Below are 123,359 nucleotides of genomic sequence, written 5' to 3'. Positions count from 1 at the left end.
CATTCGTTTTTTGAATGTTCGCTTTCGAGGAATGATAGTTCCAACAAAGTTGTGAAATTGCGTATGTCACCAAGTCATAGGCGCATTTCTGCGTAAGTCACAGTGCGCCATTATGACGTAACATGCCTGCGTCATACAAATTAATTTAAATCCGGCTACCGTTAAAATAATGAACCATGGGAAATTATTTACTCTACATGGCAAAACAATACCAAGAGGAAGTTTTTTACGTTTTTCTCGAAACTGCTAAGAATGACTTACGCAATTCGGTTATTAGCGTGACGATATATAATATGGTGAAAAAGCAAAAAAAAAAACTGGAAATAACTTTGTGATATTGTTAAATCCAATTTCTTGGCGGCACAATTTGGCTTCTATTGCCATGTATCCTAGCAGACTTCCTTCGAACAAAAACATAGGTCGCATTCCAATCGAAGAGATTCACGTCCTCCGATATGGGATATGTAATGTTTTTGTTTAATAACATCCGACATGATTTGAGATGAGCTATCGCTCACTATATGACAAATCATTTTATGCTATCATATTATAAATTATTTAAACTGTATAAAGGCGGCAGTGCGACTTGCGCATAACGCTAGCTAAGGATCCACCAAAGATTGAAAAAACAAGAGAGAATGCTCAAATATATGGGCACGAAAACCCAAACCAAATGGTGCAATATGCTATCTGTCATAGTATGGACTACCGCCACAAGGCACACAAAAAAACGAATCAGATAGATAGAGCCCACATTTTTGAAATAAAGAAAAGTAGTAACGTTCTATAGCGAAAACTACAATTGTCACGGTCGAAGATGTTGCTACCGTGGTTGTAGATGAATCAGGAGACTCAAGGATTCCGGATTGGTTGTTTATTGAACTCTAATATCAAATTTGAAACAGCATAACAGAATAACATTACTAAAGAACTCAAAACACGACCTGCCGCCAGTGCAGCGACCAGAGAAGAGAGAGCGAAAGACAGTTTTTCTCTCATGTGTAGTGGTCGGCGTCCCAATCCGACAAAACAGCATTAAACAAGGGTCAACATAACTGTTTATAAACATAAAAGTATACATATACACACAATATAAACACGGACACTTTAGTAGTCCGCGACACAATCTTTAACCATTAAAAACCTAAAAACAATTGTTAATGAGAAAAGCAATTTTTCATAACAAGGAAATGAACAAGAACAACAACATAATAATAACAAGGCGATCCATATGTACATTTCGTGTCTAATAAAGTAGTTTTATACATAGGGAGATAGGCAAAGAGAAGAATCTAACAAAAAAAAGGTTGGGACCTCTAGAATAATCACGCCACTGGCCTGCATCTGATACATAAAATAGGATTTGTAATTTTGACACACAAATTTCGAAAAATTATTCAAATATTGAATATTTATGCGATGAATTTCTCTCAGCACCAATCATAACGATTTGAACCCCGCGCATCAATTGATTAATTGCTTATTTATGACGAGTCGTTTTCACACGCGGCTGGGGGTAAGTAGATATAAATCCTTTTGATTTACTCTCGAAACTGGACCACGCATACACATTCTCACCGCGATAAATTTCTATTTTTCATCCATTTTAATTTATCATCGTACACGAAGTGTACACATGAATCGTTAAAGTCTCATGGGTTTGCTGTTTTACTTCAATCAAAGAGGAAACCTGTTTATTCCGTTCGTTCTTAATCTTCATTGTGGCAACAATTTGTGAATAGAATACGACTAATACGGACGATCGCGAACCATAAACCATGCGCAACATACATGGGAACTTCGTGGATCCAGAGATGGAATAGATTAATAACATGCGTGCCATCGCATCGCTTGTTATTCTGTTTTTGTTCATATAGGTGTAAATAAGTTGAAGATGAACTGGTGATCAGGAGAGAGGCTGTGGTTTGCCATACAATTATGTCGTTTTTTTTCATTTGACTTTCTCCAAATAAAAATTCAATCTTTTAGCCATATGACGTCATCACCTATGTGCGTCTTGTATCTATATTTGGTGTCGATTATATTTGTAAAAATTCTCAGAAAATTGCTAATATGTAACCTGAAGTTTACAGAAGAGCATGCAAAACACAGGTTTAAATACGGGTGACCCGAATTAAGTTTTACTTGTTATGTATGAAAAATTGTAAAATTTATTTGCATTATGCAGTCATTCTATTGCGATCTCGTTCAGGCCATGAGAAGAGTCATACCCAGTAAGATAGAAATTTATCTAGAATTGTCCCAGAAACCGTTGATTTTATATCGTCCCTATTTATAGCGATAAAATGGCAACTAACTTTGGAAATGAGGAATCAGTCTGTGTGAAGTTGTTGGCTTAGCAGGTTAATAACCTGCTGTTCGATTCTTTCGTACTCGGGTGAACATTTCCCAAAACAGCTTCTACAGTTGTTTGGCTACTGTGCTTGGCCTAAAGCAGCATGATCATGAATTTCTAATGTATATTCAAAAACGCCAGAAACGACTTATCATTCATCAACAGCTAATTATAATTAATATTTTCTAAATAAAATTATTGGCGCCCAATAGAACTGATCTGTTGCACGTGCACGTGCCAACCAACAATTATGCTTGGGAGCATACGTGAACTACTTAAAACGCTGTGATAATATTACTTTACATATTTCACCGCATCAACAATGGAAAGTTCTATTTCACGAGCAGTTGTTAAAGCTATAAACTTTGACAGTCAAATTGTGTTTTTGATTATTTTGTGTGGATATAAAGTGCGTCAAACAACTTTTGCCACCGTATGTAAACAAATGTAGCACCAACTTGAGATCTTAACATCTACCGACATAACGATGGTAAATCATACTGATTTCGCCCACATTTTATAATCAACATAAGAGAGAGAGAGAGAAACATGTAAGAAGGTAAGACAGGCAAACAAGCGTTACCATTTTGTTTATGACAACTACACATCGCGGAGAGTTTGTACTTGGAGTAAACAGATTTTAAGGCTTATTCTATTTTATGTGCATAACAAGATTATGGCGAGCTGGAAGTTGAGTAATATTTGGCGACGTTGGCGGTTAACCAAAAATGAAATCATAATTACAATATTATTGTTGAAAGTCATAAACCTCTTTGAAAATATTATGCGTCTGGCGGCATAAAGATTACATTCAGGTATTTTGTCTATTCCTTCTCTATTTATCTTCCGATAACCTAGCAAGCTGTGGTCAGTACATTATATAAGTAACCAAGCTATAACAATTCAATAGAAATTGTAACATAATATCAGAGCAAAATGTAGAAGTGGAAAATTGAATTCAAGTCAAATTTGTGAAATTGTGATGCATGAGGGTAAGAACTATACTCAAAGTACCAAGTGAGTTGAAATACAAGGCAATGAGGACTGTAAAATGAATAAAAAAGATAAAACGATTCACTTGAATTGTAACACATTCATTTTATCAATCCACTGCTGTGATGCACCTTATACCTTAGAGCAGCGTTTTCCAACCTTTTTTGGTCGCGGACTATTTTCTCACCGGCGAAAATCTTTGCGGACTCAACGTGCGTTTATTGCAGCCGTACTCTGCGTGAAGAAGTAATAAGACCAAACACAACAGAATTTTAACGAATTTCAAAATCGGAAATTCGCCGCAATTACGCGTTTGTTAAAAGAGTCGACTTTTTAGCGTATAAATGGCCTTTTCTGTCTCACAATATTCAATTCATGACAACGACGAGAATTTAAAATGTCTTTCTATTTTAATTTAATTGTGTTCGTAGTCACTCGCGGTTGCGTCGACTTATGACAAAATGAAAGCATTTCTTCTTTAAAATGCCACGGCAAGGTAGCACCCGAATTTGCAATGTATTAAAACGCGTTTTTAATCGGCCGCGGGCCATCATAAAACAAAACCTATGATGTTCTCCGTTCTTCTTTTTTCTAGTATTTGGTATTGCGCTTTCAAATTTAGAAAATTTATGTCGCCACCATTGACAACTACAAAGAAAAAAATTATTTCTCGTTGTTCGAGCTCGCGAGAAACACCACTTAGGTATCTATCCACGAGTGTGCCGACTCGTGTTTTCGTCGGATATCCGCAAGTGAGTTGTGAAATCCAATCGTTGATTAAGCGACGCGCAAGTGACCTGTTGCGTCACCTGTTACCAAATTTTCGAATAGTAAATTGCTATTCTAATAGTTGAATATTCGAATATATGCCCAGCCCTACTCAGTATCCAGTAATTATTGACTCGATTAATGTTATGTGAATAAACTTGATTTTCATGTCTTATGTAAATTCTAACGTAAATCGTAACTTGGCTGATGGTTAAATTTCACAAAAACGTTTGCGGCCCTTAGTGAATTTCTGACTCGTTGCGGACTCATTCAGACGCTGGGCGGGCTCATTTGAGACCGCGGACTTGGGTTGGGAAACACTGCCTTAGAGCTTAGACTATGTAAGCCATTTTCTGTTTTGTTTTATATCATGGATATGTTACGAGAACAGAAAAGAACAAACCTGAAAAATAAATGAAGATATGTTTATCAACGAACTGTTTTTTATTTTAGAAATTTTGGCATTATTATTGCTTTTTCGTTATTGCTCGAGTTATCAACTTATATGTATCTATATGAAATTTTTTTTTCGAACAATATTCTGATACGATGTTAACAGAATAGATACACTGTTTTAAAGAGTATACATTATATGCTTTTGTTTTCTATTTCCCAACATATATAAATATTTTCATCTGTTTATTGCCCTTAGGGTTAAACTGAACGGATTTTAAAATCTGTTTAATAATTATTGACGTTGTTTTGAAGTTATTATTCTCATACGGAGCTGAAAGTAAAGTCGCAAATAACTTCCTGACTGCATAAAGTTCCGTGGCTATACCATAGAATAGAATGAAAAATGTTTCAAATACTAATTCTGTGGCTGAACGTTACCTTTATAGTCAGATCTCACTTACTGCATTCAGCACTAGAGATTTAGGATTATAAGAAATCAATCATGATCACGGAGTTTCGTTTTCACGATTGAAATAAGTTTATTTATGAAAAACATTTCAGATAATAAAAATGCCCATTTCTCATGCTTTGAGTAAAAGCGATTCTCATATACCTTATTTGGGTGATCATAAAATAAACATATCGAAAAATGGTGACGATCGACCTTCGGAAAACTGCAACGGAAATTCGTGTGATAACCAAAATAATAATATGAGTGAGATTACACGGATACAAAGTAGCGAGTACGGCAGTGCGACATTGTGTACAAAGACTGAACTATCAAAACAGCAAAAAATGGAGGCCTGTTGCAAATCTATATTCTCGATAAATTCAATGAAAAAATTTTTGCCTATTACATATTGGCTTCCAAGGTAAGTTTGTGAGGTTTCTAAATAGAGTGAAACATGCATGTGAACACACGCCTACAATCCTCGGTATATTGTAGAAATTAAAACCAGTTATGTTCAAAATTTGCACAAAATTTGTTTTTGCTTTTGAACAAAAATGTGCAATCGCACAAAACTAAAAATACAGTTAGCGTCTTTTTGTATTAGAAAGTAAACTTGCATTATCTAAATTTAAGTTCAGGCTTTGTATTATATTTGTAATATATATATTTAGTACATTGGTGCGACGGGGCTCCTATGTGAGAAGATATAAATCCATTTTCAGACTTTACCACAGTAGTATAGTCGCCAACCTTTTCAGTATCCGAATTTATCACCTGGACATCGGGATTTTTTCATGTATAACAGATACAATTTGAGATGTTTACGATCCGACATTATTGCGGGACTTGCCGTTGGACTCACTGTCATTCCACAAGGACTTGCCTATGCAGCTGTAGCCGGACTCGAACTTCAGGTATTTGATACATATGTTTTATTTTCAAAGTTTTGCAGGTTTTGATAAAACTAATCTTAGTACTTTAGTCAATGAACGTATATTTTCACACCTTTCGTTTAAGCGAAGTTTGTAACGTTATCAAATGAGACAAAACAGCGGTTAGGACCAGGATGTCCACTGGGTCTCTTTATAATTTAAAAAAATATTACAATGTGAAATGATGAGATATCGCAATGATGGTTGTTTTACGTTAATCAGTATTTGATAAAGTTTTTAATGACACATTTAATACACTTCTAAACGTTTATTTAAAAATATCATTACTCTATTCAATACACTTCTACATGGACACCATTAGTTGCACAAACTACATCCAGTGTCAGACGATACTCAATTTACTGTCATGTTTTTGTAGCATAGCCTCATCAATAGTTGCAATGGCATTGGAAATTCTTTGTTTTAGGTTAGTCATGTCCCGTACTTTTGTTCGATACACAAAATCTTTGACGTAACCCCAAAGAAAGAAGTTCAGGGGAGTAATGTCTGGTGAGCGCGGTGGCCATGGAATCGGCCCATCCCTTCCAATCCATCGGTCGGGAAAAGTTTCATTGAGGAACTCACGAACATGCAATCCCCAGTATGGTGATGCACCATCTTGCTCAAACATGATGGGTGATTGAAAGTCAATCAGTTGTGGTGCCACATATTCGGTCAGAAGGTTCAGATAAAAACATTTGCAGTAATTGATGCCTCGTTGAAGAAAAATGACCCAATTATTCGATTGCACATGAATCCACACTAAACATTCACTTTTGGACTATCTCGCTCAAGTTCTCTACTCGCATGGGGGTTTTCCGATTCTCAAATTCTTCCATTATGTTTGTTTAATTCTCCTGAGACATGAAAGGTTGCGTCATCACTGAAACAGACTCGGTCGAGGAATGCTTCATCCTTGGAAATTCGTTGCAGCGCGTCACTGCAAATTCTTTTCGTCTTGGCATGTCGTTTGGCTGAAGTGCATGTAACATTTGCACTTTGTAAGCATGCAATCTTAAATTCTTGTGTAGGACTTTGTGCATTGTTCGACGTGGTAGTTCCAATAGTCTAGCAACGGTACGGATGGAACTCATAGGAGAACGTTAAAAGGGTTGCCTTACATGCTCAATGTTTTCTTCGGATGTTATTGTTCGCCCACTCCCCCTTGTATCGAACACTGTCCCTGTCTCCATATATTTCTTGTGGCATGAACGAATTGGAGGACCTGATGGTGGGTCTTTTTCATGCTTCCGCCTGTGGTTTCGCTGGGTATGAACATATGATTTTGTCTCAATTAACCAAGATACACATTGAGCTTTTCTTGGGGAGTAGTCATTTTATGGGGGTTCATTTATATAATTCAATCATTAAACATAGGAAATTTTGTCCGAAACAATAAATTTTAGAGTCAATAAAAACTTTATGAAATACCGATAAACATAAAACAATTCGCATTGCGATATCTCATCATTTTACTTTGTAATAATTATTTTAAATTGTAAAGAGACTTTGTGGACACCCTATATGTTACTGAGAGATTATATATATAGAATTATAGATATATATATAAAATGTATATTTCTGAGTAAATATGTCAATCTTATGCTAGAATGTTATTACATTTGTTCGTAAATAAAGTATATATAAACAAAACAGGAACATGACATAATTCCAATATATATAGTGAAAAACACAGCAATTTGACTTGCTTCTACAAGTAATTAAGTCCATTTAGGGTAGTTAGCGGGCTGACGTATTCACACTAAAATACCTCGAAAATTCGGGAGAAATAATAGATTTGGAGCCACGTTTTTTCTCTAGGTTGTATGTAATGGCTCATCAACTGCCTCATTAAGAATAAAGATATGTTCAGAAATATTATAAAAGTGAAGCTGTTTCAGTGTGAATCTGGCAAAATGTCCTGCTATTGTCGTGTACTTGACAATTTCGTGAATCTTGATTACAAATGCGCCTATTGCTAAATCTCATATTACTAGTAATTGCCAACTATCCGAATCAGTAATACAAATCCTAATGCTCACTATATTTACAAAAATTTTCACAAGAGTTGAACTTCACATGGCAAGTAATTTGTACGGAAAGGTATAGTTCTCTTCTATAATTAAGGACAACGCTGATGCGTTATATGTAATCGAAAATTTAAACTTTTTCAACAGTACGGACTTTACAGTGCATTTATGGGATGCTTCATATACTGCCTATTTGGAACCTCAAAAGATATAACACTTGGTCCCACTGCCATAATGTCTATTCTTGTTGCCGAATATGCCCGAGATCCATGGAAAGAGATAGATGATGGAGATGAAACGGTAAATTTTTTAATAGAAAGTATGTAGCAGCTTTTTTATGTAGCCTGACAACTACAGGTGTCACATAAAAGAGAGTTTCGGAATATTTGGTTGTTTTTGATAAAATATTCAAAAACGCACAGCTTTCGGCGCGTTCAATGACACAAATATCATGTAATGTCGTACATCAGCCAAATGTCAGCCTTTCAGTTCAGCCGGAGTGAAACCCAAACCGATTAAGTCAATTGCTTAAAATTCTACAATGCAAGTAGGAAACGTCAGTTGACTGTTTCTTACGATACGAGCCCTGACTAACGGGCTTTTGGCCTTACAATAGGACATTAAAACACAGCTAACATGTCATATAAAGCAGTGTGGTTTATGTGAATGCCAAAAACCTCACTTTGAGAGCAAGTCATTTGAAAGTTATCGGTTAACATATCTGGGTCTCTAAAAGATAACTCTCACTACATTTTTTTAGAGAATTGTCACATGGTAGACAATATCAATTTTTGAACTCACAAAGAGTATCAGATGGCCTCGGGTCGTGCTTCGTAACATACATTTGTTCATTGAGTTTTCAATTTTGTCAGAGCAACGTCACACTTGCTATCCTTCTGACCTTTACGTGTGGAATAATCCAAGTACTGATGAGTATATTTCGATTGGGATTCCTGGTTCATTTTATTTCTCATCCGGTTATTGCAGGGTTCACCTCAGCTGCTTCGGTAGTCATCGCATGTAGTCAAATAAAGGTAAACGTCAAATTTTACTTTCGCGATATTTAACCCGAGTTCATCTGAATGCTTTTTAGTTCGCCAACGTTATAGTTTACTTTGAAACTGAAACTATAACGGTGTTACTTTTTTTTCATATATATGCTCTATATATATATATACTGTTTATTATGGATTAGCCCTGAACATTATTATAGATATGTGCCCACTCTGACGTTAATAGATATTGTCAACCCGCCATTGAGGGGCTTGCAATAACACATTATCAGCAGATTTCCACATCGCCATAAGCCACAATTTGGCGTCAAGCTACGAAATGTACAGCTTTGATATGTTTCAATGTTTTTGTCTTTCTCATCTTCATTCCTGAAAAATATTTAAATGCCTTCGTGGTGATATCTTAATTCGTTGCTATCATTTCCGCTCAATTTTTCATTAACACAAATTATTTGTTTTCAAGAAAATCCTTGGAATTCACGCCTCGAGCGAATTCTTTCACATGTGGGCAGATATTGTTCACAACATTGAAGACACAAAGTAAGTTATGAGAGTGAATAAACAGAAATTTAGCATATATATCAAAAATTCCCTTGATTGTGACGTGTTAGGAATTGATTTGTTGAAGCGTTGATATTACATCACATTCTAATTGTAGTTATCGCAGATAGTCATGTCTAATGATTAAAAAAATTAAAATTAAATCACCTAGGATTTGCGACCTATTGACCTATTGCGTCTTTTCTTGGATACCACAAATAAAAATAGATTTACAGTAGGTTTCATAATGATTGCAGCAATCCTCAGTTTTGCAAATGACAAATTCTGAATGTCTGTTTGAATCAGCAAAGTTATAGGTATAGATATAGGAAATATCAAAGGACCGTTGAAATCAACATTTTTCGTTGTTAAACTATATTATTCCACCCATCAGGAGTGGACAATTATTTTGGCTTAGGGGTCATATCGTCTCACAAAAGCAGCAGAAGTACGCGTTGTAAAATTGTTGTTGTTAGTATTCTTCTTTTTCTTTCTCTTCTTGTTCATCTTTTTTTTTCTCATCAACTACTGACCAATTACTTGAGATTTTTAGAATATTCAGTGGTTAAAGATTGTTGTTGTCGCTATAAAGCCGTTACTTTTATTTCTTCGTAAATTCTTATGAGATCTGGTCCATCATCCAAACTTCCGTTTTTTTTTTCATGGGCATACCGTTTTTATTCCGCCAATCGTGACGGCCTACGTTGAAGCTGTCCTTCGTTTTGATTTCGCGAACTCATTGCTCAGACACATCTCCTTTTAATACGTACGTTGACTTCTGTTACCGCAGGCCTACTGTAAAAGATTTGATACTACAGTCGTGACTCTAATCATTTGATATTTCGATTCACGTTGAGACCAAACGCATGAATCATCATCGCCACAGTACCTGCGAAGCTAGGAGAGTTCGGGTACCGGTACTGGTAAGTTACGGTACGGTAGCTGTTCCACATTTCTTCCAGAACATGATATTTTGTTTTGGCCATCGTGTAGTATCTAAGAGTATTGTCCTCTTGTTTACCTCATATATACGATTACATCGCGATAGCAATGTAATTAAAATATGTATCGAAATATATTCAAAATAGGTTTACTTTTTTATTATAACAAAGAGTTTGGGACGTGACCATGGGTGTGAGCTGCATGCTTTTTCTTTTCATCTTAAAGAAGTCAAAGGAAAAATGGGGAACACTGAGCGATGGTGATAAAGACACATCCATCGTCAGGACCATGGTTTCCAAAATTCTGTGGTTCATGGGAACAGGTTAGAGTAAGACTGCCTTTCAAATTCGTTGTTACTACTCATATTGAAAAATTATGATCAGCCGAGTAAACTCTTGCGATGAGTAGCAACAGACTGTACCACATGTCTCAACAAAAAAATTGCGACATACCAATAGCATTTTTACTAATTGATCATACCGTCGTGTGCTATTCATTATACCCATAACTCTGCACAAACTCTCAGCAATAATACTCAAAATACCACTTGTTTCCACTTTGTATAAAATTTTCCGAAAATATTGTCCGAAAATATTGTAACATTCAGTGATGTATGCATTGAACGACTTAACAATATTCATGCATTGTACATACATAATAATAGTACCCCTAGACCTTTCTTCGATTTTCTTTAACCTAAATGCCAAATTTATCGCAGCAAGGAACGCCATTGTAGTGGTTTTGTGCAGTGGAATAGCCTACGGAATAACAGATTTGTCTCTTTCTGTTGACGAAAGACCCATCACATTAACGCCGAATGTAACAGGAGGTTTACCAGACTTCAAGATTCCAAATTTCTCAGAGCCCATTCCGGGGACCAATGAAACTGCTTCATTTCTGGCATTGTTGTCACATTTAGGAAGTGGGCTGGCGGTAATTCCGCTAATGGGGATATTAGAGAGTATTGCAATTTCACAGGCGTTCGGTGAGTTTTTAGATGATATCATTGTAGCGTATTCAAGTGAAAAAATATACTAGATGGTCTAATACCGATATCGCCACTGTACACAAGTAAACGAGTGCACAGTACTGACAGATGCAAATTTGATACCGCCAACAATCAAGACAACCACTATGATAAGCTATCAAATTGTAACGTCCCACATCCTTATGTTGAAATAATTTATATCTATACAGCACGCAAAAACTGTTACAGAGTTAGACCTACACAAGAACTATTGGCAATTGGAATTTCCAACTTTGTGGGAGCGTTTGTTGGATCTTATCCAATAACTGGAAGTTTTTCTAGGTAAGTTTGTTTCAGCAACACTTATGTTGTTTTGGTTTGCCCACTCGTTAAATACTGACCACATAGGATAAATAGGTTTCGAGTCTTCCGGGCATATTGATTGTATCTATATTGGATATATAGATGGATGTCGATATTGCCAATATTTGAAAATGAAAATATGCATAAACGAATGTAAACAACCTCTTGACAGAGATAATTTGTTCCAAGGAAAACTCTCCTCTGCAAGTACAAATGGACCCCGGATAAAGAATTTTGCGTTAGGGTTATAACACACATAGTCGTAAATTTATGCACATAGTCGTAAATATACATGTACACACTTTAACAAGCCAAGCACGAATCTTAGTTTTCCTCAAAGTATTAATTTAGGGCTAATATTTTGGCGAGTAAGTTTCATTCTTTCAAAAATATAAACGGGTGGCAAACTTAAAACTCCTGTGTTTTATATTGTACATTAGTTCCATTGGCTTAGTTCCAAAAAAGTCTACAATATTATGAACTCTTTTTATTCTTTGTTATTCATGACTTACTGCATGGTTTTTAACAAGAGACATGTAATATTATTTTCTAGGACAGCCGTCAACTCTCAAAGTCACGTAGCAACCCCCCTCGGAGGATTATTTACCGGAATTATAGTCGTTGTTTCTTTACAATTTATTACCGAAACTTTCCAATTCATTCCATCGTCAACATTAGGTGCTGTTATCATCATGGCCGTCGTTAACATGTTCGATTTAGATACAATTACATTAATTTGGAAAGTCCATAGTAAGTTGTCTTCGAAACCTAAATAAGTAATTATTAGGGTTTAATTGTGTCGAACTAGTTATATTGTTATGGTTGTGGTGAACATTTTAATTAAACATATAGATAAAATTTCCATTTAAGTATATTCACGATAATAGTTCTTCAACTCCTATTCTAAGTAAATCTTTCAATGACTATAATTCGAACATTCGATTTTGTATATTTTCATGATCATATCCATATAGTTTGTAAAAGAAAGTTGCTTTTAGAAATCGATCTCCTGCCGCTTTCTGTCACATTTTTCTTATGTTTCTGGGATCTGGCTTACGGAATAATATGTGGAATTGGTATTTCATTGTTGATATTGTTAGCATCACACGCTCGGTAAAAGCATACTTATTTGTATTCATCTTTATCATTATAGAAGTCAATAAATTTTCATCAATCTGGTTTCACCTATTTCACACCACAGCAAATCGTTAATTGGACTTTTGCTGTTAACGAAATTGATTTCTTTGCTGAAATCATTGGTAATAGTGTTAAATGGTATGTTGCTTAAGTTGACGACAAAATGTAAATGCGAGGATGGAAAACCAATTAAAAAATCATACTTAAGCTAAATTCAGTAATAAAAAGCAAGAGATCACTCATATATATAAATAATGCTGCACCCTTTTATCGGAGAAATATTATAATCTCTTATATGCTACCTAGGCCCCGAGTTCTAGTTGAGAAAGTTGACAATACCCTGATATTAAAAATACGCAATGGATTGGACTTCCCAGCTTCTGATTATTTGGAAAATCAAGTTCAAAATCATGCAGAAGACAGTAAGTGCATCAATAATTATTTATATTTATGTCCGTATTCTATCCTTTTCTTCCACACAAACATTCGCCTAGAATTAGATAGGTGTTACCAAATGTTTGAGTTTCTCTAAGAACATGTCCATCACCATTTCAATGCTCCACAACAGCAGTGCATCAATGCCCATAAACTTATTATACCTCCGCCTATAGTCTACACACTGTAAAACAGTTAACGAAAGCTTTTTTCCAGAAAATTGTGATCGGGTTGTTCTTGATTGCAAGAACATAACAACACTGGATTTCAGTGCAATAGAGTCGATTTATCATTGTGCAGAAAAATTTCAGAAGAACGGTGTTGTCTTCGTTATAAGTGCTTTAAAGGTATATTTTCTTTTTTACATGGTTCATTTACTGATGTGTTGTGGGTTTTGAAAGCAAAATTTCCTGCCTAATGAAGGTTGCGTTTTTAAAATTGTGCCGCCATGTCGCATTATTTCAGCTACTGAAGTAATTGACGCGAACTGACGAAATAGAGCATAGGTTTTTGAAGTTCTCCATCCGGAACCCCAGGGCTTCATTAGAGAAAACTAGGGTCTCCGCAAGCTATTCGTTTGCTTATTAACATACTGACTTGGCTAATTTTGTAACTGTCCAAAGAAGCAAAAACGACTTTCATAAAATTCGACAACGGTAGCGCTTACAATGCGGTAATTTAGATATGACATTATATATGAGTTATCGGCAATTTTTGAGCAAGTGGGTTTTTCTCATTACAGTCCTCGTCGTCCTAGCTTTATTATTGAGTACGAGGTTGAAGATAATACCGCTTCTCAGCGTTATTCAATAATTATTTGGGTTTCACATATAATATTTATTCCTTTTACCACGTATTTAATCACATTACCAACTTTCTTCAGCCATATTTACGTGGGAGGTTACACAGGAGAGGAATTTTGTCAACAGGCGTGAAACTTGTTCAATGTACAAAAGAAGTTTTTAGTGGCGCAAAGACAGATAGCAGTACAAAACGGGAAAATCTTCAATTGGATTTGTAACTGAACCGATGTCCAAACTATCGGTTATATATATTATATTAAATAGAGACCGAGCTGATATTGTGTTAATGCACAGAACATCTCATAATTCGAAAGAGATGGGATTCATTTTGAATCATCCACATATGGTTGAAAATCGAATATTTAGAATTATGTTTGTTAAGTATATAGTTGAAGACAAACATTATATAAGAATATTTTTCCAAATCATCGTAAAATTGTGTTTATTTGAATATTATAATGAATTGATAGTATTGAGTTTCGTCTGCATATCCTCTCCTTCAATCAAGGAACCTCCAACAAAAGAGATTCATTCCATTATTTCACGTGATTCAGTTACAATAGACTACGAACACAAAAATATGCCATCGATATCTGGCTAAACGTGAAGACTTTGAATATTCGTTTGATTGGCATATCAATCGAATTATTTGTTTTTGCTTCTCCCCCTCAAATAGCGCAGCACTAAACACGAAAAAGTGAAAAATAAGTCAACAAAGCACAGAAACAAGTCTCAAAGTTTTTGTTTGTTGTACGGTAGTTTGATAGACCAGAACACCCAAGATTTCTGATCGGTTCTTTATTGTCAGCAGCAACTTGCAAAAGCAACGAACACAAGAAAAGAGCACCTGACCACAGTCCCCAGCGGACGAAGAAAATAGTGAAATATATTTTCCTTGCACATGGTGTGTGATCGGAGTCTCATCATGCGAATTAGAATGCCCGCGGACTATTTAGACCAGGCGGAATCAGAATTGAATGAAGGAGCTGCCAAATTGTGTATGAAAGGATAAAGATATATATTACATATATACAAATACTAAGCAAAGTAAAATTAAAGTGTAACTTCATATATAGGAAATCACTCTGGCCGAATAAAATAAATAATAAACAGGGTGAGTTTCGAAAAAGTGACCAAACTGTCTTTATCGCTGTTTGTTAGGAGTTTTTTTCCGGAGCGAAGATATGAAAAATGTCATAAGGTATACCAATAAGAAGACCACAAGTCATACTTTGACGTTGGTTGAAAATTTCTTACGATCTCTGAAACTTAGAATAAAAACTGCGGTATCATATTCAATGATTGTATTCCAATGAGATATACGACACTGATTATCAGCTACTTCTCAGACGAGTCGGATTGGATGTACTCCTCAAGATTCTTTCATTTCTTCGCAACCATTTCGATCAGGTAAACACGAATTTCAATACTAGTTTGATGAAACCCCGCAGAATACTTTTGAACAAATATAACAGATGACGAATTCCTAATAAATATATGATTAATTCATGGAGAAAATATAACTTAATTGTAAGCTATTTGTTAATGATCGGTCCCAAGAACAAACTTAAAAGCCCTATTCGTCTATTACAAATATGAAAGATATTTATCCTGAAATTGGATAGGCGTTATAATACAATATTACAAGATAGAACAAACATTCGCACGAGAAGTCGCTCGATTGTGATTTTTCAAATAAACTTTTCCTGTTTTGTACAAACTGCTGCTCGTGTGCGTTTATTTAAATTGTGGTATAATAAAAGTTTGCATATGACTATTGTTATATTATATATATATATATATGTTATTAAATGGCAAACTTCCTGATTGTGAATCGCACTATATATATAGAATATCCCAGCGTAACAATCCATTTTATAAATAAATAGGTAGAGCGGAAAATAAGATGTATAGAACTATTATATGTCTTGATATAAAAAAAACAATATTTCTCTTTGTTGGGATTGCTCATGGTTTTCAAATTTCACAAATTTTCCTAGTAAATAGTCCTTCCGACACTATTTATCTAAGGACAACTGATGTGAAGCAATATAAAAATATGACGCATTTTTGAATCGTTTCAATCGTTTTCAAATGCTACGCAGTGACAGAAATCAATGAAATAAATTCATCTTTGCGACAATTGGTATTCAGTTTGGTGAAATAGTTTTTACTAACAACAGTATGCGTCGATCATTTGGCCTTCTCTCTATATTTAGTTTCGTAAATTTCTTGTTGTATGCTGATGGGTTCAAGAATAAGAGGAAGTTTATGATATTTAATGTGAACTCAAGATTGATCAACATTTGGATTGAATGTTTAGCACACTCGTTGCCGATAATTTACTATTTTATTGAATAATAGTGAAACGTGGAAACACTGACTATTCATGACATACGAAAGCTTATAACGGGATATACCAACAGACTGCCAATTATGAATTGGTATAGGACTGGACATCGGATGAATTGACATTGCAAGGACAGAAAACTTTGATATTAGATGGGTATATATCGCGAGGAGGCCAATTCAAGTGTAAAAACTATCTGGGTGATTGAGACAATATTTTTCCAGAGACCTGAAAATAAAACATTAGAGCAAATATAGAACAACAATGAGAACAGTATTGAACAATTGCTCGTACCCGATGATCTCAATGTAGAGATAATGGTTTCTAATTCTTCAAAATATTACAAAAAATCGATCCAGTATATTATAATGTGGGCGTCGGGGGAATAGTTTTTTATGACAAAAGGAATTCAAACGTCACATCGAATACATATTCGTTAATGCAAGAATTTCATATATATATCAAAATTTGCTGGGTTTTTATACGTTTAAGAATAATATAATTAAGGACAGATGTCCAAGGCACGAACGACGACTTTTCTGGGACAGCACATGACAGGTGTAGACAGCTTTGTGTTCTAAATTTAAATATGGTGCACCATATATATCGATCTATCGAAATTTGATTGTGATCGAAGAAATAAAAAATATTAGTATGGCGTTTATTATAGACAAATGCTTACATAAACTAATATTTAATATATGGTCGTCAGTGGGTAATTCATTCCGCGCATAAGCATAGTGGCCGAAAATTGATAAAGATGAAAAAAATGTGTGATAAAATCTTGTCATGGTAGTCGAGTCGTTCGGAAGTAGGATACTGAATTCCAGAACAAATGCAAGTAACCAAATGGCAAACTGGTACACGACAGGACGTCGCAATTGATCTTATATGGATAAGACGCATACAGACGAAAGCTTGCCTGTGGTTGTATACTACTACATAAGTTTTTTGTTTTGTTTTCGAAGTTGTTACGATGCGCGCAGCAATTTTAAATTCCCAAAATTTTGTCAGAGTACAGAACAACGCCACACACTTTCAAAGAAAACACGCATGCTTATCTGATGTTTGCAAAACAGCTGATAAACAATTTATTCAAATTTGATTATTGCTTGTACGTATGCAGTTATAAGGCATTGTCGTCTTTGGTATGGATTTAATTAACTGTAAACTTTGTTACCTATCGATCTTGATCGGTAAATATGTTGATAGGTATTTGTCTTTTTATTTGTTAGATACACGCGATATTTCACGAAAGCGAGGTTGACTCTGCTCCAAATTTTTGGTTATATAAACTACTATAGGGGAGCAACAACAAAGTTTGGGAACCACTGCTCTACAACAGTCTAACAGAACAGGTTCGTGCGAACCACCACTGACTTTCTTGCCTATGAATACTTCCTTCCGGCAATAGTGAAATTGCCTAGAACTTCTACGATTTTGTCACATATCGAAATATACCGGGAATTCTGGCCAAGGTATCAAACCAAATATAGCTAATCTAGCTCAGGGCCTGTTCATGATCTTCAGTTCCCAACAATCAAAAACTGTTCAGTATTGTTATTTAGTGTTATGACCAGTGGTCGGATTCATTTTTTTTTGTCAGCCGGTTCCTTCACAAAAGTCATATCTTTTAGCCGGTTCTGTTACAAACAGAACATTGACAGTACCCAATATAATATGATGCTAACCGGTTCGCTGATCTCATAAAATTCCGTGAGACGGTTCTATAGAACAGATGCTAACTGGCTGAATCCCACCACTGATTATGATATCTGGGTCTAAAAATTGAGTCACGAGGAAATAAAAATTCATTACGTAAGTTTGAGATTGACAACCAATGTGAATAACACTGATTTTGCGAATAATCAGAAGAGATTTAGTGATGACAAAAACTTTCATCAGATGATTCACATAAATGAATTTTGTGCTGAAGTCCCCAACTGCAAACTCTTTGATTAAAATATTCAAACCAACTGACTTGGCTTCGTAATGGCGATAACTACTAGAGTACTACTACTGAAAGTTATCTACAATTTATTCAAATGGAAGATTATTGTGTAATAGCTTTTTTAAAATTCCTTCAATTCTCCAATATACTGGAATGGCGTATCATATTATCGACTGTCAACGCTAGCTAATTAATTCACTGATCACAACAAGCTAGATGTATTAACGATTGATCGTTTTGAAACGTGTAAAGTGTATCAAAACGCAGAATATTCAACGTTCAAGATAATACTTCTTTGTACCATGACACCAATTTGTCAGACTCATGTTCTCTTGCAGTGACGTCACATTTCGAGTCAAAAGGTTGGCGTGTAGCGAATGTGCATTGCGTAACTATGGATTATAACCTATTTAACCCTTTCATATTAATAGCATGTAATATTTCACAAAATAGGCCGCATTATGTTACGCAACAGCGATAATGCATTCGCTCCATGTATTGCCTTTCTCGTTTCGACCAATTTGATGACGTGTCGTTTCCGGTTTGCCGAGACTGCTCTATAATATTGTGCTTTTTGTTTCACTTGTGATCTGACCGTAATCTTACTGCATTAGGAATTAAGTGTGTACAATTTTATCTGTATTTGGAATTTGGATCGTGCATCTTTTCAATAATATACAACAATTCGACAATCAACATCGTGTGCTTATTATCGTTTGAGGGAATTCAGATTGGAGTCACATTCCATAACACGTGTAATTAATAACGTGGGAATCGAACTTTAAATATTAGGGTGAACAGTCTTTATCCCTAAGACCGCATCTCGTCTCCCTATATTTTTATTGTGGTGAACGATACCACCCTGAAATTGTGACGTCTGTATGAAAAACATAAATTAATCACACATATTTCAACTTCAATTAATTAGTGTTTTATGATGAAGTTCTACAGATCTTGATAATTTTTTCCCAGATTCATTCTGTCATTGTATACGAAGTCACCAGCTGCATATTACAACATAAGAGGTATTTTACGTTTGCCATGATAATCCATTTTGCTTGATTTCAGGCTGGTACTAATAACTTTTCACATAAATTTGATACCTATTATTGTCATTATCTAAATATGGCTTCAACATATACATATTTATAGTTTTAGATGTGCCAAATCATTTTGAATTATTTTGTCGAGTGTTTTTAAATTATTGATGTGTGACTTTTTTTCTACTGCAAAATCCACCACATTTATTGAATGCATTAATATTTCTCCGGGAACCGTTATATTTTATTAATTCCAATTTGTTTTGAGGGGTATTCAACTTATATATATATAAACACATACATGCTTAGATGGTAAACAAGGTTCAATTGTTGAGGCAATTTTTTTTCAAAATACCGTAACTAAAATATAAATTTTTGCAGACGACTCAAAACTCGCTTTTGAAGAATGATTTGCTGTCACCAGATGGGGTTTTGGCATGGAAACACATCTAGAATGAATTTATGAAGATATGTCTAAAAAAAAAAAAACAGTTGAAACAGCCATGTAAACTAACAGAACAACATGTTTAACTCAATAGCTTGATAAAAATGTCTGTTAAATATTAAGAACATGTATAGTACAAAGAATTGTTTTGGATATTAATTCATTTGTATTTTCTTATCAAATCTATCTCCTATTGAGCATTTAAATACTTGGATCATGGTTATTATTGCTAAAATTACCAACAGTATTCAGGTCCTTAATAAACAGATAAACCGGAGAAATTTTTTTTGTAGGTTCTTCCTACATCTGTTGCTAGGATTCCGGAAATATCTGAATTTAAAGCAACTGCCACGTTTTGCAAACTGCAGAAAATCCTGTTTGACATATGCAACAGCACTACTGACGTGGCTTCCCTCAAAAACGGAAATCCACTTCGTCTGAAACATCTGGAGACAAAAGACTGCAGTGGATCAGCCAAAATTTCATAAATTATTTTACACACTGGAAGTCTACAACAGGTGATTAGCTCCAGGATTTTTTAACAAACTAAATGCTATACAGCTGCATGCAACACACTTTGTGCTCATATTAAAAAAAAAAAAAAAATTCCTTGCTTCTCCAGCGTATGAAGGGCTCCAAATACTGGTACCTTCAACATGTGATATACTATATTAGACCAAACATCTGTCAGACCCCCCATTAAGTGTAAAATAAAAGTCTTCCCTATTGTTTTACTATATCATACATATAAATTGTTCGTGGTCTGAAACACTTTTTAGAATTAGACTATCGTGACTATTGAAAACGAACATTTGCCGGCTTTCGATCAGACCTGCTAGGTGTTTTGGTCCAACTTGTCAATTGAAAATTTCAGCCCCCTCCCCATATTTTCATTGAAAATATTCAAATGGAATTCATTAAAATGCAGTGCAACGAGGAAATAAATCTATATTCTATTCGAGAGATGTATCGCTGCTCGATTTTTTTTATAAAGAGTACCATCCGTTCGGTTTTCAACTTTCTAAAAATATGTGCGCCCCACCAATGTCTTGTCCTTAATGATGGCCCGCGAACGACAAAAGGTTACCGACCCCTGCCGTAGGGCCTCACCCTAAATATTGAATGAATCGCCAAAAGATTTTCAGTTCAAAAGATGCATATTTTGCAGGTCGCGGGGCTGAGAATCCATCGGTGCTCCAGTTGATTGAAAAGTTGCAAAAAAAAAAATATGTAGCAATGTTCAGTGCCTAATCCGTTAGTCGTTGGCCTAATCACATTAGTAATTAAAATAATAATTTGTATTTCTATGGATTATTGAGAAAAACTCGGGTACTCCAGAAATACGTGTACCAAGATGACGGACAACGGAACATAATATGTGTACCAGGTTAGGCCATAATTTTAGGTACAAATACTACAAAACTCACTTGGTTAGTACCTGAACTCGTAATAGAACTAAAATAGGAAAATTGGAATAAAATTATGGCCTAACCCTAACGTGGTACACATACTACGTTCCGGTGTCCTCGTTTCTAGGCACGCATACTTCAGGAGTACGGAAACTTGACTGTAATCACATTGTCTTAATCTTCGTTTTAGCTGCTGTGTTTCTTCAATTGTTTTCGTATTTCATGAGTCCTATTGGTCATCTTGTTGATATTAGTTTTGGCTGCAGTACTTTACGTATACATTTGCTCTATTTTTTGTAAATTTTTTGAATACTTTTTCAAGTAGTGTTGTTACATCTTGACATTCAGTTACATTGTTTAATAGGTATTCGCTCATGAATGATTTGAAAATATTTTTCTTTTATATCAAGTGTCGGATTTTCAATGATGTGATAATGGAAATAAATTTCTGCAGCTTGCATGTATTGATATGGCCCTTGTATAATTGACTATTGAAAAAGGTTTTTATAGATTGGTTTGATTAATTTATTGAGCAGAGCCTTGTGTTTCTGGGTTGCATTGTAAACAGAAATTGCTGCTTTACCTGTGGACTCCAGGTTATTGTCACATTCACAAAAGCTGCAGTGCGCAAATCACTGGCCCTTCGTTTCGTTTAACGCCGTTGAATTCTTTCTCATAATCATCACGGCAAATGTTTTTACGTTTACTCATTTTATCTCTTATGAAGTTCCAGATCTAAAATAAATTCAAAGTTTGATTCACCGGTATATTCATTCATAAAGCTAAAAATAAGGACACACGTCAAAATGAGGATGTTTCTTAGAAAAAGGACAAAAATATTTCCTAAGACGAAGACCTTCAAAATAAGGACAAATACTAAAAATAAGAACGTTATGGCAGCCCTGATTATAAGTCAAGTGGAGAACTTATGTAAAAGTTACAATACTTGAGATGGAGTGAAACCAAAAGGCTGTGCTACTAAGCGTTTTTTTTAATATAAAGTGCAAAGTATTCATTTTCGTCACCACTTTACCTACATCTGACTAACATTTTTTGCAATGCATCGCATTTTTGATGCCTTGCTTCCTTTCGACAAGGAAGTTGTCACATCATCTTGGTCATTTGTAGAAAAGACTGTGTCTTCCTTTTCACAATTATTTGTTCATTTTTATCAAATTCTCCACGTCCTTCGGCAAATATTTCGATCAGTCATCAATGAACAGGGTGAGTTTGCGAGCTGTGATGCAGGAGCGTCGACGTTGTTAAGCACCTTGTCAGAACCTAACCGACTGTGACGCCCGCCACTTGGATGTGCAACATCGCCTTTGTTTGTTTATTATACGGTGAGCGGAGTTGGACATCTAGTAGTAGTATATATTTACGCCTCGATCCAATTAATTTTGTGGTAGGCTCGTGAGCTGAGTTTCATAATTTTTCTTCTTCAAAACGTCTCTCTGGCATTTCGGATAAACATTCCGGTTAAAATCTTATGACTTTGCTGTAGATACCACCGTGGCGATAAATGTACGCGATAGATAAAAGAAAGTCCAAACAAGATTTTTTACTTACATTTTTGAAATTATATTTCCGGCAGCGTATGCAGCTGCCAGAACGCAACGTTTTTGCGTAGTTTAACGGCGATGCAAGGGGTATTTCAATAAAAAAATGATTTAAAACAAGCCCTTGTTTTAAAACACGATGTTATTTTAGAATTGATAAAAAAACCTAGCGAAGACGACCTTTCAGCTCCAGTGTTGAATTTTGTTCAACGCCATAATCTAGCAGTCTTTTGTCATCCATTAGCTGCTCCGGCGTATTCTAAACGTTCTTGGCTCGCAGTGCAACCAATTTACCTTTCGACTTGCTTTTTGAAATCTTGAACTTTGTCGGTTAGATGTACCTCGAACGTATGTTATTTGCCTTGAAAATCTCTGACAGATATTTGAACTTTTTTGAAACACAAGTTCAGAGTTGATCCGTCTCCAACTCCACTATAATTTAATCTACCGTTGATTTCGATTCCTTGGAACAAAAGCACTTGTTGATCAACGGAAAATCTTTCCCCTTCTTGAATTTTTTTCTTTAGGTTTTGAATAAGTTCGCTATGTTCCAAGATCGAGAGAATTTGTCGATGTTCGTACATTACGGTAATTCGGATGAAGTTTCGTTGTCTGACAACAACATTCACTGAGTCGCCCGGCCTGATGCCACAATCTCTGATCCATAAATATTCACTGGTTATTTCACTTTCTTTAAAAAAAAATAGGTGAATTTGATCAACTGTAAGCTGGTTGTTTCTAATTAACTCATTCACAACAGTTTGTTTGAGATGGACAATCGTCTCTGTATTCTCGTGAACAGATAGTTCTCTTCTCAAACCGTCCAATATTATAAAAATATTGATTTTAGATTGAGCGTATTAGATGACTCAACCAGTGCTTCTTAATTATGAACATTTCGATGGGCAAGTTAACAACTGAAGCAACACTAGCAATGCGATTAATTATATTGTTCCTTTCTCGTAAAATGTTGAAATATTCAGAAAATGTGCCAGTAGATTTGATAAATACTGCCATGTATGATCCTATACCATTTGTTGAACGCCTAGCGACATTCATAACCGTTGACCTGTTGCGACTTGATGCAAAAACAGGTGACAACTGCGATTTCTCGCTCTGAACGCTGACGCGACTACAGGACTAGGTCTGACTTGCAATGTGAATTTTTTTTTTGAACAATTTGAATAAAATAACGTGTTGAAATGGAAGATATGGTTGCTTATGAATACAGCTGCTGGTGGTAGCAGCTCAAAAAGTATGTCAAAGTGAAAGAAAGTTATCCTATTTACTTCTGCAAATGTTATAAGGTAAGATTGATTATAGCTGGTGATCATTAATAATGACAGACTTATGTTGTAAAAGTATATCACATTTTTTCAGATGTTCACAATTTTAATTACCGATAATTACAGCAGAACCCCTCCATGTTGCCATGTTCAAGCTCATACAACAGTCATCATAGTTGCTGTATAGTTGTACATGGATCATTTGCTTAAAATACAGACCACCATTCTTAGGAAGACTTGTATCTGAATGCTTGGAACTTCTCATTCCCATTTATAAGAAGTTGCGGACAGAAGTTTCATGTGATTGAAATAGCAAGCACCATCACTAAAAAACACCATAAGCGGGAGATCTGTATCTGATTTCTGGAAACCTCTCGGTCCCAATTATGGAAAGTCACAATAGGAAGTTTGTGGTCAAATAAAGATTTTTGCTATGCTATCTAAGTATACCCAAGCAAAGATAGAGGACATTGCTTCACTCATATATAGATTACGCCAAACCCCAGTGATTCTTTTCTAAGGTGCGAATAACAAAATCACTGTAATATCTCAATTCCTTATAACAATTCAGCATCTTACACCCTTGGGAATAATAATCATTCTTGTTATGGGTGCCATGCCCAGCTAAGAATACTCAATGGAATTTATCCAACTTGTCTGTGTGATATATATAATTTGGTAAAAATATGCATAAATACAAGAACACAATAGTAGTAGTTTTACCTCTGTTACTGATTACATTTTGGCTGTCTCCAAGGTTCCAGGCAAGAGTAGATAATTGAAAGGTTGCTAGCTAATATTTCAGTATTTTCTGGAGATTTTATTGGATTGGTTACGGTTCTCTCATTTTTAACATTTGTAAGAGCTTCTTTGACATCACAAACTTCGTGCCCAAACAATTCCAGTAGAAACACGGCGGGAAATGCTAGTACAGAAGTTTGTAATTGTGAACTTGGTATACCGTACAGTAGTCTGATTAGACCCCTTCACTGTGTGCGTTTAAATTTTATTGGTATGTTTTCAATATTCAACATACCAATAAAATTTAAACGCACACAGTGAAGGGTATGTACCCCGCAGAAACAAGTTTTTTAAGATATTCTTCAGTAGTTGGCTTGGTATTTCAATCAGTGTACAGCAACCCTGGTGATTAGGTTGTAAGAGCTCAAACATGAAGGTCTGCTCTAGCTGTAAGTGTTTCAATTGTGAACATCTGAAACAGAAAGTGATATACTTACTTTGTAATTGTTTGTGAGCACAGTTTTTTATCTAGGCATACCGGTAGTCTGGTAGTGTTATTACTTGTAAACAATTGTCACGGATTTTATCATCCGCGTGTTTTAATTTATTTTGTCTTTTTATATTTGCCTATATGCTTTTCGAGGACCCTTAATTTGAATATACTGCATTCGGGTCCGGTTACTGCGAGACTCCGACCACCACCGAGTCGAGAGAAAAAAGAGCTTCCCGCATCTTCTCCGGTCGCCGCGCTGGTGACCGGACGTGTTTTTCCTGTTTTAAGTGTTTTAACTGTGAAGTTACCTCATAATAAACCACAAATCCGGAATCTGAGTCTTCTGATTATTACAACATACAGAATAAAAACCTATCTGTGACAACAATAATGGAAACTCATCGAATCTTACCTTATAACTTAAAAAAAGAATACTCTTTTTGTAGCATACTTTATGAGCTACCTGTATCAATATTATCCAAGGTATTAATCTGAAGATGAATATTGCATCCCGTTCTGGTATTCACATATTGAGGCCTACGGTACATCGTACACGTGCACGTTATTTTTACTAAAATACCATAACGCATCGGAAAACAGTAATTCTGTGAATCCACCAACGAAACACCATTACATTGCGTTTCATTCACAAGAAACATTGGAAGTCAAGACTGGCCTGGACACTTAAGTTTCAGAGCATATAATCGCAGGCCTCACCTCTTCTCTTTTTGCATCGGCGAATGCTGAAGTCGCAACAGGTCAAAGGTTATAGATGTCCCTAATTAATTCGTCATGCGTGAGCCAATATATTTTTCAATTGGCACAAGATGACTTCGCGCACGGCCATGTTTTACAGACAAATTTACCGATACCCTGGTTTCGAATGCGGGTTATACGTAGCGCAGGCGTATGTCTGTTGTGGGAGCTTTATCAGAAGTAAATAAGAATAATAACCTTACACATGAAAGCTACACCAACACCTATTTTTACAAATTGCGTGTAATAACTTGTCAAATTAGGTGTGGATGTACGTCGACCGGGCAACATCGGCTATGCTTTGTATGCGAACTCCCTTAATTATCAAGCTTCTATCTTCCTTATAGTTATGAATCGTTAGCCTTTCGCTTCTGCCGAATATATAGGAATATTATAGAAATAAAATCTATAGTTCGTTGTTTATTTCATTCTATCAAAACATAAAAATTGTATTGGATACAGTAAAACGGAATATGTCGGAAATAATCTTTGAAAATATATCTCGATAGCTACACCCAATATTTTTGTCCTGCTTATAAGTAGTTACGAATCTGACGTCTAGTTCAAAGCAAAGATGTGAATCATATATAGCCAATAAAAAGGTTCATATGGCCTTGTATGTGTGCCCTGACTTCGATTTTCTAATGTCTTTCCTTTAAATAACTTGTATTGGAGCAAATGGTCATATATATACATAGTATTCGTTAAAAAAGATAATCTGCTCAATTACATTGTACATTTTTATCCTCCGCGATTTGCGCCGGTAACATGAATTTTAGAACCGGGCATAACACCGTTGCTTCCAAGGATCCCCTTTGACAAGCACTTGCTCCCTTTAATGGTGGTCTGTTCTGTCTTGGTGTACTCTTGTTTTGAAGTCATCTACTGTGTTATTAGCTGTTACTTCGGATTAGCTGTTTTGGAGTTTATTTTTTCTAGGGAATTCGGTTACTAAGATGGGCTACTATAGACTATTTGGATTGAAAGTACCAACAGGAAACTCAGAAGGATATCAGATCACCACTCAGTAGATGACGACTTCAAACTCCGCAGGCTACCTCAGCAGGATGCAATATGAAACAATGAACTGAATTAATATTTTAACTCACCCTTCTTATCTTCTTATTATCATGCTTAATTAGACAAAGACAATAAAACAGCAAATTAGGTTAAAGATAATAAATTTCAATTGCATCAAATTTGAATCCAGCCATCAATGGAAACAGTTCTTTTTGTCAAAGTAGCATGCTGGGCCCTTTCTTTCTCATATAGGTCATAGCACAAAATCAAATATATTCCTCCCTTCCTTCCCCCCTTGAAACTATATTACTCTATTGTGATCCTAATACAATTAGGGCAATCCATGACATGGAAACAATGCTTCTTTTTATAAAATATTAGCCTCAATTAAATAGTACTTTTATACATTTATTTTCTTCTGGAAAAAATGCAATCATGACGGGCTTTGGTGAAATGCTTTTCTTTAAGTTTATTTTTCCTTTAATTTTTACCACATTCGGCTTCAATTTTATAAATAAAACAAGAATGCCTAAGAATTTTCAACAAAATCCGTATGGTTCACATTTTTGCTGAAATAGATATATTCTATCAAAGACCTTACTAGCGCCCTTGAGTGACGCATGCCATGTAGGCATAAGAACCGCAAGTTTATCTCTTATACTTCGCCCATTCATACATACTATATGGTCTCACCACTCAAAGACGCTGTATTTACGCCTAAATTTTGATTTCATTGTTATGTAATGTTTATTTGGTGTTGTGTTGTCTCTATTTATATATATTGTCTTGTCTTATAAACTCCCCTGTATAAACAGTTTTGTATACTCCACCCTTACCACTTTCACCACACCAAATGACCCATTGCCCCACCTTGCACAACTGTCTATATAAGGGACCATATTATACATATTTATTCCAATGTTTTTTGTTTTATATTTGTCAAAAAGGGTGCATGCCGCACATTTGTGTTTTAGGCCAATACGGTCTTGTGCACGTATCCCGTCTCAAATAATAATAATCGTTCATTTATTTTTTATCACTATTACGAGACGAATAAACATACATACATACACTTCCATCGGTATCGATGTTCCATCGAACGACTTTACATTAACAGTAATCAGTGCCATTTTAAGCTCCAAAACTTCTCCGTCTTTCACACCATAGTGATCCAGCTTTCCCGATAGGGCTTTCTTGCCATATGTCAGAATTTGCTGTTCTGGAATATACTCTCAATTTTCAGCGTGTATCAGGATTTTAATGGTATCGATGCTTTTGTTTGGTTCAACCACAAGACTTATCTTTTTGTCGTCCTGTTCCGGCAATTTTACAGAAATCCTAATTTCGACCACACTACCGATAACCAGGGGCTAATCCCTTATTAGCAACGGCGAGTTTCAGCTGACTCGAGTGTAGACCAAGCTGAGATGCAATTTTTTCTTTCAAACCATCCACTGAGGCATCTTTTCACATGCGGATAATAAATGATTTGTCGTCAATTGGTTGAATTTTCAAATCCATTTTGAAGAACTTTCCCACCTAATAGGTTTCCAGGAATGAGGAAAAATATCTCGGACAAAAGTTTAAAATCATTCACATCACATGATGAGGCATTGCGGGGTGTTGAAAATAGAAATATTTTAGGTAGAGCACCTGAACTTGTACCCATTCCTGTGTTAGGTTGAATAATTTAATACTTCACGCGTGACTGCCGTCGAAAAGTAGACAGAAATCACTATTACTTGATAACTTGAAGTTTTTAGTTTATTTATGAGAGTAAGCCATGATACCCAAGTGTAAGATTTTGAACTTCATAAACGTAAAAGTATGATAATTCGCCAAAGAGTTTATTAGACAATTACTTCTTAGTCCTTAAATGACGCATGAGAATTAGGCAAAACCAAAAACAGGCGCACTCGCTCTCTATTACAAAAAAAAACGTTTCGGATAAGAATGGTGGAACATTCCCTCCTCCATACTTTGTATATATAACTTATAATTCGTTTCTCAGTTTTTTGTGTCTGTGACGATGCAGTGATGCCCTATACCGGGGTCACCAAACTACGGCCCGCGGAACCTTGGCGTCCTTTCATCTGACCCGCAATAACACGAACAAAATGTCGACTTTTTTCCCCCATTTTCCTAGGAATGTTTCCCCGAGCATCGACTTTCTTGTTTATTTCGTAACATTGGCCAATCAGCAAGATGCAAAAAGTGACGTAACAATAAGCCTTTTCGGCTCGGACAGATTTTCAGTCGTGGTCGTAAACAATACTTCGTTTTCGCGATTTTAAATGTTATTTTGGTTGTGTTTTGGAAATTTAAGTATGAATCAAATAAGTCAATCATAATTTTGCTTTTTTAGGAGTAGTAGTTTAAAACCTTGTGCAAGCTTTGAATGCCCGACATTGGGTTAAACAACTATCTTAAGCAGAGACTTAAATTAATTAATTACCATCTCGACGTAGCATGTTACAGACAAAGTTTCTTTGTTTTATTTTGTATATATTTGGCAGAGTTTATTTCAAGATATCGGTCATTGAGCTTTGTTATATGGTTGACCGCTCATAAATTACTCCCTTTTTAAAACAATTTCACCATCTGTTCGTGGGCAGGAATAGGCCTGTCGGCGTAAACAAAACCCTTTATCGGTCTTTTCTTTTTCTCTCATTCTTGTTTATTTATTGGACACGTTTAGTGGACATAATGATCGTTTTAAAATTTTGTTGTTATTGTTATTTGTCTCCATCATTTTTTTTAAAAAAATCGCTTTTCTCTTTGACTACTGGACCAATTGCTTTGAAATTTTCAGTGAGTAAAGATTGATTTTTTTGCCAGAAGGCTATTACTTTTATTTATTTCTAAATTTCGCACGAAATCTGATATTTCGTCTAAAACTTCGCTGTATTATTTTATCCATGGGAACACTGGCTGTCCGGTTTGATTCTGTAAATTATTTCTACGCAAAACACGGAATTTTTTGTGGGTACCGGTGGCGTCAAAGGTAAATACTGCTTCGCTCTGGTTAACGTGTCCATATATTTGAGCACAGCTCTCTTGTTATTTTGAATCATTGCCAGTCGGCTGTTTACTATTTATTTAGTGTTAGGAGTTTGATTTATTTTGCATAATTTAATGTTGCTATTGTTTGCATATTTTAGAATAAAGTATGTTTTAACCTGCCTGTTGGGTTGGTCGTAAACTTTAGCAACCCTCAACTTTACTATATCCATTTATTGGGCGGGCCCTCTACATTGCAAAAATTATTTACACGTCTATAATTACAATACTAGAACCATTTGTTTTTATCACCACACAATTTTGTTGTTTCATTCATCACATTTACTTGTCGGTATTTCATCGACTGCAATATATTTCAATCATATTCAAAGTGGTGGAGTTGTTAATTATCGAGAAATCTGGCATACATCAAAGGAAGTTAATAGCGCGAAATATCACCGTCCAACACGTTATAGGCTTCTTGTAGAATGTAGAGCCTCATCATAAGTACTAAGTCGCTTATATCCTACATATCATATTGACACACTCTGTTGTAATAGCTCAACATATATGTACAAAACTTCGAGTCGAAATTGGTTGGTATAAATTGTCACGTTTCTGGTTTAAACATGTAGATCGTCGCCAAAGTGACCCTAGAAAGAAAATTTTCTATAGAAATGATCACTTGAACAAGTTTACATGCAGAATGAGCAGAGAGAAGTTTACATGCAGGATGTCTCTCTTTTGTCAAATATAAATTTTATTGGGTCTCCTCAAGCACGACTCTCTCGTCAAATATTTATTTTATCTGATTCTTCCCAAGCACGAAAAACGAATCCCCCCTTTTATGGTTTTTAACTTGCTATACTCCGTCATGCTAGTCAGCAATTTCTTTGGTGTATCTACGTTCACCGAAGCATTAAGTTACAAAGTAAAACTGACTATGCTCACTTATGCATGACGTTACAAAGTAAAACTGACTACGCTCACTCATGCATGGCGTCACAAAGTAAACTGACTTAGTGCACTCATGCATGACATAAAAAAGTGAAACTGACTACGCTCACTCATGTATGACGTTACAAATGTGAACTGACTTCGCTCACTCCTACATGACGTTACAAAGTAAAACTGACTACGCTCCCTCATGCATGAATGACGTTACACAAAGTAAAACTGACTACACTCAACCATGCATGACGTTACAACGTAAAACTGACTAAGCTCACTCATGCATGAATGACGTTACAAGGTAAAACTGACTACGCTCACTCATGCATGATATTACAAAGTAAAACTGAATACGCTCACCGACACATGGAGTTTCAAATTAAAACTGAGTATGTTACAACAAAGTATAACTGACTATGCTCACCCACGCATGAAGCTACAAAGTACGCTCACCCCATGCATGAAGTTGCAAAGTACAACTGACAACCCCATGTGTTCCCCACTCATGCATGAAGTTCAAAAGTAAAACTGACTACGCTCACTCATGCATGAAGTTACAAAAATGAGTGAAGTTACAAAGTAAAACTGATTATGCTCAAATATGCATAAAGTTACAAAGTAAACTGACTACGCTCACCCATGCATGGAGTTCCAAAGTAAAACTGACTATGCTCACTCATGCATGAAGTTCCAAAGTAAAACTGAACATGCTCACTCATGCATGAAGTTCCAAAGTAAAACTGACTACGCTCACCCATGCATGAAGTTCCAAAGTGAAACTGACTATGCTCACTCATGCATGAAGTTCCAAAGTAAAACTGAATATGCTCACTCATGCATGAAGTTCCAAAGTAAAACTGACTGCGCTCACCCATGCGTGAAGTTACAAAGTAAAACTGACTATGCTCACCCACGCATGAAGCTACAAAGTACGCTCACCCCATGCATGAAGTTGCAAAGTACAACTGACAACCCCATGTGTTCCCCACTCATGCATGAAGTTCAAAAGTAAAACTGACTACGCTCACTCATGCATGAAGTTACAAAAATGAGTGAAGTTACAAAGTAAAACTGATTATGCTCAAATATGCATGAAGTTACAAAGTAAACTGACTACGCTCACCCATGCATGGAGTTCCAAAGTAAAACTGACTATGCTCACTCATGCATGAAGTTCCAAAGTAAAACTGAACATGCTCACTCATGCATGAAGTTCCAAAGTAAAACTGACTACGCTCACCCATGCATGAAGTTCCAAAGTAAAACTGACTATGCTCACTCATGCATGAAGTTCCAAAGTAAAACTGAATATGCTCACTCATGCATGAAGTTCCAAAGTAAAACTGACTGCGCTCACCCATGCGTGAAGTTACAAAGTAAAACTGACTATGCTCACTCATGCATGAAGTTACTAAGTAAAATCGCTGACCCATCATGAAATTTCAAAGTAAAATGACTATATGCTCTCAATCATGCATGACGTTACAAAGTAAAAATGACTATGCTCACTCATGCATGAAGTTACAAAGTAAAACTGACTATGCTCACCCATGCATGCATGAAGTTACAAAGTAAAAACTGACTACGCTCACCCATGCAAGAAGTTACAAAGTAAAACTGACTACGCTCACCCATGCATGAAGTTACAAAGTAAAACTGACTTGCTCACTTATGCATGAAGTTACAAAGTAAAACTGATTGAACTGACTACGCTTACTTACTCATGCATGACGTTACAAAGTAAAACTGACTACGCTAACTCACGCATGACGCTATAAAGTAAAACTGACTACGCTCACTCATGCATGAAGTTACAAAGTAGAACCGACTACGCTCACCATTACATTCATTGTAAAACTGACCACGCTCACTCATGCATGACGTTACAAAGTAAAAATGACTATGCTCACCCATGCATGACGTTACAGAGTAAAACAGACTACGCTCACTGATGCATGACGTTACAAAGTAAACTGACAACACTCACTATAAGTTGTAAAATTGACGGAAGTTATAAAGTAAATCTGAATCGATCACCTATGCATGAAGTGATGTTCACTCATGCATGAAGTTACAAAGTAAAACTCTCACCCATTCATGAAGTTGCAAAACTGCCATGCATGATGAAGTTGCAAGGTAAAACTGACTATGCTCACCCATGCATGACTATGCTCACCACCCATGTATGAAGTTGCAAGTAAAGTAAAACCTTTCAATGCATTTCTTTTTGCAGTCTTTCGTGAACCTCATCAATTGCGAACTTATAATATTTGTCTAATACAGACAATTGCAGGGTAGATTTATTCATTTAATAGCCCGACTAGATTTGCCACAGTCAAAATCGTTATTTTATTATACAGATCTATTTTTTCCATTTATTATATATATGCAAAATACAACTAAAACATATTGCAAAGTAATTGCAGTAGTCACATATTTAATGAAATAATAAGTAATATATATTCATTGCAAATAGTAACATTGTATTTTTTAATAATTAAAATAAAAAGTATTTTCTAAATTGTCAAAATAAAATACCGATCTTCCATGTGGACCCAAGAGGTGTCGGTTTTCCCACTCGTTAGGACTTGTTGATGGGGTCCTATCGCGCTCCCGAAAAATCTGAAACGCCCTATGCCCATATTTAAATTCTAAACGAACTAACTATTTTGGGCAATTTGGGAAACAGCACTATACCAATAATATAAAAACCCAGTCATTAATGCATTATATTATACCTTATCGTGATTGTCTTCACAGATATTGTTCGGCTTCTTCACATCTTGGTAAGTAATCTTCTGAAAACAAATGCCATTTAATAAAATTGTCAATAGAATCGAACTTATTAATGAAATTCACTTTATTGAACTTCTTATCATAAAAAATATCTAAGCCTAATAAAATTTGCAAAAATATTTACATGTAATGTGTAGATTTTCCTTGTATCTGTCTTTTCTTAATTTCTTCAGTGACTTCAAAGTTATTTGCCTGAGAAGCTAGAATAACTTGAAAAATATCTAAGCCTGATAAAAACCCTATTATTCCTAATGGCGGGAATGGGACTAAATCTATCTATACCAAATAAAATATTAAAAACAAAAAAAAGCCATGACAAGCCCTGTTAATGCTTTTCTTCTTTTGTCGGTGTCACGATACCATGTTTTCTGTTGAAAATATCTCTAAAATAGGAAAGAAAATATTGATTATGAAAAACAAGATAGGCAAATATGGATACAGCATATTACTAAAAAAAGCTTTAATAATAAATATTCAATAATAATAATAAAATATTTACCGGTGTTTTAGATTTGTCTCAGGTTCGTCTTTTTTCAATTTTTTCAGTGCCTTCAAAATTCTGAGCCTGAGAAGCTAAGATAATATTAACAATATCTAAGCCTAATAAAATTCGTAAAAATATTTACATTCAACATCCTTGTATCAGTCAGTCTTTTCCTAATTTCTTCAGTGCCTTGATAATTCTGTGCCTGAAAATCTAGAATAACATTAAAAATATCTAAGCCTAATAAAAAACCCTATTATACCTAATGACGGGAATGGGTCTAATTCTATCTAAAACAAATAAAATATTAATGATAAAAAAAGCCATGGCAGGCCCTGTTAAACTTTTCTTCTTTTGTCGGTGTCACGATACCCTGTTTCCTGTTGAAAATATCTCTAAAATAGAAGAGAAAATAATTATTATGACAAATAAGATAGGCAAATATGGATACAGCATATTACTAAAAAAAGCTTCAATAATAAATATTCAATAATAATAATAACATATTTACCGTTATTTTAGATTTGTCTCAGGTTCCGTCTTTTTTCAATTTCTTCAGGGCCTTCGAAATTCTGTGCCTGAGAAGCTAAGATAATATTAACAATATCTAAGCCTAATAAAATTCGTAAAAATATTTACATGTCATTTGCAGATTTTCCTTGTATCCGTCTTTTCTTAATTTTTCCAGTCTATTCATAGTTCTGGGCCTGAAAAGCTAGAATAACATTAAAAATATCTAAGCCTAATAAAAACTCTATTATTCCTAATGGCGGGAAATGGTCTAAATCTATCTATAACAAATAAAATATTAATAGTAAAAAAGCCATGGCAAGCTCTGTTAATACTTTTCTTCATTTGTCGGTGTCACAATATCTTGTTTGCTGTTGAAAATATCTCTAAAGTAGAAGAGAAAATAACGATTATGATAAATAAGATAGGCAAATATGGATACAGCATATTATCAAAAAAAAGCTTTATTAAATATTCAATAATAATAATAACATATTTACCGGTATTTTAGATTTGTCTCTGGTTTCGTCTTTTTTCAATTTCTTCAGTGCCTTCAAAATTTTGTGCCTGAGAAGCTAAGATAATATTAATAATATCTACGCCTAAAAAAATTCGTAAAAATATTCACATGTCCATTGTAGGTTTTCCTTGTATCCGTCTTTTCTTAATTTTCCCAGTTTCTTCATAGTTCTGTGCCTGGGAAGCTAGAATAACATTAACAATATCTAAGCCTAATAAAAACTCTATTTTTCCTAATGGCGGTAATGGGTCTAAATCTATCTATAACAAATGAAATATTGATAGTAAAAAATCCATGGCAAGCGCTGTTAATACTTTTCTTCTTTTGTCGAAGTCACAATATCTTGTTTCCTGTTGAAAATATCTCTAAAATAGAAGAGAAAATAATGAATATGATAAATGAGATAGGCAAATATGGATACAGCATATTACCAAAAAAAAAAGCTTTATTAATACCTATTCAATAATATTAATAACATATTTACCGGTATTTTAGATTTGTCTCTGGTTCCGTCTTTTTTCATTTTCTTCAGTGCCTTCAAAATTCTGTTCCTGAAAAGCTAAGATAATATTAACAATATCTAAGCCTAATAAAATTCGTAAAAATATTTACATGTCATTTGTAGATTTTCCTTGTATCCGTCTTTTCTCAATTTTCCATTCCCTTCATAGTTCTGTGCCTGAATAGCTAGAATAACATTAAAAATATCTAAGCCTAATAAAAACCCTATTTTTCCTAATGGCGGGAATGGGTCTTAATCTATCTATACCAAATAAAATATTAAAAAAACAAAAACATGGCAAGCCCTGTTAATACTTTTCTTCTTTTGTCGGTGTCACGATACCCTGTTTCCTGTTGATAGTATCTCTAAAATATAGGAGAAAATAATGATTATGACAAATAAGATAGGCAAATATTTATAAATAAATATACAATAATATTAATAACATATTTACCAGTATTTAGGATTTGTCTCAGGTTTCGTCTTTTTCCAATTTTTCCAGTGCTTTCAAAATTCTGTGCCTGAGAAGCTAAGAGAATATTAACAAAATCTAAGACTAATAAAATTCGTAAAAATATTTACATGCAATTTGTAGATTTTCCTTGTAGTCGTCTTTTCTTAATTTTCCCAGTCCCTTCATAGTTCTGTGCCTGAGAAGCTAGAATAACATTAAGAATATCTAAGCCTAATAAAAACTCTATTTTTCCTAATGGCGGGAATGGGTCTAAATCTATCAAGAACAAATAAAATATTAATAGTAAAAAAGCCATGGCAAGCTCTGTTAATACTTTTCTTCATTTGTCGGTGTCACAATATTTTGTTTTCTGTAGAAAATATCTCTAAAGTAGAAGAGAAAATAACGATTATGATAAATAAGATAGGCAAATATGGATACAGCATATTATCAAAAAAAAGCTTTGTTATATATTCAATATTAATAATAACATATTTACCGGTATTTTAGATTTGTCTCTGGTTTCGTCTTTTTTCAATTTCTTCAGTGCCTTCAAAATTCTGTGCCTGAGAAGCTAAGATAGTATTAACAATATCTAAGCCTAATAAAATTCGTAAAAATATTTACATTCAATTTGTGAATTTTTCTTGTATCAGTTTTTTTTTTTGTATCAATTTCTTCAGTGCCTCCATTATTCTGTGCCTGAAAATCTAGAATCACATTAAAAATATCTACGCCTAAAAAAATTCGTAAAAATATTTACATGTCAATTGTAGATTTTCCTTGTATCCGTCTTTTCTTAATTTTCCCAGTTTCTTCATAGTTCTGTGCCTGGGAAGCTAGAATAACATTAACAATATCTAAGCCTAATAAAAACTCTATTTTTCCTAATGGCGGGAATGGGTCTAAATCTATCTATAACAAATAAAATATTGATAGTAAAAAATCCATGGCGAGCCCTGTTAATACTTTTCTTCTTTTGTCGAAGTCACAATATCTTGTTTCCTGTTGAAAATATCTCTAAAATAGAAGAGAAAATATTGATTATGATAAATAAGATAGGCAAATATGGATACAGCATATTACCAAAAAAAAGCTTTATTAATAACTATTCAATAATATTAATAACATATTTACCGGTATTTTAGATTTGTCTCTGGTTCCGTCTTTTTTCATTTTCTTCAGTGCCTTCAAAATTCTGTTCCTGAAAAGCTAAGATAATATTAACAATATCTAAGCCTAATAAAATTCGTAAAAATATTTACATGTCATTTGTAGATTTTCCTTGTATCCGTCTTTTCTTAATTTTCCATTCCCTTCATAGTTTTGTGCCTGAATAGCTAGAATATTATTAAAAATATCTAAGCCTAATAAAAACCCTATTTTTCCTAATGGCGGGAATGGGTCTAAATCTATCTATACCAAATAAAATATTAAAAAAACAAAAACATGGCAAGCCCTGTTAATACTTTTCTTCTTTTGTCGGTGTCACGATACCCTGTTTCCTGTTGATAATATCTCTAAAATATAAGAGGAAATAATGATTATGACAAATAAGATAGGCAAATATTTATAAATAAATATACAATAATAATAATAACATATTTACCGGTATTTAAGATTTGTCTCAGGTTTCGTCTTTTTCCAATTTTTCCAGTGCTTTCAAAATTCTGTGCCTGAGAAGCTAAGAGAATATTAACAAAATCTAAGACTAATAAAATTCGTAAAAATATTTACATGCAATTTGTAGATTTTCCTTGTAGTCGTCTTTTCTTAATTTTCCCAGTCCCTCCATAGTTCTGTGCCTGAGAAGCTAGAATAACATTAAGAATATCTAAGCCTAATAAAAACTCTATTTTTCCTAATGGCGGGAATGGGTCTAAATCTATCAAGAACAAATAAAATATTAATAGTAAAAAAGCCATGGCAAGCACTGTTAATACTTTTCTTCTTTTGTCGAAGTCACAATATCTTGTTTCCTGTTGAGAATATCTCTAAAATAGAAGAGAAAATAATGATTATGATAAATAAGATAGGCAAATATGGATACAGCATAATACAAAAAAAACTTTATTCATAAATATTCAATAATAATAATAACATATTTACCGGTATTTTAGATTTGTATCAGGTTCCGTCTTTTTCAATTTCTTTCCGAATTTCTTTTCTTTTCAATTTCGAAATTCTGTGCCTGAGAGGCTAAGATAATATTAACAATATCTAAGCCTAATAAAATTCGTAAAAATATTTACATGTCATTTATAGATTTTCCTTGTATCCGTCTTTTCCTATTTTTTCCAGTCCCTTCATAGTTCTGTGCCTGAAAAACTAGAATAACATTAAAAATATTTAAGCCTAATAAAACTCCATTATTCTTAATGACGGGAATGGGTCTAAATCTATCTATACCAAATAAAATATTAAAAACAAAAACAAAAAAACATGGCAAGCACTGTTAATACTTTTCTTCTTTTGTCGGTGTCACGATCCCCTGTTTCCTGTTGAAAATATCTCTAAAATAGAAGAGAAAATAATGATTATGAAAAACAAGATAGGCAAATATGGATACAGCATATTACTAAAAAAAGCTTTAATAATAAATATTCAAAAATAATAATAACATATTTACCGGTATTTTAGATTTGTATCAGGTTCCGTCTTTTTTTTCAATTTCTTCAGTGCCTTCAAAATTCTGTGACTGAGAAGCTGAGATATCCTTTCATAGTTCTGTGCCTGAGAAGCTAGAATAACATTAAAAATATCTAAGCCTAATAGAAAACCCTATTTTTCCTAATGGCGGGAATGGGTCTAAATCTTAACAAATAAAATGTTAATAGTAAAAAAGCCATGGCAAGCTATGTTAATACTTTTCTTCTTTTGTCGGTGTCACAATATCTTGTTTTCTGTTGAAAATATCTCTAAAATAGAAGAGAAAATAATGATTATGACAAATAAGATTAGCAAATATGGATACAGCATATTACCAAAAAAAGCTTTAATAATAAATATTCAATAATGTTAATACCATATTTACCGGTATTTTAGATTTGTCTCAGGTTCCGTCTTTTTTCAATTTCCTCAGTGCCTTCAAAATTCTGTGCTTGAGAAGCTAAGATAATATTAACAATAACTAAGCGTATAAAAATTGGTAAATATATTTACATGTAATTTGTAGATTTTCCTTGTATCCGTCTTTTCTTAATTTTTCCAGTCCCTTCATAGTTCTGTGCATGAGAAGCTAGAATAACATTAAAAATATCTGAGCCTAATAAAAACCCTATTTTTCCTAATGGCGGGAATGGGTCTAAATCTATTTATAACAAATAAAATGTTAATAGTAAAAAAGCCATGGCAAGCTCTGTTAATACTTTTCTTCTTTTGTCGGTGTCACAATATCTTGTTTCCTGTTGAAAATATCTCTAAAATAGAAGAGAAAATAATGATTATGACAAATAAGATAGGCAAATATGGATACAGCATATTACTAAAAAAAGCTTTAATAATAAATATTCAATAATAATAATAACATATTTTCCGTTATTTTAGATTTGTCTCAGGTTGCGTCTTTTTTCAATTTCTTCAGTGCCTTTGAAATTCTGTGCCTGAGAGGCTAAGATAATATTAATAATATCTAAGCCCAATAAAATTCGTAAAAATATTTACATGTCATTTATAGATTTTCCTTGTATCCGTCTTTTCTTATTTTTTTCAGTCCCTTCATAGTTCTGTGCCTGAAAAACTAGAATAACATTAAAAATATTTAAGCCTATTAAAAACTCCATTATTCCTAATGACAGGAATGGGTCTAAATCTATCTATACCAAATAAAATATTAAAAACAAACACATGGCAAGCCCTGTTAAACTTTTCTTCTTTTGTCGGTGTCACGATACCCTGTTTCCTGTTGAAAATATCTTTAAAATAGAAGAGAAAATAATGATTATGACAAATAAGATAGGCAAATATGGATACAGCATATTACTAAAAAAGCTTTAATAATAAATATTCAATAATATTAATAACATATTTACCGTTATTATAGATTTGTCTCAGGTTCCGTCTTTTTTCAATTTCTTCAGTGCCTTTAAAATTCTGTGCCTGAGAAGCTAAGATAATATTAACAATAACTAAGCGTAATAAAATTGGTAACTATATTTACATGTAATTTGTAGATTTTCCTTGTATCCGTCTTTTCTTCATTTTTCCAGTCCCTTCATAGTTCTGTGCCTGAGAAGCTAGAATAACATTAAAAATATCTAAGCCTAATAAAAACCCTATTTTTCCTAATGGCGGGAATGGGTCTAAATCTATCCATAACAAATAAAATGTTAATAGTAAAAAAGCCATGGCAAGCTCTGTTAATACTTTTCTTCTTTTGTCGGTGTCACAATATCTTGTTTCCTGTTGAAAATATCTCTAAAATAGAAGAGAAAATAATGATTATGACAAATAAGATTATCAAATATGGATACAGCATATTACCAAAAAAAGCTTTAATAATAAATATTTAATAATAATAATAACATATTTACCGGTATTTTAGATTTGTATCAGGTTCCGTCTTTTTTCAATTTCTTCAGTGCCTTCAAAATTCTGTGACTGAGAAGCTAAGATAGTATTAACAATATCTAAGCCTAATAAAATTCGTAAAAATATTTACATGTAATTTGTATATTTTCCTTGTATCCGTCATTTCTTAATTTTTCCAGTCCTTTCATAGTTCTTTGCCTGAGAAGCTAGAATAACATTAAAAATATCTAAGCCTAAAAAAAACTCTATTATTCCTAATGACGGGAATGGGTCTAAATCTATCTATACCAAATAAAATATTAAAAACAAAAACAAAAAAACATGGCAAGCACTGTTAATACTTTTCTTCTTTTGTCGGTGTCACGATACCCTGTTTCCTGTTGAAAATATCTCTAAAATAGAAGAGAAAATAATGATTATGAAAAACAAGATAGGCAAATATGAATACAGCATATTACTAAAAAAAGCTTTAATAATAAATATTCAAAAATAATAATAACATATTTACCGGTATTTTAGATTTGTATCAGGTTCCGTCTTTTTTTTCAATTTCTTCAGTGCCTTCAAAATTCTGTGACTAAGAAGCTGAGATATCCTTTCATAGTTCTGTGCCTGAGAAGCTAGAATAACATTAAAAATATCTAAGCCTAATAGAAAACCCTATTTTTCCTAATGGCGGGAATGGGTCGAAATCTATCTATAACAAATAAAATGTTAATAGTAAAAAAGCCATGGCAAGCTCTGTTAATACTTTTCTTCTTTTGTCGGTGTCACAATATCTTGTTTCCTGTTGAAAATATCTCTAAAATAGAAGAGAAAATATTGATTATGACAAATAAGATTAGCAAATATGGATTCAGCATAATACCAAAAAAAGCTTTAATAATAAATATTCAATAATGTTAATAACATATTTACCGGTATTTTAGATTTGTCTTAGGTTCCGTCTTTATTCAATTTCTTCAGTGCCTTCAAAATTCTGTGCTTGAGAAGCTAAGATAATATTAACAATAACTAAGCGTAATAAAATTGGTAAATATATTTACATGTAATTTGTAGATTTTCCTTGTATCCGTCTTTTCTTAATTTTTCCAGTTCCTTCATAGTTCTGTGCCTGAGAAGCTAGAATAACATTAAAAATATCTAAGCCTAATAAGAACCCTATTTTTCCTAATGGCGGGAATGGGTCTAAATCTATTTATAACAAATAAAATGTTAATAGTAAAAAAGCCATGGCAAGCTCTGTTGATACTTTTCTTCTTTTGTCGGTGTCACAATATCTTGTTTCCTGTTGAAAATATCTCTAAAATAGAGGAGAAAATAATGATTATGACAAATAAGATAGGCAAATATGGATACAGCATATTACTAAAAAAAGCTTTAATAATAAATATTCAATAATAATAATAACATGTTTACCGTTATTTTAGATTTGTCTCAGGTTGCGTCTTTTTTCAATTTCTTCAGTGCCTTCGAAATTCTGTGCCTGAGAGGCTAAGATAATATTAATAATATCTAAACCTAATGAAATTCGTAAAAATATTTACATGTCATTTGTAGATTTTCCTTGTGTCCGTCTTTTATTAATTTTTCCAGTCCCTTCATAGTTCTGTGCCTGAAAACTAGAATAACATTAAAAATATCTAAGCCTAATAAAAACTCTATTATTCCTAATGACGGGAATGGGTCTAAATCTATCTATACCAAATAAAATATTAAAAACAAAAACAAAAAACATGGCAAGCCCTGTTAAACTTTTCTTCTTTTGTCGGTGTCACGATACCCTGTTTCCTGTTGAAAAAAAAGATCTCTAAAATAGAAGAGAAAATAATGATTATGACAAATAAGATAGACAAATATGGATACAGCATATTACCAAAAAAAGCTTTAATAATAAATATTCAATAATATTAATAACATATTTACCGTTATTTTAGATTTGTCTCAGGTTCCGTCTTTTTTCAATTTCTTCAGTGCCTTCAAAATTCTTTGCCTGAGAAGCTAAGATAATATTAACAATAACTAAGCGTAATAAAATTGGTAAATATATTTACATGTAATTTGAAGATTTTCCTTGTATCAGTCTTTTCTTAATTTTTTCCAGTCCCTTCATAGTTCTGTGCCTGAGAAGCTAGAACAACATTAAAAATATCTGAGCCTAATAAAAACCCTATTTTTCCTAATGGCGGGAATGGGTCTAAATCTATCTATAACAAATAAAATGTTAATAGTAAAAAAGCCATGGCAAGCTCTGTTAATACTTTTCTTCTTTTGTCGGTGTCACAATATCTTGTTTCCTTTTTAAAATATCTCTAAACTAGAAGAGAAAATAATGATTATGACAAATAGGATTAGCAAATGTCTAAGCCTAATAAAAACTCTAATATTCCTAATGGCGGGAATGGGTCTAAATCTATCTATACCAAATAAAATATTAAAAACAAAAACAAAAAAACATGGCAAGCCCTGTTAATACTTTTCTTCTTTTGTCGGTGTCACGATACCCTGTTTCCTGTTGAAAATATCGCTAAAATAGGAGAGAAAATAATGATTATGAAAAACAAGATAGGCAAATATGGATACAGCATATTACTAAAAAAAGCTTTAATAATAAATATTCAATAATAATAATAACATTTTTACCGATATTTTAGATTTGTCTCTGGTTCCGTCTTTTTTCAATTTCTTCGGTGCCTTCAAAATTCTGTGCCTGAGAAGCTAAGATAATATTAACAAGAACTAAGCGTAAAAAAATTGGTAAATATATTTACATGTAATTTGTAGATTTTCTTTGTATCCGTCTTTTCTTAATTTTTCCAGTCCCTTCATAGTTCTGTGCCTGAGAAGCTAGAATAACATTAAAAATATCTAAGCCTAATAAAAACCCTATTTTTCCTAATGGCGGGAATGGGTCTAAATCTATTTATAACAAATAAAATGTTAATAGTAAAAAAGCCATGGCAAGCTCTGTTAATACTTTTCTTCTTCTGTCGATGTCACAATATCTTGTTTCCTGTTGAAAATATATCTAAAATAGAAGAGAAAATAATGATTATGACAAATAAGATTAGCAAATATGGATACAGCATATTACCAAAAAAAGCTTTAATAATAAATATTCAATAATAATAATAACATATTTACCGGTATTTTAGATTTGTATCAGGTTCCGTCTTTTTTCAATTTCTTCAGTGCCTTCAAAATTCTGTGACTGAGAAGCTAAGATAATATTAACAATATCTAAGCCTAATAAAATTCGTAAAAATATTTACATGTAATTTGTAGATTTTCCTTGTATCCGTCTTTTCTTAATTTTTCCAGTCCCTCCATAGCGCTGTGCCTGAGAAGCTAGAATAACCTCAAAAATATCTAAGCCAAAAACCCTATTTTTCCTAATGGCGGGAATGGGTCTAAATCTATTTATAACAAATAAAATGTTAATAGTAAAAAAGCCATGGCAAGCTCTGTTAATACTTTTCTTCTTCTGTCGATGTCACAATATCTTGTTTCCTGTTGAAAATATATCTAAAATAGAAGAGAAAATAATGATTATGACAAATAAGATTAGCAAATATGGATACAGCATATTACCAAAAAAAGCTTTAATAATAAATATTCAATAATAATAATAACATATTTACCGGTATTTTAGATTTGTATCAGGTTCCGTCTTTTTTCAATTTCTTCAGTGCCTTCAAAATTCTGTGACTGAGAAGCTAAGATAATATTAACAATATCTAAGCCTAATAAAATTCGTAAAAATATTTACATGTAATTTGTAGATTTTCCTTGTATCCGTCTTTTCTTAATTTTTCCAGTCCCTCCATAGCGCTGTGCCTGAGAAGCTAGAATAACCTCAAAAATATCTAAGCCAAAAACCCTATTTTTCCTAATGGCGGGAATGGGTCTAAATCTATCTATAACAAATAAAATGTTAATAGTAAAAAAGCCATGGTAACCCTGTTAATACTTTTCTTCTTTTGTCGGTGTCATGATACCCTGTTTCCTGTTGAAAATATCTCTAAAATAGAAGAGAAAATAATGATTATGAAAAATAGAAAAATAGAAAAAATGAGATTTTCCTTGTATCCGTCTTTTCTTAATTTTTCCAGTCCTTCCATAGTTCTGTGCCTGAGAAGCTAGAATAACATTAAAAATATCTAAGCCTAATAAAAACCCTATTTTTCCTAATGGCGGGAATGGGTCTAAATCTATCTATAACAAATAAAATGTTAATAGTAAAAAAGTCATGGTAAGCCCTGTTAATACTTTTCTTCTCTTGTCGGTGTCACAATATCTTGTTTCCTGTTGAAAATATCTCTAAAACAGAAGAGAAAATAATGATTATGACAAATAAGATAGGCAAATATGGATACAGCATATTACCAAAAAAAGCTTTAATAATAAATATTCAATAATAATAATAACATATTTACCGGTATTTTAGATTTGTCTCTGGTTTCGTCTTTTTTCAATTTCTTCAGTGCCTTCAAAATTTTGTGCCTGAGAAGCTAAGATAATATTAATAATATCTACGCCTAAAAAAATTCGTAAAAATATTCACATGTCCATTGTAGGTTTTCCTTGTATCCGTCTTTTCTTAATTTTCCCAGTTTCTTCATAGTTCTGTGCCTGGGAAGCTAGAATAACATTAACAATATCTAAGCCTAATAAAAACTCTATTTTTCCTAATGGCGGTAATGGGTCTAAATCTATCTATAACAAATGAAATATTGATAGTAAAAAATCCATGGCAAGCGCTGTTAATACTTTTCTTCTTTTGTCGAAGTCGCAATATCTTGTTTCCTGTTGAAAATATCTCTAAAATAGAAGAGAAAATAATGAATATGATAAATGAGATAGGCAAATATGGATACAGCATATTACCAAAAAAAAAAGCTTTATTAATACCTATTCAATAATATTAATAACATATTTACCGGTATTTTAGATTTGTCTCTGGTTCCGTCTTTTTTCATTTTCTTCAGTGCCTTCAAAATTCTGTTCCTGAAAAGCTAAGATAATATTAACAATATCTAAGCCTAATAAAATTCGTAAAAATATTTACATGTCATTTGTAGATTTTCCTTGTATCCGTCTTTTCTCAATTTTCCATTCCCTTCATAGTTCTGTGCCTGAATAGCTAGAATAACATTAAAAATATCTAAGCCTAATAAAAACCCTATTTTTCCTAATGGCGGGAATGGGTCTAAATCTATCTATACCAAATAAAATATTAAAAAAACAAAAACATGGCAAGCCCTGTTAATACTTTTCTTCTTTTGTCGGTGTCACGATACCCTGTTTCCTGTTGATAGTATCTCTAAAATATAGGAGAAAATAATGATTATGACAAATAAGATAGGCAAATATTTATAAATAAATATACAATAATATTAATAACATATTTACCAGTATTTAGGATTTGTCTCAGGTTTCGTCTTTTTCCAATTTTTCCAGTGCTTTCAAAATTCTGTGCCTGAGAAGCTAAGAGAATATTAACAAAATCTAAGACTAATAAAATTCGTAAAAATATTTACATGCAATTTGTAGATTTTCCTTGTAGTCGTCTTTTCTTAATTTTCCCAGTCCCTTCATAGTTCTGTGCCTGAGAAGCTAGAATAACATTAAGAATATCTAAGCCTAATAAAAACTCTATTTTTCCTAATGGCGGGAATGGGTCTAAATCTATCAAGAACAAATAAAATATTAATAGTAAAAAAGCCATGGCAAGCTCTGTTAATACTTTTCTTCATTTGTCGGTGTCACAATATTTTGTTTTCTGTAGAAAATATCTCTAAAGTAGAAGAGAAAATAACGATTATGATAAATAAGATAGGCAAATATGGATACAGCATATTATCAAAAAAAAGCTTTGTTATATATTCAATATTAATAATAACATATTTACCGGTATTTTAGATTTGTCTCTGGTTTCGTCTTTTTTCAATTTCTTCAGTGCCTTCAAAATTCTGTGCCTGAGAAGCTAAGATAGTATTAACAATATCTAAGCCTAATAAAATTCGTAAAAATATTTACATTCAATTTGTGAATTTTTCTTGTATCAGTTTTTTTTTTGTATCAATTTCTTCAGTGCCTCCATTATTCTGTGCCTGAAAATCTAGAATCACATTAAAAATATCTACGCCTAAAAAAATTCGTAAAAATATTTACATGTCAATTGTAGATTTTCCTTGTATCCGTCTTTTCTTAATTTTCCCAGTTTCTTCATAGTTCTGTGCCTGGGAAGCTAGAATAACATTAACAATATCTAAGCCTAATAAAAACTCTATTTTTCCTAATGGCGGGAATGGGTCTAAATCTATCTATAACAAATAAAATATTGATAGTAAAAAATCCATGGCGAGCCCTGTTAATACTTTTCTTCTTTTGTCGAAGTCACAATATCTTGTTTCCTGTTGAAAATATCTCTAAAATAGAAGAGAAAATATTGATTATGATAAATAAGATAGGCAAATATGGATACAGCATATTACCAAAAAAAAGCTTTATTAATAACTATTCAATAATATTAATAACATATTTACCGGTATTTTAGATTTGTCTCTGGTTCCGTCTTTTTTCATTTTCTTCAGTGCCTTCAAAATTCTGTTCCTGAAAAGCTAAGATAATATTAACAATATCTAAGCCTAATAAAATTCGTAAAAATATTTACATGTCATTTGTAGATTTTCCTTGTATCCGTCTTTTCTTAATTTTCCATTCCCTTCATAGTTTTGTGCCTGAATAGCTAGAATATTATTAAAAATATCTAAGCCTAATAAAAACCCTATTTTTCCTAATGGCGGGAATGGGTCTAAATCTATCTATACCAAATAAAATATTAAAAAAACAAAAACATGGCAAGCCCTGTTAATACTTTTCTTCTTTTGTCGGTGTCACGATACCCTGTTTCCTGTTGATAATATCTCTAAAATATAAGAGGAAATAATGATTATGACAAATAAGATAGGCAAATATTTATAAATAAATATACAATAATAATAATAACATATTTACCGGTATTTAAGATTTGTCTCAGGTTTCGTCTTTTTCCAATTTTTCCAGTGCTTTCAAAATTCTGTGCCTGAGAAGCTAAGAGAATATTAACAAAATCTAAGACTAATAAAATTCGTAAAAATATTTACATGCAATTTGTAGATTTTCCTTGTAGTCGTCTTTTCTTAATTTTCCCAGTCCCTCCATAGTTCTGTGCCTGAGAAGCTAGAATAACATTAAGAATATCTAAGCCTAATAAAAACTCTATTTTTCCTAATGGCGGGAATGGGTCTAAATCTATCAAGAACAAATAAAATATTAATAGTAAAAAAGCCATGGCAAGCACTGTTAATACTTTTCTTCTTTTGTCGAAGTCACAATATCTTGTTTCCTGTTGAGAATATCTCTAAAATAGAAGAGAAAATAATGATTATGATAAATAAGATAGGCAAATATGGATACAGCATAATACAAAAAAAACTTTATTCATAAATATTCAATAATAATAATAACATATTTACCGGTATTTTAGATTTGTATCAGGTTCCGTCTTTTTCAATTTCTTTCCGAATTTCTTTTCTTTTCAATTTCGAAATTCTGTGCCTGAGAGGCTAAGATAATATTAACAATATCTAAGCCTAATAAAATTCGTAAAAATATTTACATGTCATTTATAGATTTTCCTTGTATCCGTCTTTTCCTATTTTTTCCAGTCCCTTCATAGTTCTGTGCCTGAAAAACTAGAATAACATTAAAAATATTTAAGCCTAATAAAACTCCATTATTCTTAATGACGGGAATGGGTCTAAATCTATCTATACCAAATAAAATATTAAAAACAAAAACAAAAAAACATGGCAAGCACTGTTAATACTTTTCTTCTTTTGTCGGTGTCACGATCCCCTGTTTCCTGTTGAAAATATCTCTAAAATAGAAGAGAAAATAATGATTATGAAAAACAAGATAGGCAAATATGGATACAGCATATTACTAAAAAAAGCTTTAATAATAAATATTCAAAAATAATAATAACATATTTACCGGTATTTTAGATTTGTATCAGGTTCCGTCTTTTTTTTCAATTTCTTCAGTGCCTTCAAAATTCTGTGACTGAGAAGCTGAGATATCCTTTCATAGTTCTGTGCCTGAGAAGCTAGAATAACATTAAAAATATCTAAGCCTAATAGAAAACCCTATTTTTCCTAATGGCGGGAATGGGTCTAAATCTTAACAAATAAAATGTTAATAGTAAAAAAGCCATGGCAAGCTATGTTAATACTTTTCTTCTTTTGTCGGTGTCACAATATCTTGTTTTCTGTTGAAAATATCTCTAAAATAGAAGAGAAAATAATGATTATGACAAATAAGATTAGCAAATATGGATACAGCATATTACCAAAAAAAGCTTTAATAATAAATATTCAATAATGTTAATACCATATTTACCGGTATTTTAGATTTGTCTCAGGTTCCGTCTTTTTTCAATTTCCTCAGTGCCTTCAAAATTCTGTGCTTGAGAAGCTAAGATAATATTAACAATAACTAAGCGTATAAAAATTGGTAAATATATTTACATGTAATTTGTAGATTTTCCTTGTATCCGTCTTTTCTTAATTTTTCCAGTCCCTTCATAGTTCTGTGCATGAGAAGCTAGAATAACATTAAAAATATCTGAGCCTAATAAAAACCCTATTTTTCCTAATGGCGGGAATGGGTCTAAATCTATTTATAACAAATAAAATGTTAATAGTAAAAAAGCCATGGCAAGCTCTGTTAATACTTTTCTTCTTTTGTCGGTGTCACAATATCTTGTTTCCTGTTGAAAATATCTCTAAAATAGAAGAGAAAATAATGATTATGACAAATAAGATAGGCAAATATGGATACAGCATATTACTAAAAAAAGCTTTAATAATAAATATTCAATAATAATAATAACATATTTTCCGTTATTTTAGATTTGTCTCAGGTTGCGTCTTTTTTCAATTTCTTCAGTGCCTTTGAAATTCTGTGCCTGAGAGGCTAAGATAATATTAATAATATCTAAGCCCAATAAAATTCGTAAAAATATTTACATGTCATTTATAGATTTTCCTTGTATCCGTCTTTTCTTATTTTTTTCAGTCCCTTCATAGTTCTGTGCCTGAAAAACTAGAATAACATTAAAAATATTTAAGCCTATTAAAAACTCCATTATTCCTAATGACAGGAATGGGTCTAAATCTATCTATACCAAATAAAATATTAAAAACAAACACATGGCAAGCCCTGTTAAACTTTTCTTCTTTTGTCGGTGTCACGATACCCTGTTTCCTGTTGAAAATATCTTTAAAATAGAAGAGAAAATAATGATTATGACAAATAAGATAGGCAAATATGGATACAGCATATTACTAAAAAAGCTTTAATAATAAATATTCAATAATATTAATAACATATTTACCGTTATTATAGATTTGTCTCAGGTTCCGTCTTTTTTCAATTTCTTCAGTGCCTTTAAAATTCTGTGCCTGAGAAGCTAAGATAATATTAACAATAACTAAGCGTAATAAAATTGGTAACTATATTTACATGTAATTTGTAGATTTTCCTTGTATCCGTCTTTTCTTCATTTTTCCAGTCCCTTCATAGTTCTGTGCCTGAGAAGCTAGAATAACATTAAAAATATCTAAGCCTAATAAAAACCCTATTTTTCCTAATGGCGGGAATGGGTCTAAATCTATCCATAACAAATAAAATGTTAATAGTAAAAAAGCCATGGCAAGCTCTGTTAATACTTTTCTTCTTTTGTCGGTGTCACAATATCTTGTTTCCTGTTGAAAATATCTCTAAAATAGAAGAGAAAATAATGATTATGACAAATAAGATTATCAAATATGGATACAGCATATTACCAAAAAAAGCTTTAATAATAAATATTTAATAATAATAATAACATATTTACCGGTATTTTAGATTTGTATCAGGTTCCGTCTTTTTTCAATTTCTTCAGTGCCTTCAAAATTCTGTGACTGAGAAGCTAAGATAGTATTAACAATATCTAAGCCTAATAAAATTCGTAAAAATATTTACATGTAATTTGTATATTTTCCTTGTATCCGTCATTTCTTAATTTTTCCAGTCCTTTCATAGTTCTTTGCCTGAGAAGCTAGAATAACATTAAAAATATCTAAGCCTAAAAAAAACTCTATTATTCCTAATGACGGGAATGGGTCTAAATCTATCTATACCAAATAAAATATTAAAAACAAAAACAAAAAAACATGGCAAGCACTGTTAATACTTTTCTTCTTTTGTCGGTGTCACGATACCCTGTTTCCTGTTGAAAATATCTCTAAAATAGAAGAGAAAATAATGATTATGAAAAACAAGATAGGCAAATATGAATACAGCATATTACTAAAAAAAGCTTTAATAATAAATATTCAAAAATAATAATAACATATTTACCGGTATTTTAGATTTGTATCAGGTTCCGTCTTTTTTTTCAATTTCTTCAGTGCCTTCAAAATTCTGTGACTAAGAAGCTGAGATATCCTTTCATAGTTCTGTGCCTGAGAAGCTAGAATAACATTAAAAATATCTAAGCCTAATAGAAAACCCTATTTTTCCTAATGGCGGGAATGGGTCGAAATCTATCTATAACAAATAAAATGTTAATAGTAAAAAAGCCATGGCAAGCTCTGTTAATACTTTTCTTCTTTTGTCGGTGTCACAATATCTTGTTTCCTGTTGAAAATATCTCTAAAATAGAAGAGAAAATATTGATTATGACAAATAAGATTAGCAAATATGGATTCAGCATAATACCAAAAAAAGCTTTAATAATAAATATTCAATAATGTTAATAACATATTTACCGGTATTTTAGATTTGTCTTAGGTTCCGTCTTTATTCAATTTCTTCAGTGCCTTCAAAATTCTGTGCTTGAGAAGCTAAGATAATATTAACAATAACTAAGCGTAATAAAATTGGTAAATATATTTACATGTAATTTGTAGATTTTCCTTGTATCCGTCTTTTCTTAATTTTTCCAGTTCCTTCATAGTTCTGTGCCTGAGAAGCTAGAATAACATTAAAAATATCTAAGCCTAATAAGAACCCTATTTTTCCTAATGGCGGGAATGGGTCTAAATCTATTTATAACAAATAAAATGTTAATAGTAAAAAAGCCATGGCAAGCTCTGTTGATACTTTTCTTCTTTTGTCGGTGTCACAATATCTTGTTTCCTGTTGAAAATATCTCTAAAATAGAGGAGAAAATAATGATTATGACAAATAAGATAGGCAAATATGGATACAGCATATTACTAAAAAAAGCTTTAATAATAAATATTCAATAATAATAATAACATGTTTACCGTTATTTTAGATTTGTCTCAGGTTGCGTCTTTTTTCAATTTCTTCAGTGCCTTCGAAATTCTGTGCCTGAGAGGCTAAGATAATATTAATAATATCTAAACCTAATGAAATTCGTAAAAATATTTACATGTCATTTGTAGATTTTCCTTGTGTCCGTCTTTTATTAATTTTTCCAGTCCCTTCATAGTTCTGTGCCTGAAAACTAGAATAACATTAAAAATATCTAAGCCTAATAAAAACTCTATTATTCCTAATGACGGGAATGGGTCTAAATCTATCTATACCAAATAAAATATTAAAAACAAAAACAAAAAACATGGCAAGCCCTGTTAAACTTTTCTTCTTTTGTCGGTGTCACGATACCCTGTTTCCTGTTGAAAAAAAAGATCTCTAAAATAGAAGAGAAAATAATGATTATGACAAATAAGATAGACAAATATGGATACAGCATATTACCAAAAAAAGCTTTAATAATAAATATTCAATAATATTAATAACATATTTACCGTTATTTTAGATTTGTCTCAGGTTCCGTCTTTTTTCAATTTCTTCAGTGCCTTCAAAATTCTTTGCCTGAGAAGCTAAGATAATATTAACAATAACTAAGCGTAATAAAATTGGTAAATATATTTACATGTAATTTGAAGATTTTCCTTGTATCAGTCTTTTCTTAATTTTTTCCAGTCCCTTCATAGTTCTGTGCCTGAGAAGCTAGAACAACATTAAAAATATCTGAGCCTAATAAAAACCCTATTTTTCCTAATGGCGGGAATGGGTCTAAATCTATCTATAACAAATAAAATGTTAATAGTAAAAAAGCCATGGCAAGCTCTGTTAATACTTTTCTTCTTTTGTCGGTGTCACAATATCTTGTTTCCTTTTTAAAATATCTCTAAACTAGAAGAGAAAATAATGATTATGACAAATAGGATTAGCAAATGTCTAAGCCTAATAAAAACTCTAATATTCCTAATGGCGGGAATGGGTCTAAATCTATCTATACCAAATAAAATATTAAAAACAAAAACAAAAAAACATGGCAAGCCCTGTTAATACTTTTCTTCTTTTGTCGGTGTCACGATACCCTGTTTCCTGTTGAAAATATCGCTAAAATAGGAGAGAAAATAATGATTATGAAAAACAAGATAGGCAAATATGGATACAGCATATTACTAAAAAAAGCTTTAATAATAAATATTCAATAATAATAATAACATTTTTACCGATATTTTAGATTTGTCTCTGGTTCCGTCTTTTTTCAATTTCTTCGGTGCCTTCAAAATTCTGTGCCTGAGAAGCTAAGATAATATTAACAAGAACTAAGCGTAAAAAAATTGGTAAATATATTTACATGTAATTTGTAGATTTTCTTTGTATCCGTCTTTTCTTAATTTTTCCAGTCCCTTCATAGTTCTGTGCCTGAGAAGCTAGAATAACATTAAAAATATCTAAGCCTAATAAAAACCCTATTTTTCCTAATGGCGGGAATGGGTCTAAATCTATTTATAACAAATAAAATGTTAATAGTAAAAAAGCCATGGCAAGCTCTGTTAATACTTTTCTTCTTCTGTCGATGTCACAATATCTTGTTTCCTGTTGAAAATATATCTAAAATAGAAGAGAAAATAATGATTATGACAAATAAGATTAGCAAATATGGATACAGCATATTACCAAAAAAAGCTTTAATAATAAATATTCAATAATAATAATAACATATTTACCGGTATTTTAGATTTGTATCAGGTTCCGTCTTTTTTCAATTTCTTCAGTGCCTTCAAAATTCTGTGACTGAGAAGCTAAGATAATATTAACAATATCTAAGCCTAATAAAATTCGTAAAAATATTTACATGTAATTTGTAGATTTTCCTTGTATCCGTCTTTTCTTAATTTTTCCAGTCCCTCCATAGCGCTGTGCCTGAGAAGCTAGAATAACCTCAAAAATATCTAAGCCAAAAACCCTATTTTTCCTAATGGCGGGAATGGGTCTAAATCTATTTATAACAAATAAAATGTTAATAGTAAAAAAGCCATGGCAAGCTCTGTTAATACTTTTCTTCTTCTGTCGATGTCACAATATCTTGTTTCCTGTTGAAAATATATCTAAAATAGAAGAGAAAATAATGATTATGACAAATAAGATTAGCAAATATGGATACAGCATATTACCAAAAAAAGCTTTAATAATAAATATTCAATAATAATAATAACATATTTACCGGTATTTTAGATTTGTATCAGGTTCCGTCTTTTTTCAATTTCTTCAGTGCCTTCAAAATTCTGTGACTGAGAAGCTAAGATAATATTAACAATATCTAAGCCTAATAAAATTCGTAAAAATATTTACATGTAATTTGTAGATTTTCCTTGTATCCGTCTTTTCTTAATTTTTCCAGTCCCTCCATAGCGCTGTGCCTGAGAAGCTAGAATAACCTCAAAAATATCTAAGCCAAAAACCCTATTTTTCCTAATGGCGGGAATGGGTCTAAATCTATCTATAACAAATAAAATGTTAATAGTAAAAAAGCCATGGTAACCCTGTTAATACTTTTCTTCTTTTGTCGGTGTCATGATACCCTGTTTCCTGTTGAAAATATCTCTAAAATAGAAGAGAAAATAATGATTATGAAAAATAGAAAAATAGAAAAAATGAGATTTTCCTTGTATCCGTCTTTTCTTAATTTTTCCAGTCCTTCCATAGTTCTGTGCCTGAGAAGCTAGAATAACATTAAAAATATCTAAGCCTAATAAAAACCCTATTTTTCCTAATGGCGGGAATGGGTCTAAATCTATCTATAACAAATAAAATGTTAATAGTAAAAAAGTCATGGTAAGCCCTGTTAATACTTTTCTTCTCTTGTCGGTGTCACAATATCTTGTTTCCTGTTGAAAATATCTCTAAAACAGAAGAGAAAATAATGATTATGACAAATAAGATAGGCAAATATGGATACAGCATATTACCAAAAAAAGCTTTAATAATAAATATTCAATAATAATAATAACATATTTACCGGTATTTTAGATTTGTCCCAGGTTCCGTCTTTTTTCAATTTCCTCAGTGCCTTCAAAATTCTGTGCCTGAGAAGCTAAGATATTATTAACAAAATCTAAGCCTAATAAAATTCCCATTATCCCTAAAGGCGGGGATGGGTCTAAATCTATCTATAACAAAACAAATATTTAAAAAAAAGCCATGGCAATCCCTGTCAATACTTTTCCTTTGTCGCTTTCATGATATCTTGTTTTCCTGTTAAAAAATATCTAAAAATATTATAGAAAATAATGATTATAACAAATAAGATAGCCAAATATGGAAACAACCTCTTTTTCAAAAAGAGCTTATTAAAAAATGTACAATATCAGTGATAAACAATAATATAAATAATAAATCAGTAATATACAATAACACTAATAAAAATATAGTATAACGTTAAACGAAAGAAATATTTTAATTTTTTCATACCAGGACATCAAATAAAGGATTGCATTACAGTGTGTGAAAATACAAATAACAATTGTTTTTAGTTTTCCGAGGTATGATTCAATTCATTAATAAATATATAATCAAGAATCCGTTTGCAATTATTCAAATTACATAAATAGTTAGTTCTTCACGGGTCGAGCCATGTTAAACTTCCGCATATAATCCTTTTACATTGTGTATGGCATTTTGGTATAGTTTTAAACAACAGTCTTATTTGATATAAATACATTCGTGTGTACTGCCCAGTGCATTTGTTTGCGACCACATATTGGTAATCAGTGCACATGCATACGAGCTCAAAGTACGTATGACAATGGGATACAGTTTCAAAACAACAGTCAATTTTTCTATATCAAAGTCTTGTGTGTGGACTCAATGCATTTGGTGGCTAGCACATCTTAGTTATCTTTATTAGAACTCTTAACTTCATATTTGAATAATTGAGTTTCATTTTCCTTTGAAAAACATAAAGAGTCGTCAAGTTCCATAATTGAGTAATCCTGTAAAAATATATATACATTTAGTTATTATGCCTTTTTATAGTAGAGGAAGTAAATTATGAGAAACTTATTACGTATGATGAGGCTCTACAAGACGCCTATAACGTGTTGGGCGGTGACGCTGCGCGTCATCAACTCCCTTAGACTTATAACCTTCCAGTTTCACGATATTAACAACTCCACAACTTTGAATATGATTGTAGTCCATTACTGGCAATGAAATATACAATCTACATGAACAATGTACGTACGAGAGACGAATAATATATGATGAAATACGACAAATAGTGTGGTGATAAAAATGATTATTGTAAAGGTCGAAACGCATATTGTAGATGTATAGGGTTTCTAAAGTTTACGTCCAACCTAATTATGTCGACAACTTACTTAATTCCAAAAGATGCAAACAATAGCAACATTAATAATTTATGCAATATGAATGAACCCTTTTAACCAAAATATAAAACAAGCAAACAATCCGTTTATTACGGCAATTAAATTAACACTACTCAAACGACAAACTTCTAATGCGAGCATTAACTCTTAAATAGCCGACTCGCAATGATCCGAAATACCGAAATAATAATAAACAAACAAGAATATGAGAAGACAAGACCGATACAAGATGTTTACGTCAACATGCTTATTTTCGTCCCACGAACAGGAGATTAAATTGCCTTAAAGGGAGTAGTCTATGAACGGTCATTCACCAAAAGTACAATGGCCGATAACTTTCAAAATAACCTCGGATCAAACATATAAACGGAATAAAACAATTAAACTTTGTCTGTAGCTGAGGAAATAAATCTTACTAGTAGTATGTGTAACCAATTACATGCTATTGTGGCATAACTAAGGGATGCTATTCGATATCATACAAGTTTTTAATGTTTGCGGTAAAGAGTACATTGTTCTACAACATATCATTTGATACAATAACGCATGGGGTGGATGTCTATTTTAAACATAACATTAACTTCCATTACATTATACTAGAGATTCCAACAAGAGAGATGTACCGATACCACTTGTCGCCGATACCGATCCGACAACAACGATAAAACGCCGATATCAATATTTTAAAGCAGAAATTGCCGACATTTACATGCTATGTAATTATTATCTCAAGTGTACAGTCCAAACTAGTTGAAGTAACAGTTTACAAGCATTATTCATGCCACACAATTTTTCAGATTGAAAGAGACATATTTCATAGATCCTGATACGTTTTTTGGTTTAAAATACATTGCACACTGACGCTAATAATATCGGTGTTCGGTTAGAAAACTCATCGGGTTTGGCTACTGAGGGTGGTAAAATAAATAAATGATTACTCACTCTATCTAACTGATACATCGAGTTGCGTGCTCAGAATTTTATGCCATTATAACGTCGTATTTTGTATTTTACAAATCTAAAAATTCCAATTCGATATATTTCCTCATAATTTCAATGTAATGTTAAAAATGTCAATATAAAAATGGGCTGCAAAAATAGCCAAATTAGTTGGGCTGATAAATGGCTAAAATCATGTCATAATCCTATTCCTGTTTCTATTCGCGCGGTTGGGAAACAGCGTTGCTCATATTTAACGAGGCTAATACCGTGAAAAGCAAAAAATAATTTCAAAAAATTTCAAATTTCAAATTTCAAAAAGGTAATTATCGTGAAAATATCAGTCTACATTTAGCCGATATCAATACGAATACCGATATCAAATATTTTGACGATATCACCGATGCCCGATACCGACATTGATGTTTGTTTTAAGCAGAAGGTAGAACACTCATTTTAACCACTCCAACCCGAAATTTTCCTCTTTATATTGTTAACGGCGTTCTATATTTTGTACCAAACCCAAAAGGGTTTATTTGATTTGGGAGATTTGTTTTCTTTAATATTCATAGTTACGTTTAACATATTTGTAAAATATGATTTCAAAACAATCGCAATACAAATGAGAATTTTAGGATGTACCTGCATGAAAGCAAATAGAATCCGCATTATCATTTTTTCAAATGCTCAAAGTAGTATAATTTTGTCACAATTACAGCCAACAAGGCTAATTTACGCAACGAGTGTATTTTTATTAATTTTTTGGCGCTTCAAATTTCATTAATGTGATACGAAATGAATAAAAGCAAAGCATTTCTGTCGGCGAAATTTAAAACTATCCAACGCCAAAACTTTGTCTTTTCAAACACAGTTTAGCGCCCAAACACATTGTGTCTCATAATTTTATCTCGGCTTTAAATTATGAATTAGTTTCCTTTTGTGTATATTTTTCAGTGCACGCACAAGTTTAACCAGTGCTCCGCATTTGTGCAGAGGCATTATCCAGCATATTGGGTGAATATAAGCGCCTTCAGTTAACAGTTAGTTGGACGTGTTTTAACCTAAAATTAATCTAACACTATCCAACATTAAAATTAGAAACAAGTTAAAGTAATGAAAACGCGGCTATTTGAAGAACTGTATGATAATACGACATTATAGTGGCATGCCCTTGGTATTCCCATACAAGTTTTTAAATGTCCACTTATTAGCAGAGGATCAGCTAAAATAGAAGAACAAACGATTAAGCGAGGGCCCAATTAATATGACCCGGCATGTGTGCAGTCTAAATTGGATATTTTCTGGCTTGCCAGCCTGTTTGGGACTGTTTTCTATGCGCTCAAAAATATGAATATCCAGTGTAAGCGTCAAATATACAACATTGCAGCCTTCAACAGATTTAGCAACCAATCACAAGAAATCACATTTCTTTGCTACATTGGATAACCGACAGACGGACTGCACCTTTTGAAAAGGAGTCAGAAACATCAACCGTTGGAATATCAAGCGCACAAACCGAGGATAAACAGATCGAGTAATAATCAAACACAGCAATTTGATACCAATCAAAAACTATATGAACGTATGTATTATTATCCCTGTATTATAATTTGTACACCCCTGCTGTTTGATTTACATTTTTTACCCCCAAAACTATGTCGTGTCTGACATTAAAACTTAACGGTTCTAATGAATTTACTAAGGGAGACAAATCCAAAAAACTTTCGCTTTCGATTAATATGTTTTCAGTCAAATATTTGCACCAATAAATTGGGCTTTTTCATGAATCCCTAACCCTAACCCAAGCTGGACAACTACTAATTTGTTATGCCGGGAAAGCACTGAAGTGCTTATAAAAATATGGCCCTAATATGATTGGTGAGTAAGAGTTGATATCCTTTACGTATACGTCTCATCGTGCACTAAGTCAAAAGAGTAAATCAAAACAAAAGCAATTAGAAACTTTTGCGTCGTTTTCAAGCATGATATATGCTTGTCCGATTGTTCGTGGCCACGGTAGCACGTCATTTCTCCATATCATATTTTCAATTCTCCGAGTTTTATGTCTGTAAGTATTTCAAAGCTAAGAAATATACAGAGGACTATGTTATTACTTGGAAGAAAGTAATTTGAGCTAGCGAGCAATCGTTTTCAACGCGTAAATAAGCTAGTAAACATTACCCGCACAATAATAAACAAACAATAAATGCGCTCGCTCGAAATTTCTCGCGAAAACATGCGCCCCTTGTATCTTGAATATTTACTTTGCTTCAAAGGCAAGGGGTGGGCTTGTGAGAACGGTGACGTAATTCTTTCTTTCGTGAGAGACTTTGTTGTCGAGTCGATTTCGCTTGTATTTATCAGAGCGGTACCAAAACAAAACTTTGAAAAAAAAAATAAATGAAAAATTTCTCTCATTTTCAACGCGACACGGATGAGCCAAAGGCACACGCATATCGGGAAGCGTCTGGTACAAAGCGTCCTAATCAAGTTTTCCGATGAGACTTGGCTCAAATGGAGGGCGGGTAGATAGAGTTAAGTTAATGACAGATTTAAATTCAACAAAAAGTTGTGGTGGCTCAATGTGATTATTCTCAGAAAAATATTTAATTATTCTGATCTAATTTCGGCTGGGGGGTAAAAATTTTAATGTACCAATAATTTTTCGAAATATGTCATTATGTGAACTATTTCAAGTTTTGGGTTTATGAATGACAGAAAATGTAATTTGATAAATTAGATATGAATTGGATATATTGGAATTGGATATATTAACAAAGCAGATAAATTTATTGCATACCAGCTAAAACTGCACACCTGCCCATGAACTAACCACTGCACAGTGGCCAGAGGGTGGTTTCGCGGGTCGACCCCCCCCCCCCCTCTTTTAAATAGTAAAAAAAAAAAATCTGTATCATAGATGGCAATTTTCCGTAGCATGAAACTCTTTTTAGACTCCCAAGGCTGCTAAAAACACGCGTATTCCAGCGTTCGATCGGACACGCTAGCAGTTTCGATCTAACTCGGCGAAAAAAAATCAGACCCTTTGAAATTCTCTGGCTACGCCCCTGCCACCGCATTACATAACTTATACAAAATTATACAAATAAAATTGGAAGAAATATTTTGGACATCTTATGAGGATAATTCGAATATTTACAGATCTTCCTGAATAGCGGGATTTAACATGATATATCAGTTTATACCTGACATAATATGAAATGAAAGATTTATAAGATTACATACTTGCTCTTTACTCTTTAGACTATATAGGCTTCTATCTCACTCCGTGATGCACCAGACTATTAACAATGTCGATTCGGTCTGATGCAATGACTCTTTCAAGAAGTGTTTTAGAAAACTGAAAATAAATATGTAGTTTCATTATCAAGTTTTGGAGTTATAAATCACAAAATAGCTGTTTGACAGAGGTAAAGCAAAGATAAACTTATATTAAAAATACATAGAAAAATAAATTTAATGTCATGATTATGTGTATACCGAGTCTATCTAACTTTAGGTGGAACTAAATTTCGTTGACCTAAGACATTATCAAGTTATTTAATTCACAAAAAATGCTATTTGACAGAAATACAGAAAAGAGATATAGTTGTACGAACTACGTCATTATCAATCTTTGGAGTCGTAATTAACAGGGACACAGAGAAGCTAAACTTATACTAGAAGTATATTAAAAATTTAAATATTAATTTTTCGTTTAATCCAAATTTTTTTTGCTGATTTCCACGAAAATTACAATTTGAATGATCTGTCAGTGCCTTATATTGTATCTCCTCATATAAATATCGACTAGTCAATTATTTACTAGTGCAGTGGTTTTCACGGGGGGCCTCACATGGGGGCGTAAACATTTTAAGGGGACGTGAAGCTGATTGAAAGCCGATGAAACTTAAAAAAAGCGTTAAATCTTGTCCGCCCTATTTTCTCAATTTATTTCATTATTTACGTTTCATCCACGTATTTGCAACGTGCTACTTGACAAAAACTTCCGCCCTAACTATCTGTGTTTTTGTAGCACAATGTTAACTAGTTTTTTTTTGAGGTGGGGCGCGAGACTTGAGAAATTCCAAACTTGGGCGGTTTAAAATGTTTGTGTACCACAGGCATTATGCGTTATATTTACCTTAATATTCATGTCCTCTCTTGTTTTTCTTCCCACTAACTAAAAATATATATTTCATCAAATAATTGTCAATAAGTTAAATTAGCCACAGGGATTGTAGACATTATACATTCATTATAACGTCACGCTAGTAACCGAATTGCGTAAGTCAATCTTGGCGATTTTGAGTTTTTTATAAAATAGGTATTTATGTAATGCTGCGCACCCTGTCTGTTAACTCAGATTTTGTTTTAAGAATTCCGAAACCCATAAAAATGGAGATTCAGTATGACATGCATATTTGTGCAATTGTTTCGTCATAATAATTATCATTGTTACCGAAGGGCTATTGTGACGTCACAAAGGCAAAATAACCTCGGCGAAGAATTTTCGAGTTGTTGCATCTCGGATTCTAGCTTAGCGCGTATCAATTTGAATTTATACTACAGTATAGGAGGGCGTGCGCTTGGGATATTCACTGTCCGAATCCAATTCACCTTGGTTGGCTTTTATGTTGGGTGCATTGCTGTTTTATTCTTTATATTTAATCTTAGTCTTATTTCGGTGGGTGTGCAGAACATGTTATATTGATGAAATATCTATTTTTAAACATAAAAAATAATGTAATAGAAACTGATTAGCTATTTTGGGGATTAGACATTGTAGACATTGAGAAGTACATTCGTTTTTGGAATGTTTAGTTTTCAGGACTGGTACATAATAAAGTTGCAAGATTGCGTATGTCCCCAAGTCATAGACACATTTCTGCCGAAGACACAGTGCGCCATTATGACGTCACTTAACTGCGTCATACAAATTAACTTAAATCCGGCAACGATCAAAACATTTAACCCTGGCAAATTATTCACTCTCAATGGCATAACAATATCATTAGATTTGAAAACTTATGGACATGAAGGCATATCAATGAAGGCCTATAAGAAAATAACACATTAATACTTGCAACAAAGAAACAGGAAATATATTTCTAGATTTGAAAACTTGAGGACATGAAGGCATGGGTTCTAGGAACACTCCCAATGAAGGTTTATACTGGTTATTTGCAGTTATAGTATATTATTGGAAATTTAAATTTAGGACACAAACCATATGGTTAAACCAGTACTAAGGGATGTGAGATTTGAGGTTAGGCTATATTAATACACTTATATGTTATTGTTATTTGAAATATGATTCAACTTCCAACGCTCAAATGAATATCAATAAGGGTATCAACAGACAGGGGGTTTGTTAACAATTACGTTAATACCCTCTGCCGGTGACCGTACATTTGCACCCATACATTTGCACCGGTATTTCCGCGCGTTCAATCTGTATGCGGATGCTAAAATCCATGGGTTAGGGTTAGCATGGGTTCAAATATGCGTAAAAAAAATTTTCCTAGGTGCAACAGTATGAAGGTGTAATTGTTGTGGGTTCAAATTACGGGTGCAAATGTATGTGGGTGCAAATGTAATGAAACCCCTTCTGTCAGATCCACTTACATAGTATGGTGCTTCGCGTGACCTACCATATGTGGTGAAAACGGGTTACAAGATTAATATAAAAATAATTGGTATATGGTATGCAGAATGATAAGGACTATGCTTTTAACGACGTTAGACATGTTAGCTTAGGTACCTTATGATAAACAAATTTAGAGTCGTAATATTCGCATTAATACAGCGTCATACATAGATACATAAACGCATGAATATAAGATATGAATACTCGCAATTAATAACATTCTTAACGAGGATAATATCGCGAACACGATCATTCCAAGCAAAAAATAATTTTTATATCAGTATTTCAACCTACTTTTTAAAACATTCTGGAATAGATTAATGAGTTAATTATCTTGGAAATATCAGTCAACATATATCGATACGAATACCGATACCAAACAATTTTCCGATATTACCGATACCCGATATCTTGTACCGAAAGCCTTTTAATTTAGTTTTGACCAGCACTGACTGTATTAAGGTAGAAAGTAGAAGGTAGAAAACCTATTTTAACCATTCCAAACCGAAATTGAAATGAATGAAAAGCCAATATACCGCAATTAATGATAAAATAAAACAGATAAATAATACACGATCGTAATATGAACATTCGTTAAAAAATTAATATTAAAGGCAGACGACATTATTGCAAAGTGAACATAAGCATATTGCGTTAGTTTAGCTGTCCTCAGTTAATATTTGGACCTGTTTCAACTTAAAATTATCTCAATTTAATTCGAGCATTAAAATTTGAACCAAGTTAAAGTAATAAAAACGCGACTATCAGAAGACGACCCGTAAGTTACAATGACAATATATTTTCATGGCATCGTGATACCAGAACAAGTTTATAGATGACCTCTTATTAGGGGGAAAAAGAAGAACAAACGATAATCGAGAGACTCAAGTAGAAAATGCGTGTAAACATTCACACTATATGGTCTTTTTTAAACCAAGAGGCAAAAAAATGTAAAATCAATATTATCATGAAGTCTTGACAACAAAAAATAAATGAAAATGTATGAAATGCAAAGAACTACAGAAAAAAATGTCCGTAGAAGTAGAAAATGGACAGACATTTTTCTTCTTCACAGGTATTCCATATTTTCCGCTTTATAATGTTATTGGCGTTTTATATTTTGTACTGAACCCAAGGAGGGTTTATTTGATGTGGGCGATTCGTTTTTTTTTTTTGATATTTATAGTTAAGTTAACATATTTTCAAAATATGATTTCAAAACAATTGCACTACAAATGAGAGTTTTAGGATGTACCTTCATGAAAGCAAGTAGAATTTGCATTTTTATTTTTTCACAAAAGCTCAATATGGTATGATTTTGTCACAGTTACAGCCAACAAGGCTCATTAACGCAACGAGCGTAATTTTACTTATTTTTTAGCGCTCAAACTACATTAATGTGATACGATATGTAGAAAAGCAATGAATTTTAGTAATCTGTCGGCTAAATTACAGAAATACAAAAAAAAAATGTCCGCGGAAGTATAAAATGGAGAGATATTTTTCTTCTTTACAAGTATATATTCCCTATTTTCCTCTTTATAATGTTAACGGCGTTCTATATTTTGTAATAAACTCAAAGAGGGTTTATTTGATTTGGAAAATTTGTTTTCTTTAATATTTATAGTTAAGTTAACATATTTTTAAAATATGATTTCAAAACAATCGCACTACAAATGAGAGTTTTAGGATGTACCTGCATGAATACAAGTAGAATCCGCATCTTTATTTTTTAAAAGCTCAAAGTAGTATAATTTTTTCACAATTACAGCCAACAAGGCTCATCAACGCAACGAGCGTATTGTTATTTATTTTTTGGCGTTTCAAATTTCCTTAATGTGATACGAAATGTATAAAACCAAAGCATTTTAGTAATCTGTCGGATAAGATTGAAATAACCGACGCCAAATCTTTGTCTTTCCAAACACAGTTTCAACGCACAAACACATTCTGTCACATAATCAATATTTTATCTCGGCTTTATGTTATGACTTAGTTTCCTTTTGTGTATATTTTTCAATGCACACACAAGTTTGACCAGTGCTCCGCATTTCTAGCAGAGGCATTATCTAGCATATTGAGTTAATCAAAACCGAACGGTTCTAATGGATTCAATAAGGGAGACAAAATCCGAAAAACTTTCGCTTTCAATTAATATATTTTCAGTCAAATATGTGCACCAGTAAATTGGGCTTTTTCATGATTCTGTTGTTGTGCATCGCTTTCAAACATCTGATCAAGCGTTTTTGTTATGGCGGAGATATAGTGTGGGGAATCTTGTATAAATAAAACATGGTATTAGGATAGGGTTACCATATTTTTGTGACTTCAAATCGGGACGCCTCGAAAGACAACGACCCCTTAGCTGTGATTTTATAACTTCACATTTTCCGATTTTACTACATAGGCCTACATTCCTACATTTAAAGCTGTAACGGCTGTCTTTATTGACCATATTGTTATCAAAATTTCATGCGCATATTCTCTGTCCAAATATCAGGTTCAGTTCGAAAAATAAGAAGGAATTAACGTTAACGATACCGGTACAAATAATTCGAATTTAGACTAATTAGTTAGTATTGGTTTTACATGCGATACGTCTGCCTTCAATGAGAATCCGCGGGAAACGAACGCATTCACCTTCAGTAAGTAGGCTAGCGCTGCGCTACAAAGAAACAACAGTAACGAGAACATGTTTGGACTTTTGGCTGACTTATCGGGACGGCGGGACAAAACGCTGAAAAGCGGGACTGTCCCGCCTAAAGCGGGACGTATGGTAAGCCTATATTAGGAACAAGAATTTTGCAGTTCATTTCCCTCTCTTCACCACATAGCTTTAAGATTTTCGCAAAATGCCATTATGTAATACAGCATTGCTTTGCAAAAGTACTCGCAAGCCCTAATGAAGATCAAACTAATCAGTATCGTTACGACAAAATCAGAAAATTCTAAAAATTCAATAAAAAGTCTTCATGTTGCGTGTTTTTAAAGCTACCAATTTATTACGCTTTATCAGAGAATTAGCAGTGATCGTTTCATTTCTTTCTTGAATTCGTGGAAACATTCAGCGCCTTTTTGTTGATACGTTTGCTTTCATTTCCCCAATATTTAGCTTAACATTATTACTTTCCATCTTTACTGTTTTACTCAAGTAAAAACAATAAATATCATTGGGCATTTTCCAATGTATTTTTGTACGGCTAAGACATCCATGCGACAATGATTTAGAAATATATTTATTATTAATCATATTTTTTTTATTTAAATAAAAATAAAAATTTACCAAACACAAATCTGGGTCGGGCATTTAAGTTAACGACAGTTTTGAATTCATTGCATTAATTAGCATTAAGTTTAAAAAAACACCCCCGAATGCAGATTTCAAATTTTTAAATCATTCTTAACCAGAACTCTAACCCAAACTGAACAACTACTAATTTGTTATTTTAAAGCTGGCGGGGGTGTTTTCCGAAATCTCTCAATTTTCCAAAGAAACATTCTCAACTGTGGTAATATACTTAAATAATTAAACAGTGCAAGAGAAATTGATAATGAAACACAATAAGTTTTTTCAAAAATATTGAATTATTTCGAACTTTCACGACCTAGCGGGGAAAAATTTCAAAAATTCCATTAAATCGACCACTAATATAAAAAACCTAATTCAACAAAAAGTTGCGGCGGCCCAATGTGGTATTCGAAGATGGTAAATTTTACAAAAACTGATTAATTTCGGAAGAATATTTAATTATTTCGATCTAATTTCGCTTAAGGGTTAAAATTTGAATGTACCAATAATTTTTCGAACTATGTCATTATGTGAACTATGTCAAGTTTTGGGTTAATGAATGACAGAAAATATAATTCGATATGAATTGAATATACGTATATTTCAATAAAATCTATTTGTCTGTTTCTTCTCTCGCGAAATGGCAACATCAAAAAAATAATAATACTACGTAACGCTGTGTGATTTTTCAAATTCTAATTAAACTTAACCTTTCCGAACCTTATCTAACAGTTGAAATGAGGAGCCCAATACAAACTTTATAAAGGGGAAGCCTAATTTCGTGCAAGGTTATAGAAAATGAAAATATTCATCTTGAAACTCCTAGGTTTTCCATAACAACCCAAGATGTTTCAAAGTCGTAAGCAGAAAGCATTTAAGGGCACTATCATATAAGCACAAACACCAAAGCGCGCGACATCCGTAGAGATGACGGGTTTGCTAAAACTTACAACTGCGCAACGCTATACAAACAGCAACGCTAATTTATTAGCTGTTGAACGTGTAAGTTCTAATATCTGAGATGAACTGTAGCTAAATTTGCATAATTTGTAGAGTGTAGACAATGTGATAGGAAAGTGCCATAATATAAAACTGTTTAGTGTTTCGCGGAACAGTTTGGGAAACGCTGTTCTAGACCAGGGCTACTCAACTATTTTTACCGAAGATCCGCATACAAAACTTCAAAAATATTTGGGTCCGGTTTTTCCGGAAATTATATTTCGGCACCCTTAAACACGCACTTCCTCGGCCGACTAATGATTATAAGCTAATCACGATTGTTTGTTATGATGTTCTAGTTATTTTTATATATATATGTTTAAATCTATAAAAGGGATTTCATAAAAAGAAACTTCAAAAGAGCGGCTAATGATTCAAAATAAAGAATTAGACGCGGTCCGAATCGAATACCCGAAAGGTCCGGATTTGGACCGCGGTCCGCCAGTTGAGTAGCCCTGTTCTAGACTATTGAAAAACTAACAAAACGCTATGGCGACGAAACCAACCCATAAAGTACGAATACAATAAATACTATAAAATGAGGCCCGACGAAAACTTCCGCCCTAAGTATCTGTGTTTTAGTAGCACATTGTTAACTAGTTATTTTGCGGTGGGCGCGAGATATATTCCAAACTTGGGCGGCTTAAAATGTTTGTGTACCACCGGCATTGTGCGTTGTATTCACCTAATATTGAGGTTCTCTCATGTTTTTCTTTCCAACAACTAAAAATATAGATATCATCAAATAATTTTCAACAAGTTAAATTAGCCACAGGGATTGTAGACATTATACGTTCATTATAAGAACATATTAATACTCGAAATAAACTATGAAGAAATAGGGAATATATTTCTAGATTTGAAAATTTAGGGACATGAAGGCATGGGGGTCTGGGAACACTACCAATGAAGGTCTATACCGGTTATAAGGTATTTGCGGCTATAGTATATCATAGGAAATTTAATTTAAGGACACAAATTTTAGGAGAGGGGGCTTAACAACTACATTAATATCCTCTGGTGAAAACGGGTTTGAAGAATAATAAAAAAATGGTATATGGTATGCAGAATGATAAGGACATGTTAGCTTAGGTACCTCATGATAAACGATTTTAGAGTCGTAATATTTGAAACAATAAAGCGTCATACATAGATACATACACGCATGAATATAATATATGAATACTCGCACTTAATAACTTAATAATTTTAGAGTCGTAATATTTGAAACAATAAAGCGTCATACATAGATACATACACGCATGAATATAATATATGAATACTCGCACTTAATAACAGCGCATTAGGAATATTGCCAGCTTCGAACACTTATCAATCTACTTCGAACACTTATCAAGAATTGCCAGCTTCGAACACTTATCAATATGAATTGTATGGTTACTGGGAAAACCGAGGGTTGCTAGCTTCGAACACATATCAACATGAAACGTACGGTTATTTGTTACTAGGACTACGAAGGGAAGTATAAGTCGGGTGTAGACAGAGGATTTACGGCTACATTGGTGCAATTGGCCTAATTTATATATTATCCTTATTGAAAATTTCAGTTTGGGACACGAATTACATGGTTAACCAGTACCGAAGGTAGTAAGATTCACAGTTATATTAATGCACTTGATTAGACTCACTCCAATATTACCAGTATATATTGAAAATTTATTGCGATTTTGGATTGGAACATGAATGGCATGGTTATTAACTGTTTACTACCAGGTGGTATAAACCAGTGATTCCCAAAGTGGGCGATATCGCCCACAAACTCTGTGAGAAACAGTTGAGGTTGCGTGAAACTAACTACCTTTCCTTGCTCTCTATGCCTTTGCGCAGGTGGATCCGTATGCGTATTACGCAAGGATGCTGTAGCAAGAGTGTAAATGGCTATTCTATTCAATTCAAGAGTCTTGCTGCACACGAACACAAATATACTTCTGTAACGTTTCGTCTGACCGAGGTCAGACTTCTTCAGACAAGCATTTTACAACTATAACAAGAAACGCAATTGCATGTACATTAATATTGCCAAACTCTGTGAGAGTTTGCAGATTTGAATTGTGAGGGCGATAATCACATGTGATAGGATTGCAGGATTACTCCCCCGTAAGGTAGTTCGCGCAGGGTTCGGCAACCAACGGCCCGTGGGCATGATCTGACCCGCGAAGTAAAATAATCCGGCTCGCGACGCTTCACTGAATTATAGGGACAAAACGGCGGGTTTAAAGTAATTATTCGATCTACACTCTAGAGTAGATCATATTTTTTACGTAACAGAATTTATCGTGAGACATGTTTAGAGTAAATTATATTATAATCTAATAATTTGATGAACAGTTAATCGTTGAACGAGCCTACAATTTAAATATAATGAGACGAATCGGAACACGCAAAAAAGTTGATGCTGAGTGCACTGGGCAGGGGTTCAATACCGCAGAAAATATTTAATTTAAATGGGGCTCCTTGAAATGCAATAAAATGAGGAAATAAAATCTATATGTTATTTTTGAAAGATGCATCGATACGTGATTTTTATAAAGATGTATCTTTTTGAAAATCTCTCTTAATTTGACAAAAATACTCTCTGGAAGACCACTAAGCTAATCTATCTCATTGAAAACACTATAAACTATGATTTACCTTGTTTATTTGTTCTGTATTATATTCGTTCCTGACCTCAAATGTTTTTGTAAACTGGGGGGCGATGAAGTTGTATATATTACCGTATATACTGCGACTAAAAAGTTTGGGAACCACTGACCATGATAATTTACAGATAAATTTCTGCGCTTAATCGGATACTTTTTTATAGTATGATACTATTTTGTGGCAAAACGAGTTTTGCCCATAAGATTAAACAAGTAAATTCTACACAGAATAATCAGGACCATGTTATCAATAACGTAATACCCGTAATAATAAAACATAAGAAATATAGACAAACCCGTGTATTTATTCTATTTCATCATTTATATATTTACACATAATATACACATAATAACCTAACACAGTGCTCTTCAACCGGGTATACGGTATACCGGACCCTAAGTTGTGTAGACAACTGATAAAGGGTATACGAGGGGAGTACAGTCTAAGTCAGGGATTCGAAATTCTGATATGATGAATTATAAAATTTTCAAGCGGAGACAACAATGTAAACGCGGCACACATGAAATACAAAATGTCATTTACGCAAAGAACCGACGTGAGCACATTGTTACATCACAAATTATATAGATAATGCGGTCACGTGTCTGGATTGGTGATTTCGGCTGCCATGCACTTCGTTTGATTTACGTTGAACATTTTTCCAGCTGACGCAAAGGCCGTTAGGCAAATTTATAACTTGCGGACACTAGTCTATTAGATTGCATGATGATATTGCAGTACAGTATGTGATTAAAATTTAATGTTTATTCAAGCCTTAAATAAACATTGGTATTTGTAGGTATACAAAGTTCTTGAAAAATTGTAAAAGGTATACTACGATAAAAAAAAAGGTTGAAGAACACTGAGTCCTAACATATTAGTACCTGCAATCAACGATATAGCAATAGGAAATATATTTCTAGATTCAGACAATTATGAACATGAACGGACTATTACCAATGGGATTTACGGCTATATTGATACGTTACAGCAGTGGTTTTCAAAGTGGGCGTCGTTTCAATTTTTGTTGCAACGGGGGGCGATGATACTAAATGCCGTTTGGGCTTATTAGATAACATGTTTCACTGGCCAAAATCTTGCTTCAACAATACATTGCTGCATTTCTTCGCCGTTCTTTAACGGAGTCGATGTAAATAGAACTTTTAAATCTGAAAATGAGTTTTTGGATTTCCCTCAATAAGGATTATCGTTCCTTGGTTAAAAAAAGCGTTGCGCACTCTGATCCCTTTTGCGACTTCGTATTCTTGCGAAGCAGGTTTTTCGACCATGGGCGTAATACGCACAAAATATCGATCTCGAGTAAACGTTAAGAGAGAAATGCGTGCGGCTCTCACAAATCTTACCAAGGTTTAGTAACAATTGTAAAAAGACGCAAGTATTCCCATCCCATTAAATGCAATTTCACTGACTTTGGTTTAGTTTTCTTTGATCGTTTAAATAAAACTCATTGCAAAAAAAGGTCCTTTATTGGAAGGTATTGATACGGTTTCCACGAAGAGTCGCAACTTGAGCATATTTTTTGGAGGGTGTCACAATACGAAGAAGTTTGAGAACCACTGCGTTACAGTATCGCCCTGGAAACGATATTTTAGTTTGGGGCTTGCATGGCGTGGTTAACCAGTGCCAAATGGTATAGAATTCACATTGATACACTCGGTTGGACGTACTTATATAACATCGTTATTGGAAAGCTAATGTAATTCTAGCTTGGAACACGAATGGCACGGTTAACTGGTTACTACCATGGTCATAGACCAGGGATGGCGAATCACTGACCCGCGGGTCACAAAGTGACCCACCGCGTTTTATCCGTGACCCGCCAAGTCACGAATAAAATTCAAAAAATGCTAACATATCAGTGATAAAAATTTATAAAACCGGCCTTGAATTAATTTAACAATTAATAAACTATTATAATGTACCGTCAGTTGGGCAGTAGGGCTGCGATCGCTCATATTCAAATGTGGATTCAAATGGAAGCATGTTTCAATGTCTGCACCGCTGTGTACCGTTATTCATTTATTGGCTCTGACATCGTTTATAAAATAACAATGCAATTAATCTGTTCATTTCTCGCAACGTCTTTTTTTTTGGAAGTGCATCTGTATACTGTTTTAGGGGTTATACGAGAACTAGATGCTACTTTGCATTTTATTAGTTTCTCGCCTACAATGCCATTGGGAAAACAAAATATTTCAAACTTGAAATAAAAACCTAGGAATCTGAAATAACAATTGGGCAGTGTAAAAGTGTCTTAATGTGGCTGAAAGCAGATCAAAAAATATAACACTATCAGAGTGGAATTTCCTCCAAATCTTTGAAATAATTTGCCACATAATCATAAACGTTTTTGGTAATTCATATGCGTTATTTCTAGGGTTACCATATTTTTGTGACTTCAAATCGGGACGCCTCAAAGACAACGATTCTGTAACTTCACATTTTCCGATTTTGCTACATAGGCATACATTCCTACATATAAAGCTGTCCCAGCTGTCTTTATTGACCATATTGTTATCGAAATTTTATGCGCATATTCTCTGTCCAAATATCGGGTTCAGTTCGAAAAAAAGGAAGGATTTGACGTTAACAATACCGGTACAAATAATTCGAATTTAGACTAATCAGTATTGGTTTTACATGCGATACGTCTGGCATCAGTGGGAATCAGCGGGAAACGAACGCAATCACCTTCAGTAAGTAGGCTAGCGCTGCGCTACACAGAAACAACAGTAACGAGAACATGTTTGTGTATCATGCTGGAAAAGCGGGACTTTTGGCTGACTTATCGGGACGGCGGGACAAAACGCTGAAAAGCGGGACGTATGGTAAGCCTAGTTATTTCGTACTCTAATTTCATAAAATCGAGTGCCATATAAAGTCCCTGATAGAAGCGTTGCATAAGTAAGGCCCAAAACTACACCAACACCAACAGAAGCTTATAAGATTTGTTCTAGAAGTTTCATAATTATAGATACAAACATTGATTAAGTAACTGTGACCCACTCACTTCTGTTACGCGATAAAAATATAATTCTTGACCCATTCATTGAAAAAGGTTCGCCATCCCTGTCATAGACCATGATACTTTCAAATTACATATATAAGATTAGCCAGATTGGTCCCTAAAATTAAATCAATAAATTCTATGCAAGATAATAATGACTATTCTACCAATAAAAGAAGGCAATATACATATAAATATGACACAGGATATATAGACATCCTTGTATCCGCAAAACTCAGTGTGTACTCAATTTAATTCATTATAAATAGAAATGAGTTTGAATGTTTTAGAATTAATGATTTCCTCTCTATATTATTATTGATACAATGCTGTTCTAGCAGTTAGGTATACGTTTTCGAGGGAGAATTCAAGGAGAAATCGATAAAGAAGTACTGGTACTTATATCTTGAGTATAATTTTTTTTTTCATAAGTTAGCTATGAAAATATTTTTACGAATTGTGGTGATTACAATGTAACTCTTGTTATGAAAATGCTCGCCACACCTCAAAAATAACTAGCTAGCAATAAGCTACATATAACAAATAGTATGTTTCATTCAGAAATACCTTGAAAATACGGTGATGAACGGAGATGGAATGTAAATATCCAAAAAATGCACGATTAAGTCCAACAAACAAAAAATGATTTAATTAGCCACATGCCCCCTCAAAAATTGTCTACGCCCCTTTTGCAAGGCGCGCCCCACCCTTTGAGAACCATTGCCCCAGTGAATAATTGCTGATACCTTTGTAACGCTAAACAACAGTTTTTTTGGGTAGAATATTAAATTTCATGCCGACGATAGTAAGAAATGAACACTGGTCCGGTTCTAAAGACTTTGCCATATAAAATTATTAGCGCGCATTGGTGCCTAAACTAACAGTATTACTGCAAACAAAAGGGGAAAAGTTTCTTCTCAACAATGACGAAAATCTGACAAAATTTGGAACAAAGTAATGCAAGTTTTATTCCGAATATTGGGCGGTAATATGACAAAAACACGATTTTTTATTGCTAAAATTCCTTCTTGTCTTATTCGCTTATTAGCCAGAAAAAAACAATAGTTGTCCGAATCATGATATGATAAAGTATTTAGGGGATTTTCCGAAAAAATCCATTTGACAGACAAACCAAAGCTGAGCTTATATAAAAATAATACTTTGTCAGCAGGTTTCCCGAAAAAATTAGATATTGTTTATTGATAGATATACAAGTAATTTACACGATTGGAAAAACAAATCAGTTTCAAATTGCATTTAACAAAATAAATAACATTATACGACTAAGAGACACATGCTAATAAATATAAACATGAGCAGGCCTGTCCATGAGACATGTTTTTCTCTCCCATTCTCATCCCATAGCAATTATTCTTTTCCCTCCCCATCCCATCCCATGAGATTCCCATTGGAATAAAATTCAATAAAAATTGTTAAATTTTTAGCGTCTAATAAATAGGACTACATGTAAGAAGAGACATGCAAAACAACAACATTTACGGACTTAGTCAACTTTTTATTCCTAACTATTATATATGTGTTCATCAGCCCTTTCACGAAGTATATTGTTAATGCTGAATATGTTTTGCTCTTTATAACTAACAAGGGAGCTCTGCTCAAATATATGGACACGAAATCCATAACGAAATTTTTTACCATCATTTCCCTGAAAATCATATGGTTTTCGTGTCCCACGCGTCCCATGGGAAATACAAATGTGTGTTGTCCCATCCCATCCCATGGCACGTTTCCCATGGACAAGCCTGGACATAAGGTAACTTTCGCGATAATGCGTATCCATATTGCGTTTTTGGCCATTTGGAAGCGTTGCCACAAAATCTTAATATGGTAAGCTGGAGTGAATATTTAATTATTAGATGCAAACAGCTAATTTTCAAATAGATGCTAAAATTGTACAATATTCTGCCTAAAACTCAGCTATTAAACATGTACAACGATACCTCAAACACTCTTACGAAAATTTCTTCCCTGGTCTATTAAGGCATAGGTTCTCAAAGCGCTCCGCGGAAGAAACTTAGGCGACATTCGATTACTTATTAAAATACTGAGTTGTCCAATTTTGTGATTGTCCAAAGAAGTAATAACATCATTAATAAAATTTGACATCAGTAGTGTCGAAATATGACAACGAGCGCAAATTCAAATGTGACATTATATATAAGTAAGATCGCAGTGGATAAAAAGTTGTTTCTCGAGTAAAATATTCAATTCATAGCAGGTGCGAGCATTCAAAATATGTTGTCATATTAATTTATCTGTGTTCTTCGTTACTCGAATTTTAGTCGAGAAAACTTTTACAATTATTTAAATGAAAAATCAATATTTGAAAACTGCATGAAATACGCCCCAAACTGCCAACTATAAGTAGACCGGAATCGTATTTTGAAGTTAATCAAATTTGATTTTTTTTCGACACTCAAAATTATTTTAAAGATATCGACAAAATACGAACGATTGTAATTTAAAATATTGCAAAATAAAAAATTGTTCGATATATTTTGCATTAATTATCTTATATATCATACTGAGAAAAAGTCGTATTGGGCTCCATCGGTAGTTTCAAAACAGACAAAAGGTACATCGCGCGAACAATTTACTGTGTTTTCATTTCAGTTACTACATGGTATACATTTTGAAGAAATCCTAACATAAAACAAATTTACAATGTCTATAAAAGCGTTTTCAATCTGCTGTGAGACTGCTAGAACGAAACTTATGGTGATATCTTCCGTTTTAGATTTTAGTTTTAATATTTTATAATGCCGGTTTTTAAGAAATTGGTTTGCGGATTCACCTGGTATTAAGCCTATTAAAATGTTTAGCATTTAAATTAGGTGAAGTAATTTTAAGTTATTTAGGAATAGTAATAAATACCAATTTTAAAATTGATTGTGGGGATCCGTGAATAGTGGTGATGAATGTAAATTAGGAAGATTCAAAAGATTTTAATAACATACTTGCTCTTTAGACTCGAGGCAGCCACCTCTCTCAGTGATGCATAACTCCGCATGTCTTTAGATATAATGATGAATCGTCTTTCCCGCTTTCAAGAAGTGTTTCAGAAAGCTGAAATTTATATGAGATAATGAAATGTAGGTAAATTTTGTATGATATTGATTTGAATTATATATAGATGTTCGAACTACGTCATTATTAAGTTTTAGGTTTATAAGTTACAGAAAATGTAATTTGACAGGAGCACAGAGAAGCTATGCTTATACTTTAGAGCAGGGCTACTCAACTATTTTTACCTAAGATCCGCATACAAAACTTCAAAAATATTTGGGTCCGGTTTTTCCAGAAATTATATTTCGGCACCCTTAAACACGCACTTCTTCGACCGACTAATGATTATAAGCTAATCACGATTGTTTGTTATGATGTTCTAGTTATTTTCATTTATGTTTAAATCTATAAAAGAGATTTCATAAAAAGAAACTTCAAAAGAGCGGCTAATAATTCAAAATAAAGAATTAGACGCGGTCCGAATCGAATACCCGAAAGGTCCGGATTTGGACCGCGGTTCGCCAGTTGAGTAGCCCTGATTTAGAGTTTAGATACATAAAAATGAAAATATTAGTTTTCAGTCCATTGACAAATTATTCACAGATTTCCCCCTAAATTACAAATATTACTTTGGAATGATTTGTCAGCGTATAATATTGCAACACATCATATAAAATATATTTATATTCATGAAGAGCACGTTGAAAATACGGCTACATATTCAAGAAAGGAAAATATCAAAAAGAAGGCGGGAAAGATAAAATCTAACAAATTTTTCCTTTACGCCCCTCAAAAAATTGTCCACGCCCTTGTGATAAGCTATGCTTATTCTAAAGATACAAAGACAACTGGTAGCATACCGATATTCATTTACGTTCATTCTATATTATTTGCAGATTTTCAATATTATAAATATTACTTATTTTGAATAATCTGTCAGTGTGATATGTTGTATCTTATTATCTAAATCTTAAATGTTAATAGTTTATTAGTGTGTTATATTTTACCTTCAAGTTCTCTATAGTCTTTCCCTCCCAGCGATTTCCTAAAAATATACGTCAACAACTAACTTCAGCCACAGACATTGTAGACATTATATATATATATATAAGAACATGACAGATTATTACTACGGAATAAACGATAGGGAAATAAGGAATATATTTCCAGATTCGAACATTTATGAACATGGGACGGTATGATTACTGAGACTACTAGCAACGGGGATATAGGCTGACTATAGTAGATTTACAATTTGGTGGGATCTCATGTCTATAGTAACCTTCAAACTGGGTATCGAGCAGCGACACCCAAGTTTCTAATATCTAATTAAAAAAGTAAGAATTTCAGAGTTTTGAAACTACTATATCTTATATTGACGGTGAGTGCCGTATAAACGATCTAACTAACACCATTCAGTATAGATTATAAACGAGAGTTTATATTTATTAAGCTCTTCTTAATACACATGATTAGGCGTAACATGACGTGACCCGCACCAACAATAGGGAAAATATGACATATATTTCCATGTATCTAAATTTGAACAGTTATGAACATATGAATACTTAGCACTTTTACCAAGGGGATATGGACCAAAAAGGAGTTTACACTTGGTTGAATTTAATTTATATGGTATCAATTTTGGAGATTTCAGTTGGGACACGAGTTCTTTAAGGTGTAAGATTAACGGCTATCTTAATACACTTAGTACGACTCACTCTGATAATATCATTATTGGAAATTTGGGGCGATTTCAGTTTGAAGTATAGTTGGGAACATCAATGACATGGTTATCAACTGTTTACTACCAGAGCGTGCAGGTCACGATGAGCTACAGTCAAATTTAAGAAATTAGTCTGATTACTTTAAATAATATGATAGTTAGTAAACTACCATTTGTGGCAAAAACGCTCATCAGATTAATAAAAAAGGCCAGGACTACGATTTCAACAAATTAGGCATATTAGTGTATATATAGGCACCCTATGATAAACAACAAGTTAAACAATAAGTTTTAATTTTTGCATGGTTATTAAGTTGGGGTTGTGTTTTAACCAAATTGCACTTAACGAGGCATAGTTCAAATCCTTCAGTATCTCTGCAGATATACACTGCTGGATTACCTATAGTATCACTTTAAAAAAATTCACTGTTTGTAGTAATGTAGTTTGTAGCAACGTGACGCCCTATTGCGATGAAACGCCTTTTATTTATGCTGGCCCAATGAACTTTAAATAAACTGACATTACAAGATAGTAATTGGTCTTTCGTTTTGGATTAAACGAAACAACAGCAGATGGGACAACACAGCAGTTAGCCCCTGAACGTGCAGCGCTATACTGACTACGCCATTATTCACCGGATATTGCGAAAGTTAATTTGTAGTACAGAATAGTTAATTTCGCGATTATACTCAAAATAATAAAAGTAATAATTTGTCTGTCAATTTCCCGAAAAAAATACAACATATTATTTATTTATAGACATGTAAATTGAAAGATTTCAAATGATATGATTACATACTTGCTCTTCAGACTTAATAGGCCTCCATATCACTCAGTGATGAAAATCTGACACTTGACGAATTTCTTTTGGTGCAATGATAAATTGTTCTGTCGACTTTCAAGCAGTGTTTTGAAACGCTGAAAATCAATATATAGATCGTGATTTTGTGTAAGCCAATTCTAAATTTGAATTAAACTAAATTTCGTTGAGCCAACTATGCCATTTTCAGGTAGTTAATTCACACAAATGTTATTTGACAGAGACACTACAAAGCTATGCTTATGCTTAAGATACAAAAAACCAACTACGTGATTCAATTGAGGTCATTTTCAACTATGTCGCTGATTTCACCAAAATTACATCCTTTAGTTAAAATGATATGTTAGTGTATCATATTGTACCTCATTTTGTATTGTTAAAGTAGACTCTTTTCTGAATATTTTCTTCTAAAAATATACGTAAGTTTTAATAAAATACGTAACGGGTAAATTTCGACATTTAATTTCATAAAATCTAAAATTTAGAAAATTTAGACGAATAGACGAATAAAATTTATTCAGCGATTGTCATTAAATTTCAAATATAAACTCTATAACATATCAGGTGTAGTTTTCAGACTGCACGAATTGCAAATATTACAATAACAATAAAATACTCAATGAATTTATTTAACTCTTTCATGGAGTATATGACTAATTAATTACCTCTGATCAGTAATTTGTAGCATTATCACATTGTTCACGGTAGAGATCGCAAACTGGGGATCGCTATCCAGCAGGGAAGCGCGCAACGAATTTTAGGGGTCGCAAAGAGTACACCAATTTGATACAAGATACTATATTTATAGTACTTTTTTGGACTTCTGCTTCGAAACACAATTATTAAAGCTTGTGCAAAATCTAAATCTTACAATTTCGATAAAATGCACAGGATCAAAAAAGCGACATAACAATGTTGGGACCTCCTGAAGTATGTACACCAAGATGGCGAACAACCTGAACTCAGGTTGTGTACCTGGTTAGGGTTCAGGTTATGCGACATTTTGGTGCGCATACTTCAGGAGCACCCAATGTTGGCTTGCATCGAACTATTTAGCATTTTAAACGTGAACGTGGGTCTGACTTTTAAATCGAAAGACAATTATTAAAACTTGTGAAAATATAAATCTTACAATTTCGAGAAAACACATGATCAAATAAGTGGCATAACAATGCTGACTCTGATCGCAAGACCAGAGACGCGGTGCACTCGCATCTTTTTTGCATTTTAAACAAAAACAGTGGTATACAGGAATCAATAGGCGTCGGAAGTCAAATAAAATGTTCAAATAATATTTACTTGTAATATTCCCCGTTCGTTAGTTTGTGTCTTTGAATCTTTAACCTTTAATATTTCTTCATCTGAAAAAAGTTAAGATATTGATAAATAAACTGTCGCAGAACTGTAGCTAGCATAATCAATGGACAGTGGGACTGAATTTATCGGATCTTTTGCACAAAGCTCCCGCCACGTTTTAAAATGACATATTAGTTAATATCCATTTGGGGTTAGGAATGATTGAAAAATTTGAATTTCTAGCGCAATCTGCATTCCTGACTTAAACTGGATAACTAATAATTCTCTTATTTTGAACGTTAATAGGGTCTTTGTACAAAGATCCAATCTATACACAATAATATATTAAAGTAAAAAGGCTATGGCGAATCTCTATTAAACCATGGATTTTGCGCTGCATTTGCGAAAGTTTTGAAAGTTATGCTTTACATTCATGTAAAGCGTACCATGTTGAATGCAGCTTACGTAGTTACGTAGATCAGTGTGTTACGTTTAAGTTTCTTCATGATAAGTTCATGTATTGTCATATAGCCTTTAAATTTGGCCTATTTGTGAGAAAACGATGGCACCTGCTGTTAGTGAGTTAGATGCAAAAGAGAATCATTCATCAATCTAGACTTCTGTATTAGGTTAATAAGTCCAATTCGTATAGGCCCGAAAATCTCTAATTTACCACTTATACGATAGTAAAATGAAAGCAATATAATAGCAATGAAAACAATGGGTATAAAGAACATTTAGCTTACCTGAATATTGCTTCGAACTCGCTGTCCCAACCCAACAGTCAGCCTATCCATACATCCTACACAAAATCAAACCTTATTTTATCACGAACATTTGTGACTGACTGAAAGCGATGTCGCTTGTGGCTTCCCGCGCAAAAATATCTGACGAAAAAAGCTATCTGATTGTCTGTAATCAAATGTTTTTACCTGATTACTTTAATTACTCCAGGTTGTCGTTACGAGCCGATCACGCTACTGACTCATTCAGTTGAGGTGAGGAATGCAGATTCAGCCTGAAATTCAAATTTTCAAATCGTTCTAACCCAAAACCCTAACTGCACAATTACTTATTTTTTATTTAAAACGTGACAGGGGTGTTTATCTCAGATCACACATTTTTGCGTCAGTGACGAGAGCTTAGTACAAAGAATCCAGCAATTCCATCATATTTGTCTTTTTACATTTGTCGAGTAAACGCGCACGTGAATGCCATCAAAAATGTAAACTTCCTACAACTCAATGAAAGAATAACGGCGTGTGCAGGTTCAGCGTTATATCAATGCATTCTCTACATTGGCGTACAAATCTTAGCTCATTGACCTGCGCAGCCAAGAATAATTTTGAGTTTTCATACAATAACGTGCGGGCGATGTCGTTAAAAGGGAGGTCATAATGTGACGTTGTTTCGATGCCTACTATATAGTAATTTCTTCGCCCAAACCAAACGGCGGAGACAAAACATCAGCAACAGAATTAATCACGGTTCTATGTGAAGTAAATAATTGACTGCTCAAGACAAGAGCATACCGACGACAACAACTGATGATATATAGATCAACTATTCGAGACCATTCAAATATTTGGTGTTATGGAGCTCGTGAAGAGGTGGATTGTTATTGACGTAGCCCCACAATAAGAACGTAACAAAAACAAATTGTTACTTAGCGATCAATATTGATGGGTGAATTGAAATTACTCTATTTAATAACTCGGATGTATTTGCTGCTGCTTAAATTTTATTAATGCCATTTCGAGTAAACGAATAGATCGCGGGGACCTTAGGTCCGTGAGAAGCACTTTGAGTCTGTCTCTAGATTAGACCTCTTGGTAAAGAACGATCATGATACAGGTATGTAAGGCCGTAAAGAACAATCCTGAGATTTCAACACCCAGGGGAAGGGTATACACGTATTTTAATGTATTTAGTATCTATGTCAGCCAGTGCAGTGGCGCATCGTGCTAAGCCCCAGGAATACGCTTGATTTCCAACCTAAGATTACCCCGCTTAGATTCGCAGGTTCAAATCCCATAGAAGATAATTTAGTACCAGAAGATTGCTGGCGGCTTCCTCCCGCCACCCCTACCCTAAGCCACGGAACACTTGCACTTTTTATGTCGCCTCGCGGAACACCAAAAATGAAATTGATAAAGAAAATTGATGTAATGCAGCAAGTTGCGAATACCTAAAATATGATTTGATATTTTTGTTTTGTTTTTTAATTTAAATGCTGGGTGTATGAATTAATAAATTCTTTTCACCTTTCTATGTCGATTACTTTTCATTACGTAGTGTGTGCCTTTAATGTTACGTAACAATGAAGTACTTTTATTTATCTGCTCAATCTATTATTATTTATCTACTGAATCGAGTTTACCAAACATGAGTAATTTTTTCCGCATTTCAAAGTGTAACCAGGCAGAGGTGGAGGAAGAAAAGTTGACCTTTTGCCATTATCCTTCAAGCATACATGTTTACATACAACAAAACCAAAAGCTGTAAACTTGATATTGAACTTGACAATCAAAAAGCTAGGCCGACGGTTAACGAAAATGCCACCACCCGCAAAAAGTTTGTCAGCTTTAGGCCGACGGTGACGCGATATTCAACAGTCGTTAGTTGGGCGACAACTTTACGATGACGTGATTGACATGGCGACCAATTTAGCCCTAAGCGAATGCCATATAAAAAAGATGTTTTCTTGTAGGCTTTCCCACTACCAGAGGAAAAAATCTCATGGTGCATCTCATTGCAGCCATAGATTAAACATTTACATAAAGTCATCAGCTCCACGAAACTAGGGCTCAACGTCTCAACTTCATAACTATGGCCGCGAATAGGGCTAGCCTAAATTTTACTGGTTGGAAAAATTGGCCCGACTTGGCTCAGTTGGATGATTCGTGTCAACCATAACATCGACTGATGGATTTCATTAATTCATGCACAATTTCATTGATCATTTGAAGGCTCTCTCCCAACTTTCCAAGCTAAGGAAAAACGCAAGAGAATTGATTCCGGCTCATTACAAGTTGAAGCAGTGAGGAAAGCTCACTTGTGCCTTTATGGGTTTCTCTTTGGGTAGGATCTTCATATAAGCGCGACCGAGGTCTGGACTCTGGATCTCCAGTTGAATAATATATATCTAATACACTGACTTGTAAAGATCCATTTGTACACTCAGTGTCCAATGAGAGGATGAGCTGAAAAAGTCTAACTTGGTAACATCACGCGCACTCACTCAGAAATACAGGAGACCGATATCTGAGCAAAGTTACAGACCACCACAATAAACTGCCAAGAAAGAATATAAAAATACATAATATACTCGACATAGTCGACCACATGTTGGAAGTACAGTAAGTTGGTCTCGCGCAACCCAACTCGTAATCCATTTAGATTCGCCACTATTATAAAACTCACGACACTTGGATAAAAATAATTTTGTGTCTCCAGTATTAGATTTGCTATATGTAGCCTACCATTCAAACAACTGAACTATCGCACTATTGGATTCCTCGAGCCCCTTAAATGTTCCACTGGGGTTATGCTTCACCAAAAAGAAAAAAATACAGAACCACTGGGTTGCATCAATAAATGATTCCATGTTTGATAACTTGACTAACTGGACCGCATAACCGGTTTTTAATCTCATAACCCACACGGACTGTTAACCTGGCAAAAGGGCGTGGTACTCAGGTTTGATTACGCAGTCATTTCGGCTTTCATCACCCCCACCGGATTGTGTGTGGAAATGCTTCTTATTAACTTTTTTATTTTATTTTTTGAAACTTCATCACTTTTGTCAGAATCCAAAATACCTTAGAAGAGTGAGTAATTTGATACATAACATTATCACATTTCACCAAAACTTGTAGGGTCACATTTTTGCCAGAACAGCCATAGACCACTTATAACACTATCACCCATCACTAAATGGTATTGTACTTATACTCCAAATTTTTAATCTTATTACTATATTTACATGCAGTGTGTTTCATGTTGTGTTGTGTCTGTATTTATATAGATGTTGTTTTGTTATACAAACTCCGTTGTACACACAGTTTTGGATACTCCGCCCTTACCTCTGTTACCAAACCCACCCACCTTTCTTGCACAACTGTCTGTATAATGGACCATATTATACGTATTTGATTTACCGTATTATAATTTATACATATCAAAAGGGGTTTATGACGCACATTCGTGTTTTAGGCCAGTATGCTCTTGTGCATACATACCGTCTTCAGTATTTATAATTACTAATTCTTTTATATTGCTTTTACGAGACGAATAAACATACATACATACACCGGACCAATATCTAAATCCTATCCCTTTCTTACAAACTTTTAGTAATAATATACAATAAACATATATAACCGCACGAACAAACGCAGCATGTTAATTGCAGTAATCTAAAAGTAGTCTAGCTGTGATGGTAAATAGCTGTGATAAAATATGCTAAAATTCTCCACCGGTACGCAATGTTTTCTGCGAAAGATGCAATCCGTATACTTGTAGTGCTTGCTTTCGGAGAAACTGTTGTGATGTACGTTTCTCGCGCTAAAATGAACGTCGAACGTGCATTTTGCGCTGATAGTACTTTAATCTTTCATGTACTGCTCAATAGTATATATTTTTTATTGTATTGCATTGACCAGTGATTCCCAAAGTGGGCGATATCGCCCCCCGGTGAACGAAAACAATACAGAAGGGGGCGAAAAAGCTGAATGGGGCGATTTCCCGAAACCTGTTTTTGTTCGGCGGATCGTGCACTTGGATACTGTACTCTGCGTGCGTTCTCGGGTTTGAATTTCGTTCGTGGGCAATAATCACACGCGAGAAGATTGCCGGACTCCTCCCCGCCGTAAGATAGTTCGCATAGCGCAGGAGTCGGCAACCTGTGACTTTACATTTTTTGCGGTGTCGGGGGGCGACGAGGTTGTATAAATTACGGTAGGGGGGCGATGATACAAAAAAGTTTGGGAACCACTGGTCTAGACAAAAAAAAGGCTTTATTAAAAAGGCTTTATATAGTATTAACAGCCATTTATTACAGATGACTTTCTATCAGGGCCGGACTGGCGACACGATACCAGTAGGCTATTTCATCTAGTTCCTAGTACATTCTATTAGATCTAGTATATTATGACGTCATTTAGCAATATTTCCAATGAACTATTAGCATATAACTATTTATACATTATGACGTCATAGATCAAATTTCAAATTGCGAAATTCTTGAAAAGGCCTTAAAATTAATAAAACACTTTAAAAGATTAACAGTCCAAAATTCAATGTCGAGGCCCCACGGCTTGAGGCCCATAGGTTTCAACCCACTTTGCCTAATGGTAAATCCGGCACAGCTTCCCAGTCAACAGAAACAGTCAAATCAGAACACAACTACAACGATCTAACACAAAAGCAAAATACAAACACACAACTTGTGACTAAACAGAATATCACAGCTTGTAGCCATCTTAGTGACTTTTGACCTAACAGGACTGTCATTCATTGAATTAATTTGAACATAAGGAGAAATTCCACACCCAAAAAGCATACGGCATTTCGTCTTGAGCCTGTACTCGTTGAAGGCATATAATTTAAACCCGAAATCTTTAATCTGCCACGCTAACATAGACAGGTCCATCAATCTAATCTTTAGAATTGGTCATCGTGGCCAAACAGTTTTTTGATAAATGTAATTTATAGTAAAACACCAATTCACCAAACAAAATACAAGAATGACTTAATTGCGACCCATTATGTAAACGAAATGAAAGAATACGGCAATATACGAAAAAAGGTTAAATCTGATTACAACAATAGTCTATTGGTTGAAAATGTTAAAACAATTGGGATTAAAAATGTTCAGGTCGTCACTGGGCACTAAGTATCTTCTAGTATTTAGGGTTTGTTACTGTGTAACCATGTCGTGGTGGGCGAGGAGCATGACCCTTACTATTTATATGATATTATTACCTCAACATTCTTTTGCTCTCTTCAACAAATACATTTTAGATTGGTCTTAAATTTCAATTGTTTCAGTATATTGGAACCTCTTCATTGTTCTTTGTCAGGTGATTCGTGCTGCAAAATGTTCAGTAAATTTAGCGTGATTATAAAGTGATTGATAAATTATGAAGTTATTCTGGCTTAGCCCACAGCAGAAAAAAATTGTCAAATAACGTTAAATAGTTAACTTGTTTATGCTTGTGAACGTGTACACGTGGGTAACTGACAATTACAAAGCAGTGCATCTTATTTACCGCACCGAATACAAAGTGAATTACCTAAAAAAATTGATAGGAAGTGAAAACAACAGATACTGTGGAATATGATACTTTGTTTTAAAGTAGCCGATGAGATGGCGTTTTCAGATTTCATATTTTTGAAAAGTTTCTATTGCACTGAGAAGCACTGAAAGAATAGTGCTAACATCGGGTAACGACGTCAGCCAAAAGAATCTGTTTTATTATAATTAGGCATCAAAATAGACTAGTTAATCTGAGTTCTTCTGTAATTTTTAGATATCTAATTAAAAGTGGAATAATCAATCTACTATAACTGATTGCGTACGATGGATCTAGATCAGGCAATTTTGGCTGCAAGGCCTAATAATCAACTACATGCCTATCCAAGGCCAACATATGACTTGCCTCATATTCAACACCCCCAAAGCGTTCATCCGCTTCCTTCAGCTCCAAGCAATTTATATCAGCATGTTATTCCACCAATAGGCCAAAATAGAGTTCAACCATTCAGTGTTGCTCAACCACAGGCTTATTGCGCGGTAAGTTGTAGCACTAAATGTATATGAGTTACGTGCTCTGCAAGTGAGCCCAATTACGCTTAGTTACAGAATTTGTTGTACAGAAAGTTACCGATCCAATTTAGTTTTCGAGGTTACTTTCATGTAGTTGAACAAACACATTTGTTGTAATGAGTTATATTTCTCTCTTTTATATCCGTTAAAATATTTTAATATGAAACCTACAATATAGTGATTCTGTTATCTTTTTTGAATAGTTTTGCATGAGATTTTCTGGTTTATTATTATCACTTGCTTTATTTTTGTTTGAAAATTTGAATATATTCGTGTAAAACTTTTTGAATTGTAGCCCTATCTTTTTCATGAAAACGAACTAACTACGATAGACTCACTTACACATTCATTTTGTTCGTTTTACAATTCGAAAACAAAATTCCAAAGTGGTATTATAACTGACTCTCTGTTCAAATTTTCCAGCCGCCACCGGCTTATCACGCAGTAACCGCAACTGGTACATCAACCGGTACAACTAGTTGTACTCCACTGGTCGCCGTCCTTGTAACTATTGTATCAGTCTTAGTGGTTGGCGGGATAATTGCAGGAATAGTATTTGCTATAAATAACGGAAACATAAGCATTTCATCATCTGAGAATACAGGTAATAATTTTGGTTGCCTTTTTTCCAATCAAATACATGGTTGACATTCATTTCTGTGAGACGGTAAAATTAAAACATGTATTGATGTCATTCTGTGATGTCGCTACTTTATTGCGTTTTACCACATCCGCACAGAAGCTGATGTGTTAGCAAAACCGTTGTTGTTGTGGTGTATAACTTTCTTATTCATTTAATTATATTTTCCATGGTCTTAATCATTTGTGTACTGACATACAATATTGTTTGATATTTAATTATTCTTTCACTCAACATTCGAAAGAGTTTCACCGCATATTGCGTGATAAAATTATTGAGTAAGATATCTGCAATTCTTCTCGGTCCACGTGACACAGTTCCATGTGAATATATAAACACCTTCGGAATTGAAAAATATTATGTGCATGTGCATATTTTTAAAATACGCTGATGAATGAATTTCACATTTATAAACCTAGAGTTACTGTTTTTGTTCGATAATGAAATTCAACAGAATAAAAAAAACAGTTTTAACGTTTTTATTTTCTACGTGAACATTTTCTCGTAATTAGCATATTTGAATTTGCTTTTTATAGCTTCTTCAGGATCTTCATCAACTTGTCAAGGATTCACTTGTAATTCTGGTAAATGTATAACGTCGTCATGGGTTTGTGATAATATAAACGATTGTGAAGATCACGAAGATGAAACAAACTGCAGTCCAACAACAGGTACACAAGGTTGTCCAATCGACATAGAACATAGTTTTGTTGGCAATTCTGCTTTTCTGATTTCGAATCATACTGAATTTACAACATGTTAAGATGGCCTATCTACAAGTTTAGTGAACGCCCTTTCAAATAAATATTATAATAAAATAAACGTCTTTGAATGAAAGTTTTATTTCGCGCCTATATAGTTTTTTCTGTAAACTTATGCAATCAAATTTAAACGACATATAATACAAAATGGAGTTTTTCACTCTCAAATGTATATGCTGTGTATAACGATTCAAATCTTCAATACAATAGGATATCATTTTACCCTACACAGAATGAATCATAGTTCTATTGTTATCCATGTTGATTTGTGAGAATTGAATTGGGTATTAATATTTCACAATAGTTTCGAAAATATCTATTTTGGGGGTTGAATTCAGACTAATCAACGTATTGTAATCTAGTTTCGTGAAAATTCCAAAATTCCATTTTTTTTAATCTAACCTAACAGAGAACGTCGAAGAGCAATCTGCTCAGTTTATGCAATAACACAATAGCGTTTGAGTTAAATATTACCTAGTTAAAAACACAAATAAACAGAATAATATATATATTTTTTTATTTCAGTGGAATGCACTGCAACTCAGTTTCAGTGTCAAAGCGGAACTTGGTTGTCATCCCCGTGTCTCGATCTCAGTCTCCAATGCGATGGAACCAGTCACTGTATTGGGGGTGATGACGAAAATAATTGTAATGGTAAGCAGTCCCATTCTATATTATACTAATCTATGAAATTGACCATGAACAAGAAGTTATAAGAACAAAATACAAAATTTGTTTTCATTTAGACTTTAGAGGTTTAATCATTTTGATATCCAACAATGTCCTGTGTGCATATATAATTCTGTCACAAACCAAATTAAGTATATCGGTCTATATATCTTATCTATCCGTGGCTGCTTGTAAGGAGCCTTGTACGGACTGAAGATGATGAATCGTATCATAAAACAATATTTCAGGCCAATGTTCATCCAGTCAGTTTGAGTGCGTCAACGGTGGTCTTTACGGAAACTGCATTCCCTCTTCGTGGCAATGTGATAATATTATTGATTGCAGTGGATCAACGGACGAAGAAAACTGTGCTTCCACAACCACAACAGTTGCCACGACAACCACAAGTATGACATTATTTGAGATGAATAAATTCATTTATGGTCTCAACGATTACCGCTTTACAACTTTTTTTTTATTATCTTCTTGTTCAGCGGTACCCAACCGGGGAGCCATGAAGGAACGAGATGGCCGCAGTTTAGTTGGAGGGGACCACAATGCTGGGCGCATAATTGATTGTTTTAATTTTCCCAAGAAAACTCCCCGTACTTCCCAGTTTCATTGCTTGACAAGGTTATTTCACCTTGTTGAGCATGAATTGCTGGAACCTAATGGGATTCGTAATATACCAATAAAAATAACACTATACATACTATACTGCAATGGCAGCAGCGGGTCAGAAGTGCTAAAACTCCTTCGGAGGCCACGATAGATAAAGGGTTGGGAACCAACCCTGATCATTTGTACCCTTTATTTTTGATAGCTGTGAGCGGCCTTCCGTATGATTTTTTAATAAGCGATTCTAAGTTTTTATTATTTTATTTTAATATTATGCTTATTTTTGTTTAATTTCGAAATTAAGTTTAGGAATTAAAAATAAAAATAGCGACAAAAGATGACAATAAAATTGATAAAACTTTAATAGTCAGATATGGCGAAGTAGAAGTTTTAATTTATGTTGTTATATGAACTCTTATCTTTAGCTGACCCAAATAGTTCAAAATGTCGAGGCACTTCTGGTACATATATACTCAAAACTCAAGTATGTGATTCCACTGAACATTGTCCCGGAGGAACGGACGAAGATAGATGCAGTGAGTATTGTGCTACAAGCTCTATACTCATAAGAATGCATATAACTGTGAATTAGAATCTTGCTAAATATTGATTGCAAACAAGCTAATCTATTTCTCCTGAGAAAGCTATGTGGCGTCTACAACCTGAAAGCCATGTTACCTGCTGCGACACTTCAGCTGGAAGATTTATTTGAAATTGAGAAAAGAAATAGCAAATTGAGCGCTTTCGAGCGAGATCGTTAGTGACTAAATTTCCAAATGAGCGGCAGTGAAATATACTATGAGTGGTTTTCTCTGGCTCAAAACGACTTTTTGCGTTATATTAAGATATATTATTTACGATAGGCCTATAGTGACCGTAAAGATAAATAAGGCAGTTTAGCGATCTTTATGTCATTTTGCCATTCAGCGCTGCGAATAAACATTCTTCGTTTACTGTAGCTTACATATATAAGGAAATGTTCTTTATCGATCATTTTTAATACCTTAAAGGGGGTTGTGGAGAAACAAATATATATTTTGATAATATTTCGGGCCTTCTATTTTAATTAGTATCACTGGATCATGTTTATTACACTACAAAATATTTCAAAATTAAACATTTATAAATAAATTGCATGATCATTGTATTCACAGTAATCTCGACATCTGGTAACCAGGGCGGCGACGTGAAAGTTTACTCTCTTTCATCTGATACCCATCATAACTTATGTGGAACAGCGGATGGCTGGGACGACTCAAAGAGCGATGCTGTATGTGCCGCACTGGGATTTGCGTGAGTACATTTTATGACTGTATTTTTATATGAATATTATTGGAGGAAATCCGTCATCAATGTAATTTGCAAGTGATTTTACAATTTACCTCTAAGTCTAAGTTTACTGATTTGAAACACTACACCTAAACCCGTACCACATTCACAAAAAGAGTTAACTAAAGTTTTAGAAAGTTGAAAAAAAATCATTTGATAGTAATTTATGTAGCTGGTGAATGCTAGAATAATACTACTTTTCCATTATATAAAAACTCTTAATGAGTAGGGAGGTATATATGCAACATTATAGGGGAAGGTAGGCTATGTTCTGTGTTAATTTTTTAAAGCCGAAGTGAGGCCGCTAATTTACAAATTTATGTACCAGTAACGAAATTATATAAATCAATAAAAAAAAATTACTCGTGAAAAGATATACCGTAGTAATGATTATCCTGATTGCTTATTTTCTTTAATTATCTCATAGTACTGCTGCCTCAACAACAGAGGTTACAACGACGGCTCAAGGAATAAAATGTGGTGGAAACTTTGACCTCGGCTCCCTTGTTCAGCAGTATGTATTCTATATAATATATATTTTTGCTTTCATTTAATTTTGTTATTTTTGACAATGTATTATCCATGATTTTTTATTATAGCTTTTTACTAAATATCTGATTTAATTTTCTAGAGATGCTGAAACTTGCACAAATAATAAAGTAGTGCATATTGTTTGCGAGGAATCCCCTACATGTGGAAATATAATTACGCCGTCATCAGGAAAAATTGTAGGTGGTGAAGATGCAGTTATAACATCTCATCCGTGGCAGGTAATTTTATAGGGTTCATGTAACCCAAAAAGCATTTTACTTGCAACTATGTCACATTTACAAACTGTAGTTTTGTTAAGGCATAACCCCTGCTAAAATTGTAGATAAAATAGATCAGTTATATCCACTGATTTTTTTTTTTGGCAAATTAGAATAAATATTCAAAACGTATAAAAAATTCTTTTTAATACTTTTTACATTATTTCGAATAGATTAGAGCAGTGGTTCTCAACCGGGGGTCCGCAAAGCATTTCCAGGGGGTCCACGATCAAATAAAGATTTTAGGAAATTATTTGCAGTTTAATATCGTTTTTTTTTTCTTTTTTGTAATACGCTCGAATATTTGCTGCCTATGACAATGTGGCAATAGCCTACAAAAACTATTTTGATTCATCTCTCGTAGACCTATTGTGACAAATACGAGTTATGATGACATCACAATGATAAATACGAAAACGCGGCTACAGTGATCACTTTCTCAGTTTTGGTGCGCCATTTTGCCGTCGTACCCAAAAGTATCGATGGAAGCATTACGTATTATTGTTCCATTCGCCTCCACTTACCTTCGTGAAAATGGATTTTCTGCTCTCGTTCATATTAAATCCAAGGCTCGTAACCAACTAAACGTCGAAGACGATATGCGTCTATCGTTATCAAAAACACGACCACGTATTTCAAGACTTGCTTCTGATATGCAACAGCAAAAATCCCATTAAGTGTATTCGATTTGACAAAATAAATGGAAATGTTCACTAGTTTGGTGTTATTTTTGACTTGATTAAATCTGTATAGAACATTAGGTTACTGTTTAAGCTATAAATTAAATTCAAATAAAAAATTTTGAGAGGTCCGCGACCACTTCGAGAGCACCAGAAGGATCCGCAAAGACAAAAAGGTTGAGAACCATTGAATTAGAGCATTATTTTTTCTGATTTCCACTGTTTAGATCTCATTCCAAAAGAAAATTTATAACATTTGGGCACACAGTTGCGGAGGAACTATAGTTTCGGATCGTTGGGTCGTATCTGCAGCTCACTGTGTTGACAGGTGAGTCTATGTCTAGAGAATTATTCAAACAATTATATTTGCACTTTGGATATTGAGAAAGCAATCCTACATTCCAAGTTGAAAACATATTCTACGATCATTGCTAGATCAAACCTTTCATAAATTGAAGTTAAAATAGAGCAACTCTTATAAAGAAGAACTGCAATTGTTATGTAAGTACAACAGCATTAGAAAACTCACTCATTTACAAGAAACCTGAAAAATTGAGACGTTCTGAAGTAGACGCAATAAAACAGCTTTCCAGCATCGAATGACAGAAGTTCTAATCCGTGAATATCTCCGGCTTTGGATTGACTTTATATTTTTTTATGTTCTTCTGATGGATTATTTTTTTTTACATGCATTTAGCATTTCCTCAACTTCGTATGCTTTTGTTCGTATTGTGGCTGGAATAACACTTTTGAATGAAGCAATTACGTCAACAAATATTCACGACATAGACAAAATAGTTTATCATCCACAATATTCAAGCTCGACACTCATGAATGACATTGCTGTAATCCACGTAAGCACGCCAATCGCATTGTATTGAGTTTTAAAATATAATATACTATATATATAAATGAAATTAAGGGTGTTGTATTTGTCGTAACAAATATTACGATTGTTATTGGTAAATTATTGCCATATATTGATTTCTTTCTCTCAGAACAAATTAAAAGCTAAACAGAACTTATTTCCGCCCGTGTAAATAGACGATTGTAGTTATTTGGCTGTTGTTCAAAATGCAAATTCATTGTTGTTTTATTCAATTCTATAAATAAAATTGTTGTTACGTTCACAAGTTGTTCGGGATATTAAAACGATGTATTTTTACCAACATAACGAAATAATAACTCGTCTATTTTATACGACATCTTTATTATTGTATCGTCAATTTTGTCTTGTTTAATATCCAGATTAATCAAGTATAAAAAGACTGAGCAAAATTTATTAAAATTATGGTAACTAAGTGCGATTGTGAAGGGAAAATGCAAGGCTGTCAACCTTTTCTATTCCAGAAATTTGATACATTTAACCCATGTCTAAAGATGTAAAAAATAATAGAAACGATTTTGAATGCTCATTATGCTCTACCAAAGGCAAGTTAACAAAAATCGAAGTACATTTTTTGACGAATATATATTTTTGTAGGTGACAAAAAACTTCGAATATTCAACTGAAATCCAACCGGCCTGTTTACCATTAGCGGGACAAGTTTTTACTGACAATTCCAACGTAGATGTAACTGGCTGGGGAAGTATAATAAGTGGTGGTGAGTTGTTTCAATCTGTCGTGCTACAGACATATATTTAGTGATTAATATACTGTCGTATAATATGCGCTAAATAAAGCATATTCTATTAATTATATATTCCAAAAAATTAAAAACTGAAAAAAAAACTTAGATTGGGTGATGCAGTGGGACCTGTTGTGCAACGTTACTGCTTTCTTTCTTCCGATTTATTCTATCTTTGAAAATACACTCCGTTAGTTCACGTCGAGCAATAAAAAAACGAACCAGTCTTTGTGCAACAGCAATACTTGCCTATATGCCGTAATATTTCTACTGCCAATGACAATATATGATAATACCCATAACAAATTCTTAATTGAAATTTATTTATTTATCTGTTCGAAGGAGAACACTGATTTAATGATTTCTCTTGAATAACATTTATTTCATTGTTAATATGTGTGCATTATTGAGGTACAATCATTGTTGTTTCCCGCAATTAAATTTTTAAAATGAACATTTTGCGATTAGGTTCTGCCTCGAATATCCTCCAGGCGGTAACAATTCCACTGGTAAATCTCGAAACCTGCAAAACATCTTTCCCTGCCGTTGGTTACCACTTGAAAGACGGTATGATTTGTGCAGGGACAGCCGCTGGAGGAAAAGATTCTTGCCAGGTGAACCTTTATTGCATGACATGAACTATTATACATAATGATTAAGGAAGTTATGCGACCATCATCTCTCTTCAATTTTATCATGTAATTTCGACCAAAAAATAATTAGTATGATCGTATCTAGTATGTATAAGTATGTATATTTTCATATTGTTTCGTATTATTTCTAGTTCCTCAATTAAACGACAAGTGTATACTTGAATTATAGTATTCATGCAAGTCATTGCATAATCTAAAAAAGAAAGAATTTCTTGTGTATACTATATATTACAAATCATTTTTCAGGGAGATTCAGGCGGACCCTTGATGACTCCTTACTCAAGTCGACGATACCTTGTAGGCGCTACAAGCTGGGGTATAGGATGTGCTCTGCCAAATAGACCAGGCGTTTATGCAGATGTACCGTACTATATTGACTGGATAAAACGAGAGATGTCAAAAACAGTTTAACGTTTCAGTTAATGAAAAGTAAAAAACGAGTTATATATATATATAGAATAAATATATTAGATTCCGACGTCAGTTCAGATTTCATCTCGTTTTTATTTATTAAACACTCATGCTTGACCAATCATTGAGCAACACACCTTGAGAATACCGAGTAAAGTATAATAAACAAAGGGTCACTTTTCAGAGATTTTGTAATCACCCAGCTGGTTTAAACGTATGTCATACTTAACTCTATTCTGAGCTGGAAATGTGACAGGCAAATGACCAAACTGCGAGAAAAAAGCCATGTGTTGAAAATAATTGTTTCAAAGCAATTAATTTTTACATTTTAATATAGTGACAATATTCTTGTGTAATTTATTTTTTTCTATAATTTGTTACAACACGCTTTTTATACTCATCAGTATTTTATACAAAGGGTATATAGCTGAATTTCATAATGTATTATGGATGATACTTTTTCACTGCGTACAAAAATGACAGTTTTGTTTAGACATGTATATATAAGTCCATTAACATACCGAAAACAGATAATGTTAAATATTTATATGAAGTTTTAGGTATATTGATTACATTATTTTAATCACAGTATTGAGGAATGAGATATATTATGTAACTATTTATAAATTTAGTAACACGTTATTATAACTAATTTTATATAACGCATTTATTTAGAAATGTCATTTAAGGTCGAAGAATTTTTCTTTAAACTACGGGGAATGTACTCTACAGAACATCATTTTCATTAGACAATTTCATTGAATATTTACTTTTTAACTGAAAAATGATTTTGCAGCCAAAAATAAAATAAATGCCAATATTCTTTGAAGAGACCAATTTGGTAAAAGACCAATCAAAACACTGTAATAGTAATTGAACTTTCGCGGAAAAATTGTAAAAGATTAGTTTGAAGAAATATTAAAAATAGTTGTGTGACTCTGGTAGATTATAATGTCTTGAAAATAACGTTGTTTCTTTAATCAGTATGTCACCGAGTTTGATTTCCATGTGCGTACATGTAAGAAAAAGTGAATCAAATAATTATGATTAAAATATTGTGAGTGACTTAATTTGCAGCTGGAGTGAACTTGAGACAAAATTGTATAATTGCAAAAGTCGACTTTCTGAGATAAACTTACTTATATATATATATATTATAGAAAATACTTTGATTATCCATATCAAAATTGAAAGTAAACATTATTATCAGTACATTTTATAAAAGTATTTGTATGAATCTAAACAAGACCACTATTGTCTATCTATTGTCGTTATGACGTCACTTAAACGTGCGAATACCGCGACAGTGGAGCTTGTAGTGTCAACCTTAATTAGATCGACTAAACAGATGAGGCGACAACAAAATGAGTGTTAACGATGTGACACGTTTTGGTGGCCCATCTGTGCTGTCGAATATATAAGTCGGCGAATCGCCGCTTGAAAAGAGAAAGAAAGAAAACTAGGAAAAAAAGACTGTGACTTATTATTGACTTAATATTAAACTGTTAATAAATATCTCAGAACTTAAGACTGTGGCACTGTATTTAATAAAGAAGACTTATAGCACACCGTACTGAGACGTTTAATAAAGGGAAGAAGAAACGACAGCGCGCCGGTACGGTCCCTGCAAATGTATATTCCAATTGTTCAAGTTGGTGTCTGTGTCCGGGTGGATCCAGCTGAAAACTGGATGGAAAAGCCATGTGGAACTTAACATAATCAAAAACCAATTAGATATGATCGTATTTTTTTAACCTTCACAACAATAAATGTTTAGGACAAGAATTAAAAAATTTAACAAACAAAAGATTCATAAAATTTTAATCAAACCGGGTTTATTTTGGAACAAGCCTTCACAATTTTAAAACAATTTAAAACTACACATATACACTATGGTCCGTGGCAATACGCGTAACTCGTACTTTGGAGCTTCTGAAGAGCTGAAATGGCTACAATGTGTGTGTGACTGTGTGTGTATGAATATTTATCACTTAATATCAAAGATGACCCTGACAAAGTGTAGGTTTATTTAGAAACCATGGCCATTGTATAAATCTTGACTAAAGCAAGTTTTCCAAATAAATATATATCCGATATGATACTACGAATCTGATAGTTTGCCAAATCCCTGACGCGTAGACGGCAGATAAACGAAAAATATCCCTTGAATAGGTCCCGATATTGGTGGCGGTTGAGACTTATTGGTTTATTTGATCTCGTACATTGCGAGCCTGCGATTGTCAACTCCAAGTAGAGATCAAACTTGGGCCAGCTATGTGATGTTATTTAGCGTAGTTCATTAATTAATGACCCAAACTTGATGCTAAGATATATAAATGGATGGGTGATATTCAGTGGTGGGATTCAATTTTTTTTGTCCGCCTGTTCCATCATAAAAGTCATATTTTTCACCCGGTTCTGTTACAAAAAGTCATTGACAGTAACCAGTCATGCTAACCGGTTCGATGATCTCAAAATATTACGTGAGACGGTTCTATAGAACCGGTGCGAACCGGCTAAATCCCACCACTGGCGATATTTCAGAAAAAATTATAATCACAGTGTAAGCTGACTGCAACATCTTAGTCTATATAATATAGGTAGTTATATAATGGCCATGTAGCAACACTACTGCGACCAATACCAGAGCCGCAATTGCCAAAATAATTTCCTCAATTAAGCCCAGTGGTGGGATTCAGCCGGTTCTATAGAACCGTCTCATAGAATTTTATGAGATCAGCGAACCGGTTAGCTTTACTGATCACTGTCAATGTTCTGTTTGTAACAGAATCGGCTGAAAAATATGACTTAGTTTTGTGATGGAACCGGCTGACAAAAAATGTTGTTCTGCCAGACAATTCCTCTTCACTCTGTCCAGCAAATTACCACAACCAGTCTGAAACACAGTTGAAAGAAATACTACTAAGTCCGCCCACTACCAGCCTCTTTTGAAACAACGAATATTCCCTCGAAAACAAGCCCTTATTAAATTGAAAGTAGCTTTTAATGAGTTTTACACTTCAGAAATCTTAATCACTAGCAGTGCAATTGGTCACATATTTATTGAACAGTAGATACATAAACCTTTAACAATTATGTCATTGAATATTATAAGAAGATAATCAAAAGTTACAAGATTGCTGCAATTTCGATTGGTAAGTGCAGTTGCATATGATGCATATTTGTTAGGACATGATTGAATTTTACAAACCTTAAAACATTGTGGAACCTTATAAAGCCCTATCAACATTTAGAGTTTGATATCATGTTAAAAATATTTAAGGCATATGACTTTGCAGAATACCGGGTTACAATTTATTTAGAATCTGATTTCATAATTGTTCCTTTAATAAAGTAATGGGAACATTGTCATGAACTCCTTGAAGAAGAAGTTCACCCTGGTAATCAACAATTTTCTTTTTTTTTGCTGCCCTTAATGTTCCAACTAATGCTTCAAATATATTTGCACATCGGTCATCTGCAAACAGGGTTCCAAAGGTAACTGATATTTTTCCATCTGCATCTGCAAAAGGAACACAAAGTTATTTTCAGGATATTTTTGATGCATGTTTGCATAATTTGGCTTTCCTTCACAATGACATGTATTTTTCTGTTTAGAAAATTGCAAGTCTCAATTTATAAATGGCAGTATTTATTACTGGTATCTGTATGACCATCTTAATAAATATGAATGAGAATTCTCGTCACATGAATGGTCACTGTCGAATAATAATGAGAGCAAAATTTGTGAACGAACTGATCTAAATGATCGAAACAGATACATGGATAATTCACAATCATAGCAGCGACACATAATTTGGAAAGACAATTTTTTAAACTTCAATAGCTTGCTGGTTGCTCTGGCAAAATATTCAATAACCAATATACGAAAACTTGACATTCTCACTTTGTTTGCCCAGTCGATTCATTTCTTCCACAAGAAGTTGCACCTCATGATCAACATTCATCCTAGGACTGTAGGAGATTTTACAGACACAGTAGCAAATATAACAATGATTAATAAGATCTGAATTAATAGATTATTTGGTCAAATAACAATATGAATTGATGATCTAATATAAATTCTAGTTCTATTCCTATTTGGTACAATTCAACTCGAGAAAACATATGAGAAGTGATGTTTGCACACTCAACTATTTCAAAACACATCCCTTTCCTCAGACAGTGACAGCTTACTCTTAAATTCCCTTTTTCATTATGTGTTGAAACAAAGAAACAATATTCATCCAATTACATTAATTGTGACCACCTAATATAATTAGCATCATTATCATATACCGTATCTGTATGTTCCATGGATTTTGCATCAGTCAGTCAGTAGTATCCAATTCATTTGAATAGGCTACATATTATCCAGTTGGTTAGGATTATCAAATTTTCAAGTTATTATTGAAATCACGAATGTACAATAGTTACATAAAAAAATGACAATAGCAAATGACAGTAGAAATACTGTATAAGTTTACTGTACAGGTATCCAGGTATCAAAACATACCATATTTGAGAAGAAGTGGCGCTAGGTCCAACACTGGGCAGTTATACATGTTCAAAACTACTACTAGTACCACATTACAGTGAGAAATACCAGCATCATATCATCGAAATATTCTCACTACAAATCATCATATGGCAGTATGGGTACCGGTAGGCAAAACAATTCAATTTACCAGCACAGTACTAACACAAAAAATTTGAAAATTTTCAGACTTACACAACAAGTAGACTACACTAAACTACGTACAGACGTAAGTACACTGTTACGGTATCAAAGCATTCAGATCTCGCTCTCATTTTAAATTTCTCTTCATGTTCATTGGTGATACGGTACCGGTACCGCCTATTCATATCTTTTGTGGATTATCACTGATATTTTTTTTCACGAATATGATTCTATGGTAAATATGATTCTATATATATTTTCAGAATTTATTTGAACGCTTGCTCTTTACATAAAGCTAACTGAGGCTAGTTTTCCGCATAAGAATTTTTGAAAACCGCTCCAGCAAAAATCAACTGCAGTACCGGTAAGGCAATTTGTTCCCGACGGAAGCGTCCTTTGGTGACGTTGAACGGAGAACGTCCTATACCCATGTAAGGTAATGTAATATCACAGAGAATGATAATAGAGAATTCACTCGCGGGTTCAAAGGTCGTTCCACATGAGTAAAGAGGTACGGAAGTAGGAAATGCGATGTTTTCCTCAGCGCGATCTATTTCAGCGTTGGCCGTTTGGTGTCAAGATGTCGCGGGTTTGTATCCAGCCAATCCATCAGTTCAGGGTCATGATTCGGTAGTTTGCTTTCAGAATTAATAAATATGTTTCTTTACTGTATACTATCAATATTGTATTGGCCTCTGTGATTGAAAACCACTGTATTTTACTCTATTTTTATTGGACTGCTATCTTACCATTTATTCTCATACTAAATCGATGCTGAAACCGTTATCTGTCTGAAATCAGCCACATAGCCTAATTAGTGAGAAAAAAAAGGAGTGTTGATTAATTAAAAGTCAAAAGCATTACCACGTTTAGATTGTCAATTTGCACAATCTCTGTAATTAATTATTTTTCACATACCCAGCCTAGCTCTAGTTTATTACTCAGTAACTTATAAGTTATCTTACTTACTGTTATTCATCTGTAATGGCTACTAACGAGATACATGGAATTGTTGAGTTCCTTTTTGAGGATTTCGATAAAATCGAAGAATTTCCTCATTCGAAAGCATCAACACAAGTAAAAAATAGAAGAACTCCGGAAGTTTCCGATGATCAAGTTATAAAATTGGTCAATAACGTAAGATCCGACTTAGAGCTAACATTTGAAGGCTTGAATATTATAAAAGCCCTCATGCAAGTCTTTGCCAGAGAGAAAGGAGCTGACCAAGTCATGCTAAAATTCTCTCAATGCTCACACCTCTCGCCAAAGATGTTCGCTGGGCATACGGAAAAAATTTTTACAGCGAAAGCCATGTTGGAAATAACCAACTACATTCTCAAGCCACTGGATGACAATGTAACATTTGCCACCCCGAAGAATTTATTTTGCGAACAGGTCGACAGTTATGAAAAAGGCATAATTGAGTACATTGCAGGATATACCCTGAAAAAGGGGTATATTAAATTTGCAGAATCAGCAAAAGCCCTGGACTCCCTCTGTGCAAAAAGGCCCTCCCATTCAACAATCCCATTACTGCAGTTCCCGGAGGGAAAGCTAAAGTATCCAACTCAAGCATACTTGTTACTATTAGAAGAGGCTTACCAAAAAGTAGCGCAGGAATGTGCTAAACAGCCACATCTTATAGACTTTGCAGGAATTGAAAATAAGTTAGAAGAGTCTCAAAACTTTGATACCAATGTCAATGACATGCTACCCTATTGCAATGGACAAAAAGAAAGTGTCAAGATAGCAAGATATGTAACGAGTTTATTTATAAGAGTGCTTTCACATGCATATGCAAGAAAGTTGTTTTACAAATTATTCAAAAAGAGGGCCCCGGGGTCTGGTGTCTGTTCTAGAGGTACTAGACCAGATTTGGCAAGAATCAGCAACAGTCATATTTTCAATTAATTTTTTTTAGTAACTGCTAAAATAAAAAGCTTGAGGTACTTGATTGAGTCTATTGTTTAATTATTGTGTGGGCCGGGTTATCTCAGTGTTTCTCTTATGTACCAAACAAAAAGCACCCAATTAAATTTGATTCGACTAAAATACACAAAGTCTCAAATACACCAGGCAATAAACTGCATCATCCACTTTAATCTTCTGCCATCCAAACTTGTTATTTGATTGCCATGCTATTTATAAAACAGCACTAATAAGTTTCCGAGCAGGCTGTGAAGTCCAGTTAATTTAGACCATAATTCAAATTTGACGAAGAGTTCGAAACAGGCTACAACAAACCAAACTTTTACAAAAACTTTATTGAGTCTTACTGAATTTAATTATCTATTGAAAATACTCTAGTCAATTCAATGCTTAGTTTTTTAGATAAATTTGAATGGAATATTACGATAAAAATTTGACTCTGATTAATTCAACCAAATTTTGCGCACAGCTACGATATAAAAAAATGTTGGACTTCCGACTCCAAAGCCTTGTGTGTATGGTCAAATGTTTCGAACAAAAGACCAATATTGATTTTACGGCAACAATCCACGATATTATAAGAGAAAAAGCATAATCTGCAAGTTCTAAATATCGTAAGTCATGATTGCAGCCGAAATTATGCTAATGTTCATTTTTTTGATGGCAATGGATGTTCACATATGTCTGTCCAGGCATTCGCTTTCCCATAGGTTGTATTACCACCTTTGACCTTCTTGATGATCTTTCTTTGCGAAATTTGGGTTATTCCATAGGATACTTGAGATATGTCTGGATTGCTTGATCTAGATCCAAGTTGTCTCTATGAATGTGATGCTGCGGATTAGATATATACATGGCTAGATAGATACCCATACAGTTCAGCCCCCCCAAAAAATCTCACCAAATTTCCGAAGAAAGCTTCCAAAACATCCTGATTAAAGCAGTGCAAAGACACATATTCCAAACCATTTGCCAGAAGGTATTTGCACATCTCTATGAAATTGTGTGTGGTGAATTTCAGTCCCTCTAAGGTTGGGCGAGCCAGAAAACTCTTTTCATCTCCACCATGCTCATTCTATAATTGTTTTCAAGAATAAATAATGCATGAAAATAACAATAGCCAACCCCAAAATGACATCTCTTATTTCCAATGTTATGGCATAGTAATATAATATAATCTTCAAATGCTATGGTTGTAGATCTTTTTAGAGATTGTGATCATATTGAATAAAACCATACAAAAAATACAACTCACTTCCCACTCCAACAGTGAACCTATGAAGCCATTCTTCAACCAAGACAGTCTATCATCGTCGACGCATCGTATGGGGCAATTACAGGAACAGTTGACAATTTCATACCATCTGAATGGACGATACATGCATAACTGACACAAAAATAGGGAATTTTTTTTCTTTTAAAAAATGACCGACTTACTTTGCAAACATCAAAACAAATTTGGCAGTTCCATTCGTCCCATTCATTGTTTTTAAACATTGGCCGACGTTCCAGCTCAGCACATCAGTTGCAAGATTGACTTTCATCTGAAAATAAAAAAGATTTTCCCAAATCACTCTGTATTAAAAAAAATTAGTTATTGAAAATCCTGTTACCACAGTCAAGGGCATTGGCAGCGAATCAAAAATTTTAGTTGAAATAAGTCCATTTCAGGGATTTCATCAGCGTGTCGTGCGGCCAAACCAACACAATTAGACTATTAGCTTACCTTACTATATGGTGTTAACTCTACATGTGATGGACTCAGTCTGGTACGGCCAAGGACCTGAACAGATTCCTGCATATAAAGATCTTTAATATGCCTCCACACAATGTCCTGGCCACCTCGGCGCATATGCTTCTTCCCACCAACTTTTGATGCATATAACGAGTTTCGAACAGTCTGAACAAATGAAAAAAAGACTGTTGAAAATTAACGCATCATGGTAAACATTATACAATGCCATTTGCCCATTTCTTTTATTACCTTGATCAAATGTGATGGATCAGAACATAGGTATATGTTCCTGTCAGAGTCGCATATATTAGGAGCAAACAATACACCATCACAAGGCAATTCCAAGTTGCCACTTAAAAGTTGGAAAAAGCGACGGTTGGTACTGTGACCATCTGCGATTACAGCAAGGATCTTTACGCTTCGGCTCTCACATTCAATTAAAAGTTCCCAAAACACCCGACAAAGCTTGGAGGCTGGGGAGTTACGGGTTGCATACCACGCCAAAGGAATCGACAGATCTCGCTTCACGGTTCTAACGTAGAATACTGAAGAAACATGTAGAACATTAATACTGCGTTACATAAAAAGTCTACCGTAGTAAAACCCCAGTAACAACTTACCTAAAATGTGTGAAGCAAGCTGGTCATTATTGCCATTCCTTGCCATTTCTTTGTCCACGAAACCAATCAATTTGCCGTTACGACAGACCAGATTTTCTCTAACTGTATCAGAGATTCATATATATGACAATGATGTAAGATTGTAAATAAAAATTAAAGTGAGCTTACCCTTCATCTCATCGAGAGCAACAAATCCAATCAATGAACCCTTGTCTTTGATGACTCTCTCCATTTCTTTCAATGCCAGTTTGTTAATCCCAGATTGTGGTGGAATGACATTTCTGCAAAAATAAAAAATAAATCAGCAATCGCGAGTCACTGACCAATGTATGATATAATAAGTAGACAGATAATAGACAAAATATTTTTTTTGAATAGACTGAAAGAAAACAACATGGCCAAATGGTTATCAAAGTTAATTTAAATTCACCATAGTACACCCCAACAATTGTCAGAAGCATTACATTTACCTGTAGCGATTCAAAGTGCTTGGGGAAGGCAGAGTCAGCACCTGACTTGTTCGCAGATGATCATAGGCAGAAGGCGATCTGCAATAGAGTTCCATAGCCCAACGAATCACATCTGGATGGTACCGACGTGAAGAGGGGTGAGCATTGGAGTTGGCAAGCTGCTGACCAAAAAACATTTGCTGCCAAGTATTCAAGATGGAACTTTCAGAAGCGAAAGTGGCCTGTGAAAATATTCACAAGTCAGTCATACAATTAATCTCTTGAGTCTAGTACATTAAAAATTATTTGATCGTGAAATAAAACAAAAAGTAAACATGACCTTGATCATATCATGCACAGTATCATCAACTTGCAACATGACCTGGCTTGGATGGTGTTCTTCCTCGTCATTTTTGAACTGTTCTGACATGCAGCTGCTGCACATTGGGCATCCAATTGACACATCCACTAAAAATATCCTGCAATCATATATATGCTCTCGAGACAGTCGAACAGCGATTTTTTACTAACATACCAATTGTGCTACATGATGTTGACCGATATATATTTTTGATATTAATCTTGTCACCTCCCCACGACAAAACTGGGTGAACCAATGTACTGCCATCCCGCCGATCAATACCGCAACACAACTCCAATTTGCCTAATTGGTCTTAAATGGATAACACAAATTTGAGTTACAGAATAAAACAAAGGTGAACTTGTCAAAAGAAAATGTATACCTAAAACAGAATTCAGAGTATCACATCTGTCAACTCCTAGCTTTGCAATCTCGACTTTCCAGCCAGAAAAATGAGCACTTTGCATTGCACCATCTTCTCCATACTCAACTCTTTTTTCATCATTGTGTAAAATTATTTCAGTTTGTTTTAGATTGATAAGTTGTTAGATAAAATTTGGTATGTCATATGGCTCATGGGTATATTTGTGATTTGGTATTTGCAATTTATCTTAGCTATTTACTCTGTACAATCCTGTAGCCTCCTAGTATGAGTTTTAATATTCTGCCATCTAAAAATATTCCCTAACGACAAACTTGCGCTACAATGAAAAACTGCTGAACTTACAATTCATGCTGTCAAACTCAATTACTACTCAAATGACACAGCAACAAAATAATTGAAAACTAAAATGTTATCCTATTCTCTGCAAGTTGAAAACCAAACTATAATTGATAACTTCTGTTTAAAAACAACTACCTTATACTAGGCACGCAGTAATCATCCTTTCTCATCTCTGCAATAAATTTTCCTCGGTGCTCATACAAAGCCCACTTATCTGTATAAAAAGTTCAATCAAAATTTGCTAAACAAGCAAAAAAAAATTCTACAGATGCATACCTTTCATAGATTGCGACAAGTATGAAGTGGCACTGACCAAACTCCTAGTAGATCGATATCGAATTTTTTCCGGCAGTGGTTCACGCACAGCTGGGAGAGGTCTTGTTTTTTCCTGGTACACAGCTGAACTCCTGGGAATTTTTCTGCATGGAACTGCTCCGAGTCTTAAAGAGCTTTTTTTCCCATGCCGAAGTATATCGGTTCCCAGGAAATGGTCTTCACATATTGAGGCCCTAAATATAAAAAGGTAAAGTATATTGGTATAACAATATGAAGATGTCAAAAGCTAGCTATGGTCATTTTGTGCAAAATTTGAATTAAATGCAAAACAAATTAGATGGCTTGGTAGGCTTAGCAAATTATAACGATAAATATACGATAAGAAAAATTAACAAATATTCCGGGTTTCTGATAATCCACACAGCAGAATTTTTGAACGCAATTACTCAATTATACTATTATAGGCTGTATAAATTTGTTTATATGTTTAATATGCCTAGATAAGTACATTACGTTTCTTTGTGCAGCATAGCCTTGATGTTATCTCCTCTGCTACTGTCTCTCATCGCCAATAAAAAATTGGACAACCCCTCCCGGTGTTTCCTTTCCTGAGGAGTCTTTGCCAGATCGGGCCGAAGAACAGAAAATAGTGTTTTTACAGACTGTCCTGCTTTCCTAGACTTGACATAGGAGTAGCTGCATCCCGGCACTGCACAATGCGTTCCAGCTGGCATAGTAAAAAATATTTAAATCACTTAATATATATATATAACAATACTCACGTATCGATACCACAAATACTTGGTTTGCTTCTCCAAACTGTGTTCCCTCTTCACATAAGTTGAAATAAAGGATTCCTGTGCAAGTACGGCACCTACGATTAGAACTATATGTACCGGTAGATAGATTAGAGCTAAGTTGTCTACAATACTGTGGTACGGGCCTGAAAGCAAAATTACCGAAAATGAAATAGCAATATCTGAATAATATTATTGCTACTGCTGTCAGTTCAGCAGTTACCGTACCGGTGCCAGGTTATCGTACCGTATTAGGTCAAGTTCACAGTCTGTGACATAAATATCGAAACGAAAGCTAGCGTGATTTTTATAGCTAATCTACTCATATATATATATATATACGAAGCGTTACAAAATAACTTAAAAATGCCCGCAGCTTGGGGCAACAAAAAACCTTCGGTCAAAATATTTGGCGGCAAAGTTAAGCGCTGAGAAGGTCATACCTCTTTACTCATGCGGAACTATGACGTCACACAGAGGTGGTATCTCTATGTTGACCCTCTATAGTAATATGCCACTAATTTTTTTGTTTAATTATAATTTCTTGTTGCGTAGTTTGATCACGGTCGGCCATAGTTTGATAATTAGATTAGTCGTTGGTTTGATAAGGAATAAACCAGTTTGCAACTGCCAACTTGCAAAACACTCAAACATCATACCGGTACGGTATATTTGAGGCGCGGTTCTTACCACTTCATGGCAGCTCCCGTCACGAACGAACAAGAGCCATTATATAATCAGAGCCATTAGATATAATGGCTCTGAACGAACCAATGCCAGCTCTTGCTGTGGTCATGGCGCTATTATCGTATATTCACAAAGTCATTTACCAGATTTTAGTTTATTACGAATATGATTCTGAATATATTTTCAGGATATTTGACGCTTACTCTTTACATAAAGCTAACTAAGGCTAGTTTTACGCAGTAGAATTTTTGAAAACCGCTCCAGCAAAAATCAACTGCAGTACGCAAGCGTCCATTGGTGACATTGAGCCGAGAACGTCCTATCAATGACATTAAATGTCATTGGTCCTATCTATACAGTACCCATGTAAGGTAATATGCCATTAATTTTTGTGTTTAATCAAATTTTTCTTGGTGCATAGTTTGATTATAGAGCAGGGGTGGGCAACTTCTCTAGTCGGCGGGCCAGATGTGGGAAAATGAAGTCCTCGGTGGGCCGGATTATTACATGAATAGTATTGAATATCTTAATCACATATTTATTCGCTAATGCAAGAAGGAAAAATATAAATCGCGTTTAAAGTAAAGTTTAAACTTTACAAAAAATAGAGACCAAAAAACCCATAATGAATTTTCATAATGTACTAAATGTGTAATACTGTACAGTCAGCGGGTCGGTCCAAATCTTGCCCGGGTACGGCCCGCGAGCCGTATGTTGCCCACCCCTGTTATAGAGGGTCAACAGAGGGTTATAATTCTCTATAGTTTGCTTAGTAGATTAGTCGTTGGTTTGATAAGGAATAAACCAGTTTGGCAGCCTTTGCCGTGGTCATGCGTCATGGCGCTATTACCGGTATATTCACGAAGTCATGTACCAGATTTTACTATCAGGGACAGCCCTGCCATTACAGCCGGCATGCCGTGGTAACGGCAGAAAAATTTCATTCGCCTTTAGTTTTCAATTTCACCATTGGTTTGTGTCAGCTAAAAAGTCAGTCGCCATGGGTTTGGCAATAGCGGCCACGATTTAGGAATTCCACCATGGTTTTGCGGCAGCTTCAGACGCCATAAAATACTTGAAACTGCACTTGGTATATTTTGCAATAGAAAAGCTAATGGCGCTGGGCAGCTAAGCGTTCGGGACGCACTTGACAATGCCATCGCACCCAACACTAGGGGATTAGCAGTTGGAGTAGTGCCAGAGTAATGCTAGTAGACTGGTGTTTTCAGTTAGGTGCAGGGTATTAACTTGGACGTTTTATCTTTAATTATGGAATACAAGTGAGCAGGGAGTGTTGGAGGAAAGTACTGCTGTATCCCCGGATGTTACGGACGCTCAACAAATAGGATATGATAGGATTTACATATTTATCCCGGGGAAGAGGAAAGCCGATAAGACGGCTTATCCATATGGCGAACCACGGCCTCTCGTCCGGTTACCATTCCAAGTCGGGTATGAGATTAGTTATATTGTTTGTTTTGGGAAGCATGGACTTGGTGGTGGAGGAAGCCGTAACCGACCAGCGGTTACGTGAACCACCCAACGACGGCGAGGAGTCCAGCAATCCTCTCGCACATAACCATCCCTGCATGGGATTCGAACCTGCGAACCCACGCAGAGTAATTAGAGGTGCGGTGGCGAGCGTATTCCTATCGCTTAGCCCGTTGAGCCACACCGCCGCGCCAGGAAGCATTTATTCAAAATACCGTCAAGAAAAACTGTAAGAGGTACGGTGCCGTTTTATAGGAACTGGGCAAGTTAGCCTCGCCTAAAAAACTCAATCAGTTGGTTGTTATTGTCTACATTTTTTTTGTCTATCAAGTTTTGACTCTTGGTGACTTAATCATATGCGTTTTTCCTCATTTTATTTCAGTATTTTGATTCAAAGATTTTTGATAAAGTATGTACTGATATATGTTGTGTAAGTTAGGTAGACTATGAATGGAATAAACTTATAATACCATTCTTGATCTTTTACGCGAATGGTATGGCATTAGGTGAAAGTATGACTGTTTTTAAATTGTGAAAATTTTCAGGTACAGCTAAAATCAGAAAAAGGTAATAATTCAACGTGATACCCGGAGTCTGCATGACTATTTTTTGAATTTTTTTTTTTTTTTTCAGTTCAAGAAACCGTATAGCCTATGCCTCTTGTGTGAAATTATAAATGTTGTTTGTGTGTCTACGTGTGTCTGTCTCATGTGCAGTCGAATCAGTTAAGTAAATTTATACTGTTATAATATTAGTATTATGTCCATAACATCTTATTAGGATCATTCTCTTTATTGTCTTAAAAAATCCGCATATTTTACCAAAAAAATTGTTGGTACAAATTTTAAAACTGGGCAAATCTGTGAAATTGGCTTTTGTTTTCTGTTGTTCACAGGAGTTGCTGCCGATGTATGGATCCCAATTTGTCAAAATGGAATACGTTTCTCTGTATCGTGTCAGTATGTTGATGTTTTGTGTTGTCTTTGTGATAAGGGTATTGTTGCTGTTTCTGTGTATAGTTAAACAATTGTGAAGTTATGTAAATATGGGCTATAAAATTCAGATTTTTCAAGTTTTTTTTATTAAATAACCGCAGGTGTTGACACAGCAAACTGGCGTAAAGACATGATATCCATTTTAATAAAATATCGCGATCCATCTAACCTAAATTTTGGCAAACGCCTCCATCATGGTAATGTATTTATTTGTGAAGACCATTTTCATACAAAAGAAATTCATAGATGTAAATACTTGCGTTTGTTTCATTTTGTACAAATTATTGTATTGTTTTCTTCCCTAGGTATAACAGTAACCACGAATTGACGCCACTCTATATATATATATTAGTTAAATACATTATATATTTGTTATTTAATAAAGTTTTGTTTTTTGTAGCGTCAATAAAGTCGTGGCTTTTTCCTGGATCACTTCCAAATCTGAAGTTACCCGAGAAAAAATTTTCGTATCAAAAACCAATGGCAAGAAGAAATTTAGTTAGGAGACCCGCAGAATTTTCTAATTTGCCCAAACTCCGTCTATCCGAAGAATTCGGATTACACAACAGACACAATTCTAGAAGTTGTTGAAGATCTTACCATATCTTTATATTTACACGGCATTCAAGTCCCGAAAAATCTGTTATTGGAGAATATATGTATAAAAACTATGCCCATTGACGAGTGCCTAAAAATTTTATCTGAACTTCATTTGTGCAATGGATATGAAAACGTATATAAGCCATGCAATTGGATTCCGTGCACAATGTATTTAAAACAAATCCATCCCACACACGAGGTGAGTCTTTAGCGATACCTCAACAAAATATAGTTGGTTATCTTTATTAGTACTGTACTGATAGTACTAATTTTATTCTTCCATGTTCAGCACTTAAATCGATTTATTCAGGTATCTCAGCAAAAGCTGTCAAGTTGCCGTACAGCATGAAGGTGCGTCTTGTACTTCGTGCATATCAAAGTCACATGATAAAAATTATAACGAAAGTAGATCAGCAGAGCGTGCAAAAGTAATGAAAAATCCGGCCCAAGACGGATTGAAAAATCTTAGGCTTTGTGCGAAGGAACGTCTTGTGGCAACTATAATTCAAAAAGATAATATGTAAGTTTAGGTTTGAAATATTTTAAAACTCGAACGAGTGTCTAATCTAATTATTACCATAGAATAGAGAGTAGATTCCATTAAATAGCCATCAGAAATTGGAAAGTAAATATGGAGAATCAATTTTTGTGGATGATAAAACGCTCGAAATTATAGAAGGAATTATGGTTTCCCACAAGAATGATGTTTTCCTTAGCGAATGGTGGAAAGCGCAAAAAAAAGGCTAAAAAATGTTTCCGATTGTTGCAGAAGATATCCACCGTCTGTATTGAGGTAAATGAACATATGTTACTTATATCGCTGTCTTTTTATTGCGGTACCGGGTGTCAGAGACATATAATTTTATAACTTTTCATTCCAAGGTATTGCCTTAAACGTTTTAATAAGAGTCCCACGGCTTATGAATGTTTGAGATCTTAGAAAGTCCTTGTATTACCTTCCAAGCAAACAATTTTGAAGAAAAGAAATGCCTTCCAACCTACTGTTGGAATTACCGCGAATATTATGAAAGAGATTCGACAAATTGTTATAACAGCACCTTGCGAATAGTGAGTGACGCTGATAATAATTGATAAGATGATGATCAAGGGTATTTCGTTTATAAAATGACCATCGTCAATAACAATTTTAACGTAACTATCGGTTTTCAGAAAAAAATGTATACAGAAAGCACAGTGGAGATTTGTGGATTACGGTGACGAAAAACTAACAAGCTCAGTTTCAGATACTAACGCGGTTGCAAGTCAAGTACTAGCATTCTATCTCAGAGGTATCAGCGTATAAATCTTGGTTCAGGCTCATAACAATACATTAGTGATTTTTTCCAATAGGTTTGACCAACAATTTATTAGACCGTCTAATGCTAATCGCATATTACCCAACTATTGGAATTAATTCAGATGGATTGTTTGTACTCCTGTTAAAAGTTCTTCAGCAGTTACAAATAATAACCGGTATTACAATAATTGGAGTTGTAGGTAAGTCAACGAAAGCCATGGGTATAGGTACATGGTTGCATGTCGACTTTAGTGCTAAGCATTACGAATCGAATGGTGAAGTTACATTTTTGTTTAATGATTTTTGGTTTACAGGGGACGGTCTTCCGGCCAACAAAAAAATGTTTTATGAATTTATGCCAAGCTGAGGACGACATACCGAAATACAGAATGAAAAATCCCTGCAATTTGAATAAGTAACTCTTTGCAATTGTAGCAGTTAGTTTTTGGGTCAATACGATATCGCTACTTACGTTAATTTATTCCTATATATATATATTAAGTTGTGGTTACGTATACGCAGTATGAACAAGATTGTGATTTTATTAGCAAATAACTGAACAATAAAGACCATGAAAAATGTATGTACATAAAAGACTGCCTGCTAAAATTTTTAAATTGAATATTGCACTTTGTTTTGCCCGGAACAATGAAGAACATGAAAATATTATGCAGATAAAAGACACATTCTAAATGCAATATTGCACTTTGTTGTGCCAGTTATACCAATGGTTGTTGGTTTCGTTACCTATGCATAGGTACTCTTTACAGTATTTGCACTTATATACTGCCTCGCATCGTTTCAGCAACGCTTTGTCTTTAGCAGCTGGATTGTTTTTTTGGCAATAATGTAAATTTTGCTGCATACGACGCATCTATTATTAGAACTGGCGTTTTGCGGTGGGGTATCTAATTCTGGCGACGCATATGATCTTGTTGGAATAAGAGTTGCTCTTTCTGCATTATTAGTTCTCTCAGATATTGTACATACATACATACATACACAACTTCACATACTACACAACTTCACTTCGCTATTACTGCACGCATTACTCGACGTGGGTACTTCAATCCATACAGGGTTAATATCATATCGAAACTCGGCGACCGATGTCCCGCTGAGAACGTCGTCGTGAAATTATCTTGCGCATTTTGCCACGCAATACGTTTCGAACGTACTTATCAATATCTTCATGGCGTTAATCACGTGATCGGCTTTTGCGTAGCTGCGTAATCAGTGCGTCATGGCCGCTTATCGAAGTTGTTCACCCGACACAATAATACACAATTAAATATTGGAATATAAGATTGGTTATATGGCAGCCACAATAGTAATTCGAATATCAACAAAAAGCTTATAAAAAACTCTTTATGAACATCAAGTATTGGCAGTATATTTTGTACCAAAATAACAAAATTTCAAGCCAAAACTCACGTACATGCAGAAAAATCACTGTTAGATTAGGGTCAATTTTATTAATATTGACAAAATGTATTTCGAAATGGAAAATACATTCTGAATGCACGATAAAATTTCCGTTCGATTGAAATGTCACACAACGTGCTACCTATAATTGGTGAAAAGTTATAAACGTGCCAAATAGCCAGTATTTAGACTTATTTTATTGTTCTACCAATACGCGCCGCGAACCGTCAGGGTGAGCGAGTAACTTCGCTCAGAGCCGTCAGAGTTCAAAGAGTTAAGGTACATCTATTTCATAAATGATCCTCCACATTTGATTAAAACCGTTAGAAACAATATTATGTCACCCCACCGAAATCTTTGGAATGCGCTATTTAAGTTTGCAGATGTTATTGTAATCTTTGGTTAGACCGAAAGTACGATAGCCTTCTACCTTCTGTACCACTACTGTATACTATTATTGTACGCATAATTGTGTAACTACGTTACACTTTTGAAGTGGATCTTGCTGGATATACTACCGTACCTGCATACACCCTGCAATCAATTTACCTAACTTTACTGAACAAAGAAGTCCAAACCCAGATTCTGGCAGCTATCTCATCTCTCCAGGCCAAGCAAGAAGAGCTAATGTCACATGCAACTCAACTGTCTGCCTCTAAAGACCGTGACAACCAGTCCCAGGACATCATCAAGTTCCAGAATGACGTGGCTCAAATCTCCTCCAAGATCCAGGAGATTATTAGCAGGCTGGAAACGTATGAAAAGCAACAGGACGATTTAGAATAATACAGCCGAGGTTATGTAAAATCTATGGTTGAAGACAGTGTCAGTATTGGGGGATGGGGGGAAACATTCTTGGTTACCCAGTCTTTTGTGGAATCACCGGCATTGTTTATAACCTCTCCACATCTGTACCTCTTGTACTAGGTGTGATACCCAAAGAGGTATTATTTATTTATTTAATAATCAATTGATGCAACCATAATATAAATATTAGAAAAACAAAATTACCACCGAGTTATTGATTCATCTATAACTTTCGGAAACACGACAGATTTTGCAAAAATTTCCGATTGATCGAAAATTGCATTGGCCAAATTGCCCTCGGTACAATTCCTAACATGGCCCGGGAGCGGAAAGTTTGATACAGATAAATATGCCAACGTAAACCGATTTAGATTAATTTGTATTTTGTAATTTCCTTCCTAAAATACCCCGTCATTAGGCCGTGAGACGAAACCCTGAAAAACACCTAGAACGTGAGTTTCGTAGCGTACATCTGGGGACTATATAAATTCTTTAGTTTTGTATAAAAATATACATATACTGAACGCATTACAGCTTGTTCCCACTAACGAAAACTGTACATTTCTGTAAAACATGCTTCAAAAATCCTGGTGCAAAACTTGAATATTAGGGGATTCCCCGAAAATCAATAATCATAGGTTTACAACGACACTTCAGGTGGCTTTCATTTTATAGAAGTAATTAAAAGCATCAATTTTATGCAATGAAGACACAAATTAACACCGTGAGCACAAAAAACACAAGTAAATCGGTTAAAATCCAGATGCAAATATAGGTTTACAACAACACAGCATAAGAACTATGCAATTCAAGAACCCTGCTGATGTTTTAAATAGGCACGAGCTAGTGCTCAACTAAAATTGCTATTCATAGTAAGGATCTACATGTGTTTAATAACTTACTTATACTTTTTAACACCGTCTTAGCATAATTTAACAAACAAGAGAGCTATGTTCAAATATATGGACACGAAAAATCCATCTTTAACCACTGAAAATTTCAAAGCAATTAGTTAGGAGGGGGAATAGGGGGGTGCGCATTTTCAATACGTCGATATTATCTTTGTCGACCAATTTGCGACAAAATACAGAAATAACCGTGTTCTTAAAATGTATGACGGTCAAAAATGCAATTCTCGACGCAGCAGAAACGATGTTCAAGGCTTGAAATCCGTGGTCGCAAATACGTCTTCTGCGTGTCGTACTTTGGTGGTTTGTATAGCTTTAACCCCTGGCCGTAGAAAGGTAATTCGAGGTTTAGCGTGTAGAATAAATGCCAATGCACCTACGGTGAAAAAATTAACGGGTTAGAAAAAATATTGGTTTTTGTTTTATAGAGGTTTGAATGAAATTGTCCGCAGACTGGCTACACCACCCTAGTTTTTGTCAGAAGTAGGCAAATCTCGTAAATGAAATTCATTTCATTACCAGACTACCGGTACCAGGCATTCTGACATTTGATTGATTTGCACATACTGACATAACACAGTATCAGCATTTGCAAAGTTATAACTGTATGATTTAAATATTTATCCAGTTCAAAATTTTGTCAGGCAAGGATACCGGTATGCCAATTTTAGTTTTTGTCCGAGGTAGGCAAATGTGGTGAATGAAATTAATTACACTACCGCTACCAGGCATTCCGACATTTCGTATATTCCAGTGTTCGGATACCGGTACAAATTTTGGTTTTTGTGCGAAGTAGCCAAACCTGGTAAAGGAAATTCATTTCACTACCGGTACCAGGCATTCTGACATTTGATATATTCCAGTGTTCGGCACTTACCGGTACCGGGTAACAGCCTACGGTAACACCATTTTTCAATAAGCTGGAAACCGAATCAAGACATAAAAAAGCCAGAAAAAGCCAACAATTTTACTAAGTACAAAAGCCTCATGATTTGTCAGATTTTAAGCGCTTAGCAACGTACTGATGATGTAGAGCCATCAGTTTATTCAGTGAGGCACACAAATAGAATGTAAAGTTCCTATAGAACTGTAGAAAGTAAAATAAATATCAAGCGGACATCATCATTTTACCTTCAATGTCAGTATGTAATATACCTACATGCTTCTACTTAAACTTGTGATATACCTTAAAAAATTCTCCCTATATCAGTACATCGTGCTTTACTATTGAAAATTTTTTCACTTTTCAAATTTATAAACCATCAATTTAAAAAAAAAATTATCTAACCCCCTGCCGCTCACAGGTGGACCACTGATATTTAATTCAGTAATTTTAGCGTAGTTAATCACATCGTTACTGCAATTGCAGAATTAAACTGAAGCCCACATAAACCATATCAGGCATAATGAAATTAAGTTATACAACTATTTTTTGGAAACAGAATGTAAAACTGACAAATAGGCAAAACTATAAAAACGAGGCAATGTTTGCAACCCTGCTTAAACATCTGTCTGAGCAGCTGCAGAAACTGCAATTATTTCTTATTGGGTATGGTTAAGAGTTAATGTAACAAACAAGGAAATCGATGCTCCAGGAAATCCTAATGTTAAGTAGCTAAGTACGTTGTTACACACTAAATATTGTATTTCATATGATTTTAATAATAGACACTAGAATAGACTTGAAAAAAGCCAAAAAAACGCCAAAAAGCCAAATGGAAATTCTGACGCCAAACGCGTTTGGAAAAAGCCAAAAATGGCAAATTTGGCGTTAAAAAGCCAATATGGCAACCCTGCTGGAAACCCAAAACATCTCCATTCCCCATAAACAACTCTTAGCGCTGTAGCGGAGCAAGATTTACGTTCGCTTCTCAGCTGATTCGCCGCAATCGCCACAAAGTGTCGCTAATTTTTATTCCGATCACTTCTTCGAACACAAAAAACGAATCTCTTGAAGTCCACAGAAGAGTTTAAAATAAATAAAAGTAATAGCCTTCTGAAGAAAAATTTTATCTTCAACCACTGAAAATTTCAAAGCAATTTGTCCAGTATTCGAAGAGAAAAGCGATTTTCTCAAAACGTGTCAAACAACAAGAACAACATAATATTGAAACGATCGTTATGTCCACTTCGTGTCCAACAACAAGAACAACATAATATTGAAACGATCGTTATGTCCACTTCGTGTCCAATAATAACTAAAAAGAGACGATGGAAAGGCTACCCAACTCAACGCAAGAGCGAGACTTATTCATATTAGATTTTTGAAGGCCAGTTTATCGCGTGCATTTTAGCCCATTGTTTTTATTTACGTTGTTTATTATTAGATGCAACGTAATGTCCCTCGTAATTTTCCTTTGAAAGCACGGAGACTGACTTGGTTTTAATTAATAATAATAGCGACGAATCACCAGACTTAACACGTACAATGAATCCGCCTGAGCCACAAATAGACCTAAATAGCACACCAATTGCCGGCTCTTTTAAGTTGGCCTGGTCCGTCCACAATCACAGTTTGTTTATCGACCGCGTCCATCACTCACTAAATTAATGAGTTCTGGTCCAATTCCCCTGACTCGTGGTTCACACCTACCGAATGTCAGGATTCCGCATGGGAGGGATCAACGATGATGTTGATAAATATTGTTATGTGGTCAGGTGCCCGAACAACCGCTAATTAGAGACTGTACGCTCCCGCCTACCAGACGAGCACCATCCTAGATGTTATCGACTTTTGCGGGAACTTCTGATGAAGGCTTACTCCGTCCCGCTTAGAGATCGCATACGAGATATCTACAATGGCGGATGCTCTAATCACAAACTGTCCGAACTTTTAAGGAAACTGCACAGTTCCGTTTGTGCCTAAATGACGCCCCAAACACCAACCAGAAATTATTGAAAGAGATATTCTTCCAGCGATTACCACCTGATATTGTTTCAACTCTTGCTGCCCGGATGATACTATCGGTAAATTAGCTTATCGAGCTGATAGTATATTTGCCAAACGATTTTTACAATCTGCTAAACACATTGCTTATAAAAATCATGCATCAAACCCTGGCTATGGTGTTGACAACAGTAGAAACTCTTTCATTGTCGAAGTTATCTCAATGATGTCGAAGTTAGCTATAACGAACTTGATAATCTTCGAAAGGAAATTGACGATATAAAGCATAACCCTATACATTGGTCTTCGGGAGCTGCACCCCCTACTCCTAGTCGCTCTAATGCGTGAACTAAACATCCTGTGCCTGCCAAAAACAGAGAGCGCACAATTTTTATGAATCCATGACAGCCCATATGCAAAATCACCAATCACCATATAGTATAGTATTGGAGGTTACATCGTCAATTACAGGAATCACCGACCCAATGCTCCAACGGCTTGCTGGTATCATCAACGTTTTGGAAACGTAGCACTGCGTCCAGCCCTGTACCTTTTCCAATCGGGGTCCTTTTTTCGCGTAGGGCGCTGTAAAAGATATTCACAGCGCCATATAAATTCATTTCATAGATCCAATTCCAATTTTTCAATCACAAATCTCCTCTACATATTTAATGAAGCGGTCGAAAATTTCTGGTGGATACCGGAGCAACAGTTTCCTTAATCCCCACATACAGGGGCGGATTAAGCCCCTTTGGTGCCCTAAACACTGAAAACTTTGGTGCCCCCTTATGTGTAATTTAATAAGTGTATTATCTATTGAAAAAAATCACAACCAACAGTAAATAAAACAACTTTTAGGAACATTTTTAGATTTTTTAACTGGTATATATGGCCGATATATATATCGAAAAACATATCGGCATATATCGGCAAACACGCAATATCGGGCCGATATATCCGTTGAGCTCTAATCTTGAGAGAGTGTGACAATAAAGATTCATGCCTCCAATCGCAACGTGAATCAAAATACCAAAGTCACAACTGTAGTTTGAAATTTTACTGGTTCCTAGTAGTCTACCTCAAAGAGTGGTTCAAGGTTTTTAGGTTGAAGGACCGTAAAAACATTTAAGAAGGTCTCGCGGGCCGCAAGTCGGAGAAAACCCAAAAGTGATCGAAACATCGCGAGTTTATTTACTTTAAATTTAATAAACAACGAGAGTTTACCGTTCTATTCAGACTATTATTATGTTGCATGGGTGGCGTTCTTTTAAAGAAGATATATAAAGCCTTCAGTTATTTTAAAGTTAATTTTCCTTATGTCATCTTCCTTGTGACACATTTTATTACGAATTGTTATATTTGAGTAATTTAAAAACTTGCAGCGTGAGCAAGCTTAGTGCCATCGTCAAATACCAACCAAGTCCGTCTAAGTTGATATTTCGGGACCCAGCTAAAAAAAAATGGATTGGGCGGCGTTAAGTCGTCTGTGCGTTTCGTCACTACTATCACATGGCCGACGCTTGAAAACAGAGAAGTGTTTTTACTAAAATAAAGTCACAAAGCGTTAAAAAAAGGTTTTGAATCTCGGGATCCCAACCCCAGTTGGAATAGCTTAAAAAAAACTCAAAAACGTTCTTCTATTAGATACAAATATACACTAAAAATTGTTCTGTGAGCCGCACGGAATGTATCAGCATGACAGGGTTTGGACCACCCTGGTCTATCTTATAAAAAACTCCCGACTTCGCTGACCACTAGATCGTTGAAATGCGATCGGGGAACCGACACATAGTGCAGATAGTTTATTGATCCAATTGTTGGAGAAAAAAGAAAGTTTATTAAAACAAAAATGCAGCAACAAGGATAATACTAGGAAGAAAAAAACAACAACAATTTGAGAAAACGACTCATAGGCCCATTTCGTGTCCAATGAATAAGTTTCAATGTTTATTTTTGATGGACTTTTCCCCGACCTTTGACCCCCGAAAAATTCTTCCTATACTTCACCATTGCAAAATTTTCGGGCCTTATTTTAAGAGTGGTTTCGCGAGTTAGCGCCTGTAAAATGAGGTATGTGTTTCAAACCATCATTATGATTCATCGCATACAACAATCTGTTTTTTAAAAGTACCGGTAAAGAATTTTAGCCTAGTCTATCACAGCTATTTCTACACTAATTTTTTATTACTGCAATTAAAAAACTCCTAGGAAGACACAGTGACCATTGAATTATCTGATTTATATTTTTTTAATTTCCGAAACACAACTGAAAACTAACGAATAGAGGACGCAAAAACGAGATAATGTTTACGGCCACGCCTGAAAATCTGTCTGAGTGAGAAAAGTGTCTGAGCGGATGCGAAAGGGGTACTTTGTTATGTCATTTTTTGCCTCTTGCTGATTGGCCAATGTATGCCACGATGTACACAAGGAAGTCGAAGCTCGGGGAAAGGTCCATGAAGAAGATTAATATGATATATACTTGAAGACGAAAAATAAGCGAACATTTTGAAGTTTGAGTCGTCTGGTAAACTCGTAATATTTTAATAAACATCGATAAACTATATAAAATTCTGCTCTAAAATTTATGTGATGCCCCTCATTGCTTGGTGCCCTAAGCACGTGCTTTTATTGTTTGATGGTTAATCCGACGCTGCCCACACGCCAAAAACGTTCCAAGCGTACTCGGCCTGGCCGTAAGCCGCCAACAGTATACTCATACTATGGTATGGCGAACTAGTTGTGGCCATTGCATTAGATAAGGATATCGCGCTTCTTCGATCCAAAGTCTATTACAAGTTGCGTTATTTTTTTATTTGGACAGATTAAACCATATAAAGTAAATTACGTACTATGCAAACGTGACTTTAACTGACAAAATGCTGTCTACCTATAACCATGACTTTAAGTTCGAACTAAGGTAATTGATACAAGCAGTTACACTTTATAGGGATCTGAAGCAATGTAAGTTGTATTGTTTGTTGTAAATCACGAGTTTGTTATGTTTGTGAATTTGCAAGATAAAATCGCGACCTAAAACAGTGTTGGTGTATTTAGTATTATATTCACGGTACGCTACACGGAATTTTCCACCGACTGAGACGATCGGTCGACAACTGAAGCGAGATATCGAAGTGTAAGTGTCAGACAGGTGGTATTTAAAGTGAACTTAACCTTAATCATTGTGCATTAATACATTTTATACAAATTTATTACTGATCTTTGATCACAATACGTGTAGTAGAAGTGACTACGACGTTGTCGCTATATCTAGCACGAAAAACAAAATGCGACGGAGGAGTTACTCAGCTCCTGAAAGTAGAAGGTCAGGATTGCCGGGTTACGAGACAAACTCTGGTTACGAGACTGGACTACCGAAAATGGGTTTTCCACCCGTTCTTCAAAATTAAAAAATGCCAAAGAGCGAGAATACCAACAATCACAACATAGATCGCCACCGCCAAAATATGAAGAGATATATCCGACTTTTGTGAACTTAAATATCAGTGGTGACCGCATTTGAACTCGTCCGGGTCTTACGATAATTTCGATATTACCCGCCTTTCTGACACATCCCGGCAGTGGTCTCGTGGCCATTCTCGCAGAAGGACCAATTATATTTCATCAGAGTTGGAAATCGATTTTACTTTAACATACTCTGGACAAGGTGGAGACATAAACGCACCTGGAATTGATTACATATGTAGTTGTAGAGTGAACGACTTGAATTCGGCAATGAGGTTAAACGTCGATGACCGTCGATGTTGATTACGAGATGTAAGTTTGTTTGAAAATTTTATAAATGTAAGAAGTAGCAGAAAAACAATTGTGGAACTTTTAGAGAATAATAAATAATACTGAATATAAAAGACTACGGTCAATCAGAAAATGTTTTGTGAAAAAAAAAAAAACGACGCACATCGTGATGCATTCATAAAAAATCTGAGTTAAAAATAGGCCCATGGCTAAAGATCACATTCACGAGCGATTTTTTTGATTTTGCTAATAAGAATTCTCTTCAGACTCATCAAATGTCATACGATATTACCGCTTTTAAACTTACAAAATGAAGTACTTTCAAAATCGCACGCTATTGAAAACTCTAGCTTTTAAATCTCGTTATGCCCAGATTTTGTCTGTATGAGTAATAGGCGATATATATTGAATATCGAAACACCGCTAACTCAATTGTTAATTAGTTTACCATTCCATTGAGGCTTTTGTTCGCTTTGTTTTACTTAATGTTTCGAGGTAACAAGGTGCCGATCTGGTAACCAAGAAAATCGTTCAAATTACGTTATTAAATCCCCCTAAATGCAATTGCCGGGCAACGAGGCTGACTATTACAGTCGATCGAAAGATCGAGCTCAAATGCTCTCCGTCTCTGCTTGGTAGTTTACCTCATTCTAACGGAATAAATATCAAAAGCGTCAGCACATCCAGGACACTTCATGTTTATTAAAAGTTTGATGAATTTCTGAATCCAATTTTTAACATTATTTTAGGTGGAAATAATCTTGGCCTAATAAGATTTTTAACATAATCTAGATGCGGCGTATGTATCCAAAACGCTTCAAAAAATGTTGGGATCACTCTTCGACACTTGCTGAAGTGTTCAACAATTCCGTAAATGCATTTGTTTTGGAAAATTCAAATGAAACATTAGCAATGAGCCGTATGAAAAGGGAATGTAAACAAAATTGAGACTAGTAAAATAGTTTAGTTAGCTGTTGCTTTCTGAAAATAGTAATTTTTTTGGATATTATTCAAGGGTCGTTTGTTCTTTCCATGAAAGCACATCCAGGTATCAAAATTTTGTCTAGCAATGTTACAAACGAGAATATCGGTCGGACACCGATGACTTATCGATCGAAACTGCGGTTTCGATTCATGACTATATAGTGACACCGCGTGTCCCATCACTAATTAATTGATAACTCGCTTATAATTCATCCAAAATCAATAGGCTTCTGGTCCGAGATATGATGAATGCACATGCAAAATTTGGAGCAGATTCAACCTCGCCTTCTTGAGATATCGCGTTCATCTAACAGACATACAAACAGACATACAGACAAATACCTATCAACATACTTACCAATCTTAAGATCGATAGGTAACAACGAACGCAGATATTAAATTTTATTACACCCAGCAAAATTCGCTAACTTGGGCAGAAACAAATCTCGCACCTTGACTATAACAATAATAGTGGCATAAAAGGTAAAATGGTCAAGATATGTTATAAGTACACTTTAGATTTCTCCAGATATTTTTAGATTCTCCTTTCTCGCGGTATGAGTCATGCGTAAAACAGACTAATATTACATGCTTTATCTATTATTCATATTTGATTACATTTGTGATTGCTGGATCTTGACCCCAAGTATTTCAAGAGTTTATATATATCTCTTTATTGAAATCTATACGGAGGGGTCGCGTAATCTTTCCCACGATTCTATGGGACCGATTAGTTCCAAATTCATTCCCCTTTTCAACTTCCTGCTATGTAAATAGCAATCTGTTAATACGTGGCTGAGCTTGAATAAGGCGAATAC

General features: G+C 34.2%; 3 protein-coding genes and 2 long non-coding RNA genes across 10 annotated transcripts in view; 2 read left to right on the top strand and 3 right to left on the bottom strand.

Annotated features, from left to right (window-relative positions):
* Positions 1-2,823: 2,823 nt before the first annotated feature.
* Positions 2,824-15,552, top strand: LOC120348454 (sodium-independent sulfate anion transporter-like). Of its 3 annotated transcripts, none has more exons than XM_039418578.2 (14): positions 2,824-5,385; positions 5,770-5,878; positions 8,074-8,226; positions 8,799-8,960; positions 9,403-9,479; positions 10,592-10,743; positions 11,140-11,406; positions 11,619-11,730; positions 12,305-12,501; positions 12,750-12,864; positions 13,195-13,310; positions 13,540-13,670; positions 14,207-14,367; positions 14,938-15,552. In XM_039418578.2, exons 1-13 carry the CDS (start codon positions 5,084-5,086, stop codon positions 14,342-14,344), a joined length of 2,031 nt encoding a protein of 676 aa, XP_039274512.2. In that variant the 5' UTR covers positions 2,824-5,083; the 3' UTR covers positions 14,345-14,367; positions 14,938-15,552. The 3 variants fall into 3 exon arrangements, with proteins under 3 accessions (XP_039274512.2, XP_039274511.2, XP_077966450.1); XM_039418577.2 differs by lacking the exon at positions 14,938-15,552 and having other exon boundaries at positions 2,825-3,171; positions 5,075-5,385; positions 14,207-14,598; XM_078110324.1 differs by lacking the exon at positions 14,938-15,552 and having other exon boundaries at positions 2,825-5,385; positions 14,207-14,598.
* Positions 12,396-80,974, bottom strand: LOC144420410 (uncharacterized). 2 transcript variants are annotated; one of them, XR_013474710.1, is made up of 6 exons: positions 80,852-80,974; positions 80,109-80,170; positions 78,789-78,907; positions 77,270-77,307; positions 76,214-76,322; positions 12,396-12,519 (listed from the first exon to the last, which is right to left on the bottom strand). It is a non-coding gene; the product is annotated as an uncharacterized LOC144420410 (long non-coding RNA). The 2 variants fall into 2 exon arrangements; XR_013474709.1 differs by lacking the exon at positions 12,396-12,519 and adding an exon at positions 15,480-15,612.
* A 5,550-nt stretch (positions 80,975-86,524) lies between these two features.
* On the top strand, positions 86,525-96,636 carry LOC120348265 (transmembrane protease serine 3-like). Its single transcript, XM_078110326.1, has 14 exons — positions 86,525-86,901; positions 87,358-87,538; positions 88,111-88,245; positions 88,861-88,989; positions 89,253-89,411; positions 90,048-90,158; positions 90,777-90,915; positions 91,379-91,465; positions 91,583-91,721; positions 92,668-92,768; positions 93,138-93,294; positions 93,924-94,044; positions 94,537-94,682; positions 94,968-96,636. Exons 1-14 carry the CDS (start codon positions 86,689-86,691, stop codon positions 95,130-95,132), a joined length of 1,983 nt encoding a protein of 660 aa, XP_077966452.1. The 5' UTR covers positions 86,525-86,688; the 3' UTR covers positions 95,133-96,636.
* A 1,539-nt stretch (positions 96,637-98,175) lies between these two features.
* On the bottom strand, positions 98,176-99,712 carry LOC120344579 (costars family protein ABRACL-like). 3 transcript variants are annotated; one of them, XM_078110327.1, is made up of 3 exons: positions 99,649-99,712; positions 99,040-99,159; positions 98,176-98,655 (listed from the first exon to the last, which is right to left on the bottom strand). In XM_078110327.1, exons 1-3 carry the CDS (start codon positions 99,695-99,697, stop codon positions 98,465-98,467), a joined length of 360 nt encoding a protein of 119 aa, XP_077966453.1. In that variant the 5' UTR covers positions 99,698-99,712; the 3' UTR covers positions 98,176-98,464. The 3 variants fall into 3 exon arrangements, with proteins under 3 accessions (XP_077966453.1, XP_077966454.1, XP_039269811.2); XM_078110328.1 differs by lacking the exon at positions 99,649-99,712 and adding an exon at positions 99,432-99,454; XM_039413877.2 differs by lacking the exon at positions 99,649-99,712 and adding an exon at positions 99,403-99,436.
* Positions 99,713-123,107: 23,395 nt separating this feature from the next.
* LOC120337629 (uncharacterized) overlaps positions 123,108-123,359 on the bottom strand; it is a 1,203-nt gene continuing 951 nt past the window's right edge. The window contains exon 4 of the long non-coding RNA XR_005568983.2: positions 123,108-123,359. This exon is cut by the window's right edge and continues 82 nt beyond it. This is a non-coding gene — a long non-coding RNA (uncharacterized LOC120337629).

This window comes from Styela clava, chromosome 1, assembly GCF_964204865.1.
Source record: "Styela clava chromosome 1, kaStyClav1.hap1.2, whole genome shotgun sequence".
NCBI lineage: Eukaryota > Metazoa > Chordata > Ascidiacea > Stolidobranchia > Styelidae > Styela > Styela clava.
The sequence above is the reverse complement of the archived record's forward strand: the minus strand, read 5'-3'. Positions and strand labels throughout refer to the sequence as shown.

Coding starts and splice junctions, on each gene's coding strand:
- LOC120348454 (XM_039418578.2), top strand. CDS start 5,084: ATGCCCATTTCTCATGCTTTGAGTAAAAGCGATTCTCATATACCTTAT. Junction 12,865..13,194: donor TTGTTAGCATCACACGCTCG/GTAAAAGCATAC, acceptor TATGCTACCTAG/GCCCCGAGTTCTAGTTGAGA. Junction 13,311..13,539: donor TCAAAATCATGCAGAAGACA/GTAAGTGCATCA, acceptor GCTTTTTTCCAG/AAAATTGTGATCGGGTTGTT.
- LOC120348265 (XM_078110326.1), top strand. CDS start 86,689: ATGGATCTAGATCAGGCAATTTTGGCTGCAAGGCCTAATAATCAACTA. Junction 90,916..91,378: donor TGTGCCGCACTGGGATTTGC/GTGAGTACATTT, acceptor ATTATCTCATAG/TACTGCTGCCTCAACAACAG. Junction 93,295..93,923: donor ATGACATTGCTGTAATCCAC/GTAAGCACGCCA, acceptor ATATTTTTGTAG/GTGACAAAAAACTTCGAATA.
- LOC120344579 (XM_078110327.1), bottom strand. CDS start 99,697: ATGTATAACTGCCCAGTGTTGGACCTAGCGCCACTTCTTCTCAAATAT. Junction 99,160..99,648: donor GCCACTTCTTCTCAAATATG/GTATGTTTTGAT, acceptor CTATTAATTCAG/ATCTTATTAATCATTGTTAT. Junction 98,656..99,039: donor GAATCGACTGGGCAAACAAA/GTGAGAATGTCA, acceptor TTCCTTTTGCAG/ATGCAGATGGAAAAATATCA.